The 144,179-nt window shown below is 31.7% G+C and overlaps 3 protein-coding genes across 3 annotated transcripts; all 3 read left to right on the top strand.

Annotated features, from left to right (window-relative positions):
• Positions 1-2,806: 2,806 nt before the first annotated feature.
• Positions 2,807-66,897, top strand: LOC143064606 (reversion-inducing cysteine-rich protein with Kazal motifs-like). The gene is made up of 23 exons (XM_076237539.1): positions 2,807-2,985; positions 3,356-3,411; positions 14,756-14,830; positions 21,787-21,823; positions 35,811-35,893; positions 44,699-44,780; positions 45,064-45,258; positions 46,669-46,799; positions 47,390-47,521; positions 49,950-50,061; positions 50,359-50,535; positions 51,454-51,550; positions 52,549-52,685; positions 53,887-54,027; positions 56,214-56,420; positions 56,656-56,851; positions 57,343-57,432; positions 59,117-59,181; positions 59,525-59,652; positions 60,535-60,664; positions 61,341-61,445; positions 61,749-61,957; positions 62,899-66,897. The coding sequence occupies exons 1-23, from the start codon at positions 2,913-2,915 to the stop codon at positions 63,127-63,129; spliced, it is 2,889 nt and encodes a 962-aa protein (XP_076093654.1). The 5' UTR covers positions 2,807-2,912; the 3' UTR covers positions 63,130-66,897.
• Positions 66,898-77,815: 10,918 nt separating this feature from the next.
• Positions 77,816-130,354, top strand: LOC143064605 (uncharacterized). Its single transcript, XM_076237538.1, has 8 exons — positions 77,816-78,413; positions 120,892-121,084; positions 121,485-121,546; positions 122,802-122,879; positions 125,981-126,017; positions 126,435-126,579; positions 128,300-128,543; positions 129,715-130,354. Exons 1-8 carry the CDS (start codon positions 78,179-78,181, stop codon positions 129,861-129,863), a joined length of 1,143 nt encoding a protein of 380 aa, XP_076093653.1. The 5' UTR covers positions 77,816-78,178; the 3' UTR covers positions 129,864-130,354.
• A 4,238-nt stretch (positions 130,355-134,592) lies between these two features.
• Positions 134,593-142,851, top strand: LOC143064604 (glutathione S-transferase-like). Its single transcript, XM_076237537.1, has 5 exons — positions 134,593-134,679; positions 140,159-140,370; positions 141,062-141,196; positions 141,621-141,774; positions 142,232-142,851. The coding sequence occupies exons 1-5, from the start codon at positions 134,657-134,659 to the stop codon at positions 142,440-142,442; spliced, it is 735 nt and encodes a 244-aa protein (XP_076093652.1). The 5' UTR covers positions 134,593-134,656; the 3' UTR covers positions 142,443-142,851.
• The last annotated feature ends 1,328 nt before the right edge of the window (positions 142,852-144,179 follow it).

The raw sequence follows: 144,179 nt of genomic DNA, 5'->3' as shown, positions 1-144,179 counted from the left end.
CTTTGTTCTGATATGCGAGGACCGTTTGCTTCTGGACGTAATTTGTCCATCATTCATTCTGAAATGTATAACTACAACTGTTGAATCACTAATTGCGCAATATGACGATAGTTAAGATACATCACTTAAAGAAATCCGCTCCAGACATCCATTGCATATTGGTTGGAAATCGTAACGTATATCAGCAAGGAGGTTGTATGTATCTTATACAAAGTGAACTCTGAAATTGATAAACAGTGTGCCCATTACAAATTGTAGTATAGAAAGAGCATATATATATATATATAGGCCTTTAAAAAATATGGATGGTGTTCATTGTTGAAAGTCTTACGGTGACCTATAGTTATATACATCCTCGTCCTTTATAGTTTCTGGTAGATATTTGCAATCATGTCTGTATGAGAAAATTCTTCCCTGATTGAACTTGTCCAATTTTAAACAACTTTGAAGGAATGACATTGTGGAGCAGCGTTGGTATAATACAGATAAATAGTTGTAACTTTTAAAGTCAAGCGCTTAACAAATGTCAAGTCTAGTACAGTAGATTTATAGTCGAGCGCCGGAGATGTCGAGTCCAGCACTACAGATGCAAAGTCCAGCGCTGGTGATATAAGTCAGATAGATCATCTAAGCAGCGCTGATCTCTACATCACAAGCGATTGCCTTTAAATCAACACCACTTCAGTTGATATCTATAGAACAGTCGATCTTCAATTTTAGAATTAAGATCCACAGCGCTTGACTTTAAATTTGCAGAGCTGATTAGAATAAAAGCATGTACTAAAGTTAAGTTAAAGATATATCCTATCGTAGTACTAATTTGTCGTAGGACATGTACAAAAATCCCATCTGTCAGGAACAAATCTTAACTCATTTAGCTTTATGCATACGGCCTCTGCAGTTTACATTTTCATCGCTAAACTTTAGAACTACAGCGCTGGATTTGTCAACTCTAGCGCTTGACTTTAGATCTCCAGCGCTCGACTTAATCTACATCGCTAGATGCTCCAAATTCAGATATCAACTTTATATATTACTGCAGCTGTTTGAAAATTTCATTTGTTATTTGTATGGCAAATGTTGCTTCATTTGTTCGACGTTGTTGCAACTTGTTCCCGATGAAACTTCTTTCTTATGTCTAAATAAAACAAAACATAAGAGGAATGGTACTCTACCAATATTGCATGTGAAATCTGCATTAATTAGGGGTATTATTGCAAAGTGTGAGATCTCAGGCTCTATGGAGCATCCAGAGACATGCATCTTATTTATGTTAGTGATAAAGAAAAAATATGAAATCCATGTATTTCTATGCTAGGCACCGAGACGCTTCGCCGCAAAATAATTGTCCTTCGTGATGACATTAAAACATCTCAACCTCTGGCAAGACTGCATGTTCACGTTTTCGAATGTTTATTAGCATATGGTAATAATGATTATAGGCAACACTCTTTTCCACAAACACTCACCCCTTCCGCAAAATGCATAGCCAAACATGCCGGTGTACAGACGGTATTAGATCAGCATGGAACCTGAAAATACGTAATTAGATTAATCATATGATAGTTACCGGTATCACAGGCGCTTGGGTACAGGATTTGGATATTTTCCCCTTGTTTGCACAGAAAATGAAGTTTTCTTTTTTACTTACCCACGTTGAAAACATCCGTAGTTTAATACGTTACGTTGATTTTTTATGTACGCATGGTTAGTAAAATAAGGGACGTTTTCAGAGTGGCACTGCAAATTCAACAAAAACAAGACAAGCCAAGTTCAGTTGTGTTTAGTATGTGGTATAAAACAGAAAATTTAATATTCAGTCTGAGACTATGCAGTCTCAGATTCAGTGCAAACAATGTAATTGTGTTTATCCAAATCTTGTACCCAAGCGCCTGTAGTACTTATGTGTTACTTCGTAGTTGAACTAGTATATCCCAAAGAAATACTACAGAGTCTATGGCTGATCCAGAATTTTTCATACTGAAGGGGGGCTCACTGGCTGCAAAAGAGGGGACCGGGTACCCTGGTTCCCTTTTTATCCGCATCTGTTAGGGAACGACCATTTAACTTCAAAAGGGGTGGGTATGGTTTGTCCTTAAACAAATATTTTGATCCTCTATCTTAATAAAAAAAAAAAATGTTGTAAAGCAGATGACAACAAAAATATTCTGAATCCGGATTTCCCCAATACCTTTTAATGTTAAATTAAAAATAGAAATTAGATTAAATTAAAAGTGAAAAAAAAATATGACACACATAACCCGGCCCCCCCGAAGTTAAATAGTTGCACCCTTAGTTGCCTTGACAACTATAGGGGATTATCTCGGATTTTGAAAACCCCGGACCCAACGTCAAATTTTGAAACACGACTGTTCCGACATAAGTGGGTCCAAACCACCTCAGAACTTTGTCCTAGCTCGCCTGTTTAAACTTTATCAAAATCGTGTCAGATGCATGCAACATAAATACACCACCGATTAAGGATCAAGACTGTTCTCGTGTGTGCCTCATATTTTTACTAACGTACTGTGTTTATATTTATTTATTCTTTAAACTTTGATTGACAGCGAAATATTTTTAAAACGCCTTGTGTAGATCAACTCCAGCAAACTTTACTTTTGTAAACAAAATTTTTATATGCCAATAGCAACCACAAATATTTTTTTCAATATTATCTTTCTCATGTCCAATAAATCCACTAATTAAGACTCAATTTATCAGCGATAGAAAATTTTAATATTATTTAGCGACCTGTGCTATTGATTTTTGTGCTATTTTTACGTTTGACCTTTGACGCGGGAGTTGAACAGAACAGCCCATTGTTGTAGATTTTAACGTCGTCGGTAAATGCACACAACGTGCAAGTGGATTTAAGATATTTTCAGTTTAATCATGAATTACGTTGGGGAAAGATGTTCGGATTTACCAACATGATTTTGTTTTGTGTTTTTATATTTTTAGTCGTTCACAATTCACAGTCTCTTGGTAAGTAGTGTTAAATATCTTATGTTATGAATACAATACTGAATACACATAATTCTGTTGGCTCTAGTGTATTTAATCGAACTTGTATGTTTATAAATACGTTTTGAATGGACCTTTTGTCGTCTGTTTGTCGTTTAGGTATTAATAATTCAGTCTTTTGATTAAATAATCTTATATATAAACTGCAAACTGATTAAACTAGATTGTTAGATGAATTACACACTTTCTTCTTTGAAGTTGACATTTTCACGTGCAATACACTTTCATCTCACGCGGTGTCAGTTACTGTAGCTGAGCCGTCTGGCAAAGCTTACAAAGATAATTTAATAAAAGAATATATAAATTATTTCAACTTTATCTTTGTTTTCAGCATTTTCCTGCTGTGATACAGTGAAAGAGGAGGGATGCAAACGCGCATGCAAGCAGGTAAATGTTTTGATGCATTCAATATATCATGAGGAACTTTTGTTTTCATAGTAACAGCTTCATGTACAAAACTTCAAGCTTGTTTTTTATTTGATAAACATAAATGAAGATTTTATAAATTTATATATTTATATGTGTGTGTGTGTTATTGCACTATGAATCGAGAAACCTTTAAAATTTTGTCACATATTTGGTGATGTTATCAGTTGTGCCAGAATTTAAGAAAGACTGAATTTAAACATGATTTCTACACTTTTATGCATTTTTTATTGCTGTTCATATGCATATGCTAGACCATTTAAAAATTAATTTAAATGGAGCATTTAACATTTATTGTTGTTGTAAGATTTGTCAAATATAAAGTGCCCTAATAAATCAATTAAAAATTTACATAAATCTTAAAAACAATGTAAAAAAATCAGAATAAATTGTTTAAAGAATGTAAAAAAAAATCAAGAATAAATTGTATATATCTTATGATGTATGCATTGTTTCTTGGTTGAAGATTAAGATATAGATTTTTATAAATATAATTTTCAATTTGAATATATCCTTTTTTTAAAATTTTAAATTGAAAGTTACAACTACCACAATAAGTATTTTTTTTTTATCCTATCTCTGTTTTAATGTCAATAGACTGCACTTCTAACAATATATTGACATAAATAAAAGTAGAGGTCATTGTTCTCAGAATTAAAATGATTATTTTATTCAAGTAATCATATATTGTACTATGAAAGGTGTATGCATTAAAGACTCCAGGTTGGGTCCATACACATTTTTGGTTTAGATAATTAATAAAGGAAAGTTGTGCATTAAATTTTGAGATATGAGATGAGAAGGTTTGACCACTTTCTGTATTTTCTACTGTAAATTGCATACATCATGTGAATAATGCATTAAAAAAAATTCAAAAAGAATTTTCTTTCTTACAACATTTTTTTTGTACAAGTTGATAAAAACTAAAGATTATGCCTGACACTAGTAAGGCAATAGGATAATAGCTTGGCATTTTCATAATCTTTTGCATATGCACCTAAGGCATAATGCATTTTGTAATAGACTTGATCAAATCTTTAATGTACAACCGCTTATCGAAGACAGTAAAATTGTATGTCATAATTCGCCGAAAGCTTAACATAATAAAAGTAAAAAATGGGAGATATAAAAGACCATTTGAGATTGTGAAATTGATTCATTGCCAAAAATTCTTATTGTTTTATTAAATATGAATATAGCTTTTTCCATTAGCATGAGTTTTGATTTAATAAGTTGTTTCCTTATCTGTTGATATGACAGAAAGATGAATTACAATTGGTTTTCATCCATGTGTTAATCAGTTCTACAATCTCATTCAAAAATATTTCTATTTTCTTCATGTTTATAGTAGCAATTTGAAGATCAAATGTAATTTTGTTTTATGCTTGCAATTTGGATTGACTTCTGGTTAATATATAAAACAATAAATGAGTTATAATGACAAAACAATATATATTTATATATTAAGACAGCTCACAAACATAAACATGGGGTGGAGATAAACCTGTCTAAAATGATGAAATTTGTAGAAACAAAGAAACACATTCATACTCATTAGCCTGTTTAAGAGTTTGTAGCCAGAGAAAATGCCATATAAAGAGTACATGTACCCTCATTTTTTAGAAAAAGTACCCTCATTTTTAGATAGACTCTTGAATTTTAAGAGTCAATATAGGATGAACGGATCATATAAACTGGAGGGAAAATATGATACAAGCCCAAATAAAAAAATATATACGAGTCTAAATTGAAAACTAGGTTCAAACCGATGATTGCGTTGGATAAAAACCGCAATTTTTATACGTGTGCATGTAAAACAAATTTCGTTGTAGAAGGGTCTAAAAACAGCACAAACAACATTTTCCAAAAGACCAAAAAAGTGAAAAAGTATATTTAATCGAAACGCATTTGACAAATAGGTCGAACAACTGATGTTCTTTAACCCTGCTGACTGCCATTGGCGATTGCCAAATAAAATTGATCACAAGATGTAACAAAATGGATCTTAATATAAATTTAATACTAAACAGAAAAAAATTAAATTGTGGCCATGATGTTATGCCACAAACATACGGTGTCAATATTTTTTTAGTACACCAGATCCGGATTTCGACAATAAATGTCTCTTAAATAATGGTAGGGATCGAAACGGTATTTGGAAGGCCATATAAAGAGTACCCTCATTTTTTAGAAAAAGTACCCTCATTTTTAGATAGGCCCTTGAATTTTAAGAGTCAATATAGGATGAACGGATCATATAAACTGGAGGGAAAATATGATACAAGCCCAAACGAAAAAATATAAACGAGTCTAATTTGAAAACTACGTTCAAACCTATGATTGCGTTGGATAAATACCACAATTTTTATATGTGTGCATGTAAAACAAATTTCGTTGTAGAAGGGTCTAAAAATAGCACAAACAACATTTTCCAAAAGACCAAAAAAGTGAAAAAGTATATTTAAACAAAACACATTTGACAAACAGGTCGAACAACTGATGTTCTTTAACCCTACTGACTGCCATTGGCGATTGCCAAATAAAATTGATCACAAGATGTAACAAAATGGATCTTAATATAAATTTAATACTAAACAGAAAAAAATTTAAATTGTGGCCACGATGTTATGCCACAAGCATACGGTGTCAATATTTTTTTAGTACACCAGATCAAGATTTCGACAATAAATGTCTCTTCAGTGATGTTAGGGATCGAAACGGTATTTGGAAGGCCATATAAAGAGTACCCTCATTATATATATATATACATTTAGAAAAAGGAATTTTTTGGGCCAATAAAGCTATTGTGTAAGTCAGAAGATTTGCAGATTGCAAGTGGTATTGTTCAGTGAAAATCTAATCTAAATATTTATTAGATAAATTGTTATGTCGGACTCTCTAAAAGAAAATGAAAATAAATCTCAATTTTCTCTACATTAAAAACACCCAAGTATCAAATTCAACTATTACATATTCAGATACCATAAAATTTCAATAAATTTTAAAATCTCATAAATAATTTGATTCAGTACAGATATGGTTTAAAGCAGTTCCTATCATTTACCTTTTCAGTGATTTAATTTAAATTTCTATTTTGTAAAATTGTTTTAAGCCATTTATTCGTACACTGCCTTTTTCAGCTTCGATGAATACTTAAGGCTATCTAAGTCAGCCCATCTTTACCTTTAGAGTCGAAAAGCCATCAAAAACTGATTTGTTGGGTTGAAAGTTGTGTTACTATTCTGTAATAAACACGCCCCTGAAATACCTCGATGATTGCTCGCTGTAAGTCATTTACTTCATTTCCATATCTTTAGTTGTAGTGAGAGAACAACTATGGAAAAATCTTTCAACTGAGTTTTTCTTTGTGAGATTAAATTATTGTGTACAAACTAGGAGCATTTGTTACAGTGTTAGTTGTAAAAGTCTCTCAAGCTGTCAGATCATAGGAGCAAAGAATAGAAAAATCTGTAGTTAATCTTAATGCACTTAATTGTACAAATGAAGAAAATTTTCTAATCAATATGAATTCATTTATTTCTTGCCCGAAACTTGTTTTTCAGTTTTAAATTTTGTAAAGAAACTTGACAAGTTACTCTGAACTAATTTAGTAAGATAATTGCATATGTCAGGCGCTTTGAATGCTATCACATATATATATGTTGTAAAATCCCATAAAATTTTGCAATGTTAACTGTACCACTGTAATTATCTGAGGATGGTGAATTGTTTAGTTATGGTGAACTTCATGCAGCCAGAATTGTCTATATTCAGAGTTAAAAATCTGTTGTTTCTCATTTGCAAGGTTGCTTTATATTAAAATGTATATATTAGCTTTACAAATGTAATCTCAGTTCGGAAATTTTAAACATGGCAATATATAAAATTACTTGTCCATATGTACATGTGAAGTTTGTTATTTGTTTTCCATGGTTTTAAGATTGCCATGCCATTGACATTAAAGGTCCTGAAATATTTTCTGCTGCGTAGCAATTGTACATGAAGTTGCATACTTGAATAAAGGACTGATCTTTTCTTTGGTGATCTGTTTAGTAGGTAGATTATTTCTTTGAAATGTGTTAATCATGTCTTTTTGGTCTTCGCCTAAACAAGGACAATCTGATGCAGTTATAGATTGAATTTTGCTCTTATTCTAAAATTGAATAATGAGTCCTCTAAAGTTAAAGATGAAAGTTCTTTCATAATTGGGACTTATATAACTTATACATTTTAGTTTTGTTATTAACTGTTTGGTAGTTATTTAAGTTGGGCGTCTTTAAAGATTAAAAGCCTGAGGAAATTTGCAAGTTCATTTCCATGTAAATTTATCAAGTACATAAATATGAAAAGTTTTTTAAGGTAGCACAGTAAATATTACCTTATGACATTTTGATGTAGGCATTCGACATTATTAATGAGGAACTTGACATCATAATGTTGAAAACACATAAATATAAACTTTTATCTGAATCTGATTTATTAATTGTACTACTTGCGGACATATTTATAACTAAGAAATTATAGCAGAAAAATAAAATTCCTGATTGGTTTATCATCACACTATATAGAAGACAACAGAACTTTTGGAACCAGAATGTACTGTCAGTATGGATGCATTTAAACATGATCAGGGAGTTTCTCAATTAGTCCATCTCTAAAGGATGAGATCATTGGATAACTTTTGAACTCAGCAGAAAAATCTTGGGGCTTACATCTGCACAAGCCTTTGAGATGGACCAGTCGAGAAACTCTAAAGCAAAAAATGTCAATCTTTTCCTTACAGCCGATTCTACCTTTCCCTGCAAACTCAATGCAATGGGCTGTAAAATTTGCCAAATTTTTCTTCCAGTTAGTATTTTGCCAAACTTTCAGTATCATAAGGGTTACAGAATAAAATTGTGTATGAGTTCTGAAAACAATTCATTTTGTTTAGATTAGTAAACAAAAGTATTAGTCACTCAAAGCCACTGTTATTCTGCCACATGTTGATACCAGGTTCATGTAAATCTTTTTTTTTAATCTCTAGTCTTTGTATTGGTTCAAATTAAATGATTCAAGCTGAAAATACACATACACACTCTTGTACAGATGGTATTATAAGAATAATTATTTGTTTTCCCAGGAAAATATATTTCATTTCAGGATATCATTAATCATTTTTTCCCAATAGTTATTAAAAAATCCAATTGGGCTGAGAATGTTTTGACTTCTCATGACATTTCACTATTGACAGACCTAAAATAAAGCCTAGGATTAAATTGTCATAGTATTATAGAAAAATATGGCAAATTTATCATCCTATAATTGGTATTTTGTATTGATATAATGATGGGGGTACATAATCTTATTGCTGACAGGAATTTAGCCCATAGAATATATTGCATAAGTCAAAATCAATTCTGGGGAATTTATTGTGTTATCTGTTTGTTTGCAGAACAGCACTGTTTGAAATGATACTGGAAATTTCAAAATTTTTGCAATGTTTTTATAATTGTGAAAATCTTTATTGTTGTCAATTCTTCAGAAATCTAAACAATTTTTATAATGCTCCAAAATTTAAATTTCTTGTAATTTTGGCACTTATTTGTCTTTTTGTGTTGTCAGATAGGAAATGGAATTTCTCAATTTTTTTTATTAATCTTCACAGAATTTGTTTGCAAGACCTCACTTTAGATGTTTATCAAATCATATGGTTTTTCCACTTTCAGTATCATGCGGAATCCTGCATAGTTTGAAATTGATTTTGACAAAATACTCTAGTGTTCTTTGTAAAACGGTGTTAAATTCCATATGATGTATAAATTTTCAAATTCCCTGCTCTTAATACTGTTGACAATTGTCATAATTTCTGAAGTAATAAAATTTTCATGACTAGAGTGGCTCAATTTTCATGAGGGTTTTGTTAGTTAAATTTTCATCAGGGTCTCCCTGTTAGTACTGTCACCTTACATGCCTAAATTTTCATGATGAGGTTTTACAGTTTCCCTGTTAATACTGTCAACCTATAGGTTGGTTAAATCTTCATGAGGGTTTTCCTGTTAATCATGCTGTCCCCTGATATTAGTCAGTTAAATTTTCGTTGGTGGTTTTCCTGTTAATACTGTCACCTGATACCTGTAGGTCAGTTAAATTCCCATAAGGGTTTATATGTTAATATTGTCACCTGATTCAGGTGGGTTAAATTTTCATGAGGACTTCTGTTATTTATTGCAAATTGATAGATTGATTTCACTCCAGTCCTTAATGCACAGAAGAGAATTATGGGAGGCAATGAAACAGCAATCCAACAATGAAGACATGAAGAGTGTATGGATTTAAGTGTTTATTGTTATCTGTAGCGTGATGCTGAGTGTTGTTTAATTGTTTCATTGAAAATTTCCCCTTTTTCCTCTTCTTTTAGACAATAGACATATTGTTCTGAATTTTTTTATTACAGTTTTATTTATCGTGATCTTGTAATACACATAAAGAACAAATTAACACTAGTGTTTTGGCATGCATGCATAAATTTATATACATCTCACATCACCCGTAAAATTGGACATTCATTTGCTAAGTACTGGGGAAATATAAAAGCACTATTAAAAATATCATAGGCAGATCCAGGAGGGCCTGGGGGCACACACCCCTTCCCTTTTGTGGGAAAAATTTGGTTGATTATATTGGGAATCACTGAAGCATGACTGGAGCAGGCCCTTAGGTCAGTCAGCTGCCCCCCTTATATAAAGTTCTGTATCCCCCACTGGATATATATATATAAATTTTGCATAGTTTTGTCCCTTAGTGCAGTGTATAATAAATTTAACTCAGCAAGCAGAAAGTAACCACTTCTATACAACATGTAATTTGACCACAGTAGATTATTAGGAGTATATATACAGTGAAGACTTGCATTCTGATAGGTCACAGATGGTTGGGAGAATATAGACTTGATAGCACCTGGATTATACTTACTATATAACCCAGGTGTTGCTTTAATACTGTAAAAATGAGTTGTGTCAGTTTGAGTGTGTGCCATATGGCCTGCCAGAAATCTGATGTTTATGTTGAAATGAATGATTGTCAGTTCAGTTATTTAATACTTTATATACAGTGAAATGTAGTAGTTTGTGAGTGGAGTGACAAATACAGCAGTGTATCGGTGAAAGAGAGAAGTTGGAAAGGAATTTAGATAGAGAGAGTCAAATATGTTGTCTTCATTATTAACGATGAATAACCATATAATGCAACATATGTTAAAGAAGATTATGAAATATTTCAAACAATACATTTGTGATGATAAGCAATTTTGTTGAGAAAAATAAGTTCCTACCACCTCATAAATAATGAACATGGTATCAGGTGTGACTTTGTGAAGTTAATATTTTAATAAACTGACAGTGCGGTCTGATATTACATCCCTAGAGTATTCAATAATCTTAGACAGGACATCAAATTTCAACATTATTGCCATAATCATTTTAGATAATATCATAAATTTCATAAGGTATACTTTCTATTTTTAATATGTGAAAAAAAAGAGTAATGCAGAATTATTAGCATACAAAATTTATGTTAAATGATTATGGATTAAATTACATTATTAATAAAATTTGCATTGAACCTAAATTTTGTGAGGTATGACTCCAGCTTCTTGAGATTGTTTTGTCGGAGTTATCACATTACTTGATTTATGTTTTGAATTGGTTTATGGGGATCATGTGATCTTGCATTTATGTCCCAGGTGTGAAAAATAGGTGTTTAGTAACAAAGGGGACTCACATGATATAACTTACTAATCTGGTCTCATATGGGAAAGAACTTAAAGGGACAGGATCTATGTAGCTGTTGTTATACTGTCTTCCTGAATCTGACTGTATACACATGGCCAAAAAATGTATTGCTAACTATGTTATGCACATAAATCTGGAGTTGGGCTTTTAAATTATCTTTGATACAATTTCAAGATGCACTCTTACCAAATTTATAGTTGTGTGGATACACTGCAATGCTCTCAGAGCTTCTATGAAATGTTGATAACAATTGTCTTTTCATAATGTAGCAACCAGTCTTTTTGTACCATTTTCATCATTCAATGGTTCTGTAACCTTATCTTAAAAATTTACAAAAATGCCTTTAGGAATATAAGATTTCTTAATATAAAATATCTAATTAATCTGTAGCATCAATCAATTGGCTTTTGGCTGATCGATCAACCTATGAAGATGGCTTTTTACTAAGAGATCAGTCCCCTGCAGACTCTATAGAAATTAATAAGTTGGAGATAATGTGATCTTTTGATTACAATCTACCAATACAATTATTATCCTAGAAATAACTTTCATGATTTATATAATTGTTACAAAAACCAGCAGTTGAATAGCAAACTAAAAGATTGCAGTGCAGTCATATTGTTTTTGTTAGATAATCTTAAATTTGGAAGATAGAAAACATAACCAAATGTACTTCTACATGTGGTTCATTAGTTTGTATCATAATAAATCACAAAACACCACTTTTTGAAAGAATTTGACTTGAATATAATTTTCCATGTTTCCCCCTCATTCTATAATTTAAAAATTTTCCATTAAATTATCTGGAGGCACTTGTATTTTAAAATGCACAACAGATGTACATTTTATTTCTGTCTGCAGGGTCTTGAATAATCTTTAGAATTTTGAATTAATAGACTGTAGTTCAGTCATGTACTTTATAATTTTAAATGTGACTGCTTTTTTACAGGAACTGTAAAGTAATAATAATTTTCTATGACTCAGTATTGTCAAAATGTGTATGCGTATTATATGACCTGTGCAAGGGATTTGACATGTAGGGGTCATACTGTCTGTTTAATATTTTGTGTCATGTATGAACTTTCTCTCTGACTGTTCCTAAAATAAATATGTCAACAGAAACCGGCGGAGGACATTTGAGCGCATTGATAGGACATATTTGAGCGCCTGATTTTTAACCCATTTTAGCGAAAATTAGAATTGTCAAAGCCCATTTAAGCGAAATATTTCTAACCCTTTTTAGTAAATAAATAATATATATAATAAATTTAAAACATGTTTAATAGACTCAAGACAGCACAATATAAAACATGTCCATTAAATTACAGCACTAAAAAGCTCAAGACAGCACAACATAAAACAATATAAAACTTTTCAATTAAAATACAGCACTAAAAGTCTAAAAGGTTAAATCAAATGTTAAAAGTCTGTTCTAGCCTGGAATTTATAACCTAGAGAACATACGTAAAACCCCTTGTACAATACTGTTCATAGAATTGCATTAGGAACTGTTCTTTCTCTTTATCTTGTCTCAATTGTGGTACACATTCCTCTATGCTTCATGTCTTTATATATGTTGTTGTTTGTAATTTCATAATAGTATCGAGGAAATTTAAACATTAAACCAAAATAAATTACTGTTCATGGTATATATAGTAAGGTGAGCATTATTCAACTAGGTAAATTTTCGCTAAAATGGGCTATCGAAAATCCAGGTGAGCGGATTAATCTGGCGCTGAAGTGGGCTCTAGTATCGGCGCTCAAATGTCCCCTAGAAGTTTTAATTTTTTTGCTCAAATGTCCTGCGCCTACAGAAACAAACCAAATCCATTGTACTAAGGTATCAAACAGATAGTGTTTTATTTGTGGACATCAGAACTTAGACACTTAGAGATTTCAAGTCAGTTTTCCATAGCCAAATATAGATTCCAAGATTTGTTTCAATGTATGAGTCTGCATAATTTTTTCTATCATCTTTCTGAGACCTACTGTAAAGTTAGTTGATTATACCAAGGGGACATTAAGAACTAAGAGTTGAAGAAAAACTGACTTATGTTATTTAAAAGGCACAGTTCCAAAATCACTACATACAAAACTTAGCAAAATGAACCCCACCAAAACAAAACATTTATTAATCAGGACAGCTCATATTATTTGTACATTTCTCAGTACCACTTTGTGGCTTTTGTATGGGGTAGCAAAATTATCTTATAGTCAATCAAATTCATAATTTCCACAAATTTAAAGGATAATATGAGTAGAAAAAGTTGAAATTTTTATTTTGTTTTGCTATAAAGTGTATCCTTGCCTGAATCATGGACTTTGTAAAGACTAGCACAGGGGTGTTCCATTTAAGTAATTCACTGTGGCAGGGGGAAATGTCATTTTGTAAGACATTTATTTCTTACGGAAGTGTTATGAATAAAAAGTACCAAAGTGTTTGTATGGAGGATTTAACACTTGAATCCTCTTTTGATTTACATATTTGGACATATTAAAATAACATTTGCCCATGTCACCCTATGACATCCAAATTTTGGGATGTGTTTTATGTTGCTAGCTTGCAATTTTCATCCATTACTGGTATTTGTTTAATGAATAAATTATGCTTTGACAGTAATCTGATTTATGTTAAATTGACAATATCCCAAACAATGCCTATGAATGCCATGATTAAACTTACAAAAATGGCATGTAATCGCGCAAAACATTACAAATGATCATGGTAGTTATGTATTAGATATTTTCACTCAGATTAATTCAAAATGTCAGTATGAAGTTGGTTTTGCAAAGTAGGTTTAATACATGGAAGATCAAATGTGGTGTGATATGACAGGGGTATTCAGGGGTTATAAAAACAGCTGACCTAAACTATTATTCATGAATTATCATCTCCTTTGATCTTTGGGAAAATGATTCACCTTCTTTCAGTTATTGTTTCTTTATCTTATGTTTTTCTTTGATTTTCCTGTCAGACCATTTGTCTGCTAAAATTTTTCTAAACCTCTCTTCAAAATATTGTAGTAAACAGAATAAAAATTTGATTTTAGATCGAGTATTCTGAAAAAGTATTAAAATAAATTATACAAAATGACATGATATATGAAATCTTTTTCATTTTCTCATGGTTTGCATCCTGTGGCGTGAATACAGAAGCTTTCATTTTTTCACTGAGAAAAATTTCGAACCTTTTTTTTGATAAATACAGATGTGGTGTTCAGATATTAACAATGAAGGAAATGTTTGAAATTGACAAAAATAAATATGAATGTATATACTATATATATTGATTCAAGAAAATAAAACCCCATTCTGGTTAGGGAAAGGTTTACCATTACAGATCATCTGTAGAAAAGTTAATTAACTCAATTTTTTTTTTCAAATGACCACATGGTCCACTTTGTACAGAGTAAAATGTGGGCTACAAGATAGTCTGATTCAGTTTGACTGTTCACATGAGTTCAATACATTAAAGTCTTTACACGCTATACATAGAGCCATATTATCAACCAGTGTTATATTTTCTATTTCAGATGGTAATAACAGGCAATCAGATTGAACAGATAGAGCAGATTATTAAGACATCTAAACAGTGTAGATCAGATCAGGTATGGTACAGTATACATGAAGTACTAAAAGTCTAAGCCTATACAAGCAGGTTTCATATGATCTACATTATTGAAACCTTATACATTTGGCTAAAACCTTTTTAGTCTAAACAAAAACACACACGCTGACAAATGAAAGATTGAAAATACGAAAAGCTTTATAGTTTAATGAAGAATAATAATTTGTCATTGTTTTATAAGAGTTATTCCCCTTTAATGGGGAGTAATGGTATGATAAGTTACAGTTCATCAGAAAGGCTACTCACCCGTCCCCCATGACATAATTCAGACACTGAGCCCACTTGCCTTGGCTTTGGACTAGTCTGTGATTGAACCAACACTTTCTGCACTTAGAGCTAGCAAGCTACACCAAGAACCCCAAGACACACTGTACATATTGCAATAAGGAACAACTTTACTTGTATTTTGGAGAAAATACTGCCTTATTGTCTTATAAGTCAGCCAGATAAATCAAATAGAGCTAGTTGTACAAAATAAAAGTCTCTTATGAGCTGATAAGATATAGGTTTTTGAAGAACTGTACATCTTACATGTTTAGGTTGACAGTTGTTTATCATTGAAGAGAAAGATTCTTTGCTATGTCAGAATAGCCACATATGGTGAAAGAATTTATAGAAGATTAAATCTGTAGTGGTTGTTTGAATATGATAATAAACAATACATGCACTTATTTCATATAGTTACCTCTAAGCTTGTAAAAAAAATCAGTAATTATTAAATCGATGATATTAGCATAAAATGTCAGAGAAAAATACAGGTCATATTTGTAATAACAATGTAAAGTTTCATTATGATTTAAACCAACTCTATTTCAAATTCATTCCTATTGACAATGCCAAATGAGGCATTCTGCACTTAAAGGTACAACAAATTGAATTCAAGTGATTTGCAACCAAACTACCACAGCCTGGCTAATCAACAGATTATGTAAATGCACTGAGGTATTTGAAAGGGAGTTTCTTTTGTATGGGGTTCACTACCAGGGACGTAGAAGTAAAACAAGGTATTTGGTACATGGAGATGAATTACTTAAATAGTAAACATTGATGTAAATTTAAAGTAAGGGTGAAATCAATTTCTGTAAATGCCACAATTTCATTTAAGATTGTATTTGAAAGTAATATGAATAAAAATATCCTCAGTGCTAAATTTTGAGCCTTTATCATGTAGAACCACCTTCAACTATTTAAGCTAGTTTTTGGAATTCCAAAAAAATGAACGTCTGCAGCTGCTTATGAAGAAATGGCATTCAATTTTCTAATATAGATATAAATAAGAACTGCTTTACCATTATTTTAATATTTGTAAAACACATTTGAAGTTGTACCAGAAATCTTTCATGTGTTTACCAATTCCCTCCCAAATTGCCTTCTATTTTAATTTCATGAAGAGCTGTTTATTATTACTTGTTATGGGTATCAGGAGTGGAGCAGGAATTTACTTACTTGCTGTAATGCTTGGATTTCATTGGAGATTATGTTGCACTAACTTCTCTTTGTTATGTTAGATGTTGATTATTGTTTCTCTTCCATATTTTTTCCTTACTTAAGATCCTCAAAATTAATATTTTGAGTTAACCCATTATATTGTATTGTAATGGATTGTAATTCTATAGTCTTAATGCACATTTAGTGTGACAAAAATGCAATTTCATGACAGTCTGTTACTGTTCAAGTGTATTATATCCTCCTAAAAGTTACATGAAATTGTATACAGATGTAAGTTACATTACGAAATGAAGTAGTAATAACATAAAGTTATAATGAATACAATAAAACTATTATAATGTTATCTCATGTCAATTAAATGTTCAGCTGTTTCATGAGAGGATTTTGGCAAACTTATACATTTTGAAAATTGATAATTTTTCCTGGATTTCTGATTCATTCACCATTTTCATGTCCCCAACCTCCCAATATCCCCCGTCTTTGAAAAATAAATCTAATTTACAACACATCCGTGATAAGGCTTAATAAGAAAAGGTGACATGTACCGCATTGTAAACTTGTTCCAAGTTAGTAAAACACTGTATTCATCAACTATACTCCAAGGACATGTGTATACCTGATATAGCATTTTTCCACAATCCAAAAGCATTCATTCAGCAATGGTGGATCCAGAACTTTTTATAAGAGGGGCTCACTGACTGCCATAAGAGGGGCCTGCTACAGTCATGCTTCAGTGATTAGCTATATAATCAACCAAATTTTTCCCATGAAAAGGGGGAGGGGCAGGACCGTCGATGTTCAGGGACTTTTATAGCTGTGTATGTTATATGGATTTTGCTCTTAGTAATGGAGGTCTTACCTTTGCAATGAATATTGTTGCAAAGATTATTTATTTCTGTGTCCATTAGAGATCAGTTTATAAATACCTTGAGTTTCCATACTCTTGACTTTGACAAATTTTCCTCAGTATGAATTACTGCTGTCAGAACTTTTAAGATCCCATCAGGTTTATTAAGGGTAATCATTTTATTGTCTGTTAATATCCTGTCACGTAAATATTATCATCAATTTCCATGGAAACAAAAAGCCTTACAAATGATGGAACCATATTGACAGAAAAAACCTGAATGAACAATTTTCTGTTTAAGTCAAGTTATACTTTACATTGATACACAGTTACTTAGAAAAGGAGGAAGAAATGTGATAATAATTTCCAGGGCCCAAATAGATCAGAACTGGATAGTTTTGGGAAGTCATCCATCGTAAAGAAGTTAAATTTTTAGAATGGGGTACTCAGCAATATTGCATTAATTGAACAATTTGAGCCCTGTTTATGTTCAAAGTTTTATAATAGTGGTATTGTAGGTATTTTGAACAGACTCATGTCTTACACCTTTAACAAATATTATTTAAATAAGTCCATTATAAAGAATATTTCTAGACTCTTGTCTTCCCCTGTGTTCCAATAATTAACAATCATTTCATGTAGGTAATTAATGTAACTTCAATTCAATCAAAAAATGCATTACAAATGTTGAAATATGAAATAAAGGATTAGGTGTCCTCCCCCTCACCCCTCTTATCCAAATGAAGTTCTTCCTAATATATTTTTGAATTGACTGTAGAATAACACTAATTGTTAATATTAAGCTTATGCATGTAATTTATCAACTCCCTTCTGTCAGGTACTACCTGCTGAAAGACATTGTATTTAATTAACCTTTGGCGACTGTACCTCTGGCCAAGATTTATTCTGATATCTATGAGTCTTTTTAACAGTAAGATTATTTCATGACATAAGATTTCCGGCATGTCTTTTTAATTGGAATAGAATAATATTGATTTGTAAACGGACTCACAATTGATAGCAAATTGATAAGATTTGTAAACTAACACACCTTTAAAAAAACAGGGTAAGAGCTTTTGGGCTCCTGATGTTCATTTTAATCAAAACACACTACCCTAGGTTTTTCAAATATTTTATTGGGAATTAGGATCAAAACTGACAGACTTTTTGATCTTTGAATGACAAATTATATTTCTAAGTAGGTTGAAAATTTGATTTGACAAAATCTTAAGTAAAGACGAAATATTTTTGAAGATATTGAGGGTTCTTTTAAATGACAAAAGAGATTAAGGAAAGATTGATACTAAATTAATGATATTTTGGTATGAGATTTTAAGGAAATAAAGAGGTTTTTTGTATGTATTACATGTCTAAGCATTTTCATTATTTTTGTAAATTCTTCAAGTTGGTCCATTACATATTGATTAAAAGTCCAGTTTGATATTGGAAAAATGTCAGTCAGACAGCAACCCAACAATTAAAACCCTCAAAAATAGGCCAGAGGTCATCATAACATTGCCCTCAATCAAGGTGTAGCCATATTGTTGTTTATGTGCAAATAATAGTACAAGCTAAATAAGAAAATCATGGGATAAAAAAGGGGAAAAAATGACATTTCTTGTAACCTGAATGATTCCGTTGTAAACCCTATAGGTTTCAGGGTCTCAACTAGTAAAAATACAACACATGTTGTGTTAGGCTCTGATCCTGTTCATAACGTTAAAGTATGTATTAGTTTTCTGTTTTGCTTTTTCCAATCATATTGTGTTGTAAAATGATGCCCTTTATGGGTTCTTGATTTGATTGATTTATCAATTTATAATTTTAAACAAAATTTTTAAAATAAGTTTTTAGGTAATAGAAATTTACTGCCAACAAAACTTTTGTTGATAAATGACTTTTTATCTTTTCACCTGATTTACGCAAGAGAAAAGAAAAAGTGAGATTGATTCCGATAATACAGTAATAGAAAATAGAACATTAAAAAATAACATTCTTCAAGGAGATACACATTTTTTTGTTAATTTTCTTTTACAAATTAAAATAAGAAAACTAGAATATTTTTGACATGTGAAATAATCAAGGCTTAGATTGCATTTAACCCTGAAAACCTAGAGCACTATCAAGACTTCCTGTTCTGGGATAGATTACCAGGGGAGATACAAGCCTTGTTAGAGGGGAGTTTTTTGTGCCTATCTTGATAAATGAAGAAGTACATACATTTTCTTTGTTTTGATTAGATTTACATGTTATTTGTGGAAATTCTATGAGGGAATCAAAGGAGGGGTCTTTAAATGAACATTTTAAAAGATCAAAATCGGGTTTAAGCTAAATTTGCATGTTTAAAAAAGTACATTTCAAGTTATAAAACCTCATTTAGCTGTCCATAAAAATTCAGGATCTTTTTTTATAACCACAGTGTGCACATATACTGTGGATTTATTATTATTCATTAAATACAAATTTTAGTGGATTTCCATGGATACGAAAAATTATACCCACTTAAAGAAATGAATCCCCAGTATATTGTTTATTTCAGTTGTTATATATTATATAATACAATTTGTATGCTTTATTTTCAATGTGTGTTTCAATGATGGCTTTAAATAATAAGTTCCCAGTTATTGTTGCCCCAGATGATGAGAAATCAGACTTGTAGCTGAACAATTGAATTACTAGTATATATTAGTCATCTGCAATTTGACCAAAGCTTCAAATAATGGAAACATGTCTTCCTAAATCATGTACAGTTGATACCGATAGCATCTAATATGGCACCAAAAGATAGAAAATACCAGGCAAATTGTTATTGTTTAAAGGATACTTATAAATGAGGTTCCAGAAGGGTAAATGCAGGAAAATACAATTGATTATGCTGAGGTCTTGTATTGGGAAATTCCAAATCTCTGGTATTTAACTGGGGCATTGAAAGAAAGAACCATAACTAGAATAAGCCAGTTTAATAATGGTGATTGTAACATTAGATAATCTGAAAATAAACTTTTGATTAATGAAGTCACAATGTGTTAATGAATTTTTACAATAAAACTTGTCTGCCTTTTAATTTTTTACAATTTTCAAAATTGCATAAAGTTATTGGATTTGAATCATTTACACCTCATTTACAATATTTTGATATTTGCAGATTTGTTATTCTTGAGTTATAGGAAGTGCATTGTTTAGATAAGGCAGACTTTTTAATGGGGTTATGCATTCACATATGATAAAGTAGATGTTTGTCGTTACTTCTTATATTCATATTATGCAGTTATCAACTTTCCTTTTGAATAACCTCACATAAACAACATACACACACAAATATATACACACTAACTAGATAAATCACACCTGTCAGTTTGGTATTCTCAAAGTACTTCAAAACATAACAAAAATTATTTTTAATTAAATCTGTATGCTAGTTGACAGGAAGATGAATTAGCTTAAGAGATATGTACAGAGTCATTGTGTTGATGGCTTTTGTTTGAGGATCTGCAAGAAGAGTAATTCCTAGCTGATCTGTTAATGATTTCTTATTCAGTAGGCTGTTGTCAGAGGCAGATTTAGGGGGGGGGCCAGGGGGCCCGGGCCCCCCCTTTTTGGGAAAAAAATTTGGTTGCTTATATAGGGAATCACTGAAGCGTGACTGGAGAGGGCCCCCTCTTAGGTCAGTCAGTGGGCCCCCACTTATGAAAATTTCTGGATCCGCCACTGGTTGTGAGACATAGTCAAAAAATTGTACTATAATTATTGTACATGTATCTTCATACTTTGTTCACATTTTTGTTCAACTTTACAAAATCAAACTAGTATTAAGTTCTGTCTACAGTAGGCATGTTCATACATAAAAGCGGAAATTTCACAAAGTTGAATAGCCAGTTGATGGCAGTCAGTTGTTGTGACACAACATAAACAAAGACATGTAAACAGATAAATTGTCATTATGGCCATTAATCACTCAATGATTACAATTTGAAATGTTCAATTTCTTTTTTGCCAAAAAAAAATCAAATATAAAAAAATAATCAGGAAATACTACAATTTTTACATAACTCATACTTTAACACTCAAGTTATCTGTTGGTGGCCGATCAATAAAGTATCAAAAAGAATTCTTTAAAATTGCAAGTAAAAGGGAAAAGTTAAATTTTAATAAGTAATCCTGGACCCTTAATAAATTCATTATAACTTAGTGTAAAGACCTTTTTATCTAATTTGTAAGAAGCTTATCACCCCACACAGTCAACTTAGGTTGAAACTATTCATTGAGACTTTATGCAATTTGACAACATGTCAGGTTTAATTTTTGAAATTGATTGTGGAAATGATCAAATATAGGCCATAGTCATAAAATTTTGTATGCAAGGCCATATTAAACAAAATTAGAAAATAACAAAACAAAGCATCCCTAATATCATCTGGTAAGATATATGTACAACCATGTATTGACTCCCCCCTACCTTGCGGTATAAATATTCACTTGTTGAGAACAGTTGAATATAAACAAAACTTTAGCACATTAAGAACTGCAGTGGGGAAAATGGTGTACCTTTCTTGTCCTTAAGTTTTTCTATTTGTCTTTCAAATTGAGTTTTGGCGTTGAATACTTTCTTGTCCTTAAGTTTGTCTATTTTTCTTTTTCAGATTGAGTTTTGGCGTTGTGTGAATACATCTGTTCCAGGTAAGTTTGGCCACCTTTTTGTTAGTCTCGTACCACGAAGGAAACTTCAGGTTTGCACTCTTCATCAGTCAATTGGGCAATTCAGTAGGGGACTATGTATTGCCATGCAATATTCTTGGAATGCCTGTTATTAATTGATTTCAATGATATAACAAAAAGAGACGTCTTAGTGTTTTTGAAAACAGCTAACTGCAGAAAACATAGATCTCTGTGAAAATTAAGACCATGTCATCTTAATTACTAATACTAATATTTCTGAGATTGGTAATTAGTACTATTACTTAATAGAATCAACAACAAAAAAACACTATTACTTGAAATAAGTAATTGAAAAATTATACATCAGGAACTATGCACGTTCACCTTTAAGTGCTTGTAGTATTAGAAAAAACATGACAGTTTATGGGAATGGAAAGGATGTATCTTTTAAGTGTCAAACAAATCAATCATCTAAAAAAAATAAAAAAAACAGTTACTGAATTTCAGGGACTGGTTGGATATTCCCTAAAGGATATTAGAGAGTGTTTAATATTTACAAGGAAATTACTAAATCACATTAACTTAATTTAATTAGCCCTCAAATGTCTTATATTTTAATAAATTAACCATAAAAAGTGATTTAATTAAACTAAAGAATGCATGAGTCATGTTCCTGATTAACTGTCCATAACTAAACAACAAAAATGACCTTTGTTGGTGTCTGTAGTTCTGACATAAGACGTCTCTGAAGGAAAGTCTAAATACACTGTTTTGAAAGTCATCTTCCATATATGGAGCAATGATTAATAACTATTCAAATTATAATCTTTATGATATATGATGATTATAATTAGTCTACCTTCTTACTACCAACTGTTAATTTGAACACCAATTTGCTATTTACAATTTGTAAAATCCAATAGACAAAAGCTTTAATCTTGAAGGCTTTTTTACATGTTCATGTACATAGAAAGCAATTTTTTGCACAAAAAGTCAGAATAATGGCTGTGTTTGGACAGACATGGCCGTCAGGAAAATGTCATTTTGATGTAAACATTCAGTCATGTAAATATTAAACATGCCCTATCTTCATGATCTTTTCATCTGATATGCTGAATTTAACATTTATATTTTTTTATTCACATTGTATATAAACAATTTGACAATAATAGGAGCCATGTTGGGTTATTCTTCTGATTGACTGGCAATGTTTTATCTGAACAACAACCAAAGTTTAAAAAATATAAATCTTTTACTTAGACTGAAGAAGTTTTATTTGATTTAATTAAATATATGGAAACCATCAATTGGAACTGGAATGATAAACATAAGCGACTAATATTGCAGGTTATTTTTCTAAGTAGAATGCTTTAATAGCCTCATATTTGACATCATTGACTTGAATACAATATTATGTTGCACACTTTTGGTATCTTTTGTTAATATTGCCTTGGCCAGAGAGTGTTTCTAGGTGAGCTGTCTGTAATAGGCCTCTTGGTACAAAATGTATTTCTAAGAGTTCCTGATCAGTTTACCCATGAGTTTTTGACAACATTGTTAAGCTACCAGATCATATATACGTCATTAAGATATTTCCAATTCATTCCAGTAATTATTTATAATTTTCATATTATATACAATAAACACATTTATATGATAAATTAAAAGCAACTTTATCTGTCTTCTGAAGCGTGTATGTTATTCCTAGTTTAAAATTATGGAACTCTGGAGGATACAATCTGCTTATGCTTACCCTTCAGAAGCACAATACTATTAGATCTCCACTCAGTTTTTGGTGTGGATTGGGTTGCTTACCCTTCAGAAGCACAATACTATTAGATCTCCACTCAGTTTTTGGTGTGGATTGGGTTGCTTACCCTTCAGAAGCACAATACTATTAGATCTCCACTCAGTTTTTGGTGTGGATTGGGTTGCTTTGTATTTAGTTATAATAGATATGTTGTACTTTGTGTACTGTTGTTTTGCCATTGCATTGTCAGTTTGAATTTTCCTCTTGTATATTACATCTCTCTTTTGTTTTTTTCTTCTAAATAATGCCAAGAAAAGTTGATTTCTAAGATCTGTCACCTCTTTCATCATCAATCTGACATAACCAGTTCTGTCATTTTCTTCGGTCATTGCTCTTTCTTCTGGATAGGAACCATAGACAAGACAGAGGATGGTGACCCTATGAATCCATCGTGTCTTTTCAGTTCAATGTTTCAGGTATCCTACTTTTATCACTTCCATGCTAAATGTTGGTTTATATTTAAATTTTGGTATACCGGTACATTATCTATATATTTCTTTTGAGTCCTATAAAATGAACTAATTTTTGGCCAGTCTTACAGTAGATATGCTTACAGAGTAGAAATATTAAAAGATTAATTTTCTGTGAATGAGTGAGGTTTATTATTAATTGATAAGGCAACAACATCAATTATTTACACTCATTTTTCTGTATCTTGACATTGCATGGCATTTAGTCAGGAATTATGACTCTCAATATAGTCTCTTTATGACATGAATTATAGAAATATTGCCACCAAACTTCCATCACTAAGTATGTATCTTGGTGGAAGACATGATGTATACTTACTACAGAGAGGGAAGAATTATGGTTTTAATATTTTTTGCAATGTCTTCAGCAACTTTTCACAATATCTTCAGCAGCATTAATTAAGTATTAAATTACAAATTAACAATTTAATTTTTGTGTAAGATGGCAAAGTAGACTTATTGAAATTAATGCACAAAAAATAAGAGTCAATGGATTTAGAAATGCATGGTAATTGTTGCCCATCTTAATCTCCTCACAATACAGTATGTTTAGGACGAAATTATTGGAATTATTTTTAAGTTTTCCTTTATTTGCATTAATATTTTGGGTCTTTAATTGTACTTTAAAATATCTTATATTATTTGAAAACATAAAAGTAATTTCATACAATGGGAATGGCTTGTACATGTTTTAAGTAACCCTTAGTCAAATTATGTTTCTGCAAAAATTTTCAAGGAGGCCTAATTAGCAATGTGAATAATTCAACAATTATCTACTTGAAACTGACAAGTGACGCCTTTTATAATACATATTTTTGTCAGTCTCTGTGACAAACCAATAATGAAAGGCCTAATTGTGTTCAATTTAATTCCCTAAAAGCTCAAGAAGTATGTTGACTTTTCAGCAAATGAAAAGTGAAAGTTTGTCAATGGGCTTAAACAAACAGCCCAAGGAAGAGGCATTGTACCAAACAAATGTTTAATACAGTAGCAGATAGCTGTTTTAAATGGACGATTATTGTAACTTTAAAAAGATGGCAGTAAAAAGCAAATAGTGTGTCCATTAGTGTCAACATTGGGTACCTGGTCAGCTTTATTTAGCTACTTTAATTTAGCTGTCAATTGTATTTATTTAGTTTGTCAATACAGTTTAGATTCACATTTGTTTTGCAACTTTTGATGTTTAACTGGTTTATTTTTTCATGTGATTAGAGGGGGAATCTTTTTTTAAAAGATCTTTTGTTCATTTATACAATCTTTTTTATTGAAAGTTTTCATCTGAGATTTAAAGAGTTAATTGTAGTCTTTAATCTGAGAGGTCAAGGTGTTTGTGTGTTGTTAACAAACAAATTATGTTTGAATGGAAGTGGTCAGTTAAAGAAACTCTCAACTACTTATAAATTCTTTACAGGGACATTTGTGGTTTTCCTCAATATTTTGTTAAGCATTTAAGTGATGTACAGGCAAATTGACTTCAACCAATTCAAGTGGGAACTTTTAACAAAGGTTCTAAAGTTGCAAAAAGTTTGAAAAAAATTTCAGTATGTTCTCAACCATGATCTAAAAATGTAAAGAAAAACTTGATAATATTTATTTTGTTTTTTTCTTGTGTCTTTCATTATGTAACAATAGTTTGTTGACACCAGCGTCTTCATCCTATGGTGGTGGTCATAAGAGCAACAGGTGACATTATGTTACAATAGTTTGTTGACACCAGCGTCTTCATCCTATGGTGGTGGTCATAAGAGCAACAGGTGACATTATGTAACAATAGTTTGTTGACACCAGCGTCTTCATCCTATGGTGGTGGTCATAAGAGCAACAGGTGACATTTTGTAAATGTCAAATGTCAGTTTTCAGATGCTTTAATTGGTACCAAGGGCAGGTGTTTCTTCTTGAACTTTGCATGACTTTCAAATACAAAGTCAGATAAAAGCTACAAACATAATAGTTGTATTGAACTGGGAAATGATATCTGAGATTCTTCCTGTTCAGAATATGAACTTCGGATACATGTTATTTTTCCCCGTTGAGCCAAAATTACTTCAATGGGTCTTCAATCAGAGTTCTAACATAATGGTATACTTTTTTAAATTGTTATTCGGATGGAGAGTTGTCTCATTGGCACTCACACCACATCTTCCTTTATCTATTCTAACAGTTTCTATATAGGAGTGACTTGTACACATTTACATCATGAGATTCTTAAAATGCAATTTAAGGTTCCTAACTGTAGTTTATCCTAAGGTAACATTAAAGAAAGAGCAAAGTCCTTTTTAATGCCCATGCCATGGTGGAGGGGGCTTAAAGTGTTATCCTTCTGTCACAGTCCTGTCCATCTGTTGGTCTTGTCTGTGTGTCCCTAAATTTGTTTCTGTTCTCTAACTTTAGTTTGCCTTTCCAAATGTTATTAAACTTATACACAACTATCACCAAGCACAGATCAAGTTTGAAATTGGGTTGTGTCATTTTTACATTTCACGAGCCTTTATTTATTAGAATTGCTGTTTTTTTTTTGTTTCCATTCTCTCACTTAGTTTGCCTCTTGAAACCTTATACACAATGCTTATTACCCACACATCTAGTTTGAAATTAGTTTGTGAGATACTTTTGCCATTCTTGACTTATGCCCCTTTATAAATTGAAAAGTGACTGAATCTGTCATCTTTGTACCTAACTTTCAAGTCTGCCTCAATGTGGAGTGGTCCAAGTAGTTACTACTGTAATCACTAGCCAGTCAACACTGAGGTTGTGAGTTCAAACCCCTGCTCAAGCGGGTGCACTTGATTCCAATTCTAATTGACTAAGATTGTCAGTTTTCCCATCGAAGGTCAGTGGTTTTCTCTGGGCACTCTAGCTTCCTCCATTAAAAATAGCATAAATGCGGTGCTTTAAAACACCAAAAATCTAAAATCAAGACCAAACTTGTCAAGTTTGCCTCAATCCAGTTAAATCCTGCATCTGTATGTGGAAATTAACTCGTGCACAATCACAAGCAAGGGTATATTCCCTCAATTTATTTCTCTTTTAAAATCATAAAAAAAATATTTTAATGTTGTGTTAACCATATTGTCAAAGTGTTAATTATATTTAGATGTACTCTAATGGTCTTACTGACTTAGAGTTTAAATTCTAGAAGGAGTATGTATATATTTTATACTAAATTTTTACTTTTTTAAAAAAAGTTTGTAAAGTCATTTCTCAAGTTTTAGTTTAATTAAATTCTTGGAATCAGAACTATTTATACACAACAAAAAAAGATTTTATATAGCATATTTTCTTAGTGCAGCATATTTTTTACTATGACTAACTGAATGCAATTTATTGTAATAAATATTTACAATTTGACACTGAGTTATTTTTTTACATGACACTTTTTCAATTTTATAAATTTTCCTAGGTTTTGTATGAACATGCCCATTGTGACACTATTGTTCTTTAAATTAAATGTCCTGACAGAAATGATTCAATATTTAAGCAGGGGATCACATTTTTCTCATTACTGCAACAAATATTGAAGTTCTGTTTTAGCAACACCAATCTATTGAAAAAGCTGGTAGATTTAATAAGATAAACAGGCTAAAAATATTAGAAAATAGATTATTTAATTGGCAGGAAAGATAAATAACTCTAAAACTTGTATATTTACTGTTGAAATTAACCATATGGTTGAAATTAATAAAAAAATATTTCATAGAGGGTTTAAATGAGAGTGTTTTCTATTTCATCTGAAAAGGTAATATGGTACAAAGAGTTAGCCACAGAGTACTCAAGGATTGTTTTGATATTAAAGAAAATTAGGAACCATACTTTTAACTTTTTCTGGTTTGAACAAACTTGATGATGGTATAAATCTAGAAAAGTGCTTTAGACACACAACTTTCTCTTACACTATTTTTCTGTTTTCTTTTGATTGATGGAAATACTTTAGATATCTATTTGTATTCTGAAGAGAACACTTAGTGTATAGTGTATAATACCCTGTTTTGTCTTATACTGACTGGCCTCTAGGACATAGATTTCCGAACTAGAGAGTGTCTACAGTTTAACCATCCGTAGAAAAGGAATCTTGGTATGGTTTGAAAGTAATGCTTTAGTCAGATACCCCTGACCAGAGCACTTGGTTTTAAACAATGAAAGACACTCATTTTCAGAAAAGCAGCTGTAAAAAACAAACTAAACACAAACTCCAAGCAGGTTAATGGAATTTGCATGCTTACAATTAATTGTTTTCTTTTCCTTCCCTGTGCATACCTTTTTTATTTTCGTCAGATCTACTCCACATCTGGCCTTGTGTTTTCCTGAGTAAAACATGGTCTAATTAGCTGTAATTAATTAACAAGATAAGATTATATGTTTATGACATCAATAAACAGTATAAAGAGACATACTGAGCCTATAGCTGATCTCTTTGAACCTTGAAGTCTTGAAGATGTAGCTATCAACATGTTCAATGAATGTTCTATCAATGGTATCCCTCCCACCACTTAATATCCTTTGCTACAGAGGTATTGAAAGGGATTGAGTCTATGTAGTCTGCAGGTGATTGATTTAGTAGGTACATATGATAGAAGGGCAAGTACTTGGCTTTTTTCTAAAACAGTCCCACCCTAATAGAAAGGAGACATGGATAATTTGATATATCGGGGAAGATATAAAGGTTCTGACTTGTCATAACTTTAGGATGAAGTGCTTTATTAAAAATAGGCAATTGCTCTTATGAAATTATTAAGCCCATGTGTTCAAATTTGCACAAATTTGCTTAATAATAATGGACGTTTCATACAAAAAGCCTCCTTGTGATTTCTAAAAACAAACGTACTCTATAACAATTTTATTTAAAGATGAAAAACATGGAAAATATCTGGAATGGCACAATGAATACTTGGAATTGAAAAAAGTTAGTTAACGTTTTGTATATTACCGTTTTTTATATTTAACTAACTATACATGTAAATGTGCATACATGTACTTTACATGTGCAGGCTTTATTGATATTATATATATACATTCCATCCAGCTAGTTGGGATTTCTTCCCAGACTTGAAGTACCCATATTCACCTTAATGATAATAGGTGTAATGAAGTCTACTAATATTGTTATGATATGTTGTACTAGTGAAATAAATTTAAGAAATACTCCAAAAACAATTTAAAGTTGATGGTTGACATGATTTAATAGTGTTTTCCAGTATTACTTTTCCAGGTGTTCTTCATAAGCTGTGGTACAAAATGTTTCTTGTAAATATTAATACCTCTTTTCCAGTTACAGTTACTGTAGGTAAATAATAGCACTATCAATATGAGGTTGCCACTTAAAATTGTTGTATAATTCGATACCCTTTGAAATTCGGAATGAGTACCTCAGATTTACCTATATTATTCAAGTTATGGAAAACCAAGTTTGATACTTGACAAGTTTCAATTTTAGCTCAAAATTTGCTTACTTTTAGAAATAGCCTTGTCTAAGTATACCCAAGACTAAAAAATCTTTACTAATTCTGGGCAAATGTAAAAAAAAATGGTATATGTCAAAAATACAGTGCTTTTAAATGTTGTACACAGTGGTTAACTACTCCAAAAAAGAAAAAAATTGACTCTTGCACTGATGTAAGACTTTAAACATTTTAATGATGCTATTGATTCTACCATTTAATCTTAGAAAATTGAAAATTTAACTTTGAAAATAATGTTTCTCCATTGGAAATTTTTTGGACATTAAGCTTTAAAACCCTTTTCTTTTCATATTAGTCATAAACTAAATTTAAATATTGATAAAAATATATATCATAATACATGTAGTCCAAAACATATTGTCTCGGTAGATAAATATGGCAAAACAGTCAGAGTTACCAAGTTGACAGTCAAAGTATATCAGTTACTTAACCGTTCCTGTGGTGTATGGGTGGTATTGTATTCAGTTCTGCCCTGAGTCTACTAATGCATCTTTGCCATATCACCAGAAGAAAACAATCATTTCTAGGAGAAATATATTTCCACTATCATATGTTAGTACATGTATGACAGCAATACTTAAACATGCTGATGAAGAAATGAAAGTAATTTTCTCCTAAAATATAAAAACTGTGAGAATTAAGCATTATATCGACCAGTAATACAAGTAAACGGAGAGAGGCTTAACATCCTTTATATTGTCAGCTCTACCAGAGAATATCAAACACTTTAATCTGCAAATCTTTTATTTAACAATGAAAACCATGCAATAAATTTAGGATTTTCACAACAGTTTTGTAAAATTTGTTTGGGGGGAGTGGAGACCACCTTTATAAGCTTATACACAAGCTTATACAGAATTCAGCCTATACAATTTACCTGCATTGCAAGGGAAATAATAGAATAATTTATAAAGATTTACAACTAAGGTATTGAAATTTTTGTCAAATTTTCATGGCTCAGTGGAGGACCATCAAAAACTAATATTGTATTTTCCTTCATGACACCTGTCAGTAACAACAAAGGTGGATTTTGTTTAACTATTGAGGTCACCAAGGGGAAATAAGTCTTCAAAATCGAAACATTCTGAAGTGTTTTCTAGTCAGAAATCATTTTTGTCACATAAATTAGGATAATGTATTTGATTAAACACTCACGCTAAACAGATTAAAGAAGAAAAATTGTTTTTATTGTATAAACTTTCCATTTTCCTTGAGGGCCATTCTACATCAGAGAAAGTTGATTGTCTTTTGGGTTAAAGGTGAATTTGTGTCATATAAACTTAGAAGTTATAGTATTGTTAAAACTTGTGAATTGGGAAAGATTTATGTTAAAATAATTGAAAAATTGCATGAAAAATTAAATCTAAACTATTCGGAATTCACATCATGTGGTTTGACAATATTTGTTAAGTTAGGGGTCTATACTACAACAGACAATATATATGTCTCTGATACTAAAGACTAAATTAAAGATTTTATAGTAAGATTTTATAATTAATGAAGCTTACCTTTCCTGTCTTTGGCCCAGGACATCTATTGAAACAAATATTAAAATTAAGAGATGGTTTATGATTTCCTGGGTGAATGCGCCGAACAACTAATCAATCAGAGTTCATTGATAACTGGATATAAAGAATTAATACTGTATAGCGGGGTATTTTAGAGAGTGTAAAATTTCACGATTTTCATCACGAAATATTTTGGCGGTTATTATTTTGTTGGATTTAAAACTTTTATCATTACCTCTGCATGTATACCTTAATTTAGGGGAATTTATTTTGGCAGTTTTGTACTATCTGCAAAAAATAAGTGCAAATTTACACCCAGAAAAAATAACCCACTTTACGGTATATTATATATCAGCAATAAAAGGCACCGACATGAACAAATGTGTAACAATTCCAATGAGAAAACTAACAGCCAAATTTATAACAATAAAGTTTACGAAAAACAGACATGATCGACTTGAACCAGCAACAAGACTGGTTTAATCTTTGCACATTTTAAACATTATAATGCTAATGTGTATTTGCATTTTACCTGAGGTTTCCTACCACTTTCGAACCACATTGTCTATGTAGATATGAAAACATCTATTGATGACATCATAGGAAAAAAGCCAATGCTTCTAAATCAAGGAAAAGGTTTCAGAATCTGGTGTTACCAGACTTAGATACTGCTACTAGAATGTCCAGGAAAGTCAATTTTCAATACTAAATAAACCAATTTTTAGCAGGTTTAGAAAAAGACAACGCTTAAGTATTTTAACAATATAAAATCATGAATTTCTCCAATGAACTCCGGTTATGTGTGTTTCTCCTTGTTAAGTATATCTCAGGTCACATGATTCCTGATAGTCTTTATATTTTCAACTTATTTAGATTTTTAACAGAAATTTGCAGTCTATATACATTTTGATAACATATTTGTTGGTTAACTCTTTCCTTTGAGAAACCTTTTCTATATAGTTGACTTTAACAAGTACTTTACTAATCTTCTCTTGAATGCATGTATTGATTGGTACATTAGACGTAAATCATTATCACTTCAGTAAAAACTATTTAGTATTAATACAAGTATTAAAGAATTTACATTTAACACATAATAAATACTCTATAAAATCATTATTGAGGTACTGACATCCCAGTTTAATTTACACCTAAAGATTTGAGTCTAAAGAATATAAAATCAATGAGCCCCGAAAAAGTTAAAAATTTACTGTTAAATAATTTGTTTGCTTACTGCCACTATTAAATTTTTTTTTTGCTTTGACATTCCATTTAAATTTTTGATTGACACGTTTTATTGTCTAACTTTTTATTTTGTAAATTTAGATTTTTGATAAATATGGTTGGTACATTGTTCAATGTAATTACGTTTTGACAATTTCACGCATGGATGCAGTGAAGTAAATTCAACAGTGTGGTTTAAAATGATTATGTGGTTTAAGCTGATAAACGATTTGGGGAGGAGTAGCGAACAGTCTTCTATTATTCTGCTACAACAAATGGGTAATAACAGCAATTCACTTTTGCTTCAATGTGGTTTGGATAAGCATCAAAACTCTACAACACTAATACAATATTCTTTGTGAGATTTTCAATGACTTACTCTTTTTAAACCGTTATCGTAAAATCTTGTCCTCCAGCTAAATATAGATTATGTCTAATATTTGATTGGCAGCGGGAATAAAAAGTTTATTGTAAGGCTATCTCAACATATCTAAGGAATACACAAACAAAAACAAGTTAGAAAGCATACAAATTTCAAATTGACGAAAACATTTTTAATTTTTATTTGTTCAAAGGATTTTAAAGCTCTGTAAGAGCTATTGACATGCTTTCAAAATCAATTTTCATGTATCATTTAAAAGAGTTAAAAATCAAATTTTTTAAGTGCATTTTATGAAATGCAAATGTATATTTTTATTGAATGTGAAAGGTTTGGCGTAAATGCCAAGTACAAATGATGTGTTTTTTTTTGTAGTAATAACCCTTGTGAATTGTTTAAAGACTTTAATCAAGATGGGTTGTGATAAGAGATATGCAATGAACAGGACCCTTTACTTTTTCTTGGGGTTGGTAGACAGTAGTTGAATCTTGAAAGAGCTTCTAGGAACTATTTCAAGTGTAATAAAAATTGATGAAATGTTGTTGATATTTGACAGTATTTATTGAGATTATGGCATATAACTTCCACCCCATATATTGAATCACAAGGTCACTTAGGTCAGATGATATCATTCACATTGTAGTCATACAGTTACATAGCTTGAGCAAAAAGTCTAGCTTACTGCAGAACTTTAGTTTTAAAGGCCACCCCAAGTATGTCAGTGTCATATAGCTGATTTTAATCAAGGTTTAGTTTCTCTCAAGAAATAAGCTGGTTTTAACTACTAGTTATGTTTCATTTATCTTGAAACAATTGAAATAAAATGCATTTTCTTTAGATATCATCTGTACAAAGGGTTTGTTTATCTGTTTGAAGATGAGACAGCAAGGCATTTCCTATTAAGGTCTTGATGAGCAGTTGATCATTTAACTATTGTCGTTAAAAATTACAGCTCTTAGCATTTTTTAAATGGATCTGACATGTCATAAATATTAAGTTTAATGATCTGTTGACGAAATTAACATATAGAAGGAGGAGAAATGGATATTTTTGTAAGGCCACCCGACACGACCTTTGTTTTAAATGGTAGAAATGATAAGATACACCAGATTTAAACTTATGATATGCGACAATGGTGGTATCAGTTTAAAACACTGGGTATCAGTTGTCTTATTGTTGTGTAATTGTTATGAGACAGACGGTTAAATCATTGACAGTAGCAGGTTACTAGTCAACTTTTATAAAACAACATTTTTTTGTGACAAAATAAGAAAGTTATCTGTCTCATTAGCCATGATAGCTACATGATTTAAGACTGCAGTCTTCTGTCGTCAATGTTTTAAACCCTATATATAACAGACACCAAGTAGTCCAAATCATTTTAAGATGAAAGTGTAAATTGGCAAATGCTTCCTTCTATTTATTGTTACAATTTTTAAACAATGAACAAAAACTCAATCAATTATTTTAATTTCAAGAAAGAAATGCTACATTCAAATAATTCAACCCACCATTAAAATGTGAGTTTCTGAGTTTTCAAAACGTCACACAAATTTCTGAATTTACAGTATCGACAAGCCATTTTTAGCTCACCTGGCCCGAAGGGCCAAGTGAGCTTTTCTCATCACTTTGCGTCCGGCGTCTGTCGTCGTCCGTCGTCGTCGTCGTCCGTCGTCGTTCTGCGTTAACTTTTACAAAAATCTTCTCCTCTGAAACTACTAGGCCAAATTAAACCAAACTTGGCCACAATCATCATTGGGGTATCTAGTTTAAAAATTGTGTCCGGTGACCCGGTCAACCAACCAAGATGGCCGCCATGGCTAAAAATAGAACATAGGGGTAAAATGCAGTTTTTGGCTTATAACTCAAAAACCAAAGCATTTAGAGCAATTCTGACATGGGGTAAAATTGTTTATCAGGTCAAGATCTATCTGCCCTGAAAATTTCAGATGAATCGAACAACCTGTTGTAGGGTTGCTACCCCTAAATTGGTAATTTTAAGGAAATTTTGCTGTTTTTGGTTATTATCTTGAAAAATATTATAGATAGAGATAAACTGTAAACAGCAATAATGTTCAGCAAAATAAGATTTACAAATAAGTCAACATTACCGAAATGGTCAAATGACCCCTTTAGGAGTTATTGCCCTTTATAGTCAATTTTTAACCATTTTTCGTAAATCTTAGTTATCTTTTACAAAAATCTTCTCCTCTGAAACTACTGCGCCATATTAAACCAAACTTGGCCACAATCATCATTGGGGTATCTAGTTTAAAAATTGTGTCCGTCGACCTGGTCAACCTACCAAGATGGCTGCCATGGCTAAAAATAGAACATGGGATAAAATGCAGTTTTTGGCTTATAACTCAAAAACAAAAGCATTAAGAGCAAAACTGGCATGGGTTAAATTGTTTATCAGGTCAAGATCTATCTGCCCTGAAAATTTCAGACGAATCGATAGTCAATTTTTAACAATTTTCATAAAATTTGTAAATTTTTACTAACACTTTTAACTGAAACTACTGGGACAATCATTATAGATGGGGATATATGTACGCAGCAAGAATGTTCAGTAAAGTTAGATCTACAAACATATCACCATCATCAAAACACAATTTTGTCACGAATCCATCTGTGTCCTTTGTTGAATATTCACATATACAAATGTACCAAGGTGAGCGACACAGGCTCTTTAGAGCCTCTAGTTTTAAGTCAGCGTTGTACTTATAAAATAACTAATGGAAGAATTCAAATAGAGAAAAATATTCAACGAGTGACCGAACAACACATTAATTCACGAACGCGCGTAGCGCATGCGCATGAGTTAATTATCAGTGTTGTTCGGTTACGAGTTGAATATTTTTCGATATTTAAATTCTTTTTAGTTATTCTTTTTATTACCTTGGCAAATGGCTTTTTTTAAAGAAATTAATGTAAAACATGTAAGGAACTATATTATTTTCTATGCATTTACAATTTGTTTTGATCCGCTGCTATGGACGTCTTGACAACGCCTATTGTTCTAAGACATCAGAGAGTGAAATAACCACTTTTATTTCACATGTGAAATTATCAGTTTTTACCTAACTGGGAAATCAATATAATTCATTGCAACCAATTTACATATTATATCTAAACCTAGTTCTGATTTATCTTTACAGTTGCCCATAGTATTTCCCAGTGGAACGGCAGAGCTTGTTGTGATCTTGCTGTGAAAAGACAATGTAAAGAGTCATGCCAACAGGTAAATAATACTCAAATTTCTTCCTGTAAAGAAAACTCTCAGAAAATGGGATTTAAATAAGTACCAAAGTAGCCTTTTCTTTATTTTATTGTGAGATAGAAATCAGCATTTTTATCCGAGAGAAAAACTTAAACTGCATTGCAACTTCAAACAGTTACAAAATGTAATGTTGAATTATATCTAAGGTAGTATCTCAAATATGAATACAAGTAGAAATAAATTATTATCATCTTGGCACAGATTTGTTTGTCCTGAAATACTTGTCACTGAACATTCAGCAAAGAATATGCAATTAACCAATGAAATGAATAAACAATGAACCAATCACAGGTTTCTAGTTTCTGACCAGTAGTTGAATATCTAATAAATAAACATGATAATTAGGTTAAATACCGAAAGATGACACAACTTTTCAAACTAGCATTGACCAATATACGATATAAAATACAAGCACTGACCAATATATGATATAAAATGTAAGCATGAACAGTGCAAACTCACTGGCATGTAACAAAGAGCCATAGTGAAACACTATTTCTGTGCAGCTCTGATAAGACTATACATTTTTTAAAGTAATTTATCAAAGATGTTGAGACATTTAACAGTATTGACTGATATGATTAATCACCGTAACTAAGAATCCTTGTATTCATCTATCTTAATGTTTTTTTCAAGCAAAATGTTTCATAAACTTTTATCAACAATCTAATGTAGGACTTGACAGTGATGCATGTAGCTATACAGACAGAGAGACTTGACCTTGTAGGACCTCTAACCTTTACAAATCAGTCAAAAACAAAGGTGCCAGTGTTCATTTTATCAAGTATTCAAGTTTTTAAACATCAAGTCTTCTTGTTTGCAGCATTCCTGATGTAGGCGAATACAGAAAATTATCAAAGTGTTATTTTCATTAACACAAATTGATTTTATTTGTAAAGTCTCTTTTGCTGACCATAAGACACTGCTGTTAGTGTTGCATGAAGCTTTTAACCTTAAAAGTAAGGTTTATTTCGTATTTCCAAATTCAGTATCACTTGATGAAAGTTATAATTATCAGTATTTTTTCCTGACCTTTTGACAGAGGGAGGCTTATTGAGACTGAAAATTTTTGATCTTGCATGGTTCCCTAAAAGGTTGATAGTTATATTTGTCATGTGACGTTCATCACGGTCACCATGTGGCCAAAATGTAGAAATCATCAGGTCCAACGCATGTTGAGGTAATGGGTGATAAAGTTTGATGACTTATGTACAAAATATTTAAGAAATGAATATCTTAATTAGTCGAAAACCCTCCCTTTTACAGTCGTTAAGAAATTGAGATTTTGTACCTACAATGCCTAAATTTTCTAAGACTTACTCTGCAGAATGACAATCCTGAAAATGATGGACACTTGAAAAGTGCTTTGAATAGTCCTAATACTGGCACGCCTTCTATCTGTTAAATGACTTCATAAGGGTGTATGTCATTGACGATCTTTTCCGGTGAAAGACATAATTCAGGAAATTGCCCTTTGTGATCCTCTTCATTGATAAAATAGATGATTTACAGATTAAATATGATGTTAAAACCAAATTTTAGTAGCTCTTTATACCACTGTAAAAGTATATATTAAAAAAAATACTTATTCAAGACAGATTTGAGAAGATAATTAATTTTTTACTCCTGATGATATACATATGATATGACGAAAAGTCTGACTTAGAAATTCCTCCCTAATCTGTCATTGGATTCTAGAAAAAAAAAGTGAGGAATCAAATATTTAATTTTTGTTAATCTTAATAATTCTCAAGGCAAATTAAAAAGTGCTATCAGGAAAGTAAACATGTCATTTTTTGACATGTGTTCTAAACAAATTAATCATGGAGAAGCATTTGGCAGATCAGACTCATCTGGATCAGTTAAATGTTTTGATAAAACAGTGCTGGAATGGGTGGTCTGTTGTGGTCTGGTTGGACAAAAGTTTATACTTTTTCACTGTTTCTCATTTACAGAACAACTTATTTTAACAAGTAAATTATTTCATGTGTAAATATTTAAGGCTCTGGTTACTCTGTTTTTTGCTTTCGTGGTAATGGTTGTATTCAAGTGAAATGCAATGTTCAAATTGAGGCCAAACATCAACCCTCAATTTTATTTAGGTTTAATTTGAAGTTATGTATCAAAATCAAAGGAGATTAAACTTGGAACTGGATGGTAATATTGCTGACAGGGATTTGTAAAGTTAGCTTGGTTGTTAATGTCAAAGTTTTTTTTAATTTTTTGATGGATTTTTTTTATAGTGACAAACTTCAAAGGAAACTTTGATAAAAAAATTATTGATTTGAATGGAATAGAATCTTCTCCTATTTTTCATGAAACTAGGACCAGAATCACAATGCAGTTTTTTTTCAGTCCAAATTTTTTATTTAAAACTTTGAGAGGACAACAGATGACTTGGACCAAGTTTACCAGGTCAAAGTTTTTCTGGTCAAAGAAATTTTATTTGACCAAGCTAACTTTGATAGCACAACTGCAAGATATCTAAAATAAATCTTTCTGTACGATGTTAGGGATTTTCAAAGTTATTTTAAGCGTTTCTGTAGTACTGGTAAATTGGTGTGAAGTTATTGTTATTTTCAATCTGTTTAAGATTTACAAATTGCATTGTTCATTTGTTATAGGTCCTGAAATACATGTACACTTAAATGTTTCAGGGTATAAAACATTCTATGGCATTTTTATGTGTTGTTTATTCAACATTAATTTTTCCTATATTGTGAATATGAATACTTGATATATATTGTGTTCAACATCCATTAAGGAAAACAACTATTCTCCATTTCCAAGCTAGTAAATAATTAAAATCATTTCTGTGTTTTAACCCAATCTTAATTTGTATTACATAACTTTATGATAATAATGAAAACCCGTTAATAAACTGTTTACTAGTTTAAAAGCGATACTTAAAATTATACCAGAAATGATTTATTTTAATGGTTTCTGTGTTATAAAACAGAGAACCTTGGGTAATTAGTTAAAATATTATGGGAGGGTCTTGCACCAATTTTATACAATAGAATGACTCATATTGAAGTAGAAATTTATTTCAGTATTATGAAAAGTAAATGTTGTCTTGGAAGATAAAATTGAAATCTAAAAGATTGATATAAGAAATGTTCATGTACATTTCCTTTATCATGTAAATTATATTTTAAACCAGTTTTAATATAACTGTCTATCATGTATGTATTTGCCTGTGAGAGAGATCACATGTTATAATATAGATTAGACTGATTGGTTTTCCCGTTTAAATGGTTTTACACTAGTCATTTTTGGGGCCCTTTATAGTTTGCTGTTCTGTCTGAGCCAAGCTCGATGTTGAAGACCGTACTTTGACCTATAATGGTTTACTTGTATAAATTGTGACTTGGATGGAAAGTTGTCTCATTGGCGTTATTGTGGACGCAAGCATGAGCCAAGTAAGCAGAAATGCCCTGCATATGGACAATCATGTCGTAAATGCAACAAGAAAGATCATTTCGCAGCAGTGTGTGGACGTAACAAACCGTAACAGCACAAAAGTCGTGGAAATCAAAAGAACCAATGAGTAAACTTGATGTGCGATTATGAAGATTCTGATGAGTATTATGAAACTATTAAAACTGTAACAGGCGCCCCTACAAAACATGTATATGCTAAGATGAATGTGAAAGATTGTCCAATAAAGTTCCAAATTGACAGTGGTGCAAGTTGTAATGTCATTCCTTTGGACAAACTGAAAGGACTAGAATGTAAAATTGTAAAATCAAGTACGGTCTTAACGACATACGACAAATCTGAAATAAGACCGCTTGGAAAGACAACATTGAAATTGGTAAATGCTAAGAATGGCAAAAGTTACAACGAGATATTTATTGTTTTAAAGGAAAACACAAGACCCATTTTGGGTAAGCAGACTTTTCAACACATGAACTTATTAACAATAAATTATGACAATATACAGGCATTAGATATCAGTGAGATAGGTTTATCTAGAAAATCAGTATTTAGGTAAATACAAGGATGTGTTTGACGGAACAGGCTGTTTACCAAGAACATACCGTCTCGGAATAGATGAAACCGTTTGACCAGTGGTGCACCCACCACGCAAGATACCTGTCACGTTGTGCGAAAAGCTGAAAATTGAATTAGAACGTTTAACCGACAAAGAAATGATTACACCGGTTACTGAGCCAACTCTGTGGGTGAACAATCTTGTGATCGTCAAAAAACCTAACAAGTTGAAAATTTGCCTAGATCGTGCGATTTGAATAAGGCTATTAAGCTCAGTCACTACCTGATGCCGACTATAGAGGAGTTATTGCCAGATTAGAATATAGCTAGGATATTTTCTGTTGCCCATGCGTGAAATGGATTTTGGCATGTGAAATTGGACAATGATAGCTGGATGTAAACTACATTTAACACACCGCATGGACGATTTTGATGGCTAAGAATGCCTTTTGGACTAAATTCCGCGTCGGAAGAATTCCAACGTAGGCAAAATCAGAATATAGAAGGATTAAACTGTGTGTTGCGTTCATGATGATATTTTGATTTTTGGTGAAGGCGAAACTGATGAAGCAGCTTCTCGCGACCATGACCACAATTTCAGAGCTCTAATGGATCGATGCAGAGATAAAGAACCTCAAACTGAATAGTGACAAGTTAAAGTTTAAGCAAACTGAGGTAAGATTCGTAGGACACGTTTTGACAAATGCAGGAGTTTGAGCCGATCCCGAAAAGTGAAAGCCATTACGAAAATGCCTATCCTGACCGAAATGTCCGCGTCAAGAGATTTGTAGTTTTAGTGACATATTTGAGTAAGTTCTTGCTAAATTTGAGCAATTTATGCAAGCTGTTGCGAAAACTGACAGTACAAAATGCAGAATGGTGCTGGTTAGATTCACTTGATAGAGTGTTATCCGAGATTAAGAAACTAGTATGCGCTAGTCCAGTTCTTAGATACTATGATCCGAAAGTAGAATTGACGCTTCAATGTGATGCTTCGTTAACAGGACTAGGAGCAAGTTTATTGCAAAATGGGCAACCAATTACGTTTGCAAGCAGAGCACTTACCCATGTTCAGACCCGTTATGCTCAAATTGAAAAAGAGATGTTAGCCCTAGTATTTGGCTTAGAGTGATTTCACCAGTACACCTGGTCAAATTGTTAATGTGGACAGCAATCATAAACCTCTCAGTCAATAGTGAAGAAATCACTTTTAGCCGCTCCGAGGCGTTTACAGCATATGTTGCTCCAAGTACAGCAATACAATTACAATATCAGATATAAACCTGAAGTACAATGTATATTGCCGATACATTGAGTGGTGCGTATCTAAAAGAGAATGATACAACAAGCTTCGAAAAGGATTCAGAAGTTATAAATATGGTGAAATATTTACTGATGACTAAATCTAGAGTGAAAGACATTAACTTGTATACTACCGTATTACATGGATGACCGATTAAGCACGAGGACACGCCCTCACTTGCCAAGCCGTACTTCGACTTCAGAGATGAGATAACCGTACAAGATGGAATTCTTTTTTGTGGCGAAAGAGCAATTATTCCGAGAACTCTCCGTATGGACATGATGCAGTGTATTCACTCGTCTCATATTGGAATTGGTGGTAGTTTATGCCGGGCAAAAGAGTGCTTGTATTGGCCAGGTATGCATTCTGACGTAATACAGTAATATTCAATCGTGGGAAACGTGCCAAATGTTTGAGAATAAACAGCAGAAAGAGACTTTAATTCTGCACGAAGTCCCAGACCGACCATGGGCAAAAGTTGGAACCGATCTGTGCAGTTTCGAAGGAAAGGATTATCTTGTGACTGTGGACTATTTTTTCTAATTTTTGGTAAATCGATTTTCTAGAAAGCACGAAACTGAAAACCGTCATTCGCAAACTACTAGCCTTATATGCAAGGTATGGCATACCAGCCACCATAATATCTGATAATGGACTGCAATTTAGTTTTTGTAGAGTTTGTGAAATTCGCGACCGAATGGGAATTTGACCATAAAACGTTGTTCTCCAACCTACCCACAAAGTAATGGAAAGGCAGAACAAGCAGTGAAATCTGCAAGGGACTCATGAAACATGCTCGAAAAGACAATAAAGATATTTACATGAGTATTCTAGACTTCCGTAACACGCCAACTGAAGGAATGTCTAGCAGTTCATCCCAACGACTTATGTGTAGAAAAACCAAAACGCGGTTGCCAATTTTGTGGTCTCTCCTGAAGTCGCATATATATTCCTTTATTCGCATCACAGGAAATCGAACGAAACAAAGATCAACAGTGTAAATATTATGACCAAAACATGAGAGACTTACAAGAGTTAGAAAGTGGACAACGTGTATGGATATCTCCGAAACCGAATGATCTTACTAAGACTTGGACAAAAGGTATTATTAGGAGAAAATTGGACAATAGATCTTATGAAGTGAACACCGATCAAGGACAGCAATTGCGTCGAAACAGGAGATACATACGTATAAGTAGTTGTACAAACAGACAATCAATCTAAGACTTCAGTGTTTCATAGTTATTCTTATTTCTTGCACCTGCACCATGACTTGGCAACTTAACTGCATGCACCTCTGCTTGAGTATTTTCTATCTCTTTAATACGCTCCTACGAAAGCTCTGTAGCTCTACAGGTGTCTAAACAGCCCTTCAGTGTCAATTTACTATCGCGTAATAATCGTTCACGTACCTGAGTGTCTTTTATTCCACACACTATCTGATCTCTTATAAGTGACTCCTCAATTGCTCCATAGCCACAATGTGCTGCTATCAATTTCAGTTCTGTAGAATATTTAGATATGGACTCGCCACTCTGTTGTGTCCTAGAATTAAATTTATATCGCTCAACTGTCTAGTTTTTCAACTGATTTCTGAAGCACAATATCGACTGTTCTATCATTTTCAGTCTCAGCAAAGGTCAAAGTACCGTACACTTCTCGGCCTCTACTTCTGATCAAGTATTTAAACATTTTAACTTAAAATTTATCATCTTTACCGTCTAATGCTAGCTCGGCATACAGTGAGAATTCTTCTTTCCACTTTTTCCATGTGTGTGCAAGATCGGTAACTTCAAAGTTCAGTTTGTCCGTCGTTTTCAGCTGATTTTCCATAATTATCACTTCAAATCACTTCAAATATTCTCTAAAAGTCATTCAATCTAAAGCCTGGGTTCGTTTACATTTGTGCTGCCACCATGTTACGTTGTGTGTTTGGCTGTTCGGGCCGTATGAGTGGTAATGCATATTAACATGTGACTACATGGAGAGTGCCATTTTTAATAATGAATAATGCAGAAGGGAAGTGATGAACACAAATTACAGATTTGTATAAACCAAATGAATATAATAAAGTATAATCGTTACACATACCACATTTTCTTATTTCTATAGATGTTAGAGAAGAAGCATAGAAATGGAAAAATACTGTAAAGATTTTATATTTACTCCCTCTTCATCTCAGAGGCCATGCATTAACAGTTGAATGGAATGATTACAATAATGCATATTCTGATTCATTATAAGATTTTATCTAACGTTCTGTTGTGAAAACACTTATTTAACATGCAGTGGTCCAATAATGTGGTTTTCATGTCTAATACAAAAAAAAAGAATCAACTGCATGTGGAAGATTGTAATGAAATGTAGAAATCTATCAGCTTATCTTAAATCTTTTAACATATGCTGACTTGATGCCTGTTTAATTATGGTAATAGGTGGGTTACCAAATGTCATACTAATCGTCCTGTTGACAATTTGGCATCATCTTACATATGTAGGAATAAGATTAAATATCAGAATTTTTAGAATAATTAAGAAAATTGAATTTATAAATTATTGAATTTAGAATACACATAACCATGCATTTCCAACCATTAAGTGTTACCCTTGATCGTCCTTCAGTCTTTTTGTCCTTCTGTCTGGCCTTCCTTCGATTCAATTTTCGTTCCCACACTTCAACTTAATTTTTTATTCATCCAAATTTTATGCAACTCATACACAATGCTCAAAACCACATCTCCCACTGTTTGGACAGTGAGTCATTTACTGTTCTAGAGTTATGCCCCTTTAACTTAGAAATTTGCGTTGATTTAAGTGAAAGTGGCATTAACAACAGTAAGACAGCTAACCAACAACATAACCACATAACTACAAAAAGTTATCACACAATCATTGCTGAAACAGAGTTCTATACATTAATATACAAATATGAGAAGAACACTTTTAATTTATGAGGTGTCTTGATTGTCAAGATGTCTTCATGTTGTGGTACTACTGTTAGTGTTGTTTTTCTATTACATTTAAGCATAAAAGATCAGTATACCACAATGCTTAAAGTCAATACATTAGAAATGAAGTAGTTACATTGGTAGAGGACACTTTTTACCCAAAGTCTTGAGTAATTTATGTTTTATTTTTATAACAATATGAAAATCTTCCCAAGTTTCTGTATTGAAGAATCACTTTTTGCCATCTTATCATCATTAGTTTGTAAAAACCTTTAATTCTGGTAGACTACATTAAATAAATTTGTAAAAAAACAAGTTATGGCGTCCATGTAACAGTGGGATTTCTTTCTCAGATGTTCTTTAAATTGTTTAAACTATATTGTGTTAAGCAGCTAATTAGAACTAATATGTACCATGCTTTTTCTTTTACATATATTGAGAGGATTCCAAGGGTGCATTTAAAAAGTATATAAAATTTAAAGTTTTAAATTGCATAACTGACTTGTTTTTGTTTTTCAGTCAACATCGATAGAAGAAGTGGAAGAAAAATGTAGTAAAAGTACAGAGCATAGATTATTTAGCTGTCTGGACAAAGAGGAGGGTGAGGTTTTAAACAAAAATGTTTTTCTCAGACTAAGTAATTGAGTCAATTAAAGATATAAGAATGAAAAACTTAAAACTTTATATCAAATCCACAACATTATTTTTCTTAATAACTTAAGGTTGAAATTTTTGAGAAAAGTAAAGTATACTTTCTTTTGAACCTTTTAGTCTAAAAATAAAACTATAGAAACATTTTAATAAACTTATCCATACAAAATTAGTTTTAAAACCAGTCCGGAAATAACCTCACATTTTGTAAATTCCTGTATTATTACTTGTAGATGGAGCTAGATGTTGTAGATCGTCCAGCGATTACAGTTGTCAGCTGGTCTGTCAAGGAATGTTCGCCATGGAGAGTATGACACGACAGGAACAAAGACAAACATTACGTGGACAGTGTCATAGTACAAGCAGGACTATCATGCAGTGTTTACAAAATAAAGTCAAATCACCTAGAGATAGTAATCCTATAGATAGTAAGTCTTCGTCAGTCATTCGCAATTGCCTAAATAATGAATAATAACCTTTGACAATGTCTCTGAAGTAAAAATAAAGTATAGAGTCAGGTAGAATAAGGCAAGATCACAACTGAAGACATCTCGTAACCTCATAAACAAACAGAAGTTGCTTTTTGGTATTGTGATGATTTCTATTTGAATAATGCCTACTTCTTGAAATTGAATTGACATATTCAGAAAGCCCAATAAACAATTATTTGTTTCTACCTTCATTTCTCCTACTTCTCTGTTTATCTATTTAAAGTGTCATTTCTTTATACTCACAGAAATTGATGAGTTTATAGTATGTTCTGTTTCAAAAACTAAACAAAAACTTGCTTTGGCATATGTAATCTTCATCTACAGTTACTTCACATGCACAATGTGGAGATCAGGTTTCTGCTTTTTGTCCTGTTAAAAAAGATTTGGCTCTGATACTGGCAGAAAGATACATATACCTGCATTGAATAAAGCTTAATCAGTAAAGTTTTTGTAATTTTACCCTATAACATTTATTTAAAAAACTTTCATGGCAAACTGCATCAATTCAGCACCTCTGCATCATCTACATGTGAGCGTTGTTGGAGAATTTGCCATAACAATATCAAAACAGTTCCGCTATTTACTTTTTTAGACATTCATTAGCTGCTAGTTACATTGTAACCTGTCGGTGTCAGTCAGAGCTAATTAGTACAGCAACTGCTGGAAATTTCCTCAAGCATGACCAATCATGGGTTGTTTAGTTCAACATATGGAAAATACTGTTAGTTTTTAATTTCAAAATGATAATTTAAGTGCAGTTTTGTCAGATTTTTGATATTTTTATGAAATGATTAAAGAGATTAATGAGGATTTTCAATTTAAGGGGGGAAAAGGGATGATTTAGATAGTATTGAATTTGATTTCGTGGAAAAGATGACATATTATCAGCTTAAGGAGGACAAACAAAATTGTACATTAAATAGAAAGACTTGATACAATGCACAGCTATATAAAATGGACAAATTGAATAAAAAGATATAAAGAATAAAAGAATTTGATTTTTATGTAGCAGAATTTGAGTAGTTCCTCTATTTCTGAAGTTGTATCAAAATCTCAAAAAATCTAACTGTTACAGGTTGCACTTTAAAGTTGAATTGTTAGAAGAAAAAAAAAATCACGGGGGTTGGATGTTGGAGGACTTAAAGATTTATTTTAAGCAACAAGTTATATATATATACCAGTATATAGAAAAGAGTGACCAGATTGTTTTTGTGACTGGCAATGGCGAGCCCTAAATCTGTAATATAGAGGTTATCAATTCAGTGATTTAAAAGTTGATGACTAGCCACTGAGAATTTAACTTTGCCCTTACATCCATAATCATGTTGCCCATTATTTTTTTCTCAGGTTTACCATGTTGTTCAGTGGCTTCTAATGAAGAATGTAGAAAAACTTGTGTAAAAACTCTAATGACAATGAAGAATAATGAACAGATTGTAGCTGAACTTATCAAAACATGTGGACCAGCTTTACCATATGTAAGTTTTAATGTAGAAACATGTTTTCTTCAACATTTAGAGAATTAACTAATATACAACTCCCTTCATGACATCCTTAAATTAATACCCATTCTGTAGATTCATCATTATTTGTTAGGTGCTAATTTAAAAAAAAAAAAAAAATACAAAAAAAAAAATACAAATTTCCTTAGGGCTTAAATACAGAACTTATAAAATTGATAAATAGCAAGTATTAGTTGAAGTATTCATGAAAATACATGTTTTTCACCAATCAATGAAAATATGACACTCAAGAATATAAATCCATAGCACTACAAGTATTGGTATAAACAAATTGGAAGTTTTATTAAATGTTCTAACATGATTTGTGTAAGGAAGTGCTAATTACCCATAATTTTTAGCAAAAACATTTTTTGATTAACAAATGTGTGTAATTATTATGATATTAACTTTATGATAGAGTGTTTTTAGGGTTAAGATTTTTAATGCACAAAAATATTGTTTTACATGATCAATACAATAAATATAAGATCACAACAAAGTCCTAACATAAATGAGATTGAGAGATGAGTGGAGACAAAATATTAAAATAACATGGTTTGTTACAGGTGCCTATTTGGGGATGTTTTCTATCTAACAACAGTCCTGACCCACCAGTAGAACCTAAGATAATGGATGGGTCCAGATTACATTGTTGTTCCAAAGCAGCTACAGAGAGATGTATGAACCTATGCTCTAAGGTAACTATACCATCATTTATTGGGGATTTTATTAGGGAAATATGACTGGTTGTGTTAATTAGAAATCATAAGAAGTGAATTGCATTACAACAATGTGCTAAAAATTGCAAGACGTCTGGAACCTTGGTGACAAGGGAACATTTCAAAAATGTGTCAGAAAAAATAACATTTTGGCATCTATCACAACAGCATATTATCTGAAAAAGTCATAGCAGAAATGAATTATAGTATTGTATTAGACAACAAAGCTATATATGCTTCCAGTCAATAGATAAAATAACGAAGATATGTCGCTACAGGCCTTAATAAATTAATGGCTGAAGTAAATTCTCAAAAAGAACTTTATCATTTAAGATTAGGGTACAAATAAATAAGACAGCAACCCAACAACACACTTATAAGAATAAAGAGAGCCATCTTTTATAAACTGTATGGTAATAATGGCAATGAAATATTAACAATACCATCCACCTTGTGAACTCGGTCACATAAAGACTGATCACATTTACCTTGGCAAATAAAGTCAGACTTATTGATATTATATCTCCAGCTTCAAAGATTCCTAAACGTATTATACTCCCATAAATAAACATACATAAATATTTTTCAGTAGTGAATTGTTTCTATGTATGGAATTATCTGATTACATAATACATACTTATTTTACTAGTATGGATACAATGAAACCTCTGTTGAGGGTTAATGTTTAATAAAACTTGCCCGCTATTGTAATAAACGTAGAGATTTTGTAAAATTAAATGTTTTATTACATCATCTGGGTGATAAGTTTAAAATTGAATTCATATTTCAATGTTTACACATACAAGCTAAGTTTGAGGGTCTTCATGGAATTTAATTATTCATAGTTTTAAAAACTTCTATTTAAAACCAATCGGAAATGTTTTCTTGCAAAGCATGAATAAGTGTAAGGGGATTGGGATTGCAAACCAACTTAGCATAAAAAATGTTGAATGAAAATGTGTATTACTTGGTTTTTTTTCTACAAAACTTAAAAAAAAAGAACTGCCAAGCAATTTTCCTTCTTGCCCAATTTACCAAACTAATTGAAAGAGTTTTGCCCCTCTATCTTGAAAAGTTTAATAAAAATATCAATCAAGGAAAACATCAACAGCAAAAAGAAATTATAGAATAGGATGAAATCAATATGGAATTGAAAAATATCATAAACGTCATTACCAAAAAAAGTCAAATTGATTCAATAATGATAGAGAGGCTTTCTGATAAAATCTGTAATCACAGACAATGTAGACAAAAACAGCCTGAATCACGGTAATGATGTAATATTTCATTGAATATCAACTTAATTAGGTCATCTCAACCTAATGAAACATGATAGTATAAGATAGATGGAAGTAATAGATAGTCATTATAGATATAAACAAAATGTTTACTGGTTTAATGAGGAGACACATACTGATGTACTTACTGCAAGATGTTCAAGTTTGAGAGATGTATTTTTTTGTGGAGAAATGGGGTAGATGAGATATAGTCCAATAATTGTCATAGTTATCCTGACACATGCAGTATAACAATGTTAATTAGTTATATAACCAGTTGAAAGGGAATGCACAGTATGTGGACAGTTGTGGGAAATAGTAAAACTACTTTTACTTGTGTCAGGTTCAGTGTCTGCATGTTGTCTAATTGGATGTCTCAGTCTCTCTTCATTTATAAGCTGTCCAAAGTTATTTTAGTTTTGTCAATACCATGTCAGTCTGCATTTAGAGGAAGATGTACTAACAAATTCCAGTAAATGCATGTAAACCAGTACCTAAGTATGATAAAATGTAGCATATGCAAAGTATGTATGATTATACAAAAGATGGTAGGGGAGGTAAGCAAATGTAGAATGGGTGATAGACTTTTTATGCCCCACCTACGATAGTAGAGGGGCATTATGTTTTCTGGTCTGTGCCTCCGTTCGTTCGTCCGTCCGTCTGTGCCTCCGTTCGTCCGTCCGGTTAAAGTTTTTGGTCGAGGTAGTTTTTGATGAAGCTGAAGTCCAATCAACTTGAAACTTAATACACATGTTCCCCATGATATGATCTTTCTAATTTTAATGCCAAATTATAGTTTTGACCCCAATTTCATGGTCCAGTGAACATAGAAAATGATAGTGGGAGTGGGGCATCCGTGTACTTTGGACACATTCTTGTTATTTATTTTTATGTGACCAAATATTTTTACAATTCTTATAAAGATAAGAATTTAAACTTAGTCCTGGTACAAAAAAATAATAGTCTATTTCTGTCTTTTAAACTTAAACTAATATAAATGTTAACTATATGTAAATTATAATGACCATATTAGGTATATAAGGCCTATAACTAGTGAGAATAGAGAAAAGTTTTATTGTTTATTTTGTAAGTTTTTATACTAGTTTTTAATTCTTTACTTTACCTTACAGACTTTTAACACAGAGTGGTACAGTACCTGGAGAGATTTTAACTCTAGATGTCAAGACTTGTCTCTACCAGTGTCTATGACAGAAGCAGCCATGTTAAACTGTCTAGATGAAGGTTAGTCATAAGCTATTTTTTTCACAGAATGATAGCCATTGCAAATTTAATAAAATGTTTATTGTCCTCTGTTTTTGGTGGTGGATTGAAATTGAAATAGATGGACATTGGATAATTACATGTGGAGATAGTATATTATTTTGGTAGATCTAACAATTTTATATTTCTTTCACTATAATGTCTTAATAGAATTCTTTAATAAATAATATAAAACAGAAGACTTGACTAAATTGTTTACAATTTTCTCATTATTTTATTAACAATATTTGCTTATAATGAACTCTCATTATTTTTCAGTGGAAGAACCATGTAAGCTTGGTTGTAGTGGCCTTAAGTTTTGTAAAAGTTTCAACTTCCGTCCGACCCAACCTTTCAGAAGTTGTAATGCCCAGGCTGACTCTGCAGCTGAGAAAGAAATCATAGAATGGGAGAAAGGCAATTTAAGACTGCCACAAATGATCATTCCAGTAAAAGGTACAATAGTTTATAATGTGATCCTGGTATAGTAGTTTTAAATGAGCTTTGTATTTAGTTTTAGGATCATCATTTGAAGATAATAAATTCAAATTTGGGAAATAAACAGTAGCCCTTTTCACAAAAAATCTTAAGTATAAAATTAATCTTAGGATAAAAATATTTAGTTGAATATTTAAGGAATATTTTAGGCTTACAATAAATTTTACACTTAAGATTTTTTGTGAAAAGGGCTTCAGGAGAATTTTCATATACTTCCAAAAACCACACTATATTTGGAGATTTAATATTCTTGAAGTTAGAGTTGGTAATGACAAATACCTCAACAACAGAACCCAATAATGAGTTGAAGTTCAATAATTTTATGGTCTCTGTTATGAATTATCATCTGCACATTTATGGAAACTTCAACAGACCTCAATGTTTTCAGTGGTTTCTTTCTTCTTTTTTTTATATGTATAACTTTTTTCTATTCAGGCTGAATTCATAATCTTTTGGGCAAGGTTTTATCTTTCAGTGTAACCATGATGTTTAAATATAATATAAAGATGTAGTATGAAATTCTATTCCTTTATTACCACTTGCTTTCTTGAAACTTTTCTGTGAAGATGTGTTCAATTTGTAACAGTAGAGTTGAATTAGATTGCTCTCAGAAAATGTACCAATACCATTATTTTAATGAAACTAAGTTGACTATATAATGGGGTTTAATACCTTCAGCATTTGGTGATATACCCTCTGTAGGAGTAGACTGGTTACATGAAATACTGAGATTATAGATATCCATTATTATTAGAATGGTCAAAAGTCTTCATCTTAAGCTTCTTTAAATATATCATTTCCTAAAGTTATACACATGTTTTAAATTAATCATAATATGGCTTTTGTGACTGTTAGTTAATTCAATTTATTTTTCAGATATAAGAGAATGTGAGCCTGAGATATGGAAAGCTATAGCCTGTGCCCTCCATACTAAACCATGTCACAAAAAGCCTTCACACCTTCCTCTATGCAGGTTTGTTCATGACAATGTTTGCTTCAAGTCCAAGTCAATTGGCAAAATAAAAGGGCAAATTGTCTTACTTCAGAAATTTGTCAATTTAGCTATTTTCTTTAATGGGCAAATTTTTAAACTTGACATACGAAATGTAACATGATTTTTAATAGTGTTCAACTATTAATTTCTATTTAAATGTACCACCTGAATCATCATAAGCTAACTTTTGTTCATGAGAAACAAAGAACAATAACTTGAATATATAAATTGTCTTGAACAAAGTCAAACTCTTACATGAATACATGAACAAAGATACAATATTACAAAAAAATAAATCATGGCAAAGTCACCTAGATACGGAATAACCTGGAGAAAAAATGTATACCTAGTAGTAAGTTCTTGAGCAGCGTAAGGATATTTTAATGTAAAATATACAACCCAGGAAACATCTATCAATGGAATCACAATATGCACAGCAACTGCAAATAAAAACTAGTATTATTTTTGTTTTACTTTACCAAATAGCTATATATTAATATTAGCGAATGTTGATTTATTTATTTTGGATACTTTTCACACAGTTTCCAATTGTAAACATGTAATGACTCATTGAAATAATGCAATTTGTTTTGTAACATTCAGATAAATGTCATAAAATTCTATAGAATTGGTTGAACATCAACTTTATCTATATGCATGTTTAAACCCTGGAGGGTTGGTTGGTGGTAAATTATACTTCGAAAAACAATAATACTAAACAAATTAAATGAGATAAGCAATATTTATCAAAACTATGTGGAGTACATAAAGGTGTTTTAACCTTGAAAGTTATTTAGTATGCATAAAATAGTTATTGTCTTCCTAAAACCGATATTCTAGGGTAGAATGTGGGTTATTTCCCTTGCATCATGTTTTATGGGTAACACTATGGGGGTTTCCCTCAAAGCATTTTAAAGAATAAAGACAGTCAATTTACCTAAGAAATCATTATAAAAAAATATTTTTTATATTTGTAGAAATGAATGTATGTATATATTGAATAAATGTGTAGACCATAGCAGATTACAGAAAGGTCAGACTGTCCAACATCTGTGTAACAAACTATCAGCTGATGAAACCCCAGGATCGTGTATATCACTCATGCCATATATAAGTAAGTTTAAGTTAGTTAGATTCATAATCATTTTATACAAGTTGTGCAGTCCTTTATTAATAGGTTGCTATTTTTAGACATGAATAAGTATTTTTGAACTTTTACAAAGCTATTGAAGATGACAGAAAAACTTGCCCCTTTGACACAAAAAAAGAAAAAATAGATGAAGACTAGTTTTAAAAGTTTGGGTTCTCATCTTGTGTTTTTATTTAATGGACAGATTTGAGCCACTGTACTATACAGGAATATATCTGGTTAAGCATTATTTGATTCAGTGCTAAACAGACATTAATTTGTTCAGTTCTTTGTGGTTGGTGTTGTCTTTGTTTCATTTATTTTATTATTTAAGTTAAGTAAACTACTCGAAGAAGTTCATACATTTTTGTTTGGCATAAAATTTTACTGTGAGTTAGTTATGGCAGGTTACTGTAATATACAAAAATAGATCAAGATATTTTGACACACAAAGAGAGCAATCAAAAACAATAAGTTGAAGAAAATTAGACAACACCATAACACAAACAGTCCACACATTGCTATAAAAATGAAATGACAGTGACAGTGACCCAACAAATAACTAGCTAAGTTGCTTTAGAGAAGAATTAAGCTTATGTAAAAAGATCTAGCTTTGCTTGTTTCAAATGCATATTTTCTTGTGAAAATTATTTGTTTTTACCATGTCCTAGTCCTTGCCCTTTACTTAAAACACACACTTTAATTAAATGCATTCTATTTATATTATTCATTATGTTTTCATGTAGTAATTGTAGTTTCATGGATAATTTTCAAGTTAATTACAAAATTACAAAATGGCTAGATACCCATGATAGATTTTACATAACAAAACCATTCTGAAATAAAAATAATAATTGGAAAAGCCTTTTTGTAATGTGAAATCTAGTGAAATGCTGATAGCAATCATTAAATTAAATGAAATTTATTTTGCTATAAAATATTGTGATAGGCTGATCATCGTGTATTATTAATATCTAATCAATTCAATATATTTTGTAAAATTATGGTGATGAAGAATTTAATAGATGGTATTAAAATTTATGTCTTTCATAGCAATAAATATTCACTGTTTTAATCAGAATGAATGTAAACCCGTTCCATTGTACTAACTGCAATATGGATATTTCCAGAGTACAACTAATGTCTAATAAGTGAAAAAAAATTTTTTTTTTTTTTGTAATTGTAGCAGATCCTGCTCCAAAGATTAATTTACAAGAAGTAACAACTCCATGTAACCCTAACCCTTGTCCTGAAGAAGAAACGTGTTGGGTGAACAGGAGGAAATGTCGACATCCAGAAAGTTGTTCACCTTTTGTTTGTCATAAAGGTATACATAAAAATTGTCTTGACTAGCAAATTGGGTACAGAAGTAAACTTATCTGATTAAATTGATAACTTTTTTTATACGACCGCAAAAATTTTAATTTTTCATCGTATATTGCTATCAGTTGGCGTCGTCGATTTGAAATTTAAACACAAGGTTTATGAACACAAAAGGAAGGTTGGGATTGATTTTGGGAGTTTTGGTCCCAACAGTTTAGGAATTAGGGGCCAAAAAGGGGCCCAAATAAGCATTATTCTTGGTTTTCGCACCACAACTTTAGTATAAGTAAATAGAAATCTATGAAATTTAAACACAAGGTTTATGACCATAAAAGGAAGGTAGGGTTTGATTTTGGGAGGTTTGGTCCCAACAGTTTAGGAATAAGGGGCCCAAAGGGTCCAAAATTGAACTTTGTTTGATTTCATCAAAAATTTAATAATTGGGGTTCTTTGATATGCCGAATCTAACTGTGTATGTAGATTCTTAATTTTTGGTCCCGTTTTCAAATTGGTCTACATTAAGGTCCAAAGGGTCCAAAATTAAACTTAGTTTGATTTTAACAAAAATTGAATCCTTGGGGTTCTTTGATATGCTAAATCTAAAAATGTACTTAGATTTTTGATTAATGGCCCAGTTTTCAAGTTGGTCCAAATTGGGGTCCAAAATTAAACTTTGTTTGATTTCATCAAAAATTGAATAATTGGGGTTCTTTGATATGCCAAATCTAACTGTGTATGTAGATTCTTAATTTTTGGTCCCGTTTTCAAATTGGTCTACATTAAAGTCCAAAGGGTCCAAAATTAAACTAAGTTTGATTTTAACAAAAATTGAATTCTTGGGCTTTTTTGATATGCTGAATCTAAACATATACTTAGATTTTTGATTATGGGCCCAGTTTTCAAGTTGGTTCAAATCAGGATCCAAAATTATTATATTAAGTATTGTGCAATAGCAAGAAATTTTCAATTGCACAGTATTCAGCAATAGCAAGAAATCTTCAATTGCACAGTATTGTGCAATAGCAAGCAATTTTCAATTGCACAGTATTGCGCAATAGCAAGAAATCGTCAATTGCACAGTATTGTGCAATAGCAAATATTTTCAATTGCACAGTATTGCGCAATAGCAAGAAATATCTACTTGCACAATATTGTGCAATAGCAAGAAATTTTCAATTGGAGTTATCTTTCTTCGTCCAGAATAGTTGTTGAATCAACTTAAATCATTATTTTATACAATGTACAATGTATATTCACTTTTACTAACTGATAAATTAAAACAATCTTTACCATTCAGTGATAACAAGCACTTAATTTTACATTTTAATATTTTATGATGTATTTAAATGAGTAGTTATTGTTGCAAACTCCATTAGGAATTTGAATTGAGATCAGTTTTGGAAAAAGGGAAAGGGGGATGTGAAAAAAAAATGGGGGGGGGGGGTTAAATTTTTCTCATTTCAGATTTCATAAATAAAAAGAAAATTTCTTCAAACATTTTTTTGAGAGGATTAATATTCAACAGCATAGTGAATTGCTCAAAGGCAAAAAAAATATTTTAAGTTCATTAGACCACATTCATTCTGTGTCAGAAACCTATGCTGTGTCAACTATTTAATCACAATCCAAATTTAGAGCTGAATCCAGCTTAAATGTTGTGTCCATACTTGCCCCAACTGTTCAGGGTTCAACCTCTGCGGTCGTATATAGCTGCGCCCTGCGGAGCATCTGGTTTTGGTTTGAAATAAGATGAACTCTTTTGAGATATCCAATCAAACTTGTATGTATTCTAATTTTCAGACTTTTTTTTTATACAGTTTAAAAATAGTCAACATATATTTTTTTTTGGAATATCATAACTATAGTATAGAATTATACAAGAAACAACCATTTAATTCTGAACATTTAATGAATAAATTGTTTCAATAAAAGTGACATTTGTGTGTATGACTAATTCTTTGTTGCTGTTATATTTTCTTTAACGAAAACAAACATAGCCCTGTTCCAAAAATCTTGAGAAAGTTAAAAGGAATCTATGTATCTACAGAGCTTTTGTTTGTAGTTTTTCGTGTAACCTGACTTAAAATAAAATTTTATATTCTATTCTATCTATTCTATGTATGTGTATTTGAAAATAATTAAAAACTATATATAACTATACTTTAAATGAATACTTGATTGGTATTTCAGCTTGTAGAATGGGAGATATATCCAGTGTACTGGTACCTCGGCATTCCTATGTTAGGATACCATTGTATGCAGAGGGACAGGCCAATGTTAGATGTTTTGAACATCAAGTTTGTGTTTGTGGTCAACAGAACTTTCTCCATAGGTGTAAAACTATACCATGCTTCAGAAGAGAGAGTTGTGTCCTTGGTCAGACTTCTGTTATAAAAGGTATGTGTGATTGATACATTGAAAAAATCCAGGATCTACTTTGTTTTGTCCTCTACACATATATAACTACAGATTATGATTAAATATTTCAAACAAGTATTTTTAAATACAGATTATATTCATTTTAAGCAAATAATACCTTCTTCAGTACACAAGACCAACATTTGTAAGCAATAGTTCAAGAAAATAAGCATTTTATATATATTTTTCTTTAAACGAAATATTTTTTTTTCAGAGCATGGTTCACAATTTAAGCTTGATTGTAACCATTGTATTTGTAATGAAGGGGAGGTAATATGTACAAAGCATACATGTCCATCATCAGAAACAAATGTTAGATGGAGGGATCTACCTTGTGAATGTTCCAGAGATTATAAACCTAGATGTGGACATAATGGAAAGACCTACCCTAATCCTTGTCTAGCTGAAAGGTAAATAAAATGGAAAAACAAATCTTTTTAACAGAGCTCATAGATATCTGTTTATATTGCACAAATAATACACAATTTGCAATGTTCTTTTTTCCAGAAAAACTTGAGGTCTCACAGCAAATATTTTTATGTCACAATGCCATATGATTCATTTTCCCTGAATAAATTCAGGCCAACTGAGGTAGTTAATTCATAAAATGGAAATTGAAAACTCATTTTGTAGTGTCCTTACTATTTTTATATAGTCTTTCAACTTATTTACAAATACATAGTTTATCTACAAACTTCAACAGTCAGCTGCATCAATGACACATTCAAATATTTTCATACTTTATTCTTGCTGTACAATATTGATAAAGGATATAAATTATAAAAAGCATTTGTTAATTGAATGGACTTTAAAATAAGAAAAGAATTTAAATTAAAGCCATATGATTTTAACTGTTATAACTTTCTGTTTCTATTTATCAATTGTTCTATTTATTCACTAGGTGTGGCAGATTGAAAAAGAATGAGTTAAGAGAAGGATCTTGTTACTCATTTGATGATTGTCAAGATAATCCTTGTGGAGACAGTTACAGGTAAGGTTCAAGATAATCCTTGTGGAGACAGTTACAGGTAAGGGTCAAGATAATCCTTGTGGAGACAGTTACCGGTAAGGGTCATGATAATCCTTGTGGAGACAGATACAAGTAAGGGTCAAGATAATTCTTGTGGAGACCGTTACAGGTAAGGGTCAAGATAATCCTTGTGGAGACACTTACAGGTAAGGGTCAAGATAATCCTTGTGGAGACACTTACAGGTAAGGGTCAAGATAATTCTTGTGGAGACAGTTACAGGTAAGGGTCAAGATAATCCTTGTGGAGACAGTTACAGGTAAGGGTCAAGATAATCCTTGTGGAGACAGTTACAGGTAAGGGTCAAGATAATCCTTGTGGAGACCGTTACAAGTAAGGGTCAAGATAATCCTTGTGGAGACAGTTACAGGTAAGAGAAAAACAATTATCTTCTATACAGGTAGGAATAACTTCAAATGATTTCATAGTTCTGCAGCCTATCTATTTCAAATGAAGGAAGATAATGATCGAAACAAAAGGATTAAATATGGATACAAATTTGTAAATTTTAAAAGATTATAAACATTGGTATATTTGTTCTTGACTAAAACTGTATTTTGTATATTGAATAAGTATTTTTATACCCCCGCTTTAAAAAAGGGGGGGTATACTGTTTTACCTCTGTCTGTCCGTCCGTCCGTCAGTCCGTCCATCAGTCCGTCAGTCCGTCCGTCAGTCAGTCCGTCCCATGAAACTTTCGTCACATTTTTCTCAGGAACTACACATCCACCCTTTCTGTAATTTGGTATCAACATTTATATATGTCAGCCATACCGTGTGATGCGTTTTCAGATTCATCACTCGACAACTTCCTGTTTACCGAACACTTGTATGATTTTACACATGATAACCAAGTTAAAAATTTTCGTCACATTTTTCTCAGGAACTACAATACAAGGATTTCTGAAATTTGGTTTCAGGATTTTTATAAGTCAGCTATACCGTGTGATGCGTTTTCAGATTCATCACTCGACAACTTCCTGTTTACCGAACACCTGTATGATTTTACACATGATAACCAAGTTAAAAATTTTCGTCACATTTTTCTCAGGAACTACAATACAAGGATTTCTGAAATTTGGTTTCACGATTTTTATAAGTCAGCTATACCGTGTGATGCGTTTTCAGATTCATCACTCGACAACTTCCTGTTTACCGAACACTTGCATATTTTTACACTATTAATATTATCCACTTGCGGCGGGGGTATCATCAGTGAGCAGTAGCTCGCAGTTTCACTTGTTTTGTTCTGTTTTATCTAAATATATTGTACATAAATGTTGTCTCTATACCATTTACAAGGGTCCGAAAAATTGAACACAATTTTGTTAATATTTTTAGGGACAAAAAAAAAAACCCCAAATATTTATATTTCAAACCATTAGGTTCTAACTAGACATCACAACATAAATGAACTATATCAACACTTTTGCTGTACCTGCTTTTGTAAATGTGTTCAAGAATAATATATGGTATGCAAGTTTGATAATGGAATGATTTTAATGACTAAAAGCAGCAAATTCCATAGGACTTGATCATGCATCTTTCAATTTTTGAAAAATAAGAAGTATGCAGCTTAATTACAAATGAAACTGAATGTATATTATAGGTTTGTGTGATTTAACACTTGTTTTACTGCTTTTATAGGTGTTTACCCAAGAGACAAGTTTGTCTGAGTATTAATTATGAGAACTGTCCACAGTATGAATGTGGTAAGTATATTTTAAAAAGTACAAAATATTCTGAGCATCAGCAGAAGTGCACATTAATTGATCTTCAAAGCTGAAGTTAAGATGCCAGAAATTTTAAAGCTGTGTATGAATTACTAATTTAACAATATGTTGACACCAAGAACACTAAATTCTGTAACATTGAACAGTGCTGATTACAAAAATAGAAGAAAAAAAAATTTATACTTTAAAATTAAAAAAATAATTTGAAACAATAGAAAGGTTTGGTTACCAGTAAAAGAGAGATTGTTTTTCTTGTAGGTTCATTTCTACAGATCACACATTGTAATATTCCTAATAATTTATATAAATGTTTTCTTTACAGTTCCATTACATGAGAAGTGTGACCATCATTTCCATGACCCAGTATGTGATATTACAGGACAAGAATATACCAACCCTTGTCTACTGTTACAACATAAACGAACCTTTGATTACAGGGGACATTGTCAGGTAACTATAACAGTAAAGTATTGTAGTCACAGTCTTTCAGTATATATGTATATGTACAAATATTACAGGTATTTGCTGATAAATATCAAGGAATACCATCTGAAAGTTAACCTAGTGATCTATGACAATGAATAAAACACTGAGGGAAATGATTAAATAGTGAGGAACGTTTCAATTGTATCAGTATGTTCATGTTAGTTTATTTTTACATACCTGAATTAAACATCAATGGATTTTCCTGTATTTGTAATCACTATAATGACAGTGGTAAAGGGGGGTGCTTGCACGAAAAAATCATGAAATAAGACATAATTTCACGTTGAACGTGAAATAATTTCTGTAATGAACGTGGCACCAAAAATAAGTACTTTTATTTGAACCTTTTGTGATTGAGTCACTGTCTTCTTGTATATATTAACTCTTTGTTTTACTTGATATTCCTGATTTAGTATACACATTTATGATATAATTGGTTTATGGCTTTTAAAAAAGTATTTCTTGTCGATCCCTGCCAAGTGTTTGAATTTTATTTGAAAAATACCAAGCACACAAAATAAGACTTTCAAAATCACGATGCACGTAAAATTAAATAAGCAGAACACGTTGAACGAGGCACCCGTCTTTCACGACTGAACGTCAAATAAAAAAGTAAAAATACGTTGAACGTCAAATAAAAAATGAAACACGTTGAACGTGAAATAAAAAACGGCGATCACGTTGCACGAAAATAACCCTTTACCACCCTCTATAGTTTGATGAAATGTCTGATCTGAGCATGTTTAAAATAAACTATGCTAAGTATGTCAGAACAATGGCTACTTTAGTGATAGATGTATATATAATCTGATATCATAATCTAATTACCATTGAATTCTATTGTAGAGTGACTGTTCTACCTCAGAACCAGTATGTGGACACAATGGAGAAACATACCCACATGAATGTGCTGCATTAGCTGCCAGAACTACTGTTGATTATTATGGTGAATGTAGAGTCATTGGTCAATATATGGGTAAGTTCTAGTGCATTAAAAACAAATTTAAAAACATTTCTTACAGCTTCACAAATGAAGTTATTTTTACTCCACAAAGAAAAAAGTATATTATATTACCGCTGTCCATTCCTGTATCTGTAAGTGTGTCAATTCCTTATTTGATACTAGTATCCTGAAAAATATTTTGAACATACAAGACATTATTCTTCCCAACTACAACACAACCTTCTTGATACACACCTGGACATAATATAGAAGAAATAGATCACAGTTCTTCATGGTTAACTGATGGTTAACTGACATTAAATGTTTTATATAGATATTAGCCAAAGTTTAGACCAGTTTCATTAATGTTTAAGAGATAATCTATTTTTTTATGTTGTCAGTTTGTCAATCTGTCCAGCTTAAGGTTAAAGTTTTTGATGAAGTTTAAGTTCATTTATATTTTTATGAATTCTTGGCTTAGGTCTAATTTTGTTAAAAGTAATGATTAAATTCTATAAATTAGGTCTTATTTATGACATCAGAAGTGACTTTTTGCAATCCCTTTGAAAAAAGTTTTGAAAGGCTTGAAAAAATAAGCAGTGTAATTCTTGAATCAATTAATGATTTATTGCATACCTCCTTCTTATACAAGTATACAATTGTTCAGTGTAAAGAAGACCAATGACAAGATCATTGTTTCTAATTATAGGTAACGTTTCCAAGACAGCAGATTGTTCAAATGTTAAGTGTGTACCTGTAAAACCAGCTAATTGTCGACCAATAATCCCACCAGGGGGCTGTTGTCCAGTATGTGGTAAGTGTTATATAACTGATTTTATGGTATGCACAAACATAACAAAAAGTATCTCTGCGCAAATAAACATATAAAACCTCAAACTGTTAGGTCATATGCTCTATGGACAGTTGTATTAATTTATTATTTTAGAAAAAAAGGTTATCAGAACTTGCAATCCTAGGCAGCTCTGAGCATTATGATATTATTGCATTTGACTTTTATAAAGATTTAAAAGTTGGTTGATACTTAGTTATAGTTTACATTCTAAAATAAAAGCAGAAAGTGAAGACTAATGCTAAATGTTTAATACTTTGTTTGTAGCTGCTGAATTACGCATGTTATATAGTGTGAATATGGTTGATGTGATGACAACATCAAGGCCATCTGGTCCAATCACTGTCAGCAGCATTTTAGATGTACTCTCTCAGCAGTTAATGGTGAGGGAATGTGATGTCTTTGGCTACCTCAATGTAGAAACAGACCTAGTGGTCTTAGTTAAACCTGTTACTGCCTCACCTACTCTATTACAGGTATGTTATTATATTCTTAAAGATATTAAGTTTTGATGATTGTTGTTAGCTCATTGTCTAGGGTCAAATAAGGAGAAAGACACTATTTACAATATTCATGTATGAAATTAAGATTTTAAAAATACAGTTGGTTATAAGCATCATGATATTGATACACAAAGGATGACCTTTATTAATTTATGAGTGTTATTTTCATTTTCAATACACATCCATCTGTCTTAGAATTATAGTGAACAGGTTGATAGCATATTTGTTATTTGTTTGTAATACTGTAGTTGTCAGTATTGTGTTGAAGTTAAAAAAAGAACATCTTTAACTTTATTATATACGTTTGAGATTTTCTGTGGATCCATTATTTTTCGTAGAGTACTTATGTTCATGGATTTCATTGGAGTGTATGTGTAAAACAAAATATAAATTCACTCAAGTCTTGTATGCAGAATTTACAAGAAGGAAGTACTCATACTTATGATAAGAAAAAAACCCCAAAAATCAACCTCCTAGGAAAAATCAAATGGCAAAATCAAAAACTCAAACACATCAAACCAATGGATAGCAACTGTCATACTCCTGAATTGTTACAAGCATTTTCTCATGTAGAAAATGGAGGATTGAACCTGGTTTTAGAACCTCTCACATTTATGAGTCACATTTAATTCTATTATATTGACAATAATGTGTGACCAAAACAGACATAATAGGAAAAATGTCATAAATTGTGGTACAGTTGCAACATTGTGTTATAATGTAAATCACTATAAAAATAAACTAATTTGCAACAAAAGAACATGAGAAGGCATATAGTCAAATGTTTCTTCATTTTGGTTATCTGAGATATTTTACCCACAAAAAATCAAAAAATCAACAGTATTCATTTATTTTAGTGTTTTAAATCTTTGTTGTTTGATATAGTTTTATTAATTATCTCAAATTATTTTCAGCTTGAAGCTTGCATTAAAGAGACAGAAAGAATAGAATACCTCATTCAAAATGACAGTCCATTGTTAAAATCACATGTAACAATGACACCGTTGCTATTAGCAACACTACGAACTCCTGGAACAGCCCTTTCTAGGGCCGGTGCTCTGTCAGGAGGAGCTGGTGCTCCGTATCAATCTGTTTTACTAACAGCATTACTTGTGATAGCATTAGTCAGACTGACGTTTTCCTGATAACTACTTATTATAAGCATTAGAATTATAAAGAATCTCATATGAGGCTTGTGGTAGCCATAATGAAGTAACTAAAGATATAAACAGCTGTGACTTGTTTCAGAGATTGGAATAACCTACCATGTTTGAAGTACTGAATGGCTAGATCATTTATTTTAAGTACTATTACCCATCAGTTTCAGAATTTGTACTACAATTAAAATCAACTGGTCAGCATTGCTTTATACCAACTGAAAATCCTGCCACCATGTGGGTATTTGTTTAGGGTCCAGTTTGAAATTACTGTTTAAATCACTGCTTAATGGCTGAATTTTAGTTATTTTATGTTCGTTATTGATTCGTTAAAGCTGGTATTTCTATTTAAGATTATTTCACATCTTGTTGTCGCATAAAAATTTCTGGTTTTTTTTTCGCTCTTATTTTGTTGATTATTGTTATTATTAAACATATACTTAAAGTCAGGTGCTACAATGATTACAGTTACAATTCTATAAACTTTGTCTAATACATTAATATACAATATAGATATATTATGTAATAATGATATGCGTTGACTTTGTAAGTTAGTCTGTTGAAATTAAATGAAAGCAAAAAAAAATAGATATAAATATGAAGATGATGAAAGTACCTTGATACTGACAAGCATTCAAACAGCATTTTTATTGAAAGTCATAGATTTCAGGGAAATTATTAAAATAAAAGTTAACACTGTTTTGAGTGGGGAAATATTTGGGTTCAAATACTGACACTAAAAATATAATATGAATATTTGGTCATTTTGAGACAACCTGCTTACACTGTAAAACTATATTTCTTTATCATTTATTTCATGTATCCTACATTGACATTGTCATCATAAACATGTGTCGTTAGCATCTTCTCTATATCTCTTTTAAATAGATATATTGGAATTTATAATGCTATTAGATCTATCTGATATGATGTTTTATATTAGTCTGACAAAATGAAATAGAATCCTTTGTATTAAAGTAAAGTTTTGAATCCTTATTACAAATGGAACGAGTTAACTGCACAAGTTTTCCTCCATATAGAGATCTCTTGTGTTTAATATAACTAGACTTTATTGATAAGAAGCTTCTGTCCTATTTTTTCAAATATGTATTTTCTACTGGTGCTTATCTATTTCTTTGAAAATGTAACTTGTGTTATATATATATGAAAACTAATATACCAGCTCCTAGATTGTCAACATTTAAGATTAAGGATGAATCAATATGTTTGTTATTATTTTAGAGCCATCAGTATATGTGAATTAAAATGTCACCTCACCTTTATTTTTTTCGTCAACAAATTGAATATGGAAAACAAATCTAGATCATAATTGTTAACGTATACATGTGATTTTGTAATACTCTTTATAATATGTCAAACTGTATTTAACTATATTAATTATCTACAAAACAGGTAATTATTTGAAGAGAGATTTACATATGCCATTGCAAAATTGACAAGGAAATGTGTTCTAAAATTTATTTGACTTTCTAATTAACTTAATTTGAGTGCTACTTAAAATCTTCAATTTGCATCTGGTATACTTATAAAGGTATTATTTTGGTATCTGGGATTTTTTGCATTGGATTTTTAATGGTATTAATTTTAAATTGCTTTTTATCTCTGGTAAAATTTACCACAGATGGAAGCAATTAATAAATCCTATGAGAAGACAAACAGATCTATGACAAAAAATTATATTGAATATAACTAGCAATCTTGTTAAAACTTGAAAGTTAATTTCAACCCTAGATATATTGTTTTCATTTCTGTAAATGCTGTTTTAGAATTTTGTCTAATTTCCTCCTCTTAAACATATCAATGTTTCACTTGCTACACTATTCATTTGCTTAAAGAAAACAATATGATAGAAAACTGCCTTATATCTTTTCCCACCAGAATCAACTTATGTACTACCATTTAATACCTTTAGCATGTCAATTTTGTGTATCTTGTTATGTTTATTTATTATGTTTTATTGTCATTTATCTGAAATAAACAGCATTTTAAAAGATGATTACCAAATATTTATATGTAAATATATTTGATATGTTTTATGCATTATAAATGCAAGTAAAGTATATTTGTGTTTATATAATGAATTGTAAAATGGCATTTTTTGTTTGTGTATATGTCCTACTTAGTAAATAACTTGTCTTTTAATATCAATACAAAACCGTTGTTCAGTTGCATTTCAACATCTCCATCATCAAGCTAACATTTTTGTCTCATACATTATTTTGTGCAAATTTTGGTTAACTTAGAATTATTGTCAAAGCTGTATTTGTACTGTTCTGTGACTATTAAATCTTCAAAGGGTTATTTCATCTCACCATCTGAATTTCTGATTATAAAACATAGAATTAAGACATTGTCATTCCATTTCTGTAATAAGTAAACTGTCCATAGTATCAATATTATCAAAAGGTTATAAATATGTAAGAATTATGGGTAATGAGTATACAATATTTTGCAGCTTACAAAAATACAAAGGTTATGTTTTTTTCCCAAGAATGTTTGTGCATGATTGTACATTTGTAGAAACTGTTTGTGCCATAGTGTTAATTGTTATTGCTGTGATATTTAAATGTTTATAATTTTATTCTACTTAATGTAGGAAGTGCTAAAACATTCAGCGTCAATATTTTTATTAGTGCTGGAAATATTCTACAAATTTTATAATTGTTTTCAAGTTTTTTTTTAATAACACTTAATTGTAAGACACAAAACATAATATAATACATGTCTAATGTTTATATTGGCTGCTTTAAAAATATTGATACTTTTTCAGAATTATATCTCATATATTTAAATTTGGCTCTTGGAGATGAGCATCTTTGAAAGTTCCTATTCTGGAAAACCTTGATTTGATAAGATGAAAAAGTATTAAGTAATTTATACCCTTCTACTCATTAAGTTCAGAACTATTTTATCCCCTTTTATTAACGTATTTTATAAATTAAGTTCAGGATTTCAAGCAATGTTTTTGTTGAATTAAAGTGTTAACATTATGACAATGAAAGTGTTGAATTATCCATATAAACTTTGTTATTTTCTTGGACTTGTAAGATAGGTGAAATCTTTTTGTACATAGACACAATTTTTATATTATTTTATTTATAACTGTGTACATTTTTTAATCTGTATAAGGTTATATAAACGAACCAAAGAACTTGTAAGCATTGTATGATTATTTGCACAATATTTGAAAGGTTTGTGGCTGACTATGTGGGAATTTTTGTGTGCTTGCTATGATCAGTAGATGAATGTTGGGTTGAGTGTTTTAAAAGAAAAAAATACTGTGATGATGATAGAAAATTGAAATAACAAAATATTTAAAAAAAACTAAATCCTGTCGAAAACCTTTGCAATCTGATTGGTTCAGAAAAGTGACAAAACTTTCGAACTAATTTATTTCAAATACAAAACTTTGAGACCATTGAATAGCCATGACCATTTGCAAAGGTGTAAACAAAGTTATTAATTGGTTGAAACCAAAATGGAAGTGTTAACTTTTGTTCATTAAATATCTGTATATATGGAAAAGACATGCAAGGTGTTTATTTTCAAGTATGAATGGATAAGTGCTGTATTTTTGTACATCAGTATGAATGTTGTGCACATTCTACATTGCATCTAGTCATAAAATATCATAGTGGACTATGCAATGTGTCATTGCTTTGTATATATATCATTCTGTTATCATCTCTATTGTTACAATGAAGGAGAAAAAATAAAGTTATTTTGTTGTGTAAATGTGTAGATTTTGTGATTTTATCGAACCAACATTGGGTTATTTTGCTGTTTAAAAGCGGAAAAAGATGATAGAAATGTACCTGAAATAACGATTACAAAATAAGGTAGTGAAAATCACAGAATTCTTAATATCATTTGACTCTTACATGAAAATACAGACATTGTTTGATTGAAATCGGCTGGTTGAAATTTGTAAATTATTTTCAATTAAGGAATAAATTGACCTCAATCAAAGTTCTGAAGAAATGCAAACGATGCTCTATAGGCATTGAGAGTGAAGAAAACACAGTTTACGCATTAAAACACAACTCTCAACATAGAAGAATAAAATTTTAATTTTCCCTCCTCATTATAAGATGCAGTGTTAATGATAGTTAAACACCTTTACACGTCCTTAACACCTCTAAAGAGAGAAATAGGAGAAGCTTCCTGGACATACATTGATACATTATAATTGTTTTTAGATACAAGAATTATTTTCAATAAATACCAAAAGTGCTCTTTTCATACATCAAAAGTAAAAAAAAAAAAAAAAAATAACTGGTACATGTATTGCACCTCCACCTTGTATATTGATATTTATTGAATATGTTTCTATCTAAAAACCAATTATTATGTATCAAGGTATTTCTAGTAAGCACCTTCAATTTCCCTTCTATAAAAGTGTTTTTTGATAGTTGGAAGGTGTTTTCAAAAATTTACAAAGGATCTAATAATGAAAGAAAGAATAGTATGCTGCTGTATTGATTGTTGTGTTTTAAACGTGTGAACTGTGTTTGATGCATTCCCATTACCTATAATGCACTATTTGCATTAAACACAGTTTACACACTTTAAACACAACAAATACAATGAAAAACAATCAACACAGAAGCATACAATTTATTATATTATCCTTCCTCATTATACTTTATAATAGTAAACACCTTTCAATAATCAAAATACGTTTACAGAAATAAATGGGAGATGCTTAATTAAATACATTGATACATCATAATTATTCCCCTACCGGCGAAGTACTTGGGACACATTCTTGTTTTCTTCATGCTTTAAGATATTGATTTGATATGTGGTGTATTGTTTTATCATGACATGTTGCAGACCAAGTTCGAATCTTCAGCAGAGTTACGGTTCTTTGACTAGAAAATTCTCTCAAATACATTAAATAATCAGTATTTCTTTCTCCCCTACCGACAAAGTTGAAGGGGACTTTAAGTTTGCACACCATCCGTCACAGACCAAATTCGATTTTTGTCCAGACTAGTGATTTTGTACAGAGTTATGGTCCTTGGATTTTTCTCAAATAATTATTTTCCGCACTTTTTTCGTCATGCTTGAAGATATTAATAACTGGTTTACAGTTTAACCATGACAAGTTACAGACCAAGTTTGAGTTCTGTTTTGGTCTAATGATTTTGTGCTGAGTTATAGTCCTTGGACTTGAAAATTCACATAATTAATCAGTTTTAAACACTTTTGACGTGTTGCTTGTAGATATTGGCTTGATATTTGTTATATTGTTAACCATGACAAGTTGAAGATCAAGTATAAAGCATTTTGTTTCAATACAATGAAATTGTAATCAGTAAGGGATTATGTATTGCCATGCAATACTCTTAGAATTTTTGTTAGATTTGAGATACATGAACCAGATTCGATCAATATCAAAAGTGCTCTTTTCATACATAAAAAGTCAAATCAATGAAACACTGGCAAATGTATTGCACTTCGCAGATGACGTGATTCATTAGAAAAAGCTTACCATAAGTGAATAAGTATCTACATCAGATATGTATACAGTGATCCCCGACAAAGGTCGATGAGCACATCCAAGAATGGACGACATTACCATAGGCAAGAGGGCATTTTTATATCAATAAAAACCTTAAATTCATAAAAAGACATATAACCTCATAAGATAACTAGCTTGGTGCTAAAAGAGTAGATGACACATGTACACACATAATGAACATATTTGCACAAAATGAATACAAGCAAGAGAAGGAGGTTAACATGAGTGGCACTAAGCAGGCGTCACACCCATGGAAGCTAGAATTCTCTCTAAAATATATTTCCTGAATAATATCTGACAACTTCAATCAAATAACATATCACACGACGTACAGTAAATAAAAGATCATTTTCCCAGTATACCAGCTGTCGCACATCAATGACAAAATGTACAAACCTACTTAATCATGAACTTTGCAAAAGCTTTTGATAAACTTCTACACAGAAGATTCCTATACGAACTTGTATTTATATATGAACTACAACTACAAATTGAACAGATAATGTTTTGCAAGTGACTAAATATGAACAGTCTAATTAAAACCAGAAACTTTTGACAAAATACCAGTAACATCAGTTGTTATTTATTTATTAGGTCCGATACAATTCTTTATATTAAAGACTTACCAGAAATCAATTTCACAAATAATACACGATGGTCTTGAAGTATAGATTCTAGGTCTTGACATTGTTTATTGTTTTAATAACATAACATGTTATGGTTCATTTTTATAAGTCTTTGTAAATTATTACTTTTGCTGTTTAGTCTATTTTCGATAATATACAGTCGACGTGGCTCGATACATCCCGATATTGTATCATTGTGCGATGTTAAATTTTTGTATTCTTGTCGTTCTTTTTTGCTAAAATTCTTTTTCTATATGCCTTTTTGTTTTTTTTTGTTGTTGAAAAATTTCGTTTATTTTTATAGTGATTAAAATTATAGCATAATGTTGACTGCTGTACCCCTATTTTTGCCATTTTTACCGATTGTGTCTGACAGTAGTGTTTGTTTTGTTCACACATCGACGCAAATATAATGAAATTTTATGGTTTAGCTTGGTATAAACCAGGTTATCCATTCGTTTGATGTATTTGAGCTTTTTTATTTTATTATTTGATTTGGGACTTTTTAAATTTTCCTTGGAGTTCGTCTTTTATATATATTTACTAACCATGCAACGACACAGTAAAACAAAAATATACATTTGAGGTCACCACGTAACAGTGTTCCATCATTGAAGCTCAAAATCTCCCGAGTCTATCCATTACAGAAGATCTTCGATCAGCAAATAGTACTTTAAAGGATAAAAATATTTGAACAAGATAATTCATAGAGAAGGTTACCATTAAACAAATTCTCATGCTGCAAAGTCAGGCCAAAGTTAGCATGTTTTACTACGCACCAAGAAAACAACATAATTATCGATGCTTCACATACAGAAATTGGAAATCAACAGCTTTGATCAATTTGTGTAAATGAGAACAATAAATGCTACCAATTTACACATGCTCAATGTCGAATTGAAAAGAAACAGGTTTAATTATCTACATTTAGAACGAAGCAAAGACATAAACGTCAGTGCTCATTCCTTAAATTCTTCTTTTGGTCAATTAATGTCGTAAAAGACGTTGACATATATGAAAAATGCATTAGAGCGACACTTTGGCTTGAAGACTAGCAATAAATCTGCAATTAGCAAGAGCAAGCTATCTTTAACCTTCAATATTTCTACATCATATGTCAGAACATTGGAATATAGATTGCATCATCAGAAAACGTATGTTCTTTTTCAGACTGGTGTTTGAAATTTACATTTGTTGTAAAGTAACTCATCATAGACACTTCAAAGGAACTATTGTATGCTAATATATACCTTTTTTTATTTATAGATAAACGTATTTTGATAGTCCGGCTTGCAATCCATAAATATATCAGCGAATTATTGAAATAAAAATAAACAAATGAAATACTTAAAAGAACTACCTGAAAAAAAAAAAATGCTCTTTTGTGTGATATTTTCTGCTATTCACAAAAATAGAATTTGGGATTAGATACAGCCCGTAACAGAGTAGTGATCGAATTCGCGTTTCTTTACCGTCAGAATAAGTTATGTTATCGACAAACTTATTTCAGAAGTGATATAATTTAATTTTCTTCATCGACAAAATATTTCATGTCCAACGTGTAAATTTTCATTGTTTAAGTCGAAGTTTTTTTAACACAGTAAAACGTTTTTTATAATCAACCTCTGTCATTGGCATTGGCATTTTAACGGTAAAGGATCAAATACGGGATCTCCGAAATTTCTATCATTTGTTACGAGGAAATCATTATTCAATCGAACATATGTCTTTGTTCATGACACATATCATGAAATACAAAGGAGTTGAAATGATCAAATACTTTCGAACTGACGAAAACAAAAATACATAATCTTGAATGTGTGTTCTGTCATATGGCTTCGTCGTGCGAATCGACGAGATCATGTTACATGTAACTGATCTTAGCTGTAGAAACAGTTGGTGCGACCCGTCGATAAAATCGTTATCAATTTAATATAAGCGATAAATATTCATGACTACAATGATAATGAATTTATTGGAGTCAAATCCACTGTTTCTACTGTAAACATGAACTCGTCGGTTAGTGAAATGAAGACACTTTTAAAGATTGAGATTGTTGGTTTATTCTTTTCACCTTCGAGGTATTAAAATTATTTCAGTGTATATTTTAAGTTAAATTTATTTTCAAATCTCTTCTGTTTAAAATTGTCGAAACTTCCGTTTAAGATTTCTGTGGTAAACTATCTATTCTATTGTTAGGACCATTTTATAATAAATACCCTTTTGTACAAGAATACTTTCTTTATAGAAGTATAGATCTGCTGGTTATAGATTTTTTTTATAACTCATTATTGTGACGACGCGCTATGAAATTCAGATTAATTTATAAATGAAGTTGTATATAAATTTTTGGTCATAAACACAAATCTTTTAAACAGTTCGACGCGTGCGTCAATGTTACAGTGGTCTGCATGTTTACTGTAAGTTACTAAGCTTGGCCCGATTCATCTGTCATTTATGGAAACTAATTCACCACTTTCGGAGACATTCATTTTTATTTCACAATCAGACATGGAGCTACATTTGTAACTAAAGGAAAACTCTCAAATTAAAGAAATTTGACATGATATACTGAAACTTTCTTATAATCAATTAAACGACTGCTTTTCTTAGATATGTGATTTTTCATGGTAAACTTTTTCCTTTTTAACGGACATTTTGAGATTTATTATTTTAAAAAAATGGTGTTTTTTTAAAGAAATCAACATTCAAAATTCAGAACTTCATGAACATGTACAGGAAGCTGAATTATTGCACATCTATGTACTACTTAAAATTGTACTTCGATCTGTTGCGTCCTTAAAATGTTCTGACCGTCCTAAGATTTAATGTACGGAAATGTTTCGGTAAATTAAATTCAAATCCGAATTGAATGTTTATGAGACACAAAAAGAGAAACCAGAATCTCTTGATGACCAAACGTATGTACACGTTGGGGCGATTTAGAGCTTTTCAGAAGGAGTGAGATTCCACCCTTGATGAAAGCCTTGTGGAGACCTCTAGATTTTTAAATTCCCTCCGTTTTTCTCATGGATGGAGTGTGGTCTCTCTGTAAATTACCCCATACCTTTTCATTTTCCTATTTACCGAAGGTTCCATGTGAAAATTTCCATTGGATCATATCTGTTAAACTAAATGTACAAAACAGGCTCAAGAAAAGACGAAATTTCTTTTTCAAACACGAACTAGAAATCCATTTTTGTCTGATAGAGCACCTTACGTTATCGTCAATGAGTTCAGGCATGTGAAAAATTATATAATCATACACAAGAAAGAAACCCTGAACAGGCTTTCAGCAATAGTTTTTACCAATTTAATATTAAGTAAATATTAACATGTACATGTATTTGATAAAGTATAGATATAACAAAGAAACTGCCCGGTATCCGACGTAAGAGTACACTTTTTACTGCACGCGTAGTCGGGTGTGTTCACTACGAGGACACATTGTAGTCCGAAAAAATAAAGGACTTCATTCCTATCAAACACCTTTTTACTTGTTTACCAGTATATTTCTTTTAGTTTTGGGTAAAATTGTAAAGGAAATAATACTATCAAGACGTCTTTCCATAAATCTTTTTTTTCTGTTCTGACAGTGAAGAAATGACTATTTTTCGCCCAATCGAAATGGTGCATGGACATATTTTGTTTCATATTATTAGAATTATTTTCAATATTATCGGTATTAAACTTGATTATCGACATATGAAAGTTTGTCAGCATTGTCAATCTTTTTAACGTTATAGAACCAATATTTCGGTCACTACTCAATTAAGTTTGTCGATAACGTAGCTAATTTTGACGGTAAAGAAACATCAATTCGATCACTTCTCTGTTACGGGCTGTACATGTAAAGCAAACTCACTTTGCATATATTAAGCATGAAAACACAGAGACGTTCGGCGTCACTGATCTGTTCGTAGGTAATACATTTTTTTCTGTTGAGCCATTTATATTTTCATTATATGTTTCATTGCTTGAGTATTCTAGCAAAAATTGAATTCAATTCAACATTTGTGGTCAACCTTTCAAGGTTAGTTTTTGCACATATATGTCCAATCTTGTCGATTTGCTGGAATTGCATTTTTATTTCAAAATTTTGATTAGTTCTGAATTAGCCTTTGTCGCATAAATTAAAAAGTGTTTATCCTTGCTGCATTTGAATCGATATCGTTGATATATTTTTATGTGAATAATGATTATTTAGTCTATCTGATTTTAACAATATTTTTATTACACAAAACTGGAGCCTGCTGTTCTTCTCGTTTGTTATAATAATAATTACGTACGATAAGTCAGATTTTCCTGCGATTCAAAACCATTCGAAATTGCTTTATAATTGTTTGTCATTAATTTTCTCATTGCATTTTGTTGTAACCATTTTTTGTAGCTGATACAACCTAGACAAACGATATTTGTCACCATAATAACGATACCGGTAGTATAAATATGAAAAGCGATATGGTGTATACCTCACATTTTTTGGTTTCCTGGTGTTAGCTTTTAAACCTTATGTCCACTGCTTACTAAGCGTTGTTTGATTATACCACATTGAACAAGAAAAGATGCTGTCTAATTTTGGACCGATAGTTCAAATGTCAAAGTTTTAAATTTTGATATACCAAATATTCTTATTAAACATATGTCCTTATTTACCGATTTGGTAATGACTCACAAGGAGACAAGCACACTGATAAAGCACCTTTTTAATTTCGAGGGCCGTAGGTTGAAGTTCATATTATACAGTTGAATTCATTTATATGAAAGTGAAACAGGTGCCATCATGATTTATAGCATCTGTCCATCGCCATCGTCATCTAATCTACCAAAGTTGGCGGTTAATGTAACTTGATAATAATCATCAGTCCATCAACATCATCGTCATCTAATCCACCAAAGATCGTGGACAATGTAATTTGACGTTAATCATCAGTCCATCACCATCATCATCCAATCTACCAAAGTTGGTGGCCAATGTGACTTGACATTAAGTATCAGGCTATCACGATAATCATCTAATCTACCAAAGTTGGTGGTCAATGTAACTTGACCATGATTATCAGTCTATCACCATCATCATCTAATCTACCAAAGTTGGTGGACAAAGTAACTTGATGTTAAGAATCAGTCCATCATCATCTAATCTACCAAAGTTGGTAGTTAATGTAACTTGACATTAAGAATCAGTCCATCGTCATCTATCTACCAAAGTTGGTAGACAATGTAACTTGACGTTAAGCATCAGTCAAACATCAACTAATCTACCAAAGTTGGTGGCCAATAATACTTGACATTAAGCATCAGTCAAACATCAACTAATCTACCAAAGTTGGTGGCCAATGTTACTTAACGTTAAGCATCATTTAAACATCAACTAATCTACCAAAGTTGGTGGCCAATATTACTTGACATTAAGCATCAGTCAAACATCAACTAATCTACCAAAGTTGGTGGCCAACATTACTTGACATTAAGCATCAGTCAAACATCAACTAATCTACCAAAGTTGGTGGCCAATAATACTTGACATTAAGCATCAGTCAAACATCAACTAATCTACCAAAGTTGGTTGCCAATATTACTTGACGTTAAGCATCATTTAAACATCAACTAATCTACCAAAGTTTGTGGCCAATGTTACTTGACGTTAAGCATCATTTAAACATCAACTAATCTACCAAAGTTGGTGGCCAATATTACTTGACATTAAGCATCAGTCAAACATCAACTAGTCTACCAACGTTGGTGGCCAATATTACTTGACATTAAGCATCAGTCAAACATCAACTAGTCTACCAAAGTTGGTGGCCAATGTTACTTGACGTCAAGCATCAGTCAAACATCAACTAATCTACCAAAGTTGGTGGCCAATGTTATTTAACGTTAAGCATCAGTCAAACATCAACTAATCTACCAAAGTTGGTGGCCAATAATACTTGACATTAAGCATCAGTCAAACATCAACTAATCTACCAAAGTTGGTTGCCAATATTACTTGACGTTAAGCATCATTTAAACATCAACTAATCTACCAAAGTTGGTGGCCAATGTTACTTGACGTTAAGCATCCGTCAAATATCAACTAATCTACCAAAGTTGGTGACCAATATAACTTGACGTTAAGCATCATTTAAACATCATCTAATCTACCAAAGTTGGTGGCCAATGTTACTTAACGTTAAGCATCATTTGAACATCAACTAATCTACCAAAGTTTGTGGCCAATATTACTTGACGTTAAGCATCCTTTAAACATCAACTAATCTACCAAAGTTGGTGGCCAATATTACTTGACGTTAAGCATCCGTCAAATATCAACTAATCTACCAAAGTTGGTGACCAATATTACTTGACGTTAAGCATCAGTCAAATATCATCTAATCTACCAAAGATGGTGGTCAATGTAACTTGACATTAAGCATCAGTCAATCACAATCATCATCTAATCTACCACAGTTGTTAAGACCTGATACCTTTTATATTTGTTCGTTTGATGTGGCATTCATTTTCCTGAATGAGTATGCATTATCGTTTAGGGACCAGCTGAAGCCCGCTTCTAGATGCAGGATTTTCTCGCTGCGTTAAAAACCCATTTGTAGTTGTATTCTGTTTTCCGCGTTTTGTTCAGGTTGTTGTCTTTTTGACACGTTCTTAATTTCCATTTTCTATTCTATTATTTAACTTGACAATGAATGAAGTGGGAATGAAAACATTTAAATTAGGAACAGCTTTCATTTGGCTGAAAATTCTATGAAATTGCCAATATTTCAAACGTAATTATCTTCGTTGTTTTCCTACTCTATCCTACTAATTGCTTCAAAATCAATAGAGTTTAGATAATTACCTAAAACAATGCATCAGCCATTTCCTATGTTTTCTGATTTATCTTTACAGTTTGACAAAAATCATTGTTTTATATCTGTATAGCTGTCGGCATAGAAGTTCAGATTAAAGGTGTAATATTAAAAATACTGTTAATTTATGATTTGAGATCAAATATTTACGTCAAACATATTATTTTCTACTTCGTTTTTAACAGAAAACAAACGGGGCTCCCTACTCATCTTGCTCTAAATGCTATTATAGGATACATTAAGAGCTATTAGTTTTACCCTAAAATAAAAATTCCTAACCGTTTCTTTATAAGGTCTGTCAATTTAGATAATAAAATATTAGGATTAAATATTGACATTCTAGTGTAGAAATATCATCTGTGATAAATAAACATGTCAAAATAGAAAGAACAAAGTTCTGTACCAAAACTACATTGATTGTTCGTATACAACTTCTTGCAGCAGATTTATTTCCAATAAGCCAAGCATTAAAATCAGCTCGAATTTACAAATACAAAATGTACGTCACATAATTAAACCCCCGCTTTGAAAAAAAGGCGGGTATACTGTTTCACCTCTGTCTGTCCGCCCATCCATCCATCCGTCAGTCCGTCAGTCAGTCCGTCAGTCCATCAGTCCGTCTGTCCCATAAATATTTTTCGTCACATTTTTCTCAGAAACTACAATACACGGATTTCTGAAATTTGGTTTCAGGGTTTATATAAGTCTGCTATACCGTGTGATGCGTTTTCAGATTCATCACTTGACACATTCCTGAAACATATTACTACAGTTTCCTGCTGCGGAATTCTTATTTTTTGTGAGATGCTCATGTTCAGGAATTGCGTTGTAAAGGCGAACCATGAATTTCAGTGTTTTAACAAAATCATAGATTCCTTCAGATTTGAAAGTAACATCAGTGAAATCATTCTTTTTTCCCCACAAAACTTGGTATTAATCAATCAATAATACTTTAAGTTCCGAGGTTGATGATGAAAACAACACTCCATGTTCAATTTTTGGATACAAATATAAAGTTGTATAACAGAGGGGCGAAAGATACCAGAGGTACATTAAAATTCATAGATCGAAATCAAATTGACAACGTCATGTTTAAAAAAGGAAAACACAGACAAACAATAGTACAAAAGACTCAACATAGGAAACGAAAGACAAACAACACGAACCCCACCATAAACTGGTGGCGCTCTTAATTGTATATATTGCTCGAAGAAAAGCACTTTTTGGACAATTTTTGTTTCTTTCAAAGAAGTTGAATAACTGTCTGATAAATAGATCTGCTGTACATTACATTAAAGCATATTATCAATATAATACTTCTACGATTCAACCTATCTTAAAAAAACCCGTTTTCAAGGAAATAACATTGAATTTAAGAGTTTTAAATGTGCCATTAAAACAACTTGTTGTAAATGCGTTATGTAATTTCACGGATAAGATGAATATCCTTCAGTTAGTTCATTCACCAAAGTATCTCAATCAAATAAAGAGGAAAGCAGGGGACATTCTATTATGCTCTTGATTATTCCAAATAACATCATAAGATATATAAATTGATAATATTTTATGAAATTGAGACAGGATCGATATTTCCGTTACTGCGTTAAATACCCTTGAGAGATGAACACCAATCTAAATTTGTCTGTTATGCTTTTATTTGTAGTACTGCTCCTGATGGTTTCGCAAATCATAAAAATCTTTATATCTGTAATCGGAAGCGGTGATAAACAGACAATAGTTCGTTCGAATGGCATTTAATCACTACGATCCTTTAGATGTTTTATATTCTGAAGATTCAACAAGTGTTACTGTTACTATCTGATGATTAAACAGTGTTTTAAATAACAACAGTTAAAACAATACTAAGTTTTGTATTCTGAAGATTCAACAAGTGTTACTGTTACTATCTGATGACTAAAAAGTGTTTTAAATAACAGCAGTTAAAACAATACTTAGTATTGACTTTATTGTGTTGCTATACTTACTACATTGTTATAAACTAATATACAATGTTCTACTTACTTGCATTATGGATAGGATTTACCAATGGTGTTTTATTATATAATCTTAACAACAGACCGGTAAGAGATTGTGTTGACAAGTTACTAAAAACTAATCAAAGCTGTGATTTCGTTGATATATCTAATACTTCTTCGTTTGGCTCTGTCGAATGTCCGAGGAGATCGAACAAATTAAAGATTATAGAAGTAGTGCCTCCCAACAAAACTAAATTTATTTTCAGAGGTAAGTCCATGATTTTTTTTTCTTTTGGAAAACAACTTTTGAACTGATATAATATAACGTCTTTCTTTTTTTCAAATGTGTCAACATTTGAATTGCAAAATAAAGTTTTAAAACAAAAAATGTATAAAACACATGTACAATGGTTGTTTTTCCAAAATGATAAAAACATTTTCAAACTTCAAAACAAAACAAAACAAATTAAACATAACAACAAGACAAAGAAAAAAAAAGGAAACAAAACCAACAAAGAAGATAGGATTGAATGCAAAAGATCTGTATCACATTAGTGGTCACAACTTTGAATTTGGAAAATAACCAACGTGCAAACATAAATAACACTAATGAAACTAAGTTATGATTATAGTTTTTTGGGGGAATTGCCGCCTTGAGAACGTTTTCTGTACATCTTTTATTTAAACGAATCTCAATTAGAGTGCTTAGAAAAACCCTATAGTTAAGTTTTAGGAAATGTCTACACACGCTTTAAGGGGCACTAGCTGTCAAATTCATGTTCACCGATTTGACTCAAATTCTCATATTTGATTTATGACATACTGAAAAGTATATTCAAGTTACAATAAGTCTGAAATAAACAGTTAGCATTGCATGTACTCGATAACATTTTTCAGAATTTCCTGTGTAAATTAGTCTTGGTGTCATCTAAATAACTTTCGAGATGACCACCGGAGACTGCCGATGGTTATATATCACGATATAAACATAAACAAATATAAATACTTAATGACCTCGTGCAACTGGATTTTTCAAGCTCTGTTTGATTTCATGTTATCGGCTAAATAAAAAGTTAATTATCGTTTTTACCTGTATTTGACTGATCTTTTTAGGGGGATCGAATCAGTCAATGAAATTGTTAAACTTTGTTTCACTTTCAATGTTGACAACCTGTTCCTTTTAATGGCTGACCATGATTTCTACATGTGTAACCAACCTTTAACGATTGGGTTAAATTCAAGGTCAAATTAACACGGATTCAATGAGGTCGAATTATTCACTTATTAATTTTTCCTCATTTCACTAATATTAATGATTGAACAAAACTAAATCATATTCTATTTTTTCATATCTCGTAGCTAGCACCCTTTTAATTAAAGATATAACATCATATATAAAAAAATAACAACAAGGAAGGTAAACACACATATTTATGGGATCATTTATTACTGAAACACATACATGTAGTTGTTGATGGACCCGTTATTTCTGGATTCGTTGTCTGTATTCTGTTTTCATTATAGAACTGGCTTCATGCATATTGGACTAAACACATAGTTTATCTTATGTTTAATAGAATAAAACACATAGTGGTGTTGATAAACGTATCGCATATTAAATTGACCTATCGCAATTGAGGCTCTGAATATATATACCCAGCGCTGTATGAGCCTGTATTTAAGTAACACTATTACAGAGTTCACTATATAAATGACTTTCACCGATCGTAACATGTCGGGTAAAATAGTTGAACTATGTATATATCATATCTTTATTGGTATCGGAGAACATTGTTACTGAGGTATGCATATCGGGAAACATTATAATGTTTTTCGTAGAACACTATAGCTGAGATATGTATATCGTATAACATTATAACTGAGGAATGTATATCGGAGAACATAATTACTGAGGTATGTATATGGGAGAACATTATAACAGTGGAATGTATATTTGAGAACATTATAACTGAGATATGTATATCGGGAAACATTATAACTGAGGAATGTATATTGGACAACCTTATTACTGAGGTATGTATATATGAGAACATGATAACAGTGGAATGTATATCGGAGAACATTATTACTGAGGAATGTATATTTAAGAACATTATAACTGAGGTATGTATATCGGTAAACATTATTACTGGGGAATGTATATCGTAGAACATTATTACTGAGGAAGGTTTATTGGAGAACATTATAACAGTGGAATGTTTATCGGAAAACATTATAACTGAGGTTTGTATATTGGAAAACATTATTACTGAGGTATGTATATTTGAGAACATTATTACTGAGGAATGTATATCGTAGAATATTATTGATGAGGAATGTATATCGTAGAACACTATTACTGAGGAATGTATATCGTAGAACATTGAAACAGTGGAATGTATATCGGAGAACATTATAACTGAGGTATGTATATCGGAGAACATTATTACTGAGGAATGTATATCGTAGAACATTATTATTGAGGAATGTATATCGTAGAACATTAAAATAGTGGAATGTATATCGGAAAACATTACTACGATATACATTATTACTGAGGAATGTATATCGGAAAACATTACTACGATATACATTATTACTGAGGAATGTATATCGGAAAACATTACTACGATATACATTATTACTGAGGAATGTATATCGGAAAACATTACTACGATATACATTATTACTGAGGAATGTATATCGGAAAACATTATAACTGAGGAACGTATATCGGACAACATTATTACTGAGGTATGTATATATGAGAACATTATAACTGAGGAATGTATATCGTAGAACATTATAACAGTGGAATGTATATCAGAAAACATTATTACTGAGGTATGTATATTTGAGAACATTATAACTGAGGAATGTATATCGTAGAACATTATTGATGAGGAATGTATATCGTAGAACATTAAAATAGTGGAATGTATATCGGAGAACATTATAACTGAGGTATGTATGTCGGAGAACATTATTACTGAGGAATGTATATCGTAGAACATTATTAATGAGGAATGTATATCGTAGAACATTAAAATAGTGGAATGTATATCGGAAAACATTATTACTGAGGTATGTATATCGGAGAACATTATAACTGAGAAATGTATACTAGAGAACATTATTACTGAGGAATGTATCAATGAGATCACTATAACTGAGGAATGTATATCGGAGAACATAAATACTGAGGAATATATATATATATGAGAACATTATAACCGAGGAATGTATATCGGAGAAGCGTATAGCGGGTTATTTTCGCGGGTGTAAAATTTCGCGATTTTCATTGAAATATTTGGTGGTTTTTATTTTGGCGGCTTTCAAACTTTATATCAATACCTTTGCATATACACTTTTAAATTGGCGGAATTTATTTTGGCGATTTTTTTTATATCCGCGAACATAAGCGAAAATTTACACCCCGCGAAAATAGCCCGCTATACGGTATATTATAATATTACAGAGTATATCTTAACTGAAGTCTGTTATCGAAGATTATTGTGCCTATGGTATGTTTGTCCATGAATATTATAACTGAGATATGTATATCAGAGTATATTAATACGAAGTATGTTTATCGAAGAATATTATGACAAGAGTATGTTTGTCCGAGAATATTATAACTGAGATATGTATATCAGAGTATATTAATACGAAGTATGTTTATCGAAGAATATTATGACAAGAGTATGTTTGTCCGAGAATATTATTACTGAGATATGTATATCGGAGTATATTATTACGAAGTATGTTTATCGAAAAATATTATAACTGAGGAATGTATACCGGAGTATATTGTGTTTGAGTTTTTCGATAATATCATTATTGGGGTATGGATATCGGAGAATATTAAAGGGCTAATTAAATGTATCGGGGAATATAACTTAGGTTTGTTTATTACATAGTATTGCATAGTATTACTGCGCCAGACTATAACTGAGCTAGGTCGTTTTGGTACCATTGCTGCTATATATATTTTTAGTTTGCGTACATAAGTCAAAAGTGATTATTCTGTGCAAACAAAAGATGAATAACATTTAACTCTAATTTGTCAATGAATAGACTTACACACGTACTTGAACATCTTACAGCAACCTCAGATTATGATTCAGACTGATTGACTCTTTTTCATAAACAAAACAGTATCGTCAAACCTGTCGCACAAATCTTACAAAAAGCATTGGAATCGAAAATTCGACGCATTGAAATGTAATCTTTTTCATTAAATATTTCAAAAGTTAATTGAAAGTTACAAGGGTCTTTGATTACCGGATGACGAAACCAATGTGTTCTTATAGAAACCCGTAGATTTAAACTGGATCATTGTTTATTAAGGGTTTTTAATGTAGAATACTTTATTGAAAACTGTTGGTTTGAAGAATTTTTTTGACCAATAAATTGCATATCGACCAAAGTTTAGTACTAGAAATTTCATAAACGAAATTTGAAACTGATATATAGTGTTGTTTGAATCAAATCTATTATTTATAAAAATTGGCGTTCAGTGATCGTTCAGTGATTTTTTTTTTAAAGTACTACAACAGTACTGTGAATTTACAGTTTTGCCAAAGCTTTAGTTATATGTACTGAATACAAAAACACCTCATTACAAAAACTAATGGGTATACATCATAATGAAGATTCGTCGCGTTTGGTCTTATAGACACACATTTAGGAGTGACTTACACTTTAAACAAACTGTTTTGACAGGTTTAGAAACGATTTATATAACTTTTATTGAGACTTACTGTCTTGTATCAATTGACTCAAGTAATGCTTTGGTTTTACAATAAAAAAGGTCTGAATGTAGAAATTACTGTGGGCGAAATCGATAAACAAAATAAAAGTAATTCAGAATAACTAACAGAATGATGAAATTATATTTGTCGTCTTAAGGGTTAATTCATATACAAATGCGAGGGATAATAAAATATAAACAATTCTCTGCAGACGACATGAGAATAAAAAGAGATATGGGTTAAACTTTAACGAGACATCAACCAAAACGACGCATCCGTACCTAAAGACATATTTATATGACTTCTAATATTTAATAAGACATTTTCAACTGGTCTTGTTGTTCAATCTATAAATATACAGAAACAAATGAAGATACATCCAATCTTACCTATGTCACATTAAGTGAAAATGACAGAATACAGATACATCATATCCAAACTTTATCACAAAAAGAGAAAACGACAGAATGCAGATACAATGTAAATTGTTTGGAATACTCAGGTGTCGAATTAGGCAGGTTACACTGTACATCATATCAAAACTGTGTCACAGAAAGTGAAAACGACAAAATATAAAGACCTCCTATCAAAACTATGTCACAGAAAGGTTAAATTACAGCGTACAAATACATCCTATCCATTTTTACTCACAGGAAGTGAAAATGACAGAATACAATACATTCTATCCAACCTCTGTCACATAAAGTGAAAATGACAGAATACAATATATCCTATCCAATCTTTTGTCACATAAAGTGAAAATGACAGAATACAATACATCCTATCCAACCTTTGTCACAGGAAGCGAAAATGACAGAATACAATCCATCCTATCCAATCTTTTGTCACAGGAAGTGAAAATGACAGACAACAATACATAAAATCCAACCTCTGTTACATAAAGTGAAAATGACAGAATACAATACATCCTATCCATCTTTTGTCACAGAAAGTGAAAATAACAGAATACAATACATCCTATCCAATCTTTGTCACAGAAAGTGAATACGACAGAATATAAAGATCTCCTATCAAAACTATGTCACAGAAATGTTAAATGACAGCGTATAAATACCTCCTATCCATCTTTTGTCACAGAAAGTGAAAATGACAGAATACAATACATCCTATCATGCCTATGTCACAGAAAGTGAAAACGACAGAATACAATACATCCTATCCAATCTTTGTCACAGGAAGTGAAAATGACAGAATATAATACATTCTTTCCAATCTTTTGTCACAGAAAGTGAAAATGACAGAATACAATACATCCTATCCAATGTTTGTCACAGAAAGGGAAAATGACAGAATATAATACATCCTATCCAATCTTTGTCACAAAAAATGAAAATGACAGAATATAATACATCCTATCGAATCTTTGTCACAGAAAGTGAAAATGTCAGAATACAATACATCCTATCAAGCCTTTGTCACAGAAGGTGAAAATGACAGAATTCAAACACATGTTATCCAACATATGTCACGCACATGTAACAGGAAGTGAAAATGACAGAATACAAATACATCCAATCCAACATTTGTCACGCAAATCTCACAGGATGTAACAATTACAGATACATTGTATCGATAGGTGTGTCACAAAAAGTGAAAAAAGATCAGATGAAATGAGTTAAAGACTACAGTTAAGGATGACCGTGTACACCTCTGAGGAATCAACTATTTCTAGAATTAAACTTTTTTCTTAACTTTGAGTTTGGATTTTTATTACTATAAGAAAATAATTGGTGAAGAAAAAAATCATATGGGGGTGCACTTCTTGTTTTACTACGGCCCTTTAAAAGTACCCAATTTTTATGATTTTCCCACGTTCCATCAATTTTTATCCATTTTTGGGCTATTATCGTGAAAAAAATCACAGTTTCACAATTAAACTTTTTTTCATACTTTCAATAAAAATGATGTGGATCATTCTGTTTAAATTTAACTTTAAAAAGTATAGGTATATGTTAATATAAGAAAGTTTTATCATATTTTGATGCTTTTTCGTGTCAAATTTACAATTCTGTCAATTTTGTAAATTTGTATTTTTTTCTGTTTCAAGAACAACATGCATATTCTTTTAGCTTCTTTGTTATAAATGATTGAAAAAACACATATCGAAGAAATTTGAAAAGAAAACAGTGATATGGAATGAACATATTTCTGGTAAAATCATTGTTTGTGCCCCTCATTCATTTTCTAAAAAAATGACTAAAAAAACTGACTTGAATGATTACAAAATTTGAAAAAAATATTACTGAAAAACTACTAATTGTAAATATACAATTTTTCCACAGAGTTAAGTTTGATAATAACATTTTTTAAAATTCATTGCTATTTTCCACTTATATCACATGTTATGGAAGTAATTCGAGAACGAGATTTCAACGAGACTGAAATGTCAGACGAATACATCCTTAAAGGAACTTTAAAGGGAAAAAGAATTGGATAGACGTAGGACATACTATCAGCAGATTAAATCCGTCAGCTTTTAATTCCAATTACTGAAGTATATCGAAAGCCAATTGACTATAATTACGGACGTATTTTCTTCATTACAGACTTAATTTTCACTGCCGAATTTCTACGTTTGAAACTGAATAGTGATTAAATGGTGCTTGTGCAATGTTTCTCTACTATAGAAAAGTAATCAATGAAGACGATCATGGAGAAAATTAGAAGTACGACGTGAAATAAACTGAAGATTTTTCCTTTTGATGATATAATGTTTTTTAAACAGTAACAATCTAAATTGGTAAATAGTACAAAAATAAAGGCAACAGTAGTATACCGCTGTTCAAACTCATAAATCCATGGACAAAAAACAAAATCGGGGTAACAAACTAAAACTGAGGGAAACAAACATTGGCATATTGATATTCCTATGAATCTTATTATCATCCCCGACACATTTTACCAAAATAACTTTCATGGGTATGTATTTTGTATTTATGAAACATAAATACTAAAATAAATTGGTCTATTTTTCTTAAACCGTCAATTTAAGCACAATATAACTCAATAACTCATATACTGGAAAATTAAGATTTAGATGTGGCAATATAAATCATTGAATGTCGACAAATTTTACCCTCGGGAATGTACAGACTACAAAGAGAGATGGAGTCCCAGTGGTAGCTTAAGAAACATTTAATTCCTATGTCACTGTCACCGACGAGTCTATATAAAACGTTTTGACAATATCAAAGTAGATCTTAATATAGTTATATGGAAAATTTGATGTTTATTTCTATTTTGAAATATTCGTTACCTATATATACAGACGACATATAATTTAGAGCTAAACATATTATGAAGACACCTATCTATTGCTGTCAATTTCCCCCTCTACATATAACTAAAACCAGTAAAAGTATGACATGGCCTATATCTGTACTCGACTGTACGGGTTTTTTCTCGACTCCAGTGTGAACCATACTCGACTATACTGATTTGTACTTAACCCTTATCTTTGCCATTGAAAATAGTCTGAACTATTACTCGACCAGTCTGAAACAGTCTTAACCCAATCGCGACCTGAACTCGACATATTTTATTCAGTCAAAACCATACTCGGCCATAGGTCTGAACAATACTCGACCAGTCTTAACCTTACTTGACCAAATAACCTCTACTTTATTTTTGATTTTAACTGTTAAAGTAAATTTCTTTGTAACTGACATGTCAACTGCCACAATAAAATAAAGATATATATAGAAACAGTTGTTTAAATCCTTCCATGGTTCTCAGATTTATCAAATAGAGATAGCTAAATCAAATTATCTTAAATTATAATTTTTATTATATTAATTTTAAAGTTTTAAGAGTTTTGTTAAAAAACAATCTTTTACCTAAAAACCACACCTATACTGAGAATAATTAAACCTTATTTTAAAAATGCTTTTTGTTTGGCATGTGACTTAATTTTCCTAAATTCCTAAATAAAAACTACATAGGTTTCATGGTTACATACAATAGTTAAATACTTAAGTTATCTTTTTAATGAGGTAAACAGCAGCCACCAAAATCACTGAAGTCGATTAACCTTATATTAGAAATATATTTATTATTATAATTTGGGATAGATTATCTAAAATAGTTTGAACTAACTAGATAAGGAATACAGGAGTGCAAGAAAAATAGGGCTTTCTTTTTACCTGTAAAACACATATGTACTGAGGTAATTAAACCTTATTAAAGTGTTTCTTGTATGCCACTTTGACAAAAAAATATTCAAATTTAATTAAAAAAGATTTTTACTGTAACTTTGGCACACTTTTCCGTTTTTTAGAAGGTTATCAAGGATTGCTATGGAAGTTCAATTATCATGATTATATCTAATTGTTTGTTTAACAAAACAAAAGTGTCTTTTTTTAATTTATTAAGTTGCTTTATATACTATTTTACATATAATTTCAAAAAATGTACACTGCATTATTAGGTAATCATAACTGAGACCATATATCTATACTATATATAATTAGGCCTGATTTAATGGTGAAAATTTTCCAGACTTAGTATTCATAAAAAATATTTCAATGCAATGTTAAATACTTTTAATTTCAAATTTTTGTTCAAATTTCTAGCCAGGAGAAATAGCTGTTGTTAAAAACAAAATTGATGAAATACAGTAGATAGATATAAAAAAATATAGGTCTAGATTGGTAAACATTTGGTCGAGTATGGTTCAAGCTAGGTCGAGTATGGTTCAGACTATGTCGAGCATGGTTTAGACGAATATACACTAGTTAAGTACTGGTCGTGTACAAGTTCAGACTGTTAAGAATGGTAGACTACAGTCGAGTATTATCAAGTAAATTTCAGACCAATTCAGCACTGGTCGAGTAAAAATCAGTACGGTCGAGTATAGATATAGGCCATATCAGACTTTTACTGGTTTGTAGTGATATTGCAAATGTATATTATTGTCTTTGGGTAACAATCCCATTGTCGTTTAATACACCTCACATCTATTGTTATTCATTATTATTATTGCCCTTCTCAAGTCTCTTTACGATCCAGACCATATGAGTATCTAGAATAAATAGATAGTTTTTTTTCGAATACATTATGACTTCCTTAGCAGGATGGCATACCTCATCATCGAACCCAAAACTTCACATGTTACTAATTGAAATGCTTAATCTTTGACAAATTGTCTGTATCTTTGTATATCTGTTATCTTACCTACACTAGAATCAATTTAGAGCGCCGTTACCCTCTCGACTTTCTCACCGTAAGTGAAACCTCCAGCGTTTGGATAATGAACCCTTCCCCCCCAATTTTTGTTTATCAATTGACGTGTTCTTGCTTCAACCATACTATCTTACGATGGTAGCAGTGAGTACGTATGTGAAACTCTCTTTTTCTTATTTTTCACGTAATATTCTTTTTATTTTTATGACAAAGAGGTATTTATAGAGAAAAAAGTGTCTGCTTTCTAACTTATAATGTGAACATTCAAGAAATCCGTATATATTTTGAATTTTGTCATATATTTTTGTTTAAGTTAGACTTCAAACTTGAAACTTCTTGCATTTATTCAAAATATGCTAAAACTGAGATCATGTGATTAATATTAAGATATTTGACAACAGTTCTTATATCCAAACAGAATTTTGCCACAATATTTCTTATATAAAGATGCTGATAATGTTAAGTTACATTTAAAATTGAGAATGGAAATGGGGAATGTGTAAAAGAGACAACAATCCAACCAAAGAGCAGAGAACTGCCAAAGGCTAACAATTGGTCTTAAACACAGCGAGAAAATCCCACAGCCGGAGACGTGTTTCAGCTGGCTCTAAACAAAAATGTGTACTAGTTCCGTGATGATGGACGTCATACTTAACTCCAAAATATATAAAAGAACTAAAATTAAAAATCATAAAAGACTAACAAATGACAGAGGCTCATGACCTGATGGGACTGGCGCAAAAATGCTGCAGGGTTAATCATGTTTTGTGAGAACTCAACCCTCCCCTATACCTCAAGCAAATGTAGAATAAACAAAATCACAGCAATACGCGCCGTATAACTTAGTTTAAAGTCCGAGTTCGATTTCAGAAAAGAAACTAAGCAAAATGACAATGATACATAAATGATTAAAGGACAACTAGTAGTTACTGATGTATCTATTCTACATAAATCCAACTTCTTAATGCAAAATAGACACTTTAGAAATGTGACGTCACGGTGACATCACAGAAGCCGACATTAATAGTTATCAAAGGTACCAGGATTATAACTTAATACGCCAGACGCACGTTTCGTCTACATAAGACTCATCAGTGACGCTCAGATCAAAATAATTGTAAAGCCAAACAAATACAAAGTTGAAGAGCATTGAGGACCCAAAATTCCAAAAAGTTGTGCCAAATACGGCTAAGGTAATCTATTCCTGGAATAAGACAATCCTTAGTTTTTCGAAAAATTCAAAGTTTTGTAACAGGAAATTTATAAAAATGACCATGTAATTGATATTCATGTCAACACCGAAATGCTGACTACTGGGTTGGTGATACCCCGGGACGAAACGTCCACCAGCAGTGGCATTGACCCAGTGGTGTAAATAGTTATCAAAGGTACCAGAATTATAATTTAATACGCCAGACGCGAGTTTCGTGTACATACGATTAAGGATACAATGAATAAAGTCAATTATATTTATATAATACACCATTCTTATTATCAATAAAACTATTTATAGGCGCAGAGTGTAATGATTATACACTGGACAGTATCGATATATTATGAGTGCTTGTTAACCAAACAGCAAACACTTTGTATAAACTCTTACCCAAAATACTTTCTGTTTCTTTGTAATAAGCAATAATAATTATTGATCGATAAGATTGTCTGTTGTTTGTGAGGAGGGAAGTTGTCCGTTGTGATATGTTCAAATGTGATTCTATATATCAATTGATGCAAAACTATAGTAACTAAAACAAATTACAATCTGACAAATGAAAATCAGCAGAGGAAAACTAGGTAGATTAAGAAATAACACGTGATCTGATTGTATGTTTTACGTCATTATTCTATTCTTACGTTATCCTAGATGTAATTGAGTTATTGCTAAGTTAATAAACGCTCAACAGTTTTACCTTCGTGTCTACAGCAAAGCTGACCATGATTATGTACTACAGTATTATTTGTTTGTATTTTATGTAAGTTGGTTTATCTTTTGTTTTATCTGCGTTGGTAAATGTACAATTTGTTCGATTTGCTGTTGGGTTTTGTTTTTATCTCAATGAACATGTTCGGCGGTTGTCTGCTCTATGGTCGGGTTGTTGTCGCTTTGACACATTCCCCATTTCCTTTCTCAATTTTATTAGTATAATGTCTTATTATTTATCATTGTCTCATATTATAAAGGAGATGTTTTCAAATAACCATAAAAAAAGGTACTGAAGCGATCATGAATATAGTTAAAATACTGAACTAGTCTGTACCAATTCAGATACTTCGTAAGTGTTTGTCATTGTTATATCTCTTTAAATTTGCTCCATAGAATTTGATATTGATGATCATTGATAGACTTTATTTTTTAACTATGTCGGGTTGGATCCAGCTAATTCATAAACATATAACGCGAGATGGTAAACTCTGCCAAGACACATAAAACTGTCACAATCTTTGCTATTTTTGGAGGGAATTGGTTACAATGTTATATGGAAATTCTGATTTTATTTCAATCTATTTTCATTTTTTTTTTTTAAATTTTATTTTATAATCTTCTAAAACTGGTATGAATGAATGACAAAACAACAATACAGCTGTCGAACTGTTCAATTTGTAATTTAAATAGAAATGGCATATTTGAATGTCAAAATACATTTGTTAAATATCACAATGAAGATAATATCTATAATACTAAAATTACGAGGTCCAATTTGTCAGCCGTCATCACGTAAAAACGATGAATCAAAGAATTCAACTTTATATATAACTAATATAGTACAATGGTGTTGATTAAAAATTACACCACTCTAGGCCCGTTTGTTTTCCACGTAATTAATATTGCCAATAATTAAGAAGTTCCGGATCGAGTCCGACACCGATACCAATAGTATAATCACCTGTTACCTATTACCTTATCTGTACGTTCCGCATCTGACAGGCGCACCACCAAACAGTGTATTTAGAATTTTGTTGTATACTGTTGAGTAAAAAATACTCCATTCCAGGCCCTTTTGTTTTCCAAATTATTAATATTACCAATAATTGATAGGTTCCAGGTCGACGGGTTCAAACAGAAAGATTTTGAAAGCGGAGAAAACTGTGCACCTTATACATGTTATAATCGGCATGACTTTATCAGATGACAATACCAATACTAAAATAAGGCATACGCATAGTTGTATATCAGTCACGGACCCGCGATATCACGGGTGTGTTCTAGTATCTCTTAATGAATACTTAGTATTATTGATAGTTAGTTATTACCCGGAAACCTTACTTATACTTATTTTTAAACCTAGAGGCTTCGAGTATTTCTGAGATCTTTCACCTGACTGGCTATGTTTTACTAGTAGTTTGTAACCCGAATTTGTTTTTATCTCAATCGATTCATGACTTTTGAACAGCGGTATACTTTTGCCATTATTCAATACAAATATGTAAAGTTTAAATGCAAAGCGATAACTATTTAATCAGGATAACAGGTTAAACGTTTTGTTCTATTTGATAATAGCGGTCATTTGTTACGGAGGGGTTTATCCACCATAATCATAAAAGGGAATCTCATTGTCATTATTTACTGAAAGTGTGATAGCAATTTGATATGTCCCACTGATCTGTAGTTTACGTTTGTCGATATTACCGATGTGTAATTTTTGCAGTAGCGACTATTTTGATCTATCGACGGGGTTAAAGAACTTACTACATAATTGACCCCAACCTTTCCACATGGATAATACAAACTTCCTTTCTTTTGGTATATTGGATTCAAGAAGACACCACCATGCCCTTTGGTCCATGTGAGGCAAAAAGAAATGGAAACAAAACCTTCTAGGAGACAGTAATAACTTTACCTTTGCAGTCTTCAGATTCTCGCAGAAATCCTGATTTCCCGAGAGCCTTTATATTAAATTAGCCTTTTTCCCCTCTATGGTCAACATGGTATAGTGTGTTTATTTCTGCTTTTCGGTTGCACTTTTGTGTTAATACATCTCATTAGTCTCTACTCAATACTACTTTTACTCGTTTTGCAATGTTGAAATAGACATTATACAGGCATCTGCCATTGATCAAAAGCTATTTCAAGCATAAGATTACCAGTAGCTGGAAGTGTTTAAAGTTCATGACGATTAATTGCATGTGCTATATTCAATGAGGTTTTTCAATTCTCAGTCATCAAGCTTAGTACATATTAAGATGAAAAGTTCTGCTAGCTGAAGTGGTTTCTAATGAAAAAGTATTGACATTTTAACAACTTTCGAAGTAATTGAATGAGAAAAACTATTTTTAGAAAAAAGGAAATTTTATTCTATAGATTTAATTATGGGTGTTTAAGCTACTTGTTTGCATCTGAACAGTTTTGCCTTTTTAAGTATGACATTCTGACTAGAAAATTCACTTACCTTAAACTATTTTAGATTTTATACATTTCAAGTGATACATTTCAGATGTCATCGTTTTCGCAATCAATTACACCATTGGAATTAAACATATCAAATATGAGAGAAAAAATTCAGAATACATCTCTATTTTAGAGTATATGTGGGGTAAACTATAGTCAACCAAGAACTAAACATCACATTAAACCCTACAAGTTATTCACTATTTGTGACTTTGGAAAATTTATCTCAATATCCATATCCACTTTCGGTGCGTTTGATACTCAATTACAAAACTTTTGAATTTTGAAATACTTAGGTGCTCGTCTACCTTAGGAATAAATTACCTTTGCTGTATTAGGCAACAATTTTAGGAATTTTGATACTTAATGCTCTTCAACTTCGTATCTTATTTGGCCTTTTTAACTTTTTGGGATTCGAGCGTCACTGATGAGTCTTTTGTAGACTAAACGCGCGTCTGGCGTAATTAAAAAAAATTTCTGGTATCTATGGTGAGTATGTTTATTTGGCAACTGACATAAGGAAATCTTACAGCTTACAGTTGTGGCAGACAAAGGTTACACCGGTAACGCTTACAGCCAACAGCTGTGACCACAGAACTTACACCAGGGACTATTTACATATTACTAAGGAACGTTACAATTAATAGTCCTGGCTGATATAACTAATACAAGAAATGCTTACAGCTACCATACATGGCAGACAAAACCTGCACCAGACACGCTTACAGCTTAAAATTGTGGCAGACAAAACACCATATTAGAAAATCCAATAGCTATACAGTTCTCATATACAAGCCTTACATCTAGAACCTTAGAGATAACTAATATGACAGCAAAAACTAAAATCATGAAAATTACAAATAGCAAGCGTGACAGCAACATTTGCTGCAACATTTACAGCAACATTTACAGCAGGATCATTACATATAACTAGTGTGACAGTCAAACTGTACCGCTTACAGCTAATACATTAAGTCACCAAAACGTGTAATAGGAACGCTTACAGCCGACATATTGTTTAATATGAACGGTTAAAGCTAACAGTTTTGGCAGCCAAAACTTACACACGGAACGTATAAAAAAATACTTTTGAGAGACAAACTTTCATCACGAAAGTTTACAACTAACAGATTTGGCAGCCAAAACTTGAATCAGGAACGCTTACAAATTAATATTTACATTTGTGGCAGCCAACATTTACACTCACAAGCAGCACTTAAATCTTATAGTTGTAGCAACCAGACTTTACATTAGGAGGAATTACAGCCAACTGTTGTGGCAGCCAAATATCTCATTAGGAAAGTTCAAAAAATAATGTTATGGCAGTCAACACTTACATCAGAAACGCATAAAGATAACACTTGAGATACACAATTTTATAAGAAACACTTACAGGTAATAGTTGTGGCTGTAAAACAAATTTGCACGCAAGGTTAGTTGTCTTAACAATAGGGACATTAAAAGAAAAGTTAAGTAACACTGTATGAAGCCAACAGTACCTTTGTAGGCATGTTATTTTTTTTTATTTAGAAAAATTTAGGAAATGTCTGTGTTAAATTTTTGCTTAATTGTCCGATTTACTATTTATTGGGGATTCAGTTTGTTGATAAAACTTAGAATGTAAGACGGCTTCCATCCTTCCATTATGGCTAAATATGCGGTATGGGGTTTACTCGTTGATGAAAACCAAAACGGCGAATAAAGTTGCTAGAATCTGTTGCGTCCCTTGTGGTTAGGTGTTTCATTGGTTATCATACTACATCTTATTTGTTTTTTACATAATTGTACAATTTGTAGTTGACATCTCCGAAAGAATGAGAGAAATTGGTTGTATAATAAGTTTTCAACAAAACAATAATTCATTTGAAATTACGAGCAAAATTCTAATAAAATCTTTGAATCTGTCAAGTATAGATAACCTAATTCTCTTTCATTGTATTCTCAAAAATGTAGCTCTAAACTATTTTGAAATAATGAAGAATATTTGTTTTGAATAATGTCAGTTCTTTCAACTGTAATCAATTCTAGTATTGCATAATGTAAGGCTTTAAAATTTCTTCTAACAGTAACGTGACCTTTTTATGATTTCTTTATATATTTGTAATGTGACCACTTTTACACTCCATTTATACTTGTTGACAGATAAGGAGAGGAGGTATGATTTCTAAACAGACACCTATACGCCAGACACCAACAGAGTGGATGTATACAACTAAGGTCACCGAAGAGCCTTCAACAATTCACATAAACTATATATATTGTTAGCTATAAAGCATTGCCATGCAAAAATATCAAACAATTTGAAAAAGAAAACCAACGTCTTATATATATTTATCATACAAAAACGAAAAAAAACTATAGTCGCCGTCAGCTGAAATTCGTAGCGGTTATCGGTAAAAATAATCTAAACTATCAATCGCGTTCACTCAAGATATATTTTTTCACATTCCATTCATAAATCGCAAAAAGAAAAACCACTACTGACCTGCATTTTAAGTGATCGCACTGTAATAATCCTGACCTTCACATTTTCCAGAATGTTTTCCATTGTAATTCCGCCATCTTCGTTTCTATGAGGATCATTTGTTTACATATGACATTCGTCATTTACGCAGTTTCCTGAAATGTTCTTTTCATTGATGTGATAAGGTTTCCCGCGCTTTATGCAAATTTTATGAAATTGAACTCCACGGAAACATTTCCGGTAAAAACAATGGCGGATTCCACCATTCAAAATCGTCTATGAAAATGTGAAGGTCAGGATTATTACAGTGCGATCACTTAAAATGTAGGTCAGTAGTGGTTTTTCTTTTTGCGATTTAAGAATGGAATGTTAAAAACTATATCTCGAGTGAACGTGATTGATAGTTTAGATTATTTCTAACGATAACCGCTACGAATTTCAGCTGACGGCGACTATAATATTGCAGACAAGAACAAACAGCAAACACTGAATGACAAACTCCTGACATAGGACCGTCAAATACAGAATATTAGGAAGCCTTTAACCTTTACTTTACATGAGATAAATGAAGTAACACAACAACACAAGTGACAACATTAGAACAAACTGTAAACAAAACAGTTGGAAAGGACTTTACTAATCAGAGTGAAGTATACACGCATAAACTAATAATAAGACAAAATGGACAAGGTACCAATCTGAGAAATTTTGAAGTTACTTGTAGGTCCTGTCATTTTTGTTTGTGATATTCTCGTATGAATATGGCTTGGCTCTTTGCTTATACATCCAGTTTTTGTGCTATTTTAAAATTTGTTTGTTGCTTGCCTTTCATTTTTTGCTTTGTGCTTTGTCTATGTGCTTTATTATGTTTCTTCGTTGGCTCTGTACTTATACATCCATTCATTGCGTTATTGTACTATGGCAAATTTATTAAAGATTTGTTTGTTTTTTTAGTGGTTAAGATTATAACAAAATGTTGACTGCTGCATATTTGACATTTTTACCTATTATGTCTGTTTGTTTTGTTCACGCATCTTTGTCAATATAATGGCATTTGATGCGATAGTCATACAAGAGACAGGTTTAGCTAGCTATTAAACCAGGTTCAATCCACCATGTTCTACTTAAGAAAGTTCCTGAACAAAGTCAGGAATATGACAGTTGTTATTCATTTGTTTGATGTGTTTCAGCTTTTGATTTGCCATTGGATAAGGGACTTTCCGTTTTGAATTTTTCTCGGATTTCAGTATTTTTGAGATTTCACATTTTACTAAAAGCTAGCTCAAAACCAATTTCAGCGATATATAAACCCACACAAAATACTAATCAGTACACTTCCAATGGATTTAGTATATAGACGATGTACATGTTATTTTTCAGAACAAAATTCATTTTTGGTTACAAATAAAGGCAATAGTAGTATAGCGCTGTTCAAAACTCGTAAATCGATGGACAAAAAAACAAAATCGGGGTAACAAATTAAAACTGAAGAAAACGCATTAAATGTAAGAGAAGAACAACGACACAACATTAAAATGTAACACACACAGAAACTGACTAAGCATTAGACAAAATCCAATGAGAATAACAAATATAACATCAAAACCAAATACATGAATTTGGGATAGAAAAGTACAAGTTACTCTTTAGATAAACCATACAAAATGTATAATCAAAAATACTAATTCAGGCCATGGTAACGCTATAAATTTCAAGTTCATAAAACATGACTTATTTAAACGCTCGACTTTCCAACTACTGTAAAACACATCCTTCAAAACCACCACATTTCTTATGAAGATTAAGAAATAATGGTTTGATTTATCTTCATCTAAATCAATGTAAATGATGATCAGTGGAAGACTCCGTATAAAATTAATGCTGATATTCAAAGTATGTAGGTCGAAATAACTTGAGGTCCTATGTAGTGAGAGGCAATTGTTGAGTTGTTCTATCCTAATATTGAATCATAATGGAAGAATTAAGTACCAAACAAAACCCATGTTAACCTCAAAACATGTAGTCATGTCTTTTCTTAATCCGTAATCTCATCAAGGTTTGTTTATATCAAAGTGACAGTTTGTTCTTTATTACAAAAATGGCGCTGTTGTAAAATTTTAAATATTTTTGATTAATTCTTATACAACATGTTTTGTAGACTTTTTTGGCATTTATAAAATTATGTATTGTGTACTTGTATTGTTACTCGTAACGATCTAGTACGGGGTGCCGAATGGGACTCTTATGGTTTTGTACAAAATTCAATTCTGTCATAACAAAATCATTTTTGTCTTACAAAACTATGTGATACAGACTTGTTTTATGAGAACTTCAATTTTGTGATGACAAAATTGACTTTTGTGAGACAAAATTGACAAAATTGAGTTTTGTCTCACAAAAGTCAATTTTGTCTCACAAAAGTTAATTTTGTCTCACAAAAGTCAATTTTGTGACGACAAAATTCAATTTTGTGATGACAAAATTGATATTTGTGAGACAAAATTGACGTTTGTGAGACAAAATTGACTTTTGTGAGATAAAATTCAATTTTGTGAGACAAAATTCAATTTTGTCAATTTTGTCTCACAAAAGTCAATTTTGTCTCACAAATGTCAATTTTGTGTCACAAAAGTCGATTTTGTATGCAAATTAGTTCACAGAATCCAAACTAAACAAATTTGCATACAAAATTGACTTTTGTGAGACAAAATTCAATTTTGTCAATTTTGTCTCACAAAAGTCAATTTTGTCTCACAAATGTCAATTTTGTCTCACAAAAGTCAATTTTGTCTCACAAAAGTCAATTTTGTCTCACAAAAGTCGATTTTGTATGGAAATTAGTTCACAGAATCCAAACTAAACAAATTTGCATACAAAATTGACTTTTGTCGCCCAATTTTCAAATTAGGTAACAAAAGTAAAGTCTGTGTTACAAAAATGAATTTTGTCATGACAAAAGTAACTTTTGTCCACTGAAAGATAATTTTGTATGACAAAATTTTAAATTTGTAGTATGCTACAAATTTTGTTAAACTGAACTCATTTTTGTTGAACGGAACTCACTTTTGTCCGTACAAAATTGAATTTCGAGTACAAAATCACAAGAGTCCCATTCGGCGCCCCTTATCTAGTGCCCTCGTTGGACAGATTTTTAACAATAACCAGACGTTATATATATATAAGCAAGGAAAAGAACCGAAGTACATCTACTTGTCGTATGAGAGTATGTACGTATTTTACATGACTTGTAAACGTTAAAAATTGTCGACAGGAAGTTTATTATTATACACATTATCATTACCATCTTTCGTACATGAGTTCTTTAGCATAGGCATATATCAAATTAAATAGTCATGAGAACAAAACTAGTTAAAATATGTCTGCCAGTTATCAGAACCGTTTACGCTTGTCTGGTCCAGAAATAGCTCTATGATTATGATAAACGATTCGATAATTCTATTGAACCATTTGTAGTAAGACGTCAAAGAATTTGGTCATTCTATCATTCCCCTGTGCCGACGTCACAAATCATTGGATACTGAAGGACATTTTCTCTAGAGTATCACAAATTAATTTAAGAGAGAATAAATTGCTTTTCATATAATGTATTGAAGCGGATTACTGCCATACTTCATAGCATGGTCTTCTATTCCAGTTTCATAATTTTGATTATCTTTTGGACAGTCTTTCTTTCAATTTAGTAATACATTTGTCTTTCGTATTTATGACATGTATGTACAAATAACACATAGCTGAAAGGGTGGTAGAGTAGATTGGTACCACGAGAAAACATTGTCAACCGCACCGAAGCCAAGGTTGACAATGCTTTTTCGAGGGGTAACAATTTACTCTATCACCCTCTCAGCTACGTGTTATTTAATTTATTATACTGAATGTCCTATCATTATTGTCGTTTACAGATAAATTTTATTTAAAAGTATTCTATGGACATCACGTACATAACAACGTTACGGGTATTAGAACAATCAACAGAAGTGAAGCAAGATGTTTTATTTTTAATTTTGACAGTCAAACAATTCACTATGCTGTTGAATATTAATCCTCTCAAAAAAATGTTTGAAGAAATTTTCTTTTTATTTATGAAATCTGAAATGAGAAAAATTTAACCCCCCCCTTTTTTTTCACATCCCCCTTTCCCTTTTTCTAAAACTGATCTCAATTCAAATTCCTAATGGAGTTTGCAACAATAACTACTCATTTAAATACATCATAAAATATTAAAATGTAAAATAAAGTGCTTGTTATCACTGAATGGTAAAGATTGTTTTAATTTATCAGTTGGTAGTAAAAGTGAATATACATTGTATATTGTATAAAACAATGATTTAAGTTGATTCAACTACTATTCTGGACAAAGAAAGATAACTCCAATTGAAAATTTCTTGTTATTGCACAATATTGTGCAATTAGATATTTCTTGCTATTGTGACAGTCAAATAATAGAATCTAAGCTAAAATGTAGAACTTCAGCATTGTATTTAATAACTCGATGTAAATTCAATTCATTGTCCTTTAATTATCTATTTTTGATTGGTCAGGACGAGAGGGTGACATTCAAACAAATTATCACCATCTCAGCCATGTGATGGAGTATATTAACACCCTTGTATTAGCCAATCAAAATATGGCATTTAAACGTGAAGTATTATTAGCTTCGCTCTCAACCCATATGGTATTTGCTAACCCAATATATCTCGTATTAGGTCACTAGTACACCGTGTAACGAATTTATCTTACCGACTATCTACACATGTGGTATTTTTACTAGCGGCCTATCAAAGTGATCAAGTCTTCAATATTTATTATTAAGATCCTAATATAATTCCATTTGTCTATACGAAAAAAAATGCCAACTATAGCAACTTTTTAGTTTTATTATATGAATTTATTTCAATCGTGTATTACATGTATTTATTTCTTCGTCTGTTTTATTTTTTTTGTTTTGAAAGGGAAGTAACGTCGTTATGCCAACTGTAACAACTTATTAGCTTTAATTCAGTTTTATGAACTTATTTCAACCTTTCATCGTCATTTCGTCGTCTGTTGAAACCTTTCAGATTTTTCCTCAACACCGTGTTGTTTTTATAAAGGGTTGTGACATCTTTTTTGTTTAGAAAGGGAAGTAACTCCCCACAAACCCTATATGGTTGCTAACCCTATATGGTAACTAGCCATGTGACACCATATTTGATATACATAGTCACCACGTGTAGTCCATTAACCATCATATCCCATAAATCTATTGGTAAGATAAAATAATTTATATTGTCTTTTTAAAGTAACGTTAACATTTATCTCAATGACTACACCCTTCTTGTAACTATATTTGTTTCTCGTTGTAATTTTGTTTACTAGTAGCTCCTTTTCTAATCTTCTTCATTCCTTATGATATACTATTTTTACGTTACTATTTACCATGAATTTAACGATTCGTAATATCAAAAAGACAAATAACACAAAAGTGAATTAACGAAACATGTATAAAAAACATGTATAACAGAATGCGCAAGGGGGAGGGGGCTGTAAACTAGGGCATACTTCATCAGTCATGTCTTAAAATAAATGTTAAAATGATGTCCGTTAGGCAGTGCGAGATATAAATACATAATACACTGCCACTTTCAGGGGCCGATCCATGATTTTATAAAGGGGGCGAAGTTTTGAAAGATCGCCGAGCGGAGCGAGGCGAAAAATTTTTGGGACCTTTTTGGGGCTAAAAACATAAAATATGTGTAATATGCACTTTTCAAACGGTTTCTGGCGTGGTGCATATATATTTTGTAGTTGATGTAAGGTGTAAGGGTTGGATATTTTCGATGCTGTATTCTCTCTATTAATTGTCTATCATAAAATGATAGTATGGATCCAAAGCTATGAACTGATAAATTTGATGTGGGACTTGTCAATAGAAAATAGACATGGAAAATTCTCGCTGTTTTAATTTGTACTTCACAGATTTCTTGTTGTAAACAAGATATACGCCGGGGTATTCAGTGAAATTTACAATACGGCCGGCACAAGTTAAAAAAGACAAACAAGCAATTTCTTATCCAAATATTTGGTTGATATGTTTCACCCAACAAAACTAAGGGAAGTGAGGGGTTCCAAATCAACCAAAGGCTAAGAATGAGTATGAAATGACAACGAGTTATGAATGACGGTCGACAAATGGAGACATAAAGGCCACATCCATTAAGCAGGTTGCAGTCTGGTCTTGAAAAAGTATTTAATATATCAGTTCGGCGAAACAGACATTCCGTTCAGACATGCAAACCCCTGCCACCAAAAAAAAAATAATGCCCGTTTTTATTCATCATGTTCATTTAATGCTAAATAATTCTAGCTGTTGGAAATTTTTGTTTCTAATAGCAAAAACAGTGGACATGATTATTGTTGTCAATCCAGATACAGCCAGAATTTTTGTTTAAGGCAAAAATCAGAGTTATTTTTTTTTCTCTCAAATATCTCAGACTGTCTCCTCAAATCAAATGGTTCGTACCTTAGACTTTAAATATATCTAGAGCTTATACTGACTGGGGAATATTATTCAGCTATGTTATTTTAAAATTTGGCTAGGGCGTTTGGGGTTAAACATGTTTTCGTAGGTAAATAATATTGCCGTGGAACTTTTTTTCATGGGAGTGTAATAGTCTATAGATTGTTTGGTGGAATAGTGAAATAAGAGTTAATACGTTCTTGCTCAATCCTGTGTGGCTTTGAAGGTGTCATGATTGTCATCCTCAGCCTAAGCAATGTGTTACTGTAATTTGAATTTCAAAATGACTAAGCTACGTTTTTTTCGACGAACTGTTCAACTCCACCATAGAGAATTACATGACTTTATAAGTAAAGAATTGTCGCATAAAAATTGAATACTTCAGAACACGGGAAATGGCAAAGTTCACGAAGTCTAGTCTGATTAATCAAATTACCAAAAAAAAAAAAAAAAAGCCCGAGCAAAAGGGGGGGGGGGGGCGTACGCCCTCTAAGCCCCCCCTCTGGATCCGCCACTGACTTTTGTCTGAATTACAACCTTGAATCCTATACCTCCGTTTATAGAATAAGTACTAAGCTTTCTTGAGATGGCCTGTGTTGAGGTAAAATGTCTGCACTTTGTCCAAAATACTGATTCAAACATTCTTTCCAGGGAAATTTTAAATTTCCCGGCTTTTGTTTCAATAATGTTAAATGTAGAACCAACGTATTTGGTTCATTTTAAAATTTCTCACTTCCTGAAAATATCTGAAACGTTTGTCCTTGGTGTTAAGCAAATACAAATCAATAAATCAACCAATCAATCAATCCTTATACATGCATATGTTCCCCCTACAGACAAAGGTATCAGTTTTTGAAATATCAATCTTTCCCTTTGAAACATATACTTTTGATGTAGTGAAGGAATACTAATTTGTCAATATTACAAAAAAATGGGATAGTTCAGTTGGAGTTATATTTTCAAAGGATGTTATTATTAAAAATAAATATATTGCATATTTGGTCCTTTTAGCTTGTGGGAAGACTACGAAATGTAAAAGCTCTCGAGAAATCCAAACGCATATCATCCTTCACGTGTGATAGCAATGTAAAAGGGTGATGGAAATAAGTTAATGGGTGATATCACATGTATTTGTAAAATTTTGAATAAACTTTTTAAAAAGTAAAATCACAGAAATATTTAACTTAGAGTAAAATCAATTCGGAAAGTCCATAATCACATGTCAAAATCAAATAACAAAACGCATCAAAAACGAATGGACAAGAACTGTCATATTCCTGACTTGGTACAGGCATTTTCAAATGTAGACATGCTGAACTTTTTGCGCCTGTCCCAAGTCAGGAGCCTCTGGCCTTTGTTAGTCTTGTATTATTTTAATTTTAGTTTCTTGTGTACAATTTGGAAATTAGTATGGCGTTCATTATCACTGAACTAGTATATATTTGTTTAGGGGCCAGCTGAAGGACGCCTCCGGGTGCGGGAATTTCTCGCTACATTGAAGACCTGTTGGTGACCTTCTGCTGTTGTTTTTTCAATGGTCGGGTTGTTGTCTCTTTGGCACATTCCCCATTTCCATTCTCAATTTTATAGTTGTTAATTTCTGTGTCCTTTGGTCTAATGTGGAGAGTTGTCTCATTAGCAATTATACCACATCTTCTTTTTTATATGAACATTTACTGAATGAATAAAAATCCTAAATCTACCCATCTAATTAAAATGATAAATGAAAAAATCCTGAAATAGATTGAACACAATAAAATGCATGTAAACTTGATAAAAATGTTCTCGAAATTAACTCTCAATCATATTTCTCAATCTTAGTCCAGTGATTTATAGAGATGTTGTGACGAAGTCATTAATAGGATAAAATATATTTTATTATGTAATTACAAATTCAAGAAAGATTCTAAAGTTCAAATGTTTTCGAATGTTCACAAACTGTCTTTAAAGTTAAATTGTTCGAATGTTCAATATCTCACACGGGCACGTGATCGTATAGTGGTATAACTGTTCGTTCCTGTTAGAGTATTTCGGATATTAAGTGCATGAGTTCCAGCCTACCCACGATGGGGAAGACCTTGGCGGAATCTCCGGTACCAATCTCTTGTACCAATCCGTCCTCTTCAAGTCCAAAGCTGGATCTTATATAGTCCAGTAGTCCATTAACAACGGCCCATAGCTGATGGCCGGTTACTTAATAGTCTGGATGTTAGATAATTCTAGTCTGTGGTTAATTGTCAAACAAACCCCTGAAGGATACATGTTATTTCACAGTAGACATGGTCATTTATTGGCTGCAGGGTATACATGGTATGTCTATAATATTTGAACAGATCGTTATTTAAAAGTGTCCAAAGCGTACATGATTGTCATTGAATTGTTTAATTCCTTTTTAATAAATTTCCTAATTAATACTCATTGATAATTAATGATATGAAACACAATTGTGTTACATTTTCCTTTCCTCCTAAATAAAACGAAAGTTCAATAAAATACGGTAGTTTTTCTTCCTGTAGGTTATTGTGATAGTTCATTGCAAGTTTCCGGTAACCATCACCACACATCTAAAGTTTATAATAAGTTCATTACATTCACCAAGTCCAATAGCTGGATATATTTACACATAGTTCATTTGAATCACCAGTTAAATAGTTCGATATACATAGTTCATGTTTTATTTCCGTCACCATCAAAGTATAAAGTTCATCAACTGCTGGAAAGGGCGCACATCTTTGTACAAGTGTCGTCATCATCATCTCCATTACGTAGTATTTGACGCATCTAGCTATTTGGTTCGTCCTTCTTAAGAGGCTGTTAACATCGACATTCGGTTAAGTTTTGTCCTTGACCAATGGCACGGAGGAAGACATGTCTGTTGTCAGTAACATCTATTCCAACTAATTGCGAAGACACCATTTGTTTTTACCAAATTGTTCGTGGCATTAGAACCAGAACTCACAACATTCTTTTTGGTTAACCAAGATATATTCTTAATTAATTAACAGTACAAAAATATGGCTATTCCAATGAAGATGGCACCTAAACCCCACTGATAAATTTATCCCAATTTGGACAAACTAAAACTTGTTTACTTCCCCTTAATTTCCTATTTTTTTTTTATTTATCAATCAGATAATTGACAGTTTGTTAGCTCGCCTTAAGTTCCAAAAGTTATCTAAGCCTAGCAAAATTAAGTTTTCACAATTTCTACGTATATAAATCAATACGTTCTTTTTTATATCAAATTATCTATTTAAAACAAATACGTTCTTTTTTTTTTATTAAATTGTCTATTCAAAACAAAAAAATAAAAGGGGAAAACTGTCGTATACAACTTCTACAAGTTTTTAAAATCCTACATAATAAAAACAAATATATGTTTATTAACACAAGACATAAAAAATAGATTTAAAAATTCACAAATTAAAAAAATATATATAATGTGATCCTTTTCTACAACCCCTACACCTACATAATACCTATAACAAATAATATATACTATATATTATATGTGTTACTTTGTTCCCAATTGTAATACTTTTACAGTTTTATTTTGTTTGCTTCATTTATAATTAATCTTAACGTTAAATATAGACCAAAAAATTAACAACATTTAAGATTCCATTAATAAAATTTTAACTACCTCTTGCGCAATTTGTTACTGACTCTACATTTCATATTTGACAACAAAAACACCTTATTGCGAAAAAATGTCGTTCTCTGTAATGTATTACATTTTTCTAAAATTAGTATATAGTTTCCTTATACTATTTCCTTTCTTTTTTATATATTTATTTTTCATTTGTTTTAAAATTTCAAACCTACTGCCTATCCCTTTTATACATTTACATACGACTATGTTGAGATCTGAGTTTAAAAATAGTATATACATTTGAAACTTAACTAACCTCTTAAAACTAAAACAATTAAAAAAAATCTATGACTACTTATGAACAAAACACATCGTTAAGATTTTTTTTTTTCAACTCCTTAAATAATTGTTTCCTTATTCTTATTTCATGATTATAATCCTCATCATTGTTTACTTTTCAATTTCAATTTTGCTTGAATGCTAGTTTTCCTTTTATATCAATTATCTATTTCACTAAAATTTTGTCATTAAGTTCTGAAGTTCATATGTCTCTTATTTTTTCTTTACAAATATCAGTCTACTACAACAATACTAGTAAATCCCTAAGGGCAAACATATCCATGTTTTTCTTTAATGTGCTACTTTATGAAGATACTTCTCTTAATCTATTAACAATATGTAAATATGGCGTAATCTAACACCATAAACAACTTGCACCATTTAATAACTTAACATCACTTATGTTAATCATCCGAAGAAGGGGTTGGAATCTAAAATTATAGACTATTTGTTTTCTCTAAACAAATGTGCGTACACACTATCCAACTGCATAAACCCATTAATCAACAATGGCTAGAATACGCAAACAATGTATCCTCAATGTACCCTTAACTTCATCTACCAAAGGTTCTAAATCAACCTTAATTTACACCGGTGCTCTACTAATTTTACGTAAAACATATGTTTTCTAGAATAATTGAATGTATCTTCAAAAAAAATAACCCATCATATGACCAGAAACCACCATTAAATACGGAAAAAATGCTAATGTATCAGACATTTTATCTTTTTACATATTTACTTTAAACGAAAAACTAGCTTCTCTAACTTCACAAAAAACGGTTTATTTTGAAGAATCATAAGTTTAATCTATCCTATCCCTTAAACAGCACGTACAGCATAAAAAATAACACAAAAAATAACCTTTCATTCTTATCATGAAAAAATATGTATTCATAATTTTTAAATTGACCTATATATATATATAGTACCTAAAAATACCTAATAACAAAAATCGTGCCAACCACATTTCGTGAAAAAAACATCAGATTTTAAGCCTTTTAAAAGTACAGCCTCAATCCATAGATGTATTACATCTATGCTCAATCCCTTTAAAATTAAAAACTTTACTTAATATGTGTAACATCCCTTGAAAAGCCTTTTCTTCTTTTTGTACTGACATAGAAATATCTTGATTTTCCATTAAGAAAAATGAAAGTAACTGAGTTCTTACCTTTTGTATTCCTTCGCGTTATTTTAGACAATCCAAGTCGATCCTGGTCAAACGGCACCAAATCGTGACTTATGTGACGAAGTCATTAATAGGATAAAATATATTTTATTATGTAATTACAAATTCAAGAAAGATTCTAAAGTTCAAATGTTTTCGAATGTTCACAAACTGTCTTTAAAGTTAAATTGTTCGAATGTTCAATATCTCACACGGGCACGTGATCGTATAGTGGTATAACTGTTCGTTCCTGTTAGAGTATTTCGGATATTAAGTGCATGAGTTCCAGCCTACCCACGATGGGGAAGACCTTGGCGGAATCTCCGGTACCAATCTCTTGTACCAATCCGTCCTCTTCAAGTCCAAAGCTGGATCTTATATAGTCCAGTAGTCCATTAACAACGGCCCATAGCTGATGGCCGGTTACTTAATAGTCTGGATGTTAGATAATTCTAGTCTGTGGTTAATTGTCAAACAAACCCCTGAAGGATACATGTTATTTCACAGTAGACATGGTCATTTATTGGCTGCAGGGTATACATGGTACAGTGTTCCCGCCTGCCCTAAATAGAAGGGCGCCCCGCCCTTGGTGCCCTTACCCCCGCCCTTCTGCCCTCCAAAGCCAAAGAATGCCCCCCTCTGCCTTTTCAAAAGATACATTTTACAAATTTCATGCCTTCTGGCGTTTCCGGTAAAATTGTTACCTGAGTGATTGTGTAACACTAATTAACTGACAATAGGATTAAGTTAAATACCTAATGCCTTTGGCAGTTTTATCACCTCTGCTAATGATTGTTCACTGCTAATTAGTGGATTTAAGATAATTGAACAAATACTAGATATTTAATACAGAATGAAAATGCTGACATGTTAGCCATTTGTAATGTTTACGTATCATAGCATATGTACACATAAAAAAAAAATATTTTTAAAGAAAATTTAAAACAATTTAAAAGGCAGACTAAGTTTTGAGTAAATTGGTACATGTAGATTGGTAAAAACGTTTTGTTTTTATAACCACGAGTATGAAATTAAAAGAAGAACCAAAGAAATTTGTATTTGAACATAACAAGATTGCACCACTTCCTGTTTTATTTCTTGTATTATAATCCTCCTTACATAGGAGCACTTAACAAATGCTTTTATTTTTTAATCATAATGGAGTTTATACCTTCTGTAATATATGCAATGTATTATTGCATCATTATAATATAATCATCTCTTGTATCACCTGTTATATTTATAAAACTCCCTACTTAGGAGCACTTTGGTGTGCACTTCTTAATACTTTTTTGTAACAATTTACAAGTTAGGTAACTTTCAATAACACAAATACTATATGTCTAAACAAGTAGTTTTAATGTAAATAATTTAATTACATAACAAATTCAATTTTGTTTAGCTCCATCTTTCAGAACTACTTGTTTATTTTTATAGACTTGTATAATTAAGTTATATAAATTATAAAATAAAAAAAAAGATTTTTCTAAGGATTTTTTTCCTGATCAAAATGGACAGTTTGCATAAATTTACATCAATTAAAATGATATGCTTTGTGTCATGGTATGATAATTTGATAATAAAAAAATCTTACTGGAACCAACACTTGGAACACATTAATTTCTGAATAAGGTTAAAATACAAGTAATGTTCTGCAGCTGAGCCTAGCAATATATAATACATATATTCAAGGTTATTAATACACTGCCAAACAGTGCCCTTACAATTTGGGTTATTGCGCTAAAGTGCCCTTTCAGACAAGTAGCACCCTTCTGCCCTGAGATTCAAGCTGGAACACTGTGGTATGTCTATAATATTTGAACAGATCGTTATTTAAAAGTGTCCAAAGCGTACATGATTGTCATTGAATTGTTTAATTCCTTTTTAATAAATTTCCTAATTAATACTCATTGATAATTAATGATATGAAACACAATTGTGTTACAATGTTGTCAGATAAATTTCAGCTATAATAACATATATTAATCAAAAGAGGATTGTATTCGTATTTTTCGCGTTTTTCATCAGTAAAAATGGACAAAAAATACGCTTTTCAAAATGAAAATGTTTATAGAATGGGAAATAGATTTTTTTTAAAACATTAAAAGAACTTTTAAACGGTCATGATAAAATGAATTCTTCAGTAGCGGACCCAGAGTTTCAAGTCGATAAGGTAGATTTGTTGTTTTCCAGATAGTCCTGTTGTTAGTGAAATTTCTCTATTCACATTTGTGTTCCTTTTCATATACTTTCCCTTTATCTAAAGTCAAATGAAAAATCAAATTAAAAAAAAAATGAACATATTTTAAATAAGTAAATAAGTTACCCTCTAAAATAAGTGGACGTCATTGCTTTTTTTAAAAGAAAATCCTTTATGTTATCAAAATCATCATAAATGTAACCAGTCTATGGAAGAAGCGAATCGATAAAAACTTTTCTTATATCAACGAGCGATATTGTCTTATATCAACGAGTTGCATTTTTGGAAATTTCAGACGAATGTTAGCATTTGTACGAAGAAAGGCAGATTTCTCGGAATAAAGTAAGGACTCTTTTTTTTAAAACAGGGTGACATTTAACACGACATACGTCTGCTGTATAATTTCCATGAATTATTTCATGTAATAGCAAGCAAGGTGTATTTAAACGAGAAAATTGAATTGTTGAATAAATGAAACATAAATGCACGATTTATCATTTGTAGATGTACACAGTCAATAAATATCACGTAGCAAATTCAGTGGAATGCAATTGAGATGAATTCAATTGTTTGCTAAGCCAAAATCACCTATAAGTCAAAGATACTGCTATATTTTATTATATCAATGCGATGTTTGTCTTATATCATAGGAATGCTTTTAAAATATCAACAATTTATGAATGCGATACTTTTCTAATATAACTGCTATAGTTTTCTAATATAAAATGAATACGATGACACGTCACAATGCATGTCAAGAAAACCGCAATCATAATTCACAAACTTATGTCATGACGACAGACCGGCTTAATGTTTGAGGATCAATATCACTTGATAGTTGAAAGGGTTAACAACCTGTTCAGTCTATTGTTTTCAATCACATGGTTTAACCGACTAATTCTATTTGAAGTGATGATGCAATGGCGTAATTTAAATGCGGTTGTAAATAGTCTACCGACCTATAAGATTCTAATTTAGGTCCAGTGGTGGATCAAGGAGGAGGATCCGGGGGTTGGACACCCCCTTTTTGCCGATCATTGCATTTGAATGGAGACATATTGTTGGACCCCCTTTATCCTGGGTTTGGAACCCCCCTTTTAAAAACGGCTGGATCCAACCTTGAGGTTACACTGCTATAGCCTATCCACCTGGGCAATAACGAAATAGACAAAAAATATCATTACTTAAAAGAAAAAAAAACATTCATTCAAACAATCCAATCCAATACAGCTCCAAATGACAATGAATATTCAAATCAAAAAACGAATATTCCACACAAATCAAAATGTACAAATGCTGATGTCCCGAACTTTGAAGATACCAACTGAGTAGCCTCAGACTATAAATTGAACGACTTCAGATACAACAAAAATCAAAAATCTTGTCAAACAGAAAATGTGTTTATTATTAACATAGAAAAAAATATTGACAAGGAAAACAGTTCTTTTTAGATATCAAAGACTTTTCCTGTTGGTAAATCGATATCTCTATGAACATAATCAGCTCGCCGCATGGACGCTCTTTTACATCGCGATGACCGTGAGGGCATTCCGATGTATTGTTGCTACAGAGATTTGACTTTTGTTTTTGACTAGTAACCGATTGTATAAACACGCAAACATTTCTTAGTGCAAAATAACAATCTGTATCTATTCTATATTTATAAATTAGATCGTTCAGTGCTGTTTATTTGGGAATTTTATTGACGTAATCGTTCTTGTACCATCATTACTGTCGTTCCTGTTAAAGCTTTAGAAGTGTGCTAGTTCATATTGCACTTTACAAAAGATTCAGCACCCAAATGACGTTTTTGGAGGACTGGAAAGCAGTTATTTATTAGGGGAAAATTTAAAGATTTATAGAAATAAGAAGATGGTGCATGAGTTCGAATAAGACAACTTTCCATCAAAGTAAAAATTTGTTTCAAGTAAACCATTATAGATCAAAGTAGGGCCTTAAACACGGAGCCTTGGCTCACAGCGAACACCACGCTATACAAGAACAAAAAAAATTACTAGTATTAAACCATTCAAACAGGAAAACCAACGGTCTAATTTGTAAAAAAAAAAGGAGATTCAAAAGTACAGGTCAGATTTTGTCGAATCAATCTGAACGAGGACATTCAATATGATTCATCTTTGTCACAAGTTAAATTCATTGTTATCTATAAAGAAAGTCTTTCATGCGTGCGTTGCGAGCATATCAGAGATATATTATTTTGGTGCGTTCATTATAAAATTTGCTAAATGTTATATATGTGAACAATAATTTTGATACTTAGCTATTTGATTACGACATTGTTTATTAAACCCAAACGGTACTGGCATGTTCAAATTTTTAAAATGGTGGATTGAACCTGGTTTTATAGTGCTAAACCTATCACGTGTACGACAGTCTCATCAAATTCTGTCATATTTACAACGATTTACAACGATGTGTGAACAAAACAGACATAATAGGTCCGTTTGAGCGCTCATAAACATGTTTATTCCAGCAACATTCTGTATGTGCATATTACAAGTTAGGAGTCTGTCATATAGTTGTTACAGTTAGTTGCTGTCTATCATTTGTTTTTCGTATTTGATTTATTATGAAGCAGGTCGTTGTTTTTCCGACGTAGTCGGTATAGTTTCGGTTTGTGCCCTTTGAACTTAAGGACGCTTAACTATGGCAACAGAATACGCATGCTCGAAAATCCTTTCTGTGATTGGACAAAATGCTGTCATGGTGGGTGATTTGGTTGTGTTTGAAAAAACGTCTCGTTAATTATATCGTGATGGAAAGCAAGTGAAAAACTATTAACATTTAACTCGATCTTACAAAGATTTATTTTTTTATTAAAATAATTGAATAGCTCTTTGCATTCGTGACAGCTGTTTATTCGGGACAATTATATAATTTTTAATGTAAACTTTGTTGTACGAACGTACATGACTTTTAGAACGCACCTACGCGTGTGAGATTTCCGCGGGGTTTTGGTGAATGTAAACAGAAAGATACGAGGACCGAGAATACTGAACACAAACATAGAAAACGTTATTTAAATGGTATCTTTGTGCTTCTGAAGGCTATCGAAATGATAGGTTTAAACATAATACTCAAATTTAAATACGTCGGATATCTTTTTTAAAGATAGTTCTTGTTTTTATAATTGAATGACCGCCTTTTGAACTTAGGTGGATAGTTGTCTCATTGGCAAATCATACCACATCTCAAAAATTGCAAGTTGCAAGTATTTTCGAAAGAATTTCCATTTTTACGTAGCTTTAAATCAAGCTGAATAAATGTAGTAACATAAACAAATAAAAAAAAAATATAACAAACAAGTAATGCCGTCAACTTACACTGATTCATTAAGTAAATGAATTCTTACAAATGTAGCATAGACCATTAAGTAGTCAGATCAATATAGTGTATTCAACATTTTATTGTGCTTTAGATGAGGATAATAGAATCTAATAGAATTGCCGCTAACTGTTCGTATTTACTCTAAGCGTAATAATATGATCATAAAAAACTCGATGCACGCTATATTATGCAATTTGAGGGAGAGATAAAAGAATTGTTTTTGATTTGTATTTTGTTTGTATGAGTGCATTTTTTTTTTATTATACTATACGAATATATATATGGAATAATCTATCATAGAACTTTGAGTGTTTTAAGGTAGAACTGTCAGAATATTATAATCTGTCATCAGTAGAACTTGTCTAGCGATCTCTGAGAGACCAGTCAGGATCAGCAAGAACTGTCAAAATGATTAGCCATAAAACTGTCCTAAAGTGTTCTAGGGTAAAACTGTCAGAATAATCTGCCATAAAACTGCCCTTAAATGTTCTAAGGTAAAACGGTTGGAATAATCTGTCATAGCACTGTCCTTAACTGTTTTAAGGTAGAACGGTCAGAATAATCTGTCAAAGAACATTCTTGTGTGTTTAAGTTAGAACAGTCAGAATAATGTAGAATGAACAGTTCTTACGTGTTCTAGGCTACGTTGTTCAGTCTTCAATTTTCTAGACTACTTTTTTTGTCATTTATCATTTTTTGCAATGACATTGCAAGTTCGTTTACGGTTCGCTCACGGCTCTGATAACAATCATTCTTAAACAAATAGTACGAAATATAACAAATCATTTTTAATTACAAAATAAATTATGGAAAGAAGAAGCCTTTTTTATATATACAAAACATATTAGACATCACATGGGATAACAGTATCCTGAAATTTTAAGGTTGTGCATCTATCAAAAAAATTTTGTTAAACCTATTTAAACCGGAATTAAATAAGTTGATTTAAATCTCTCATATAAGGTTAGCGTTTGAGATAAATAATTTAGAGCTATTTAGTGTTCCCAGTGCCCAACATTTAGAAGTAACAGTGAAAACTGACCAACTCGCAGTAAACCAAATAGTATTATTCGCCTTTTTGACGTTCCTGATGAAGGTAGATCCAAAGAAAGCGCATCGGACGCATGCAACTTTAAACGTTTTGTTTTCTTTTTTATCGATTGCATGACGATAATAACTTGCCTTTTATGATTTATTTCAGTTCCAAGAAATAACACGGAAGGAATACTTAGAAACGTCGTATGCTACTGGTGTTACTTTGGTAAAATCACGGACAAGACACATTCATCTTATTAATTTTTAAACATAAAAATTGATATTATAAAGTGTTGTATATAATTTTAAAGCTTTTAAACTCTTCTTTCAGATTATTGCAATTTTGTAAATGTAACAGACCATTTTCATTAATTAAAACTCAATAAAACCTTTATTTTGCAATATGATTTCCTTGTCCCGCGTTACACTTTTAGTTTTGTGAAAATCTGCATGAATACCGTAAAAAAACATATAAATTTTATTACCAAACGATATAAAAGTTTGTCTAGAACAAGCAATTCATAATTGGACGATGACGTAATGCCGATTTTTTTTCTCTCAAAAAGACGGAAATATAAAAAAAAAAGGGATCAAAATGATACAAATTATGTGTCCCATGCACGAAAGTTTGCCGTAATTTTTGTTAAATTGTCCCAAAAAAGGGAATTCCAGAGCAATCCTCATTCCGAAAGTAAATAATTCTAATACTAGTATTTTGTACAAAGATCACACTTTCGCCTCATGCAAATAATCAGGAATTTTTAAAATAAATTCTTATTATTCGAGTTGAATAGCAATGTCCGACATTTTGTCCCGTTTAAACCAAATTAAACGTAGGGTTACGTTTTCTGTTTTTTTTCATGATGTTTATTTAATACAGTGCCATTCGCTACATAAAAAAAAAATTATAATGGATAAAAGTACAAAAAATTATCTCTATTTTGATATTAAATTCCCATAAATTAAATCTAATATACGAGATATCAAATAAAACTAAAATGTCCGATACAATGTCCCCACATACGATTTTGACGTTATTTAATAAAATAAATTTCTAACGTTCCGTCTAATTGTCATTATTGCGGTTTTCACAGACGATTTGGAATACGGCTATTTTATTTTGTTACTTAATAAGAAAACTTTAAAATTAATGTTTTATGTTGAAGCCTTACCGATTCATAGAGAAGGGATTGGGAGAGATTTTCTCGCGGAACTGAAATGTTTTCCGGACTATAATAGTCAGATCCGCTATAATACAAATTAATAGAAAAAAAACAGCAATAAAAATTGTTCCCGCTAATTCTAATTCCCTTGCATATATTTGTGCAGAACTGACATGCTAGATATGCCGTAGTCCTTTCGCCTTGACATTCTGGAGTGCAAAGATGAGTACATTTGCAGTGCATAGTTTATCCATAAAAAAAGTAATCGATTGCCTTTATAATTAAAATGTATATAAAACAAATGGTTTCAATTCAAGTTACTTTTTTATTTTTAATTTGTTAATAAAACTAAAGCTTAACATCTTTTATCTAAGAAAAAACAATTGATCCTTTCTTAGGAAAAAAAATCAATCCTTTAAAATTTATTGTAAAAAGCCATCTGAACAACATGCATTCCAACGTTTTTATTTTGGCTTACGTCTTTGAGTGTGTAACGTTAGGTGACACCAGTATCGTGCGACGTTTCTAAATGTATAGCGTCGCAAAGAACGTTGTACTTGGCGCGCTTCAGCTGGCCCCTATACAAAAAAGTGTACTGGTTCAGTGATTATAGACGTCATACTAAACTTCGAAATATAACAATGAACTAAAATTAAAATCATACAAGACTTAAATGGACAGAGGCTCCTGAATTGGGACAGGCGCACAAATGCGACGGGGTTAAACATGTTTCGTGAGATCGCAACCCTCCTCTATACCTCTAGCCAATAAAGAATGAAAAACACACAGTAATACGAACAGTAAAACGCACTTAAAAAGGAAATACAAGTTCTATGTCAGAAAAGGAGACAAACGAAACTAATCAAAATGACAATGATAATAAATTAACAAAGGACTACTATATATAAAGCTAGCAGTTACTGCCATACGCCAGCTCAAGACCTCAATTCATGAAACTGATTGAAAGGTTATGTCTTCATTATGCACACTCTCTCCCTGTTGTATTTATTGCTAATTTGTTTCGGAACATTCATGAAATATGCGTCACTGGCAACAAAAAATCGATAATTTAAAATAGGTTGTTTACGTACAAATTACGAAGAAACTTAGGATTCAACTCCCTCGGACAAAGTAGCCCTTATAGATGGATTTTGATAAGTTTTAACTTCACTTTGGCCAAACACCTCTTCAATTTTTTCGGTTCTTATTTTTCTTGACTTTCAAATTTCAGTTTTCAGCGTTCCGTAGTTGAATTCTTTACTTAAAAGTCAGCGTTTTACATTGTACTGGTTTTTCGAGAGCAATGGTGTATGGCCAAATATGGAAAAATGCATCATGCAGCTGACACTGTGGCTTCTCTTTACACGCCCCATTCTTACTGGATGTACCTGTGTTCTTTTAGTTTGCTAAAAGTCGATTGTCCTACGATAACTTAAAAATGTTCAAATAACAAAATGCAAATACGGAACAATAATATCCCTTAATACAAAAAAATATCACTTTCCTTTTATTTACTATTTAAAAACAGTGGTTGGTCTAGGACCCACAATGGAGCTACATGTACGTATATGATAACCAGTCCAAACGTTGTCTAGAAGGGAGCAATCATTTAACTTTAAAAGTAGGGTGTTGTTGTTTTGTCGAAGCACTAACAATTTTATTAAGTATATCGCTTATATAAACTTTAATTTGAAAAGAATTTTCAATTTTCAAAATGCCGACACCTACAAATAGATAGATGGGCGCTTAATGTAGTACAGCGGCAACTATTACATACATATGAATGCTGAAAATAATGTTTATGGTATACGTTTATATATGATATGAATGGTTTTAACTTTTACAAAACCAGAGCTATAAGTTTGATATAAACGTTTAATTTATTTGGCCATTTAATTTTATTTGACTTTATTTGCCTTTTTAACTTGATTTGAATCGAGCGTCTTTTGTAGACAAAACGCGCGTCTGGCGCAAAAACCGGCAAAATTTATATCCCGGTATCCATCTATGATGAGTTTATGTAGATACCTTGTAACAGTATCTCGGCTCCAATCTACTAATATTTGGTCTTAATTCTCTTAATTTCACCGTAAATAAGATATATATATATATATATATATATATATATATATATATATATATATATATATATCAAAAACCTCCAACATTGTAGACTAGCACAACCTTAATTGGGACACCATGCATTCAGTATTCCTACCGTACAAAAAAAAAATATTAACTAAAATCATTGATACAAGGAAATATAATTATGATCGTCATACAACCGATAAAAATGAAAACATAACGTTAAAAGTTACGACCAAAGCGCTTTTCTGAATCGACCTTCTTAGGGAAAGCTCAAAGCTGAATTAAGGGCCAACAACTTACAAAGAACAGATTAAATGATATATTCTTTAGCCAACATGATTACAGAAGTAAGAAGTCGTAGAGCAAAACAGAAAAAAATGAAATCAAAAGAGATAATACACCGTGTATTGAGCCTTTCTATTGCTAAGAGTTCAGTAGAAAATATATATACATGCTCAACATAAACATACTATTTGACCTACTGCGAGTTTTATCGGTTTTTACTGTTACTCCTGTTTCTTCTTAAATATGGTTGCTAGAAAAACTAGCAAGTAAAATGGCCAATATCAGATCCGTACGTCTTGTTTTGAAATGAATTCTCTTCTTTGGAGAAATATTTATTTTGTCATCCATTTTTTCACCGCTTACAACTGTCTGTCTGTGGTTTTTATCTCATACATTAACGTTTAAGTATCAGTATGTTTTCAATTCATATTGTTTCGTTTCGTTCCGTTTTTATTTCGTTTCGCTTTTACAGGTACCCCTCTTTTTGCCCCTTTTCTATTTTTGTTATTTTAATCAAATATTTAAAAAATCAAACTTTCAAAAAGTGAAATAATCAAAATTGCACGTAAGGTTTAATATTTTAGAAGTTTGATCAAAATCCTAAACTATCAAATTTAAAAACAATATTTAGAATTTTAATATTTTAATAATTTGGTTAAAATTTCAAAATTTCAAAACTTTTACACAATTTGAAATTTTGATATTTTAAAACTTTGATCAAAATTCCAAAAATCCAAAATTTCAAAACTTTTTAAAACTTTGAATTGATAAGTGTTACGCGGACCGTGTAAGCAATGTTGAAATCTTCCGTGCAGCCTCTCACTTTTTGGCACTAGTTATGACGGATGAACCTTTAGTCAGATTTAAAGCCTCAAAAGTAAGAGTTGTCAGTGCCGATACTTTTTCCGCTGAAGGCGCGAACGCGTTATGTGATTTTATGTAATACATGGTATAATTGATAATTTAAATAAAACAAAAGGCGTGTGAGAACATTTTCTTAATATATCGGAACTTCGAAGTGTACATATTTGATGACATTATAAGAAGTATATGTTTTTTTTTATTGGCATATATTTGGCATTTACGGTTATTAAGAAAAGTATCCCTTATAAAACTATGACTTCTAACAAATGTAAATAGTTTATTTGGTTACAATTCAGCCTGAACTTTTGGTAACCTTTCGATATAAGTTAGCCACTTACAAAATTTATGAAATGCATTATTGCTATATTATGGGTTTTTACTTCTTCATAAAATCTCTGTATCCCTAAAGCTAAGTTAGTGTAAGACAATCTCTACAATGATAATGAAAGTCATTGAAACAATAACGAAGAAAGACAACACTATCAGATTCAATTTTCTTCTCAGTTTACTCGAGATATATGATTGGAAAACTAAAGTACTTCTATTGTATATATGTAAAGTTAACACTGCTTCATATATCATGTATATATAGCGAACTATGTTCCACAACAACGAATTAGTCTCAACTTGCAGTCAGTAGAAATAATCAAAATTCCGATAAATTCAAAGTGACAATAAAGGCAAAGCTGAGATACTCAATGATCAATTCCAGTCAGTATTCACAAAGGAAAATCTAAATAACTTTCCCAACAAAGGAAAAAGCCCATATTCCACCATGGATGACATCAAAATCAGCACTAAAGGAGTACACAAACTACTCAAAAACCTTAAACCACACAAAGCTACTGGTCCAGACTCAATTCCATCATTCATCCTGAAAGCAGCAGCAGACCAACTCGCTCCTCTTCTAACAAATCTGTACCAAACATCCCTTAACACCGGAGAAGTCCCACGAGATTGGAGAGATGCTAACGTGGTACCTCTATTCAAGAAAGATGAAAGACATTTAGCTTCCAACTATAGACCAGTATCATTAACCTCCATCACATGTAAGGTCTTGGAACACATAGTCCACAGCAGTATTATGGGCCATTTTGACAAATACAACATACTTACCAACGCACAGCATGGATTTCGCAAAAAACGATCTTGTGAATCGCAACTCATAATAACAATCAACGACATTGCTAAAAAACTGGAAAAATGATCCCAAGTCGACATCATCCTTCTTGACTTTACAAAGGCATTCAACAAAGTACCGCACAACCGCCTTTTACAAAAACTACAATTTCATGGAGTAAACCCTAAAGCTAGAAAATGGATTCAATCATTCCTTGAAAACAGAATGCAGAGCGTAAAATTAGAAGGAGCTATCTCTTCTCAAGTCCCGGTACTTTCAGGCGTCCACCAAGGCACAGTAAACAACCAGGCAGACAGCGACCTTTTACAAAAAGACTGAACATCAAATAAATGGCAAATGAGTTTTAACGCCAAAAAATGCATAGTTATAAGAATAACTCAGAAGAACAAAGAAGTGAGAGATACATCATATAAACTCCACGGACATACACTAGACAATGTTGATGCAAGCAAATACTTAGGCGTAACAATCAGCAACAACCTATCTTGGGATAGACACATTGGCAATATTGTAGGCAAAGGAAATAAAACATTGGGATTTATCCGAAGAAATCTAAAAGACTGCACAAAACCAGTAAATGCAGCAGCATATACAGCCATGGTAAGACCTTCAGTGGAATATGCCTGCACAGTTTGGGATCCATCGAGCCAAATAAGATTAAATCATTGGAACAAGTTCAAAAAAGAACAGCAAGATTCGTTCATAATAACTACTCAGACCGAACACCTGGCTGTGTAACACACATGGTTAAACAATTACAGTGGGAAAGCCTGGAAGAACGTAGAAAAACCAACAGACTATGTATGCTATTTAAAATCCAGCATGGGCTTATTTATATAGATAGACAACAATATCTAATACCCAATGACAGCCGGACCAGAGGTATAGGCAACTTTTATCAAGAAAGAACAAAATCTGAAACCTATGGACAGTCATTCTTACCAAAGACCATCAGGGATTGAAATCAACTACCAGCTAAAACAACATCAGCCGACTCGATAGAGGGTTTCAGAGCTGCTCTAAAAGCAGGCTCTGGAAGGAAGTGAACAGCATAGAGTGTACATAATTTTAATTGTAAATTGGCGAATGTTTTGAATGTATATAACTTTGAGAGGACTTGCTGCCTTGCCCGGCAATGCGCTAAGTTTTCGCGGGACCAAAAAATACAACATGAATACGGTTCCTTACTTGGAAGAAGAAGAAAAAGAAGTCATGATATCCCCGCATACAATTCAACCTCTAAAAAGGCACAAAATAATCATCAAACTAATAAAAAAAAACACAAAAAAAAAAACACAAAAAAAAAAAAAAAAACACAAAAAAAACTAAAACCAACGTCCCCTGAAATAACAAAAAGAAACCAACAAAAGATAATATCAACCTTATTAAGTAATTTCTATTTTCATTCATGTCCTTTAAATAAAATTGACAACCCGACCATAGAAAAAAACAACAGCAGAAGGTCACCAAAAGGTCTTCAATGCAGCGAGAAATTCCCGCACTCGGAGGCGTCCCTCAGCCGGCCCCCAAACAAATATATACTAGTTCAGTGATAATGAACGCCATACTAATTTCCAAATTGTACACAAGAAACTAAAATTAAAATAATACAAGACTAACAAAGTGCAGAGGCTCCTGACTTGGGACAGGAGCAAAAATGCGGCGGGGTTAAACATGTTTGTGAGATCTCAACCCTCCCCCTATACCTCTAGCCAATGTAGAAAAGTAAACGCATAACAATACGCACATTAAAATTCAGTCCAAGAGAAGTCCGAGTCTGATGTCAGCAATGTAACCAAAGAAAATAAACAAAATGACAATAATACATAAATAACAACAGACTACTAGCAGTTAACTGACATGCCAGCTCCAGACTTCAATTAAACTGACTGAAAGATTATGATTTCATCATATGAACATCAGGCACAATCTTTCCCGTTAGGGGTTCAGTATCATACCATCATAACATATATGAGAAGAACATAACCCGTGTCATGCCAACTTATGTCAAGTATATCATGATCCCTTTATGAATTATTCTACTTTTGATAAAGATTAATTTAGAAGTTTGCATGTACTTAATAATAAAAACACACACACACACACACTTACCTCAAATACTATTCACTTTAACTTCTTAAATTACCTTTAAAATATTCACATAACAAAATTTATTTCATATATTTTGTTTTTAAGATATATTTATTTGCTGGCCTGAGAATATCCACCTTGGAACACTGATCTTCAATGGTGGAATATTGAAAACAAGACCAAATATTACAACCACATCAGTGTGTTCCCCTCGTGATAGCATAGTCGTTTATAAAAACTTCCACAGAAAAACATATGTATTGCTGAGGATGCATGGCGAGGTACAACTTATAGGAAGGTTAGTACACACACTTCTTACAGGAAGGTTTATGCGCACAATTTAATGTCTGAGATTCTATTTTTTATTTTGAAGATTCATGTTTTTATAGAAAATATTTTAATTGACCACTGTTGACGGAATAAGTAAAGACATACATAAAGGGGAAAGGGATTCAAGAGGAGGTATTTCCATCTATTGCAAATTAATAAGAAATATGATAAGGATATCTATACTATTTCAACTGAATGGCTACATGTATGCTGCTTTGTATATTGTCATGCATATTTGGACAATTTCAACCTATGCTTAATAGATTTCTCTATTCATTATATTATTCATACTTACAATAACTGTAATTTAAAAAATTGCCGGACACATTGAGGATTTTTAAATAGCAAATTAGCTTTTTTCTTCATAGGGTATTATCTACGATGGAAACTAGAATAAAACCAGTAAAGGCACCAGAAATTATAGGCACAGGTATACCTGATTACTTATATATGTATCCTGCAGAAAATGAGTCTCCTGTCAAACCCACTCTAATTAACAAGCAATATGTTGTTTGTCTTGTAAAAATTGACATTAATACACTTTTGCCCAAATTCCAATTTAAATTTTAGAAAGAGAATATATACATGATTATCAAAATTATTCCCTCAAAATCTAAACATTCAATTACACATGTATTTTGTTTGAGATTAAAAACATAAAAAAGAAGATGTGGTATGATTGCCAATGAGACAACTATCCACAAGAAACCAAAATGACACAACCATTAACATCTATAGGTCACAGTTTAGTTTGAAAATATGGTGTTTTCTCAGTGGTGCAGGAGAGAGATAAGTTCACTTTTTATTCAACATCATTTTGATGCAAATTCTTGGGCTAAGATCATAGACTGTAAAGTTAATTTAGAAGATCCCGATTTTCAATGAACCTAAATTGTTTAATTGTAACTTATTTCGACAACTTTTTATGCATAATGTCTATTTACAAATCAAAATAAAGACACAACATTTGTTTTAAGTTAAAGTCATGTGAAACTTCAAATTAAAAAATATTATGCTTAATAATTTATGTTTTTTATAACAGAAGTGCTAGTATTTATTATAAACTTTAATATTTATATATACTTTTTTCTAAATCAAATTCCATAATTTGTTTAAATTAAGACGAAATTTACTCTTTTTTTAATTGTTAGCTTTCAGTAAACAATTCGCCCATATGTATTCGATCCTATGCAGTGAACTCAGCGTGACCTTTCTCGTAAACATCCGGCGATCGCAATACAATGAAGTCATTGAAATAAACTATTATCTTAATTTATTGTACATGTTATACACGTGCTCAATTTACATGCTTCTTTGTTGATTGTTTACTAACTAGGGTGACAATCGGTAAACTACGGTTTCAAAACACGACAATTAATTAGCTGACATATTTTCACACCATCACCGACTGAGAGACTATTTTGGACGTTTATACGATATGGATGCGTAAAAATTGATAAAATCGTGTACAGAAGACTTGGTTGTTGATATATATACATTAAATTTTATTGGTTCAAGAATTGGATAAACATTATTTTTCACCAGTCACACGTTTCATATGACTTTTAAATGTGTTTTTACGCTCATTAAGTTAATGATTATGTCTTTGTAGCTTTGTAGACGTTTTATTTTCCAGAACATGATCAGTATATTTGAACATTTATTCGTCATTCTTTTTTGAACAGGAAATAATATGACGAAAACCCGACAGAAACGGCAATCAATAGAACACCCCAGTTATACAGAAAAATCTTCCATCACAGGTAAGTCAAAAGAACAATCCAATTACAAACTCCTTTATTTTGTAAAACATGTAAGATGCAGCTATAAATTATCTGATGAGACTATCAGATTTACTTAATGAAAATAGCCTCAAAAGGGGTATTCGATCGATTGATAAGAGGCTGCAACGTCCGTTTGGTGTATAATGCACAGTCGCGTCCGTATGATGTATTATACACAGCACGCTTGTTTGGTGTATTATACGCAGTCACGTTCGTTTGATGTATAAATACATAGTCACGTCCGGTTCAAATGAGTACGTTAATACTATAGGGAAAACATCGATATCTTTGGCCAGATGTGCATAAAAGTTCTATGTGACTATGTAATTTAATATATAGTAAAGACGTCGCTATAGATACGCTCCTTTATACATGCGAAGTTATAGCATAGTCTAACATTCTGGTGTTGTAAGAATTGCATACTCATAGCACTTTCAAAGAAATATATTAACATAGAAAGGTTCTGTGAAAATAACGCTATTATTTAAACACGAACCGATTTTATTAAAGATCCTTGGACCATAAATGTCAAATACTGAATAAGTTAGACATTTCTGTTCATTTCCCTACTGTCTTAAAATATCCATTAACTATTTTGTATGGTTCTTAAACCATAGCTGCTACTGAAGATAAAAGATGAAATGAGAATACAAATTTCGAGTGCATACATTTAAGATGAAGGAAGGATGCATGCTAGCGATAACAATAATATCTACGATACCTGATTTAAATTCAAAACAATCCAGCTTATTGTTATTTGTCTGGTTTAATTTGGACAAAGAGCTAAATATCAGAGAACACTTGTAATAAAAACGTGATGCATTACTATAAAATGTTATTATTTAACGAACATAAGTCTCATAACAATCACAATGATGGTCGTTATTTTATCAAATTACATTTGGATACAGTAGATAGTTTAAATCAGATTTACATTATTATATAGTTTATCTCAGATTAAAACACAGGAAAATTGAAATAAATCATAAACAGTCATTAAAGACTACAAAAACTCACGTTGTTTGTATTTATATATTGTACCCTAGGGATTTTGTTAATGTATATCGAAATTGTTTTGCCGCAATGTAATTCAATTTTAGCATGCACAATGATTAATGTGTATATGGTCTTGATTTGTATTTAAAATGCAAGCATTCATGCATGTACAATAAGTAATGGTAATGACATATATTTTGATTAAATACATGTATGTACAATGTACAATGAGTAATGGAATGACATGTATTTAATCACACATGTACAATGCATAATGATAATGATATGACCTGTGTAGTTGTTTTAACCATACATAAGCAATAAAGATTTAAAACCATTAAAATTATGGGAAAAAATATAAAAATTATAAACTGAATTCGTCAGTGTAACTATTTATTTCTGGGGACATTCAATATGGACACAGTTATGTACAGTGGTATAAAGAATCATTTTCATAACAGCGTGCACTTGGACAACCACAATACTTTTGTTGGTAATAATAACAGGGGCGGATCCAGCCATTTTAAAAAGGGGGGTTCCCAACCCAGGATAAAAGGGGGGGGGGGGTAGCTATATGTCCCCATTCAAATGATCAACAGTGATTTTTCGCTCACCAAGTCTGTCAGAGGCCTTCCAGTGGGGATTTCAATAGAATAAAAGTGTAAATTTTATGCAGGTGCACGAGAAGAAAAAAGAAAGTAGTATTCAACATTTTAATCAACACACAAGTTTTAGTCCTTTGCTATATAGTTATTCGATCGTTAGTTAGACGAGCGTTCACTCAATTCTGACCCTGATAACCTGAGCGCGCAAAGAAATAGTCTTATCCACGCTTTTATGAAAATGATTCAACTTGGTATTTTATAGTCTTTTTTATTGAGAGTATCGTCTAAATACCCAGGCAAAATTTCACACAGTTGGTAGGTTAAATTCCAAAAACATATGGTATGAAATACAACAGACATATATCAGCACATATTAACACAAACAAATACATTAACCATAAAACTACTGCCATCCAGTTTATAAAATTCAATCCATTCAGTGCAGTCAAGCACTCAGATATATTATGCAATATTACCAAACAAACACATGGAAATCGATTTAAGAAAGTTGAAGAATAGAGGTTAAAAGTTTCGAGAATTTGTTTGTACGGTTTGTCTAAACTGAGTTTTGTGTCGGTAAAGGGCCTTATTTGGTGTTGACAAACACTGTAAATGATGCAGACTGATTTATTATTCAACAACATACAACAACAATTAAAAACAAGAGCTACAACGTATTTTGTAATGTCACCTTCAAAAGTTTGATTTTATTTTTGTTACAATGCTCCGTCTGTGGTCTCAAATTTGACAACCGTCATCCCCTAACGCCTCAATGGGCACGGGAGCAATTTTACACCATAATGGACACGGAAGCAATGTAACGGCATAATGGGCAAGTAAGCAATGGAAAACCTCGATGGGCACAGGAGAGAGTAAACTATTCATACACTAACCGCCATAATGTCGATGACTGCAACCACGTGGAAGTTATTGTGATTGGACAGAACAATTACTACAGTCATGATACTCAGCACGGACAGGTCTTTTTCTTTTTCCTTTCTTTTTTTAAGGGGGTTGAGTTTATATAGTATGTATAGATCTATTCATAAGAGTGCAAATTCAGTGGTTGTAAGCAATTATAGACCACAGTGCGGCCTTCACCAATGAGAGAAGTCCATTTCAAGTGTTGGGCAATAAAAGGCCGACATAACAAATAAGAAACAATATAAATATCGGTTCGACCAAAATTTGGTATCTCAATCATTTTAGTGGAATAATCGAATAGGCCGGCTTGATCGTGCCCAATAAGTGGATACATTCTATTTAAATGGGAGATTGCAAAATGAGTCAACTTGTTTTTACTGTTTGTCATCTGTTACAAGACCTAAATCAAATATGAAAAAAATAATATTTATACCATTTAGTAATATTCAAAGCTGAAAAAGTCTGTAAACATCGGTCAGTATTGTATCTAGAGATAAAAGTACCACAAACAGACAATAAATAAGTATTTCTCAAGTGTTGGTACATTTATTTCAGATGGATTAGAATGTGGAAAGACCAGAAGCTGCTTCAGGTATAGTACAAACTTTACATGGAAAGAGTCTATATATCGCGTGCTTAGTGGATAATCAGCTTATATCAAAAGTTTTTAGTTTGGACCGGGCCTGGAATTGAGTAAAAAATCTCCCGTACTCGATGCTAGCACGGTAGCACTAGACCACCGGTAAGCGTATCATTTATCTAATGTTTAGTTTTAATGTTTACGACTGTCATGATGAAGACACTAATTGCATGGATTACAAACTTATTCTGATAAAATATGTGAAATTGTCTTCTACAAGATCTGGTCGTAGTTAAAAAAAACAAGTGTGGAATGGGACACAGATGATACCCCGCGTGCATGTAATGTTATAAAGTAACATGCATAAAGAAAGTAATAAGCATTTCAAAAAATGTAATGAAAGATTCGTCCTTCTCTTACCAATTTCAGAAATGGAGTGAAGAATTGTCAACACTTTGAGTGCGACTATTTTCTTAGCTACTGGATGGATAAACAAAAGGCAGTGGTAGATTTTGAGCTCAGTGGAAAATCAGATGGTTGGTTGGCAGTTGGATTCTCGTCGGACAGAAAAATGGTGAGTAAATATTTCGAAAAACAGATTTTTTTAATTTTGATGAAAGATTGCAAATTCAATGTTATCACTGACTATTAGTATTGGAACACAAAAGTACTAATACAATAACGAAATACAATAATTATTTTCGTACCATTGATTGTCATCATATATAAGTAGTTTGATTTATATAAAGATATTAACATTAATACTCTCAAAATGTAAAACGACAAAATACCGACCTCCGAGGAAAATTCAAAACATAAATTCCCAAATCAAATGGCAAAATCAAAAGCTCAAACACATCAAACGAATGGAAAACAGCTGTCACATTCCTTTCTTGGTAGAGTCTTTTTATGTAGAAAATAGTGAATTATATCTGGTTTTATAGCTAACTAAACCTCTCACTTGAATGACAGTGGCATAGATACCAGGACTAAATTGTGTATATACGCCAGACGCGCGTTTCGTCTACAAAAGACTCATCAGTGACGCTCGAATCCAAAAAAGTTAAAAAGGCCAAATAAAGTACGAAATTGAAGAGCATTAAGGACCAAAATTCCTAAAATTATGCCAAATACAGCTAAGGTAATCTATGCCTGAGGTAGAAAAGCCTTAGTTTTTCAAAAATTCAAAATTTTGTAAACAGTTAATTTATAAATATAAGCATATCAATGATAATTCATGTCAGCACAAAAAGTGCTGACTACTGGGCTGGTGATACCCTCGGGGAAATAAATCTCCACCAGCAGTGACATCGACCCAGTGGTTGTAAATAAACTCATCATAGATACCAGGACTAAATTTTGTATATACGCCAGACGCGCGTTTCGTCTACAAAAGACTCATCAGTGACACTCGAATCCAAAAAGGTTAAAAAGGCCAAATAAAGTACGAAGTTGAAGAGCATAAAATTCCATTATATTGTCAACAATGTAACCACGGCTTCCTCCGCCTCATTTTTAGAACTTATACCTAGAAATTCACGGCGACAAACTGCTCAGACACTGGTGGCGTTTTACCAAGTCTACGTAGTAGCTGTAAGCTCTTAAGTTTGGAAATGTTTATCCCGATGCTGATGACGTTGTTATATTGCTACTAAGGTGGATGAAATTAATAATTTCAAACTTAAAATCATCTCGTTTGGCATATATTCTGGTACTGAGATGACCGCTTCTGTCAAATTTGAGGTACAAATATAAGTCTAAAAATAAGGCAGAGGAAGCCTGTCTGTTCTTTCTTTAAACTCTAGTTCCAGAGAATATATTATTGAAGAAAACTTTGGATTGTTATCACTCTTCAAGGCGTACCAGCTTTCCTTTATGTACACATCGAACGGGCTTCCAATAGAACGATCCGTAATGATTTTCGTTCACGCACCATAACTATCATTTCAGTTAGTTCGTGCTACATATATGTTTTTGTATCATTGTTGTTTGAGTTTGAGTTTTGTTTTATTCTACACAAATTTGTGTTCCTACTTTTTAACTGACCCACAAACAATTGTATATATATTGTATATTTAAAGAAAACACATCCTGGTTGCCGGTACTACGTTCCAGGTATTAGCTTTTAGCATACTCTCTCACGTTATATTGGTATATGTGTAACATACTGAAAATTGCGATCGGGAACCAGTCTAAAGAAAACATAACTACTGAACATTCACTTTGTAATTATAATCAAACAATTTATAAATTTATTGTTTTTCTTTTTCTTTCGATACTGACATGAATTATAGGGTGGCGATGCTATTTTTGGATGTATCTACCAGTACACAAGAACCATGCCTATACGAACTGCTTCATTTGAAGATCCTCATCCACATGTTCGTCCCCAGGAAAAACAGAATTTTGCACTGAAACATTCCGAAAGCAAAAATGGATATATATATTGTCGCTTTATTGTTCCTGTTAAGAGGAGAGACAGTGGTGTTGATCTTACGAATGAATGGGTACAGTTTTATGCACGTGGAAATGTTTCCGGTAAGTACTACCGAGAAAATTCGAACAAAGTTATCAAAATACTGAAATAAACTCATCATAGATACCAGGATTGACATTTTGTGCGCAACAAGATCGATTTCCGTAGAAAAGACTCATCGGTGACGATCGAATATAATAACAGTATAAAATCTAAGAGCATTCAGGATTTGAATTCCTAAAAAGTTTTGCCAAATAAAACTTAGGTAATAAGTTTATGACGTGGAAAAGACTTCTTATTTTGAAAATTCAAATTGTGTATACAATCAATTTAGAATTATGACAATATCAATGATATTGCATGTCAATACAGAAGTGCTGAATACTAGGCTGATGATACACTCGAGGTATCCCAATGATTTTGTTCTAAAAAGAACAGAAAACACATGTATCGTAGCCACAATTTCGATCGATTTTAAAAGATTTCTTCGTGTGAGACTTATATACGAATGTATAACTAAAAAGCAATCTATTCTATTAGCAGTAACTCAAATGTCTCACAGCAAACTATTTTATGAGGAGTCACACAAATGTCAGACAGCAATCTATTATTTGATGAGGAGTCGCACAAATGTCTCACAGTAATTCTTTGTACGAACAGTGACATTAGTTTAAAAGCAATCCATTCTATGAGCATTCACACTAATGTATCAGAAAAATCCTTTCAATGAATAGTCACACTAATGTCTCAGAGCAATCCTTTCAATGAATAGTCGCAAAATTGTATCAGTGCAATTTATTATTCTATGAGCAATCAAACAAATGCCTCACAAGGCTCTATTTTATGCACAATCACACAAATGTCGACTCACAGGGCTTGATTCTATGAGCAGTCATACAAATTTCTGGCACAAATCTAGTCGGTGAGCAGAAACACAAATGTCTGACAGCAATCCATTCTAAAAGTAGTCACACAAATGTCTCAAATCAGTATATTCTTTAACCAATCAAACAAATATCTTACATTATCAACTTAGTTGCTGTGTGTATACAGACACTTCCATTACGTATTTTACAATAAAAATATCGTAATAATTTCTAATCTACAGTTTTTATTCAACAACTTAAGTCTAATAAGCACACTGATAAATGACTTTTGGTCACACTATGTAATCGCTATTATTATGACATAGTCATTCAAAATGATTTATATATATTGTTGTTTTTTTTTCAGCCGGTTTAATGGAAAAGCATCACGATAGACCTCTTATGTCGGAGAGACTTATAAGCATTGTAGAAACTGTTAATGTTATCAGTGTTGTGAATACTGGCTCCATACTACTTCCGCTTCCATTATTGTATGCAGTTCTATTATGGATCTAGCTGTTTGAGTATTTTCTACGATTGGCTTTTCGATTGTGCAAGTTTCTAGATGGACATTGTTGTATAAAATATTTCATCGTCATGAGAAGCTTAAATTGCAAATGGTTCTTTCCAGTAAACTACTGAATGGATAATTTGAGACTGTACAAAACAACCATTTTGCTCAAGAGATTACTATGATTGCTCAAGAAGGGATTGTAATAGATCTAATTGCAATATTAGGTCACGGAATTGAGAAAGAATGACAATCATAATGTATCATAATACTGGGATGTAGAATGTCTTTAACACGATTGTTATACGTAATATGACTAAAGATTTCAATAACGAAAGTGGGAAGATTTTTCATTCAATAACAATTGTCTGATTGAATTACTTTAGCCGAATTTCGATTTTTAGTTAACAGAAAATAAAATAGTGAAAAAGATACTGAAAAGTGACGTTTATATGTAAATTGTATTTGACTTTTTTATTATTATTAAAGATCTCTTTTAAATGATTAAAATGATTACCTAAGATTACAACTCGATAAAACCAGTCGAGCAAATAATGACCAAGCACCAGCATGCACACCCTTTTCCAAAATCGTCATTGGTTAAGACAATAAACAAGCATCAACACACATACCATTTCCAAAACCGTCACTATTCTAAACAATAAACAAGCACAAATACACATACAATGTTTTAAATCGTCACGAATCTGGACAATAAACAAATACAAATATGCATACCCCATCCCAAATCGTTACGAGTCTAAATAATAAACAATCATTAATATAAATACCATGTTCTTAATTGACACGAGTTTAGACAATAAACAAACATCCACACTCATATATGTACTCAATTGAAACATGTCTAGACAAAAACTACATTAACAAAAACGAGAAATAATACACAAACCATGTTTTAAATCATCCCAATTTTAGACAATAAACAAGCAACCAACATCCACACCATGGTTAAAATCTATACAATTCTATACAATAAACTATTACAAACACACATCCCATAAAATAAAACGTTACGAGTAAAGACACCAATACACACCCCATGTTCGAAGAAAATAAATACCCATCAACACATATACTATTTTATTAATCTAGACCAAAAACAAGCACAAATGCTCACACTGGTTCTTGATAGTGAAGAGTTTTGATAATAAAAAATCATCAACTCTCATACTATGTTCTTTATAGACAAGAGTCCTGATAATAACTGATCAACACTCATGCAATGTTCTTACTAGACATTTGCGGAAACTAGGTCTATACCTAGGATTACACTTAGAATTACGATTACAGTTGACGAAAAACAAGGGATGATTTTGAAAATGCCAATTTCAGAAAGATTGTAGGGGAAAAGCAATGAGGGTATTACTCATAAAACGATTCTAGACAGAAAACAAGCACCAACACACAATCGTCAATAGTATAGAAAACATTGATATGTGTGTTGTTCTTGTTTTATATAGTCAAAGTTTTCAACTACGAGTTTCACTTTACAGGCATTTATAGTCAGAAATTATTGATATAATTATAAATGTAATCTGGACAGATATATGTAATATACGCGATGGTATATAAAAGAGAGGCGAAAGATACAAGTGGGATATTCAAAACCATTAGTCAAAAATAAACTGACAACGACATTTCTAAAATATAAACAGACCAAAACAAGAAGCTGTTTTTTTTCTATGTTTCTTTTCTAACTATGGCGTTGTCATTTTATTTTTCGAATTATATGTTTGAATGTCCCGGCTAGGCCTCTGGTATATTTAGTTACTCCTTTAAAGCATGGTGTTGGCCTCATGGAAAAGAGGAAAAGGAATAAAAAATAAATTTGATTGAGAGTGATAAACCCTTTGATATGTTTTCAATACATCTTGCAATAACTAGTAAACGAAGGGTTACTTAATCTGGACTTATATGAACATTAAGAAACAAGTTAACGGGAAAAAAACGTGCCACAAACTTAAGTGACACGTAGTTTTAGGTAATTTTTATTATAGTTGTTGAGTATGTGTATGGTTAGATAAACTATTTAAATTCTCACTTTTGTTATAAATTTATACATAAATATAAACCTTAGTCGTGTAAAAATAAATTCATGCTATAGACAAATTTCGAGTTCGATGCGTTTCCGTAATAAAACTTTGGTTTTAGTGAACATCATTCGTGCGTTAAGGGGAGTCGTCACTTCTGTTCAAATGTTGAGCAAGTGGTTGGAAATCTAGGATGTTATATTGCACGAATTATTCGGCAAATTGAATTATCATAATTGACAATCGGCACTGCTGTCATTAAGGTATTGTGAATATGTACCTACAGAACAAACATTATTTCTAGTTTATCCTGGATAATTACGATAACTAAGACGCTTGGTGAACGGTAATAGTACAGGCGATCCCCTCTTTCTGGTAAATGACATCATAAAGGCGCGCATAATTGACGATTTTTTTCCCGCTGACAGACAAACTCGAAAGTGGTCTATTGCTTTTGATTTATATTTTATGACACTTTTTTTGTTTTGTTTTAATCAGTCAACTCATCATTAAAGAGATTGTTTGAAAATAAAATTGCATTGAAATAATACTACGAATGGACCTAAAGACGATTAAACAAACCCTATGAATACTTACATTCTGTATTTGAAAGGTTTATGGGAATTGAAAGTGATATAGTTTTTCCAAATTGGGATAAGTGTATCAGTTGGGTGAGGTACGATCTTAGTCATATTTTTTCAATAGCAATTAACTAGAAATAATTTAAAAAAGAAATAATCTTGGTTAACCAAATACAGGAGTGACCGTTCTGGTTTTAATGCCACGATAATAAGTTTTCAAATGGTGTCAACTCCAATGGTTAGGACAAATGTGATTAATTTCATTGATCAAGATCAACGTCAACTAAAGACCAATACAGCGAATGAATTGAGAAACAGGTGTCCAGGGATAGGTACATCAAAAAAATTAGTAGGAGGACTATATTGTTAAACCATCAAAATATTGCTGATAGAGCTTACCATCAGATGAACAACCTTGTAAATAATAAAGTAACAAACATACTGAACTCCGAGGAAAATGAAAAACGGAAAGTCCATTATCAAATGGCAAAATCAAAAGTTCAAACACATCAAACGAATGGAGACAACTATCATACCGGCATTGGCACTTTCCTTTGTAAAAAACGGTGGATTAAACCTTGTTTCACAGCTAGTTTAACTTCCCACGTGTAAGGTAGTCGCATAATATTCCTTTATATTGACAACGATGTGTGAACAAAACAAACAGACGCAACAGGCAAAAATTTGGAATATAGGGATGCAGCAGTGAACATTATGTTTTAATCGCAATCACTATAAAAACAAACAAATATGTCAACAACAAAAAACCCCAAAAGACTTATAGACAAAGTAAGATAGGAAAAAATAAATACAAACATATCAATGTTTTTACCATAGCACAATAACATACGTAATGATGGAATGTATAAGTACCGGGCCACTTCAAATGCATATCACCAAACATAGACTAAACAGTTAAAGTAAATGAACTGTATTTATAATAAATTAGTCTGAACATTTTCAAATTTATGGCCTATGTTATTATGGCACTGGATGATTATTAACAGCAAACTACAGAGTACTTATAATCATATAAATAAAGGAAAATGAACCGTTATGAACAGAAACTACTGAGTGTCTGTAATCGTATACATGGACGAAAATGAAATAAGGATGAACAATAAATAGGAGAACATTATATCATTACACACAAGACAAATGTGTAATTAAAAAATTATACCTGTGGTTTATTTTGACATTCGTAATATATAACGTTTGTTCGATGTGTTGTATGGTGAATAAAACAATTACAGAAGTGAACTTTGAGAAACTTAAGTCAATATCAGTCCTGTGTAGATGAAACATGTAATATGTCGGCAATAAAGAACCTTGTCCGAAACCTTTTCATTTGATTTAACCATTTGTCTAAGCTCTTTCCGTTTTGAATTTTCCTTGGAGTTCAGTATTTTTGTTATTTTTTTACTATGCTAATTTTTTTTCAGAAACTGTCTAATTTTTGTTTATTTGCAAAAATATGCAAGTTACATGCACATGAGCTGTACCCTGTTGCGGATACATATTGATTCCGTTAAAGCTAATATAGGGGGTATCGAGGCGGGAGTGGTTAGGGTATGGAATTTGCCCCAAAGGTGCAAAAAGCGTCGATTTTGACGATTTGTTTGTTCTATTTTTTTACCTGGAAGACGGAGGGATGCTGCTAGGTGTATCCGTTTGTAGTCTGTATGTAGAGTGGACCCCATTGAACACATAAACAACAACAGTTCTTATTTCAGAGTGAAACAAAAGTTGGTAGAGCAGTGTAAAGAATATCATATAGACCAAAAACAAGAAATTTCCCGATTTTTGACTTCAACTGTGCCTGCAACCGGAAGTAGTTGTTTCCTATGCGTTCTGCAATAATAAGAATTATTAATAGTTACATGCTTGACGGTAAACAATAGTTGTTGAATTTTTATGGCTTTGTACTTCTAGTGTCTAGTTTTTAAATACAGAATTCTTTTGTTTTTTGTTATTATATTAAATCAAAAAAATGTATAAGCAAAGTGTCAACATGGTTGTTATACATAACAAGAGTGAATTAATGATATGCTGTAACCACAAGTCTATTTTCGTGTCTAATACTTCCTTTACGTTACGGTAGACCAACTGACACTATGTGTTAGTTTATATTCAACCAGAGTTATCTCTCTTCTTTCTTGTATTTGCATGTTACACACACAGGAAGTAAGGTAAGTTTTAATAAATCGTCTTATGTACCCTTATGCAGATTTTAATGTGTAATTTTAATGTAAAACGTATACGACTATTTGATTATTTGTATAGATATAAACATTTGTTGTACTACAAAGCTCGGATTAAACCAATATTACACATTTTGCAGTTTCATATTTTTTTGTTACTGTGATTAAATTTACATTATCTAATATGTCACAATTTAGAACATATGAATATTTTAACTAAATAGCTCTATCCTATAGAAGAAGAAAAAACAAAGTTTTTATTTGCATTACATGGGCTCACAAGTACCATATCCCTTTATTACATATTATTGAAGACTTGGCCTATATAGCTGAACGACACACGCTCGGACAAGACACTAGGGAATATTTATTAGCAGAAACTCATTTATGATTAATTATAACAAACGATAAAAGCTCAAAATAAAGTGCATTGTATAAATTAAATGATTCATTTCTATAATACATGTATCAAAAGGTTATAGACAAAGGTATTTGTATTTAATATTTTTGTTATACAGCATTATAACGGTAGACATTACAGACAAATAAGAATATATCTTTAGTATTGTAAACGATGATAATTGTTGATAATATTAACAATTAAATTCATTAAGAGTTGTTTCTCTGTCCTTTTATAAAAAAGGTGAATGTCGTGGATAGACTGGTTCTCTGTCTTTTATCTGTTTGGCTTTTACCCCCCCCCCCCCTTTCAAAAAAAAAAAAAAAAAACATTTCTGGCGATCTTATTCAAGTTAATTTTTATATACATATCTCGATTGTGAACGGTTATGAGCGCTTAATCTCTAGATATATCATATTTCCAAGTAAGTTGACCGTCATCCGTTTTACGTTTCCCAATCATCGAAATGATACCAAAAAACATTAAAATTTAACAAATTTGGTTTTGTAGGTTTAATATATAGTGCGTTGATGTAATTGATAAAAACAGATTAAGAATTAAATTTGTATTTACACAAACTATGCCTTTGTTTGCTTATAATGTTACGCAGCCGCTAAAAAAGATTTTGATGATTAATATTATCAGGAACGCTGAAAAGTCTCAGATCTATAAATAAATAAATCAAATACTAATTTGTATCTAAAGAGGATGACCTCATCAGTCATGACTTATCTTCCTACGGGTTTTAACAGTAAAATGTAGTCAGTAATATATAGTACAATAAGACGATAAAATAGCATACCCATACAATAATAAAATTAAAAAAAATAACACATTAAGCTGCTTTTTTCCAAGAAAAATAGATATTTTTTAACAAAGATACCAGAGTAATGTGATTGTGCTTGTTGTTATATTAATCATTAGTATTCATTCGTATGCATTTTTTTGATAATATTATGGAATTAATATATTGTTTTTTTTGATTATCTGACACTTGCAATATTATTGTTAACATAGATTTTAAGTAAGTGTATACTAATTTTAAATCAAATCATTTTCTTTGCTTATGCGTTCATGTTGAAATTATCAAGTTTACACTATTTTCTTTAGCCCATTTTCTGTGTTAATGATTTTTTGGGGGTTTAAGATAATGTCTTATAATCATGATCTGTCGCAAATAATTCTTAATTTTTGTCTAGAATAACGTGTTATAAAATGATATATTGTCCATACTCTATGTAAATGACTGTTTTGTTGTTGTCTAACACAATGCTTATAATATGGTTTAAAATAATGACTTACAATTATTATCTATCGCCTATATTCTGTAGTATCAGCAAAACTTTTCAGACAATTCAGTATGATGTTAATCGGTATAGGTATAATAACAACTACTGAACAGTCTGAATATAGATTGAACGTATTTGAATTGACTGCAGGCAAAAAGTCTTAACTGAACGGTATTTACCACATTCTGCATATATCTAAAAATTGACTAAAGACTCAAAAATACTCAATAATCTATTGTAGAGACTATTACGAATTGTTGGGATAGAAATGATCGTTTAAGACTTTATTCCGTTCACAAGTGTAGAAAAAACTATAAAAAATCAGTACAGAATCAACAAATCGACTGAATTTATACTTCTGTTCACATTTAGGTGGTAACATAGCGATTTTTACTCAATCAAAACGCTTTCAAATGCAAAATAAGATAAACTTTATTGATATTTTGTGCTGTAACTTCAATGTTGTCCCGTGTTACGGATGGAGTTAATCTCTAACAACTCATTTAATCTATGGTATTTACTTATTGTTTTTCTGCATTAATCAGGCTGTTTTAATAAATTTCACATTTTTTATGTTAGGGTATTGTATGGTTTCTAAATGGTATCAGGTTTACTCATTTTAACAGCCCATGCGATGTCCTAACAGCACAGTCTTTTGATCTATAGGAGTAGTTGTCTAATTGGTATCCACGCTACATATCCTCATTTTTATATTGACAATAATAGCTAGTTAGTTTCGAAATTAATAAAATACGATTGCGATTAATTGAAAGGTATAAACACAGAAAGGAAACAAAGGAGAAAAAAAAGACTTCATAAGTTATCTAAAATTGTGTCCGATCCTATTTTTCGGTTTGAACAACGAAAACAGCTATAAAGTAAACCATGGGAAAATTGAATATTCTAATGAGAAAAGACAAGGGCGATTAATTTTCTCACTAGCAATCATACAACATCTCCTTATTTCAAAGCAAAATAGACCACGATAAAACAAATAACAGCAACAAAACATGACTTAGAAGACTAAATAGTGCCCATGCGAGCTCCATAAAAGCCGCATTAAGCTCAGGTTCAACATTCAAAGGACTCCTATTGCGAACTATTGTTAAACTATATAAAGAAATCTTGTCAAGTGTATAATATCCTTGTTTAGTGGAATAATAAATGTCTCTTCTCTAACATCATCAAACAGACTGATATCAAGTAGAACATACACTTTTTGTGCATCTTATATTCGTTTGTATAGTTAAATTATACTAGTAGTATGGAGTTTCGAGATATTTATCAACTCTTAAAGTAAAGAAAATTAATTTAAAAAAAACATCCGATTATGGTAAATTCAAATATATGTGGATCTTTTGGTGCATAAGCATAAATTCCGACGGAAAATATACCGGACATCCTTTTTTTGAGAAAGAAATCATAAAAAACTAACAAATATTTCATAAAAAAAAGAAAGGCGGGTACACCTTTTTAGGTTCGTGCGTTTTTGACTGCATTGTCTTACAAACGAACAAATAAAAGCAACAGTAGTTTACCGCTTTTCAATATTCATAGTTCGATTAAGCAAAACATAATTCCGGGTAACAAACTCAAAATCGAGAAATCACATCAACTGTAAGAGGAAAACAACGGAACTACAGATACACTGAACTACAACAAAACCAAACGACAATATACATAGAAACAGACTATAAATAACAGATAACTAGGTACTCATTTTCGGCAAAATGTTGTTGATTGAACCTGATTTTACGGCTAGCCAAATGCTCCCCTTCCCGCTTCAATAGCAATGTAAAAAAAAATCCCCTTAAATGACACTACTACGTGACAGGAATACAGTATATTTGATACTTCATCGCGCTTCAGATTCCATTTGTTTTTATATATTTAGCCTATGTGTTAATATATCGGTACTATGATATAAAGTAGAAGAGGCCTAAAAATACTTTTCTGGGGAGTTATAACAACACAGGAAGGGTGTTTGAATAAAAATTAAAAACGTTTTGTGCTTCTACAAATGTTAAAAACTAAGGTGTATTTCTTACTTCATTTTCTTATTTTTTTTATTTTCTTTCACTCAATTTTCTATAAAAAGACAGTCAATTTAATTATTTTATCAATGAAATGCACAATAAAAGTCGAACACACAGTGCTCTAACGCCCCTTTAAATGTAAACTGAAAAAGCCTTGGCGAAAGACTTTACAAGTTGATCTTAAAGATTCTTAACCAACTCTGAAAATTTTCTAATCTGCTAATTAATGAAAATTTAATTCGAATTTTCTTAATAATTTTTAAAGGACCATGTACCTGTTCGTTGTTTCAATGATACAGTACTCCGCCATAAGTATTCGTAAAACAACAATGGCGGTCACGTCACGGAAGGGTAAACAAGATTTGACCGTCGTCTCCATGTCACAATCGGGATGGCAATGAATCTATATATAGATGATCATGTGGAAAAACATGTGGTTGTCATGTGACACGTGCGTAATGACGTCAGAGGCGTCTGCACTTACGTTGTATCTAATGTAAACAAAATGGGTCGCAAGGGAAAAGAACTGACATCTGATCAGAAAAGTCGTCTCGCTGCATTAAATGATGCAGGTTACAGAAAAAGTGAAATCGTCAAATTGACAGGCATTAAACAGAGTACTGTTTACAGTTTTTTGAAGAGGTATGAGCACCGGGGTGATATAGAAAACATTCGGAGAACAGGCAGACCAAAATCCTTTCATGACCGGGACATGAGAAAACTTTCCCGTTGTGTAAAAAAACATCGCCGTAAATCTTTATCTGAAATTACTAATATTTTTAATGAGAGCATTGATCGACCTTTCTCTAAACGAACTGTTGAACGTAAATTACATTCTGATGGGTTTCACAAGCGGTCAGTAAAGAAAAACATTCGTATCCGTGAGGTCAACAAGAAGAAACGAGTGGCATATTGCAGGGGGAATTTACATAAAACTGTTAATGCACACTGGAGTAAAGTAATCTTCAGTGATGAGTGCAAGGTAATCATTGGGCAGGATTCTCGTGTCAGTGTCTGGAGAAAGGTCGGAGAAGAGTGGCTGACAGATTGTATTTGTCCTCCATCTCAGCGCAAGTATAGTTTAATGATCTGGGGATGCATCACTTACCATGGTGTCGGAACTATTACTGTTGTTGAAGGTAACATAAATGCCTTAAAATACATTGAAATTATTGACAATAACTTGTGGCCAGTGGTTGTTCGTCATTTTCCAGATGATAACTACGTTTTTCAAGATGATAATGCCCCCGTCCATCGAGCACGATCTGTTCAAGATTTTCGTAGGGAAACGGGTCTAAAAAGCATGAACTGGCCAGCTCAGAGTCCCGACCTCAATATTATAGAGAATTGTTGGTGGGTATTAAAAAGGGAACTGCAAAAATAAATAATACCAAAGACCTGGAACGTGAAATTCGTGACATATGGGACAAATTAACTGTTACTTACCTGAAATCGTTGTATAACAGCATTCCAAGGAGGATTTTACGAGTAATGAGGAACAAAGGAAACATAACAAAGTATTGAGGTAGGATTTTTTTATTTTGTTACTTGTTAAATAGTTCCAAGTTTTTTCAGGTGCAGATTTATCTTGACTGGCGGCCATTTTGTTTTTACGAATACTTATAGACTTATGGTATTTTATTTTAAAAATACCCACAGCCTTTCCATGTGTTCTCTTTAATTGACAACCATGTATTTAAAAAATGAAATGCATCAGCTAAATATTATTTCACTGCATGTAGAATGACGGAAGAGGCAGGACAGACTGAAGAATGGGAGTTATTTTACCATCATTTCCTCATCGGACGATCTGCATACATTCGACTAATATTTGAAGAACTTGGTATACCGTACAAAGATATGATAAAAAGTAAAGAAGATATAATGAAATACTTCTACTCCAAAGATAAACTGGCAGGATTTCCTGTACTCTTCCCTCCTGTCATCCGAAAAGGTAAAACATACGTTCACGAACGACACAAAAGCATTTAGAGTAAGACCATAAATCATGAAGATAATATGTTGCCGCAAAAAATAACCAAAAACAATTCATGACAAATTTGATCAAAGAAGTTTTATGATGTTTGCAAATCAATGCAATTTAGAGAGGAAACAAATTGAATCTTGAAAAGAGACACCTTATGACATAAATGTTAAATATTAATTGGTATCATCGCGGATTACTATAAAGGTGAATTGCTTGCCAAACTGCGATTAAGTACTTGCCAAACTGCTATTAAGTATTTGCCAAACTGCTATTAAATACTTGCCAAACTGCTATTAAGTATTTGCCAAACTGCTATTAAGTACTTGCCAAACTGCTATTAAGTATTTGCCAAACTGCTATTAAGTATTTGCCAAACTGCTATTAAGTTCTTGCCAAACTGCTATTAAGTTCTTGCCAAACTGCTATTAAGCATTTGCCAAACTGCCATTAAGTACTTGCCAAACAGCTTTTAAGTATTTGCCAAACTGCTATTAAGTATTTGCCAAACTGCTATTAAGTTTTTGCCAAACTGCTATTAAGTACTTACCAAACTGCTATTAAGTACAGTACGTAATGAAACAAATACCAAAATAATAGCATAGTCTTTAAAAATTAAATGATAAAACGTTTGGCAGTATTCCATTGAATATTCTTCTAGGCGATTTTCAGTTAGGACAGACATCAGTAATATGCAAGTACCTTGGTGAAAAGTATGGACTGGTTCCGGATAATGAGCAAGATAAATGGCGTGCTGACATGATTAACACAGAACTTCATGACTATTTGGCTCAGGGTAAGATTAGAAATGTAATCAGATTAATTTAGGTGGAGATTATAGTTACTGGTTTGAAATTGTTAGAATCTCAAAGTATGTGAACTTGTGACCGAGTATACAGTACGGAGAAAAAACTGACTGGAAAAAATGTGAAACACGCAGTATTGTCTCGCATAATATTGTTTTTTTGTTAACTTCTTTGATATTTTATTATCTAATATGACTTTTTGTATTTTCTCCCAATATAAAAACTTGATTTGCCAATTTTCCTAAGGGGTTTATGGAGATGATATGTGTGACAATCTTAGTGGAAACTTGTTATTCACCAAGATTATAAGTCATTGCGCGTTGAAATTTATTTTTTTAATAAATTGAATAATTAGGCCTCCTCTTTTAAAGCAATACTTCTTAATATTTATTATATATTTGGTATCTAATTCAGGTCGTTTGGCTTTTCACGGAATTAATCCAACCGCGTCTTACTTCACACAAGTAGAGGAAACTAAACCATACATAGAAAGATTTGCTGCTGAAAGGATTCCAAAATATCTGTCTTATTTTGAATCTGTACTAAAGTACAACAATGGTGGTAAAGGGTAGGTATTATTTAAAATTCAAAATTTAATCTTACTGACTGCATGATAATGTCTTTTCTCAGCATAGTAAATTGATATAAAAAAATATCGTTTGGAACTACGTGCACGTGCCAGTGTCAATAAAATTAACATCACCGACACAGGTAAAATAGCGATACACAGATTATCATTGGTCATCTCTTTGAAATGACCAACGACAATCTGTAATTAATTGGGGCACTACATGACATAACCCATTTATGCTTGTAGAAAAAAATGGTTAAGGATACATGTATCTAACAGTTAGATGTTTCCATTCAATCAAAGTTTTTCACTTATAATCAAAAATTAAAGTTGAACTAAATTACAAATCTTTGTTTTTCATTATCTATTTCAATTAATCATGTGTGTTGCATACATCTTTCTTATAGGAATATACCTGGATACATTTATAATCCTGTATTCTTTATTATTTTAGATTTCTATTTGGTGACAAACTAACCTATGTCGATTTGACACTATTCTGGGTTTTAAAGGCCACGGAAGCAAGTTACCCCGACACTTGGAAGAGTGCAGATTATTGTCCTTTATTAAAGTCATTTCGGGATCGGATTGAAAGAAGACCAAATATTGCTGCATATCTCAACTCTGATAGATTTGTACCGCTTGAAAATAATAGCATGATGTGATTTAAACACCGTACGAGGATCACTAGTTGATAATGTTTACGTCAATTTGAATCCGCTTGATATCTGTGTCACTGGCAATCATACTTCATCTTTTTATATGTATATCAATGATTCAATTCACAACAAAAGAATGCATATCACCCTTGCTTACGCGTTTACACCTGGTATCACACGGTGTGTATAACTCTGAATTATTCTCAGTAATGTCTAACCAATATGGAGGTGATTGATAAAATAGTTGCCATCATTCGCTCGTTTTTCATATCTTTTTTTGCTTTTTCAACCATATCGTAATTGTGTACAATTATTTCGATTTGTATAGGGTATCATCAGATATTCGGTAAATAATCTTAATATATTATTTTATTACTGATTATACATGACACATCAAAATAAAGCTTTCTCTGTACTTGAACATTTTAATTGCCTACTTACCGAGAAGACCACTACTACCCTGTTAAATATCGTTGAGGTATAGGTCTCAAAGCTGAAGGGACTATTCAATACCTTATTCACTTATCTCGGAGTTTATATTAATTGACAATGAGGGTCGGTTGAATACTAAACTTTACGAAAAAGAGATGATTTGTGAACTTTCCATTATTAAGTAGCAACACTCCAGTAGCGCCTGCATACGGAGTATATATCTCCAAATTGATACGATATTCCCGTACTTGTATTTCCTATCATGATTTCCTTACTAGATGGTTGCTGCTCACAAGAAAGCTATTAAACCAAGAGTTCGAAATGGTGAAGTTTAAATCATCCCTTCGTAAATTTGACGGACGCCAACACGAGTTGGTTGACCGTTATGAAATAACCGTTTCACAGATGATATCGGATATGTTCCTTACGTCCTAACGACAACCCCTTCCCTTTTCATGAATGTGACCTACCGAATTAGACTATTTACCGGATTTGTAATAACATGAGCAACACGACGGGTGTCACATGTGGAGCAAGATCTGCTTACCTTTCCGGAGCGCCTGAGATCTCCCCAAGTTTTTTGTTGGGTTTGTATTGCTTAGTCTTTAGTCTTTTTATGTTGTGTCATGTGTACTATTATTTGTCTGTCAATTTTTTTCATTTTTAGCCATGGCGTTGTTAGTTTGTTTTCGATCTATGAGTTTGACTGTCCCTCTGGTATCTTTCGACCCTCTTTTATGTAAAGTAATTAAAAAAAAAGACGTGGACTTTATTTGCAGCGACAACACTATATTTGTCATGGAGGTAGAACAGATGCGAAGTATAATTTGAGTCTTTGAAGATCGATGTTGCATATATATTCATAGAGCCATTCAGTTTGTTTCATTCTAATTTGAATCAAAGACCTCATAGCCTAAACGAATTCTGAACGCGAATACATTTTAATGTCTCCATTGTCGCTTTTAGCCTATTGATTAGCATAATCATCGATGGAACCCATTAGTATTTTTGGGATAATACATTTTGCAGAGAAGTGTAATTGATAATGTTTGGATCATCAGCAAACAATAACGGAACCAGTCGTATTGTATATGAAAGATCATGACGAGCTAGGCTAGCATGTTGTATCAAGAAGTTAATAGATATAGGAAGATGTGGTATGAGTGCCAATGAGACAACTCTCCATCCAAGTAACAATTTATAAAATTAAACCATTATAGGTCAATGTACGGCCTTCAACACGGAACATTGGCTCACACCGAACAACAAGATATAAAAGGCCCCATAATTACTAGTGTTAAACCATTCAAA

Source organism: Mytilus galloprovincialis, chromosome 2 (assembly GCF_965363235.1).
Source record: "Mytilus galloprovincialis chromosome 2, xbMytGall1.hap1.1, whole genome shotgun sequence".
Taxonomy (NCBI): Eukaryota; Metazoa; Mollusca; class Bivalvia; order Mytilida; family Mytilidae; genus Mytilus; species Mytilus galloprovincialis.
Note: the sequence above shows the minus strand (reverse complement) of the source record. Positions and strands in the feature narration are given on the sequence as shown.

Coding starts and splice junctions, on each gene's coding strand:
- LOC143064606 (XM_076237539.1), top strand. CDS start 2,913: ATGTTCGGATTTACCAACATGATTTTGTTTTGTGTTTTTATATTTTTA. Junction 59,653..60,534: donor ATTACAGGGGACATTGTCAG/GTAACTATAACA, acceptor ATTCTATTGTAG/AGTGACTGTTCTACCTCAGA. Junction 60,665..61,340: donor AGTCATTGGTCAATATATGG/GTAAGTTCTAGT, acceptor TTCTAATTATAG/GTAACGTTTCCAAGACAGCA.
- LOC143064605 (XM_076237538.1), top strand. CDS start 78,179: ATGTTCTACTTACTTGCATTATGGATAGGATTTACCAATGGTGTTTTA. Junction 121,547..122,801: donor ACCAGAAATTATAGGCACAG/GTATACCTGATT, acceptor TTTTTTGAACAG/GAAATAATATGACGAAAACC. Junction 126,018..126,434: donor AAGACCAGAAGCTGCTTCAG/GTATAGTACAAA, acceptor TACCAATTTCAG/AAATGGAGTGAAGAATTGTC.
- LOC143064604 (XM_076237537.1), top strand. CDS start 134,657: ATGTTACACACACAGGAAGTAAG. Junction 140,371..141,061: donor CCCTCCTGTCATCCGAAAAG/GTAAAACATACG, acceptor ATATTCTTCTAG/GCGATTTTCAGTTAGGACAG. Junction 141,775..142,231: donor TACAACAATGGTGGTAAAGG/GTAGGTATTATT, acceptor TTATTATTTTAG/ATTTCTATTTGGTGACAAAC.